This window comes from Glycine max, chromosome 14, assembly GCF_000004515.6.
Source record: "Glycine max cultivar Williams 82 chromosome 14, Glycine_max_v4.0, whole genome shotgun sequence".
In the NCBI taxonomy this organism is placed as follows: domain Eukaryota; kingdom Viridiplantae; phylum Streptophyta; class Magnoliopsida; order Fabales; family Fabaceae; genus Glycine; species Glycine max.
Window position 1 is genome coordinate 583,087 of NC_038250.2, and position 120,892 is coordinate 703,978.

The following is a 120,892-nucleotide window of genomic DNA, read 5'->3' on the forward strand; positions in this document are numbered from 1 at the left end:
TTTAATATTTGTTTTAAAAGTATTTAAAATGTTTAATCATAATTAATATACTCTTGGAGTTTTCATTAATGAAATCATTCTTTTTTTAGATATTAATACAAAAATTAATTTTTACATTAATCAACACTAAGTTATTTATTTTCTTAAAAAAATTAAGTTATTTATTAAGTGGTTCTAAATGTATATGTTTATGCGCGCTTGCTAATTTAAAGCAATGTTAATTGATGATTTAAATTCAATAATTAAGAAATTTAAAAAATTATCATTACAACATATTGTGAGATGAGAACGTTTTAAAGAAAAAATCAAGTTAAGATGCAAACTTTAAAAGATCGTTGGTAAATCTACGATATATCCAAATTTATAGAGTTTTTTTTAACATGTTTCAAAGCATTAACTTGGTGGAATATTGTGAGAAAATAATTCATATTATATATTTTTTGTGATTCATGATTTCAATGGTTTAAATGAAAGAAAAATGCGTGAATAAACTTCTCTTTCTTGGATTTTTAATGTAGGGAAGATGAACAATAGTGAGAAGCTTCAAATTTTATATCTCCTCTTTGTCAAACTCTAGAAATGTGATTGAAGTCATCTTGGTCCCCGTGAAAAGCTTAAATATAGATCTATATTTTTCATGAAGAGAGTTTGATTATGATTCCTCTACAACATCGTCAAAAAACTAATCAGCACAAGTCAATGTTTTGAGCATATTTAGAGATGTAGATGTTGAATTATACAGTGTTTGACAGGTGAAAAACATTGTCGAGTGCGTAATGTTCACTGCTTAACGTTGAGGCGAACTAGATTTCTGGAAAATTTCGTGTCTAGCACGATTTTGACCTTTGTCTTGTGCTAGTGTGTTCATGATGCTCTCATGTTCCCTGCATATTGCTATTCGTCTAAGAAATTATATCATTGGGGACAGTTTTTTTTAATCTTCCTAGGACTAGAAGCTAGAAAGACTTCGAAGTTGGAAGAACCGTTACTGGTGGTAGAGAAAAAATGAGAAGAGAAAAAACTAAAAAGAAAAAGTTATAATTATATTTTTTAAGTTTTTTTATTTTATTAAAAAATTAGAATCTTACTAATCAGTTCTTAAGATATTAGTTAAAGAATTAAAAAAATATTTATCATTTTTCAAAAAATTATTACCCATAACTTTTTTTTTTTTTCATACAAAGTTTTGATAAACATACGTTTGCCCTGCAGATACCTGTACAATTCCCTGATCACCTCTAATATGACATTGACCTGTTGTTTAACTCAACAAACTGCTTCTGTCTGAAGTTAAAAGTTACCAACGAAGAGTTCTGTGCCTAGGACTAAGGGTTTTCGTAGTTAAAATCTGAAAAGGATTTCCTATCTTTGTCTCTTAAAACAATTCTGTCATCGCTTTATGATTCCTCTCCTAAAATATTTTTTATTCCTATTTCCTTATATATAGCTCGTTGAATAATAAAATGGGTCAAACTTGGATATAGCTCGTTGATTTTCGAGGCTTAAGTCACAATAATCACTCCTTGATGGCTAATTCATGTAAAACAGAAAAATGTAAAGTGGAGATTCACCTTCCTCTAAAAAGGGTTTAATATTGAATATTGATAAAAAAAAAAATCACCTTCCTCTAAAAAGGGTTTAATATTGAATATTGATAAAAAAAAAATCACCTTCCTCTAAAAAGGGTTTAATATTGAATATTGATAAAAAAAAAAAAAATCACCTTCCTCTAAACCCCAAAACATTCTCAGCTTCCTTGGCTAACTACTACATTCTCAGTACCTGATCATGCACAACCGGCCTCCCACCTAGATTCCTAGAAAGGGGAAGAAAGTGTGGCAACATAGGCGTGAAACAATAACGTGGCTATAAAAACCAAGCAAAGTGAGATGTCATTGCATTCATCACACACAATCACAAACAGTAAACATTCAAGCAAAATCTCATCCTTTCCCTAATGGCTATCTGGTTTGTGATCCTTCTTACATTCTTTGCCATTGGTGAATCTCAGTCCACAATGTCATTCAACCAAACCGACCTGCAGGCAGCCATGACTGACATGAGAAGTCGGTCCTACTATGGATTTGTCATCCTCCTCAAAATACTAAACAGCCAGCCCAACTCACTGCAAAACAATGATTTGACATTCCTAATGCCAAATGATGATGAACTATCTCAATTCTCAATAGCTCTAGACCAGCTTCATGATTTCATACTCAGCCATTCTATTCCAACACCATTAGTGCTCAGCCATCTATTACATTTTCCAAATGGCTCTGTGGTTCCCTCTAGCGTTCCAAGCAGGGTGATCAGCATCACCAACGGTGGGAGAACAGGTTTGTTTGTCAACAATGCAAGGATTGTCACACCAAATGTGTGCCAAAGCTCTTCCATAAGATGCCACGGAATCAGTGCTGCTTTGACATTTGACAACATGGTGCCTTCCCACCGAGCTCCAAAACCCAAGGAAGACCCAAAGAACAGCAGTGTGACAAACCCATCCTCAACTGTCGAAAAGATGAATATCCCACCTTTCCAGTAAGGCGAGAAAAATACTTTGCCCTTCAGCTGTAATGTCGTTTCGTTTTATCAATAACATAACATTACTTTTACTTTGTCTCCACAATGATCTATTTGGCCTGTAGTCCTGATCCAACTCACTCACCACAATGTTAAACATATTGACTAACTAATTAGATTCCACAAATCAAGAAGCAATCAATAATTTGTCACAAATGCGTATTCATACATATACCGCATAGAACAAACCAAATTTCAAACTGAGTTAAGCCTTTACTTACTAGTACCTCTTTGATCTACAAAAGGCTTACATTGTCTTGAACCTAATGGAATTAGACTAACTCTTCATCAATTGTGCAACAGAATAACATTGCTATAATATGTAAAAGATTATAACATACACTGAACCAGTACTCATGGGTTTGTTCTGAAAGGGTGGCACTCATTAGATTGACCATCTTCCTTGGGAGGAACACTGTAGAGAAGATCATGGATTTTGGAATACATCAGCATTGAAGAGGGGTCACCCCCACTACTGCTTTGTGATACACGAGAAGTCTCCTGCAATTTGATCTTCTCATACAGATATTGCTTCTCAGCCTCAGCCTCACTTAATTTTTGCTTCAGATAGTTGCTAGTATATTCTTCCTCTGATTTATCTGACTTGGCAAGAGCAATCCTCTGGAGCTGCTCTGCCTCTCTTTTAGCCTCATTAGCCTTTAACTGGAACATATCAGCTTCTGCATTTTTAAGCCTCACAATTCTCTCCAGCTCTTCAATCTGTAGCTTCTTTTTTTGCCTGTCCATTTTCAGTTTTCCTGCTTCTCTGGCCTTGTCTGCTAATTCACGTTCACAAGCATCAAAAGCCAAGCGAGCCTTCTTGAACATTCTCATCTTTTCATCAGCTACTATTTCCATCTTTCTTATAGCCTCATGCACCACTTCAGCAATTCTATTGCATGCCTCCTGGGGAGCAATCAGCCTTCCACTTTCTGTATTTTCCAGGATTTTTGGAGAGTCCAGCTCAAGCTCTTCATATAAGAAAAGCATTGGTTAAATCAAGAAGAAAGGATAACTAATAAGGTCATAGAATTAATTTTATTGATTATACATGTTTTTAACAATGCAAATCACAATTTTATTCCCAGATGTCTTCAAATTCAGGTTTTAATGAAGAGAAAGCAGGAAGTTTGGAGATAACCTCAGAGTATAGTCTAAAAGCTTCTTTTTTTAATCATTCCAAACACAGTTTTAATGAAATTTCAACTTTTCAATACAAACATATACTACTATAATATGAACATAGTAAATGGGCCCAAAAAAAATGCAAAAATCAATAATGTTGTATTCACACTATGTGCATGTGCACCCACATGCGTGTAGCCTATGTCAAGGCAGAAACTTTAGAACTACAATTTGCAGGTAAACTAGAAAACTTGTACCTTGGAAAACCATCAATATTGCCCTGCATGCTGCCTTAGATTCCACTTTCCCACTTTTCAATTTTTCCTTGAGATCATCACACTTCCAATAAAGTTTCCTCCCTCGTGGGTCTTTACTACCATGAAAGATCCTACTGACAAAATCAAGTTCCCTCATCAAGGCCTCTCCATCCCATGATGGTGCACAATGCTGGAAGACATCTTTAACCCAACCCAGAAGTTCTGAAGTCCTGTTGCATGCTTGACACCTGAAAACCATTTCACTTGGCCCTGCTCCATTCTTTGCAGAAGGGCCCATACAAATAAGTTGCTCACGTATGGCACAGTCTGTGTGAGTCCAATGAGAACACAAATCACATCCAATCCAGCGGCATGTATTTACTTCAAAGTCAAACTTGCTGCAGATAACACACATGCAAAGATTGCAGAAACCATTGCCATTAGTGCATGTCTCACAGGTACAATCTTCAGCAGGAAGTTGGTTTTGGCAAGCTATGTTTCTGCATCTCTTGTACACAAATATTTCAATCAGCGATGTTTGTGATAGACTGATGCTAGGATGTAAAAATCCCTGAATTCCAGTATTTATTGCAACAAGGATTTCAAGCTGTACACGATGTGCTCTTATCAATGTCTTGGCTGTTAAATCAGATCTACTCTGAACAAGCTTTTGCAAAATGAAAAATTCCTCTCTATGCTGTGAGCCATTCCCTCCCTCAAGGATAACTCGAAGTCCATTTTTCAGTTCTTCAAGAAATTCGTCAGGTAGATGATGCATTTTCTCACATATTATATCAACTCGTTCTCTTGCAATGTCCTGAAGACTAATTTTGTCTGCACTAGAAACACGGCGAATAACTGACTGATCAGGGCAATCCATCTCTGTTTTTCTATTCTCCATCTTCTTTGCAGCAATTGCATCAGCAGTAGGCCAGGTTTCTCGAGAACTGGCACTTTCAGTAGGAGATTCACGGAGATTGTCAGAGTTTGTTCTAGGCTCCTCGGGAGAAAGGCGGGGATCCGAAGAAACTAGAGATAGAGAGGTTTGTAGTCCTCCAACCCGTGACTGCTGTCCTGGAGGGAGCATTCTTTTTTTTTTTCACAAAGGCTTCTGTTTTATGTTAGAGCCTGGTGACCTACCCAAAAAATATTTACTTTGTCTGTAACTAGCAAAGGTGATTATATACCACTGCACATGATTATCACATATTCTTTGTTATGCTACAAATAGTTAAATACTAAAATGTTACAAATGAGCGAGGAACTTGAGAAAATTCATAATCTGCTAAAAGTTGCAGGCTTACAGCCTTTCATCCTCTGCCCCCACTCCACATAAACCTCCAAAACACAGAAACATTACAAAAGACAAAGCAAGTACTAGAGACTAGAGACTGGAGAGAATAATTATCAAACTATTTAGTATGCAATCAGGCCCTAATTTTTCCACAAACTGATGCCAAAAAACAAAATACATTCGAAAAAACATATTATCATAATCTACACAATAATCACAGGAAAATCCATCAGTGATAACGGGAAAGAAGAAAAATTAGAAAGTTTAATACCAGTGATTTCACTCTTGATTCTATTATGCAACAAGCTTCTTATCAAATAAAGAAGCTTGAGAGATATGCAATCTCTCACAGAAACTATGATGTCACACAAGTTCACTCGTCAACTCAAACAATAGATCAAATGATAAAGATGCAAGTTGAACGACCCGGCACAGAAAGTTGACCTTAAAATTGAGACCTAAAAGTTGCAGCAAAGGATGCTTCAAAGGTTGATCGAAATTCACGCAATCACAGCAAAAATATCCTTGAAAAAATAAGAACGATGATTTGGATTAAAAAGGAGAGGAAGGTTACCAGAGAGAGGAGAAGAAAAATGGAAAGGAGGCTAATCGATTGGAGTATGTATCTTCATTGTTCACAACTTAATAAAAGAAGAAATGGGTTGGCTAGGTCAAAATAGAAATGGTCTGTTTGTCCATTTTACCCTGACCGGTTCAGACCGGGAAAAGGACTGAACCGGCGAATTAAGAAGAACACGACAAAATAGAATAATCAAATTGATTTTATTTTTTGTTTGAACTGTGGAAGTGGGAAGGAAGGTGGTCTGGTCGTGTTTTCCAACGGTGACTGGTTCACACGGTTGACTAGCGTTTCATGTTTACTTATTCATAATTGTGCCATCTTATTCTTGTTGGGCAAAAGCGTTAATTAACTCTGTCCAGTACCGTAAATTTTCCACCAAATTATGCCAAGTCATTACAACGCTCCTAATGGAAACCATTACTCTTTGGATTTGATTGTGATGGGTAAGTATGATTGAAACAATTTCGATTTCATTATACTAGTACTGTTCAGTGCTTCTTCCTTTGGTTTCTGAATTATCATGAATTGTTTTTGCTTTTATAAATTCTTTACTTTCGTTTATTTAATTATTTTTTTTCATCTTTTGTCACCAATTCCCTTTACCTTCCATTATGATTACATAACATAATAATTGGGTCCCGGACCAAGTTTTTCTTCTAATTTTTATATACATTAATTGCAGCTAACAGTCTATTTTTACTTATGACATCACATTATAAATCACAAGCTAAAAAAAAAAAAAACTCTACATTTTTCTCTTCATCTCATCTCATCTAATATAAAAAACACCCCCTTATTTCTCTCATAAATCAGTTGAGAGGTAGTGTACATAAATTATATACAATTGTTGCGCAAGAGACCTCCTAGTCCTAGATCTTCTTTCACTTGACAAAGTGCAAGAAAAACATTCACACAACTTCATTGGCCACCTCCACCACTGCACAAGCCAACCAAGTCGATCAGTGTTGTGTATAACAAATCAAGAGACAAGTGACCTAGGAATTTCCTATATTCAGATGCACCATCCGTGATGCTCATATGAAGCTTTTGCTCCTCTGCAAAACTGTCCTCCATGACCAACCACCAAGATATACACCCTTCACTATTTTCTGGATCAACAACACTTGCAACCAGGCCAAGTGTTTCACCCTGCTCCAGCTCAAAAGATAGGCATAAGAAGTCTCGATTTGCTTTTATCCCAACCACCATAGCTTCCTGATAGAGCCGATTAATAATTTGGCTCGCAACCTGCATGATTTCAATTGCAGTAATAAGCTTGCTGTATAATTACACGTAAGACTCACATATATGAAAATTCTCCACTTAGGAATACGAAAGTCACTGCAATGACATCAAATTTTTTCTCACTTTATCTGCTGCATAATAATCACAGGAAGATCAGCTAAGTTGCAGTTATATTTGTTTATTGAATGGGTTTCCTCAAACTTTCCCTTGAACAGGCCTGCGACATTTGGAGAACCTTCAGCTTTAACGTTGATGCAATCATCATTTACCACCAGCTCATAATAATCAGATGTTTTGGTTTGGCTACCACGAATAATCAGATGTTTTGGTTTGGCTACCACGAAGAATAGATTGAGGAACCTCCATGTAGAGTGTCCATGACCAAGCCCGAGAATGGGACCTTGCATACCTGCAGGTATCAAAAACTTAACAAAATGTCCATTTTACAACCAACTTCGGAAAGAGTCATACCACGTTTTCCAGCTCTGCAAGAACTTTTGTTGAAAATATCCTGTGAGCCAAAGATTTTAAAAAATGACCAAGAAGACTGGACCCATCCTTTTCCTGTACGCCAGACAAACGATTTCCAACGGAAATTGGTTTTTCGCCACCTTTTCCAAATATATGTTCAAGAAAAATCTGTTGAATATCAATCTCATAGTAGATGGAATTAGAAAACTGCCCTTTCTTAGAGGTAAAATTGCATTTTCTACGTTATCGGTGAGTTCACCTTCAACTGTAGAATGATCTTGACTATTGGACACTAGTATTAAGTACACAGAGGTTCCTTGACCTAAGCTTAATTGTAAATAGTTTTCTCGTATTCCAATCACACTGGCACCTGCAACTGATTAAATGTTTATTGATTCACCAGATCAAACACCTGGAAGCATAAGAATCGAAAGCAACAAACCACCACCAAGAAATGTTCAAGTGAGGATATTGGACAAACTAGACAAGCAAACCAACAACAACAATAATGAAAGAACAAATTATTGATAGGAGTGAATGTGTTTTCTTAACAAAGGAGTGAATTACCTGTTCATTGAAAATAGCTTCATGCACTTCACGAAGGAGTGAATGTGTTTTCTTAACACACTCTTCATCACTTAAGGACTCTTCACTTGTTTCTCCCAAATTATGCTCACCTGAAAATTGGGATTTGTTTTCATTGGATTTCCTCCGTGTATCATCTGATTGTACACCAACAAAACCCAGTTGGAGAGAATGGCATAAATCAGGAGACACATTTATTGCCAGCATTCCAACTGCATCGTGATTGACTCGAACAGTGGACATAGACAATGAGCGAATAATAGCTGCTTGGTCGTATGAGTTATCAAAGAGATCAAAGGTGAAGCCTTCATTCCCTGGAACAATAGCTGCCTGACGTTGCCGTTTAACCTTCCAATTTTGCTGCAACCTGTCCACATATCAGGTCATTTGATAACTAGTGACGTAAGCTATAAGCTAGCGTTCTCCTATTGTGAGTTTCTTTAAATTATTGATGAAATGAATACAGGCGTGTTAAGTTACTTGAGAACCAGCTTTTGAAGGCAACGAAACATGGTTATTTGTGATCTAAACATGTTCTCAAATTCTTGTCAGCATTGACCCAAATAAGTTAATAGTAAAGGCAAAGTTAAGGAAGGAAATTCACCTGATAAGGGCACCATAAAACCTAGCTTCCCGAGCAACCTGTTGTTCAAAAGCCTTGGCAGATTGCTTGAAATATTTCCCAACATGCTGCAGAGAATAGACAGTTTGTTAAAAGATTTCATTACTTGTCCAAGTAAAAGTTAAACCAATTGTGATTGTCATTGACAAGTTTTACGAGACTCAAGTTACTACAATTTTTATTTAAACAAATAAACTTACTACAACTTACTACATTGAAAAAAAGGAGGTGATCTTGAACATCAGTGCAAATTTTCTTTAAAGAAAAAGGACAGAAGAAAATTTACGCGGTAACATTGCAGCTTGATGGCTGCAGATACAGCCCGGTCAGATAAAGCTTCATTTGGTAATAGTTTTGGTCTTGTCATGCTAGCCACTGTTACCGCATCATTTGCTTCGACCTAAAAACAATAATATGAACAAAACATCATGTCTGTATTGTCAGACTGCACATAACTTACACTATAAACAAAAAACACCCAAGAAAAATCTTAATCAAATTCAAAACACGGTTGCCATCCATAATATTGCAAAGAAGTTGGTTATACAGGAAAGGTTTCATTACTATCAAATGGCATGATGCTTAATTATGAACCTGTGATTGTTAGTTCTCTGGCATTTTAAGTTGACATTCATAAAAGTTCTCTCAACACTGTATTCCATTCCTTGATGAATTACATGAAACTAACACAATTTCCTTCCTTTAAGCCACATACTGGCTTTTTCTTCTAAAGAATGTTCCAAAGGAAGCCCTTACTTGGCAGAGAGTAAGATGCACTACTTACAATGTTAATGAGATCTATAATGACAGAGAGCTCCTGATGAGCCAACTGCAAATTTTCTACCAAGTCCTGCCATTGCCATGTCGTTGAGGTCTCTCTTGAGCTCTTCTGCTTCTTCTTCTCCTCATCCTTCTCAACAGCCCAAGCGAAGTCAATTTGCCTAATTAAGGATAGCCTCTTCGCATCGTAATCCAGATCTCTGCAATAACAGAAATGTAAACAGAAAGTAGAGTTCAATGTTCTTGTTCCTATCAATAATTACTTTGAAATGGCATCTGCATTAGGAAACATTTAAGAGAAAAAGATTGAGAAACATACGGCGGGAATCGTTCAACTCCATTTTCTTCAATGGAATCCAAGCGCTTGATTGGTAGCTTGTCAAGGGAGATTTGCAATTGCATGCCATCGTCTATTTTCTAGGAAAGTTTTCCCAGAAAATTCCACCGTCCGTGCTGTGGCGTGAAAGTGAGCTTAAGAATCAAGAGTTCCTAAAAGTAGAAGCCCAACTCAACATGAATTATGAATTTCTCTTCCGTGATACAGAGCAGTCTTTAGCCAAGAAGACAATTGTCTCCTTGTTGATGTAGTACAGAGTTAGTTTAACCAAAAACAAAGTAAACCACAAGATGATCATAATAGTGTGTGCATGTCTTATGTCTAAGCATTTAAATTCCAACACAACTATCATGTAACAAAGACCCATTTCCTCTCTCCTTTGGCATTCTGAATTTTCATTATTAGTTAGCTAAAGCCTCAACCACCTAAGGGAAAATTGAAGGAGCTAAAAGCTACATGCAGATAGCATTAGCAAGAGAAATTAAGCAAAACTGATTTGGGCATCAATAGAAATTTTGGTAAGACTGATGTCAAGCACATCACACATCAATGCAAAAAATAGATCAGTAACAAGACAATCTGGGTGTAAAACAATGGAGCCTAAAAGACATTTATCATGCCATGCATAATCATTCATCAAAAACAATTTTTATTTCAAAAACGTGATGTAAATCTTATAAGTAGGACATAGTTATTGTTAAGATAACTCCATGAGAGGGCTTAGTTTATGAAAAATATATTTAAGTTCAAAATATATGCACTAAATCATCGATGAAAGCTATTGATTGAAAACTAATGAATGATTTCATATCTAACAATACCCTTCCAATTATTGTAATATTTTATGTTATAACTATAGAAGATATCATTTGCCTAAAAGGTTAATTGCAGGAGTAATTATTAAAATTTAACTTATTCAATTGAGACAAGACAATATAATCAACCTTAAAATACTAAAGAAAACATCTTCAATATAGTCACATCACATATAATAGGTTTTTCCTTCCTCCATAATATTTCTCCTTTATCCACTACACAATCTATAAAATAGGCAATTTGGCATGTTGCTGGAATCTTGTAATACATCAGCACCACCATTTAGATTATTCCAAATTTGCATTGACCATATACTGAACAAACTTTCAGGGAAAAAAGTAACCGAATTCAATGCATTTACCCAGTTGTTATTTTATATCATTGCCTGATAAATGAATATATTGGGGGAAATATATCAAATTGTGTTATAATCAGCATAGAACTTACCATCAAGCCATTTTTGGCTGGCTATTTTTTCAGTTGGGGATGTGCATGGATGTATTTGTGGATAAAATTTGTAATATATAAATAGATAAAAGATAGACTTTTTTTTATTGGGTGAAAAATCATATATGTCTTTCAACCCACTTAATCAAAGATAATGATAGACATTTAAATAAGTATGGATGAATAATTTAAGCAATATTTATTTTTATTAATAAAACGGTAGAGATAGATATTTTTATAATAACTTTCACACGTTCTCGATCACTTGAGTTAAACTACTTCTTGATATATTAAAGTATTTGTTGTTATTGTATTCGTTAAATACTTGTTGTAATCAAATTATTTAAATATTTCTGTTAAAAAATTATTTGGATTTGTGAAATTTAAATATTAATTTTATTAGCTTTTATTTGAACTTAGAGAATTGAATTATCTTGGGAGATGTTTCTTGAATCTTTTTGTATTTTTGGGAATGTTATTCTTAAGAATATTAGATGTTTTTGTATTATTGAGAATGTTATTCTTGGGTATTTCAAGAAAAATACATTTGTTTAACTATTAAAATTGATTGAAAATATTTTTTTATATTCTCATAAATATTTTAAATATGTGTTTGGTTCATGCTATTTTTTTCCTAAGAATGTATGTTATATTACTAAAATATTTTTTTATATAAAACAACTCATTATATACACCTACATAATAAGACAAGAGACCAAACACTATAGTTTGCAAATAACACTGAAGAATCTTACAAATTTTTCCAATAAATTCTTTAACCAGATCTTACTATTAAAGAAATGTAACACCAAAATATTCCCTTTAGTCTTGTAAAGGACAAGCAAAACAAAAGAAATGTAAAACAAAACTTACCACACCCCAAGTAAACAAAAAAATAAAATCGATAAATTGCCTTCATATCAATAATTAAATTTAACAGACATCTACAGTATACCTGTCTTCTCTTTAAATTCACAGCCTTTGTTGTCAAAGTTGAATTGCAGAATCTAAGATACTAACTGATATATTTAGGTATTGATATCGAGAGTATAATAAATTTTTTACATGTTTAATACAATTCTCACCTCATAAAATTTCATATTTTCATTCTTTTTCATGAGAGTCATCTCAATACAATATTTAACATAAGCATGAGTAACTCACTATCCTAAGAATAAAAGATATGCAGAAATATTTTTTCAATTACCTTTAAATAAATATAAAAATATACATTTTCATCTTCTCATTTCCCGAAATCCTTAAAAGGATATGGTTTAATAAACACTCGCTAAAGTTTATTAAGTTTTGTTTGAATTTATGGGACTGAAGTATTTTAATATTTAAGTTTAGTTTCTAAAATAAAGTATAATAATTAATATAATTGTGTTGAAATTTAAATAAGATTTAATTATTTATTTAGTTTTATAATTTTTAAATTTATCTTTTTTAATCTCTATAATTAATAAGTAAATTTTTCTGAAATTTAATAAATAGATTTTCTAGTCCTTTAAATTTACATTTTAATTATCATCAAAAACCTCTTGAGAATGAAATATAAACACATGAATTAAAAAATTTACCTATTAACTATAAGAATTAAAAGAGATAAATTTAGAAACCAGTGTAATTAAACTTTTAAATAACTTTAGTTTTGACCTTTAAATGATATTTTGAAAGAAATGGTAAAAATAAATAAAAATTATAGTGAAAGCATCTAAATATCCACATATTGTAAGATGGTCCTGAGTGTATCTGGAATGATGTTAAGATGGTCCTCTTCCATCTCCTCCGCCACGCCCTTCACCTCTTCAACGAATCGTAGTCCTCCAAAGACACGCCGTGGTTTTCGGGTGGAGTCGTTGAAGCGGAGTTCGAAACCAGCGTCTGCGGAGTTGGTGAAGGACCCCAATAAGGACTTGTCCCGCATTCTCCGAACCGAAGCCGCCATCAGAGGCGTTCATAACAAGGCCAAGTCTTCCTCCCACAAACAGCTCTGGCCCAAGGCCCTTCTCGAATCCCTCGACGACGCCATCAAACGCTGTCGTTCGCACTCCGCTCTCGAGGCCAGTAATTAATTGATTTTAGGATTAACATTTTCTGTGTCTGAACTCTGAAACAAGTAATTATTACTTATTATTATTTGCAGATTTTTGCACTCCTTCGTAAGCAATACTGGTATCAACCACGATGCCGAACGTATGCAAAGCTTTTGATGATGCTCGGCAAGTGCAGGCAGCCTGAAGAGGCTTCTCTGCTCTTTGAGATCATGTTGTCTGAAGGCCTTAAACCTACTGTTGATGTCTACACTGCTCTTGTAAGTGCTTATGGTCAAAGTGGTCTCCTTGATCAGGCTTTTTCTACTGTTGAAGATATGAAATCAGTTGTTGACTGCGAACCAGATGTATATACTTATTCTATTCTTATCCGTTGTTGTGCGAAATTTCGTCGTTTTGATCTGATTGAACATGTTCTAGCAGAGATGTCGTATCTGGGCATCAAATGCAACTGTGTGACGTATAATTCTATCATTGATGGATATGGTAAGGCTAGCATGTTTGAACAGATGGATGATGCATTGAATGATATGATTGAAAATGGAAACTCCCACCCGGATGTTTTCACGCTGAATTCTTTTGTTGGAGCATATGGAAATGCTGGGCAAATCGATAAGATGGAGAAGTGGTATGATGAATTTCAGCTAATGGGGATAAAGCCAGACATAACAACGTTCAATACGATGATAAAGTCCTATGGAAAAGCTGGCATGTATGAGAAGATGAAGACTGTTATGGATTTCATGGAGAAGAGGTTTTTCACTCCAACGATCGTAACATATAATACTGTCATTGAGGTGTTTGGCAAAGCTGGAGAGATTGAGAAAATGGATCAACACTTTCTGAAGATGAAGCATCTAGGAGTGAAGCCTAATTCTATAACTTATTGCTCACTTGTTAGTGCTTATAGCAAAGTTGGGTGCATTGACAAAGTTGACTCAATCATGAGGCATGTTGAAAATTCTGATGTAGTATTGGATACTCCCTTCTTTAATTGCATAATTAGTGCCTATGGTCAGGCTGGCAACTTAAAAAAAATGGGCGAGTTATTCTTGGCTATGAGAGAAAGAAAATGTGAACCTGATAACATCACTTTCGCTTGCATGATCCAGTCATACAACACCCAAGGCATGACTGAGGCTGTTCAAAACTTGGAAAACATGATGATTTCTGCCAAAAGTAGCTTGGGTATGTTGTGCTATTTGTTCTTTGATGCCTTTTCTATGTTTTCTATGTTTCGCCCGTCCTATTGTGCTTGGTAGGAAATGCCTAATCTAATAAACATTCCTTGGTATTCAAGTGTATGCCACTATTGCGCAGGACAATGTTAGATTCCTATTAGTGTTACTCTGTAAGTGATATAGTTAGCTAGTTAGGTTGGGCTGAGACTGGCAAAGAAATAAGGCATAATGCAAAAATCATGCAAAGAGGCTCTATAAATCCATACATGCTGTTAATTTATCAGGTGTACTCATCTTCTCAAACTTGTTATGCGAAAGTAGTAGTTATGCATAGGTCTAAAGGGAGGGGGGGGGGGGGGGTAAGTGGGTTTTGGTAGGCATTCTGTTTTGTATCAATGTAAATGAGGAATTGCTGAGGCACGGAATATTGTTTTCTCCTAGTCCTTGGGAGGAAGACCATTTGTTCTCTTTGCCTTTCTATATTTTCTTGTTTTCTGCAATAGTAATGCCTTAGTTTTGCTTTTCACTAATTGATTCATTATCCCTTGAATAATTTTTATATCATCATTCATCAACACACCTTACCCAATGTTTGATCAACAGGCACTAAGTTGATTGGATGCTAGCATAGATAATTGTGATTGAAGACTTAACAATTCTACTCATGGTGATCCTGATTTGGAAATCTTTGAGAACTTCAGCAGGTAAGTATAAGTACATTATTATTCTGAAGGAATCTTTTTTACCCGTCAATTTGGAAGTCATTTACTGTATTATGTTCTGGAAAATATAGCTTCCTACTTCTATTCATAGTTTGTTGGATAAAAAAAGAAGCATATCCATTAAAAGCATTGTTTTCACTGAATTCTCTTTTTCCTTCTTATAGCTCCTTATATTCTACTATGCCTAAAATTCACAAGATAGAAGCCTGTATAAACTGAATGTATGCTTAAGTCTGAAATGTAACTAGCACCTTCAAAACACTTTCAAAGTCGTCAAAGGTACCTTAAAATCTATTGAATACTGTATCAAGCAGCCAATTGCAGAAGGTATCCTTTGATCCAAAGAGGATGCCTGTCATTCAAATAGAATTCCTTCTCTTGGGGAACACCCTGTTTTGTTCTTTTCAAAGGAAGTTGTTCTTTCTTTTTTGTTTCATATTGTAATCTTATGTTTTGGATTTTAAGATGATTCCTTTACTGGTTTTCAATCTAATCAGTGTAGGTGAATCTCTCTTGAGCATGGAAAAATTTTAGTCTGTATGTCACCTGATTTTATCATCAGTTTCAACTTTTAATTGTACTAACATGCCTTTGTCATGTTAAGTGCACAGTTGTTTGTCATTGCCTGAAAAGTGAATCAGGAAGACCACAAAGTTTATTTCATAACTGGTTGGTCCAATAACTTTGGGATTTGTTTGAGGGTAAAAAGTGGGAGAATTTTTTGGGTAGAATTTTTTAAGGAAGTGAGTTTAATAGAAGTAATATTTCTTTAGGGGGGATGATTTTTTTTACCCTATTATTAGGGTGAAACTTCACCCCCCCTCCCCCCCCTCCCCTTAATAATTATTGTTCTTTCTAATTTCTGATTCTCTTGATCGCGAATTGTTTCTTTCTGTGTGTCAAATGCGTCTGTGCTGCCGGGGGTGACTTTTACAAATAGTCTTTTGCATCATCACCCTTAAACTTTGCTGAATTTGGAAATTTGTGTTTCCTGCAGGGATTCTATAGATGATATAGCATTGGAGTGCATGTTGCTTGAAGATATAAAAAATGTTGGGTTTTATTTATCATAATCTCAAGTGTAGTTTCAATCAATTTTGGTGTCCTGCATACCATTATGTATGCAACTCAGTCAACCAATTGGGTTAGGTGTTCAATTTTGAAAGACAGACTACGATACCCGGTGCTTTGCAGTCTATACAGCTCATACCCACCTTGCTTACTGATATTGCAATGTGCTGTATGGATGGGTTGTTGCATCCCAAATTTCCAATAATACCATAGCGTATCACCAAAAATGCTAGTAACACTAACATTTTTCTTTTGACATACTCTCTTCTATTGGGTGAAATTTATGTTGGTCCCATTAAATATGCAAGTCTCTTCTCATTTAGTGGGTTTCGTTCCAAAACTAGTAGGACCTACATGAATTTTAATAAGTAGAAAATAGTGTTACAAAGGAAGTGTTGGTGTTTTATTTGCACTTTTCTTTATACCACCAAAAATCCTCAAAGCAAATGAGTTGTGCACCAAGTAATTGCATAGTTTGTCTATAATGTATGAAATATAATAAAGTCCATCCATTTAATTGTTAAAATGAATGTGCTTCTATGCTTGTGGATTTGTCATTACTTGAATGTATTATTACTACTTTGTGTGTGAAACTATTTTTTCAGGTAATTTAAAATTCTTTTTTTGTTTTGAGCGTAACGTGGAATAAGTCATCACTCTTTGCCAAGAAAACTCATTTCCATTGCCATGAATACCTGACTATGATGCCTTACGGTGGGAGAGGGGATCCCCTGAGGAAAGATTATCAAATTATTACTAAATATGTTATTAATTTTTTGGATTAATATTATTTTGCATGCTCACTAGGAACACAAGAAAATGACCAAGAGAATGAGAAGAGAAACAAGAAAATGACCAAGAGAAAAGAAGATTTATAGGTCATGTTAGCTAAAAGGTAAGGAAGTAAAAGTGTATGAAAGACTGTCACAACCATGCTTTTTTTATATGCAAGGATTACTTGTATATACCATTCTTCTAGAGGTGAATGTGTTGTTTGGTAATTGGTATATGATATATGTTTTCTTATTTAAGATGGGACGGTGACAAATTTCCATACTTGGATGGACTTTCAATTCATCATGTAATACTCTTTGCATTGTGTCTTTTAATCAATACATTTTTAATTTGTACATTGTTTGGTAAGGGTTTTCTATATTTTGATGGGCCTTCAATTAATCACGTAATACTCTTTTTATCTGTAGAGATGGAATACTTGAATGCATGAATGATCTCATAAATTTGAAAATTCATTTGCTTATGTCTTTATCAACTTTCAATATTAAATCAAAGTCGAGAAAAGGGTGGTACCCCTTAACGTGATGCTGTGGACAAAATCCGTTTAGGCCTACATTAACGTGCTAGGGTGCAAATGGGTTAGTGTGAGGGTGTTGGTGTTGGGTTGCAAAAAGGGTGAAGGAAGGGGGTGGGTGCGACACAGAAAGGGGAGGCAAGAATGAGGTGTTTGGTAATGATGCCGAGAAGGGTAATGAGTGGGTTGGGTGCCACCACATCAACCCACCACAACAACGAACGCAACAAGCATGACCTCATCAAATCACAATTGAACAATTGAAAGGTGAACTTTGCCAACCGTAGGCCTCATCAAACATCAACATAACTCAGTGGGATAAAGAAGGCAATGACAATGAGATTGTCAACACAAGCACAATAGATGATATCAGCAAGAACGATGGTTTTCAAGCACTATAGTGATGGTGGTTTCACTATTTTGGTGCAAGTGGGTAACGCTGATTTGCGTCCGGTTTCAAGGTGGTGAAGGTATGCCTAGTGAGGGGTAGTTATGTCTTTACATGTCTCTTGGGAGGTACAGGAAGCAAAAGCCCAGGTCAGATTTAATGGATCCACCAAAAACAGAACAGATTTATTGGACAGAAGTACAACGCATAATCTTTTTTTTTTTGGCAACAGTTCCATTGAAATAATTCTTATCTCATGCTGCCACAGAGCATATTTATCCAAATTATCTTGATATCTTTTTTTCCCCAAACAAAAGAAAAACTACTTGGTTATGCTGGATGTTTTCTAATCACAACGGAAAGGATAACTATAAATATTACTTTGGTAAAAAAAAAAACTAAATATTACTATCAATACCCATGTTCTTCAAGAATACAATTTCACCCGTAACTCCGTAAGCAGTGTTAAAAGAAAGAACAGAAAGTAACGCGAAGAAAACAAAAATGTCCACACGACTGTCCTCACTTCTGACCACCAGCCTCAGTTGGTTCAACCACCTCAGCTTCTAAAGTTTCTGGGGTATGGGGCTGGGTTACTGTGGACTGGAACTGACCAGGTGTGGACCATTTACCAGTGAGAGCCATACCCATCATCTCATATATCTTCCCTCCAAGTTGTGCTGGATTATCAGGCTGCACACCAACAAACAACCAAAAGATACAAGTTTAGGATTTCGCAATGGAAACTTAAATGACATTCAATAATATGGAGCCATGAGTTTACCGTAAAACCACTGGAAACCAAAGCAGCATCATACAAAAGATCAATAGCTCTTAGGGCATCTTCATCATCGGGATTTGTTTTAAATGCATCCTGAAAATTATCCATCAAGATTACGTTACCATAATTTCAATTTGTAATCATTACAAAGAAAAGAAGTGGGGATTCTCCATTTATCGTACATCCAAGTTCCTGATAATAGAATGGTCAGGGTTGATCTCAAACACCCTTCTGCTCCTCATGAATTCCAAACTGGATGCATCACCCATAGATTGTGCCTTCATCAGCCTGCAGTAAGTTTGATTACATACTGAACTATGCACTCAAACTTTCAAAATACATCATTTAATATCAAAGAAAAAAGATGACAACCTTTCCATGTTTGCAGACCAACCAAATTTTCCAGACACCAGGACACAAGGTGAAGAGCTAAGCCGGTTTGAAATTTGCACACTTGCAACTTTATCTCCCAATCTTTTCTTGATCCAGTCACACGTTTGGCCAAATTCCTGCTTCATTTCCTTTTCCTTTTCCTCATTCTTATCACCTGCAGAAAGAACAAACTATACATAACAAATTTGAACATTAAACAAGAACCAAGCTACGAATTCACACCATTGTCAACATTAAAATTGGCTCAAAAGAGAGACTAACAAATATTTGGTTAACTAAACACGAGTGTTTGTTCAATCAAATTATTGAAAGTTTAAAGAAGAAAGAAGTTAACCTAGATCCAAGTCTTCCTTGCTAATGTCAACAAAATTCTTTTCCTTGTATGATTTAAGATTTTGAATAGCAACTTCATCTATTGGATCCACCAAAAACAGAACCTGTAAAATTACATTACAAAAATCACCAATATATTAATTGATGGAAATAAGTACTTAAAAGTTAAAAACTATAAAAAAAAAAGCTTATACTTCAAGATCCTTCTCTGCAATTTTCTCCAAGAACGGTGTGTTCTTTGCACTAGTCACACTGTCAGCAGCAATGTAATAAATATCCTTTTGATCAGGTTTCATGTTCTCAACATATTCATCCAAGCTGATCAGTTCTTCATCACTTTGGGACGAGAAAAAACGAAGCAAGGGAGCAATACGTTTGTGATTCTCACGGTCTTCAATGCAACCCAATTTCAAGTGTTTGCCGAAGTTCTCCCAGAACTTCTCGTAGTCCTGCATACAGAACAAGTGAGTCGGTAAAATTTAACAGGAAAAAAGGTCATCCTTTTAAAAAGAGCTTAAGAGAAGTTATATAAAAAAAGACCAAAAGCTGATAGGATATATATAATGTTGATATATCTATAAGATAAAGCCACCTCAATTTATCCTAGCTCCTCTACAACTTAAAGAAAAAATGAAAGCAAACTGTATACAGTTAACAATTTTCAAAATAATAATATACCTCTTTGTTCTCACTCATGGATATTCCCAGAATCATGTCAAAAGCTTTCCGAACTAGACGTTTCCTCATAATCCGAACCTTCAAGCACCACAGAGTAAAAAAAATTAAGCAAGATGAAACTGGTAAGGAATTTTACAAGTGTATCCTAAATGAGAGATTCAGATGTAAAGTGTAAGAATATGCGTGTTGCCCTATCTACTTACTATGCGGCTCTCTTGAAGAATTTCACGTGACACATTGAGTGGAAGGTCATTTGAGTCAACAACACCTTTGACAAAGCTTAAGTATCGGGGGAACTGTTTAAGCAAGTAAAACATTAGTGAAGGATAAAATTATCAGAACACCATCCAGTTATTCAAGGTTGTAGATAGCAAAGTGCTTATACCAGTTCTCCATCAAAATCATCTGAAATGAACACTCTCTTCACAAAAAGTCTTATATTCTTGGTCTTTGGATTGATTATGTCATCCTTTCCAGAGGGAGCGAAGGCAGGAACATAAAGTATAGATCTAAATTCTACCTCACCCTGCAATAACAAACATCATCCACACATTTGTCAATAAAAATAACCAACACAATATTAGGTGGCAAATTACACTATGAATCTCCTATGGACATTGGAGAAAAATTGATGTTCTCAAGCTATGTTTTTCAGCTAAACTCTGAATTTGCATCAACAAATAAAAAAATCCACTATACACAACAAGATGGCACTTGAGACAATTAAATCCTTACCTCTGTGGTAAAGTGTGATGATGCTAATGGCTCCAGGTATTCATTAAAAGTCTTCTTGTAGAATTCATTGTACTCCTCCTTAGTGACTTCTTTAGGATTACGAAGCTGCATAAATAGAGTAATGCCACAATCTTCATTCAAGTAATAAATTTTCAATATAAGTGCAAATCATGGAATTGGAAATCATAAAACTCACCCAGATTGGTTGGGTGTCATTTGTCAGCTCCCAATCCCAGTACCGCTCAACAACAGTTTTAGTTTTCTTCTTTTTCTGTCATAACAATGTGTCAAAGACTCAGTCATGAGTCAATGAGTAAATTTGCAGAAGCTACACAATCACACATTCACATTCAACAGAATACTTGATTCAGTATATATGCAGAACAATCAGATTGTCACCTCAGTCTTATCATCTTGATCATCCTTTTTGTCTTCAGCTGTATCTTCATCAACTTCCACCTGGAATGAGCCCAAAAAGGATGAACTTAACTTAAAATAAGTCAATTTTTACAATCTAGAAGGAATGTACTTAACTTAAAATGAAAATAATACGGTCATAGATAGTGCTATCAAACTGAAAAAATCTGGATTGTAGAGCCATACTTCTTTGGTGTATCCCTTTTCCTGCCATGTGTATATTGGGAATGAAACAAATTGTGAATAGTTTTTCACAAGCTTCTCAATCCGCTCTGGATGAGCAAAACCTTTGTCGTCCCTCTGAAAGATAGCAATGGGCAAAAAGAAATCACATTTTTAATTAATCTCAGGAATAAAGAAAACAAAAAAAATATTTGATGGTCAAACAAGGAAATTATCAACATGCCTTAAGATACAGTGTAAGGCGAGTTCCTCTTGGAATCAGCTTCTCGGGATCTGTCTCCTCAGATATTGTATATGAGCTAGCATTTGCCTCCCCTTCCCAAACATATTGCTTATCGGATTTTGGACTCTTTGTTGAGACAACCACCTTCAAACAACAAAAAATTATATAAATACCAGATTAAACAAAAATATTTAAGAGCATCACATATTTACTTTTACAAAAATGCATACCCGATCAGAAACCAGAAAAGCAGAATAAAATCCCACACCAAATTGACCAATTAAGTTGTTGTCACCACCAGCATCCTTGCTATCCTTTAGAGCCTTCAAAAACTTTGCAGTTCCACTTTGAGCGATAGTTCCAAGACAATCAACTAGTTCTTGCCTAGTCATACCAATGCCTGTATCACTGCATAAAAAACATAAGTTACAGCACCAACTGAAATGACAAACTTTCAATCAAACATTAATCATATTCATAGCTATTTCTCTTACGTAATACTGATGATCCCATTATCCTTATCAGCTTGAATTCGGATATCAAAATCAACTGCCTCCTTCAACAGTCCAGGCTCTGTTACACTCAGAAACCGCAGCTTATCCAAAGCATCACTTGCATTGCTGCAAATGAAAATGCATAGATAAATATATGGGACAATGCAGAATTTCATAATATTCAATCAATACCAAGACACAGGCTTCTCTATTTTTGGATTTTTCAACTATCTATTTGGAAATAGTTTTCCAAAAGAAAAAGGAGAAACTTGAATACAAATTTTCAAAACAGATCCTTCAATTACTTGCAGCATGTCTGCAGGAAATCATACATGATACACCACAACCACAACAGCGCTTTAAAAGGGTGTAGATAAATATATTTGCACCAATGAAGCATAAGCAAAAATGCTCTATCAGACAAGACATATGCAAATACTACTCAAGAGCAAAAGAGCATACCTGATAAGCTCCCTAAGAAACACTTCCTTGTTACTATATAAACTGTTAACAATGAGGTCCATGAGGCGACTAACCTGCCATAGCCAAGGATGCATATATATTATCGAAAGTTAAGCTATGCTCATGACACTAGACTAGACATGAAATATAATACCTCAGCTTGGTACTCATATCTCTCGGCGGCTGCTGAGGAAGAAGATTCTGCAGCAGTTGATTCATATCGTTTGCCAAAGAACAAATCCCTTTTCAAGTTTGAGGAATCAAATGTGGATCTATCAGAGCTCATAATAGAAAACCATCTAGCTGCTTTGGTGTCATTTTCACCCGCCTGTGACTGCGATTGTAATTCCAGAACATCAGTAAGTTACACTACATAATTAATTAATGTTATCTAACTGAAAAGGAAATGGACTGGTAGCGGCGAATGAATAGTAGGGATTATGATATGAAGAGTAATTTGTAAAGCCAGAGAGAAAGAAATGAGCACCTTAGCTGCTAAGTGAGAAGAGGAAATGGGAGCAAGCACGTCCCGGCGAAGTGCGCCGCCACCGTAGCGCAGCAAGGCAGAGCGAGTAGTAGTAGTAGTAGTGGCAGAAGAGAGTCTCTGCATCATATTGAATTGAATTGAATTGAACTACGAGAGAGAGAGAGAGAAACTGCGTTTGTTTGAAAGAAAATTTGGTAGTAGGGTTTTAGAAGGGGTTTGCTTGCTTCGATTGAAATATGGCGTTTTGGAAGCTTCTCGATGCAGCTCGTTTACACACTTCCCTCAACAATACATTTCCCTTTTCGGTTTATTTTCTTTTTTCATGCCTCGTTTCTTTTTTTACTTAATTTGTACGACTATTATAATTTCTTTATCCTCCTTGTCAATATATAAATGTTCAGAATTCTTTCTTCTAATTCAATATGTTATTTTTCTGGTTCTCACGTAATTAAAATATTTTTTTTATCTCAACACTAAACTTATAAAAAATATCATATTTTATATCAATTATATATGTAACCAATATAAAAAATATTATATTTTTACACTTATGTATAATTATGTAAAAAATCATCATTTTAGGTTTAAGTTTATTCAAATTTACATTAACTCAAAAAATAATATATTTCAACTTATGAAAATAAAAAATGTATAATAGATTTTACACAGACAAATTTTAAACATTTTCATATTCATTCATGAGTATTAAAAACATAGTTTAGCATAATAATAATAATATTTATAAATTAATGTTTCTAATCAAAACTTCCATCGCGACCATATTCTTATCTCTTGAGAGTTGAGGCCAATTTTCTTTCAAAATAAATAAAACAAAGATTGGAAAAGATCATCTCACTGATAAATGGACATGGTGGGAGAAAGGAGGCTTTCGCAACGGTCCAGGAGGCCAGGCCCATCAGCATGAGGCCAGGCCCGTTTCCATGGGGTTATATGTCAAGCTGACAAAACTTGGTTGGGTGGTGGATGGAGTCTATGATTATTGAATTGGAGGCATAAGTTTTTTTAATAAAAATTCGAAGAAATAATAAAAATAGATAAAAAAGAGGCACGACAATATTTAGTGTACAGTAAAAAATCGAAAGAGTGAAACTCCAATATTGTATATGTATAAATGTATAATGCATAGAGTTGAACCAAAATTAGAATTGCGAATCTTATATAAACTATTTTAGTGTAAGAGGCTTGCTTCCTATCATACTTACGAATGTAAAATAATCCAAATGTATTGAGATTTTTTCTTTACAAACATTTAGTAGAACAGAAAAACACGCCAATGACATATTGAATTATTAACATAGATCTATTAAGAGAATTAGAGAATTACTGCACAACCTTAAATCACATGCATGCAATTTTATTCAATCGTAATTATTCAACTAGATCCTCAACGTCTAAGAATTTTCTTAAGAGTTGTCCAGTAAGCAAAGTTTTTAATAGTTTTAGAGAAATATCATTGGTGCACATAAAAAGATTAATGATTTATTTGTAGATATGATTTACTCAATTCTTGTAATTGATTTTGTACTTAATGAAAAAAAATTGCTGTTAGTGTATCTTAAATTTTGAAAAATGCATGTTAAGTACTTATGAATAAATATTAGAATTTAGTTGTTATTTTTAAATTCAAAATATTGCCAAATATTTTTAAAAATTATAAATATGATAAGATATCATCAGTATGGCATGCCATATATTTTCTACCTTTTGTACTTTTAATTTCTTAAGAATATATTAAGAAATATATAAGTCCGACTAAAGCCACCTTGGGATACTGCCAAATAAATAAAGAGCACAATATAATTGTCGTGTTTGTATGTCTCAACGCACGTGTTTAGACATAATTATAAGTAGGTGATTTGATATTGGAGTAGAGCATGATAATTTCATGTTTCTACAAAATTTATATATATATAAAAGATTTTGATCAATATAGCAATTATAAGTAAAAAAAGAAAACTAATTGCAAGTTTGGAAATGACTACTTTCGAGGAAATAATTACTGCACCTTTTTCAGTTTTCTCGATGAAAATAAATACTATTTCTTTAAAATAAGTTAAACTAAATACATATGATTTATTACTGAGTTTTTGAAAACAATTTTAAAAGCTTTAAACTTTAATAAATATACAATAAAAATGTTTAATGCTTTTAGCGGTCTTAAAAACAATTTTTTTTATATATTTCAATTAATGAAATGTAAAATAATATTTGATTAATGTGAATCTTATGCAAAAAAGAAAAATTATATCAGTATATCACTAAATCACAGTTCATATATGCGCGTATGTTACTTTAGGTAGTACTTTTTTGTAATAAAAGTATTAAATTAAATTACACGCCCATAAAATTATTTTAATTTATATCAATTTGTCACTTGATAATAACTTATATACGAGTTTATGTAACTTTGGTACTACTCTTTTCTTCTCTAAAATAAGAGAATGCAAATTAAATTACAGTAGTATTACACATCCAAGATATATCAAATACCAATTTAATATTTGAAGAGAACACGAATCTGTGAAATAAAGTCCAGCTACAATTGAGTTACGTTCATTACTGCCTTCTTGACATCGATCCAGCCACTGCAAAGTACTGTTTTCTGGTCTATAAATATGACGAGTTATTTTTGTATAGGAAAGATCATATACAATTACGAATGTCAAATGTCATTCACATACCTTCAAGGGGAAAAAAAGAAAAGCATAACTGATACAAATCCTCCTTGATTATTGATACAAAATGATGGAGATCGAACATAGGGTTATTATGCATCTATTATACAAGGTACTAGCTGGGGAAGCAAATTAAGACAAACAGTAGTAAATATATTTACAGATGAAGGGAAGTATCAACGTCTGAGGTATCAAAATTTCTTGATGTTGATGCTCCCTGTGGCCATAAATTGGAGGATGGAGGTGGTTTCATGTTCATGGTGTTGTGATGATCACCTTGCTTGTTTGTGAAGTTGAGGCCAAGAGAAAGAGAGTCATGGAGAGTTGGCCTATGTGGAGCCACCAACCTTGGTTGTTGTTGAGAGTTTTGTGATGATGAGGAGGTGGTCTCAAATGACAAGAGTTTAAGTTGTTTCCCCTCTCTTCTTTCTTTCACCTTCTCCAACTGTCTAAACCTTTCTTGAAGAAGAGCAATGGAGGAGTTCACAGTGGTAGGACTAGGATCATTACCTTGCCTACCCATTTGGCAGTGAGTAAAATTTTCAATCAGGTGTCTTCTTTATATTTTGGTGGGGTTTGGCATGTAGTGGTTTGGAAGTGCATGTATAGGAGATAATCATTTTTAGCTGTTCATCGTTTATTTTATTCATTTGGCTCCTTCTTATTGATTCCTGATGATAGCAACAGAGATTAGAATCGACTGCTGTTGGAGAACATGCCAAATAGATAATTGCTAAAAGTTAGTATAGGGGAAGGCAGGGCCGTTGGATGTGTGGCCAAAGGGACTTTTTGAAGGAGGAAAAGGGTGAGAGGTAGAGTCCAAATTGATGATGCTGAGTAGCATTTGGAAGGAAGTATTGTGGAGAATAAATGGTTAGGTAATGCAATGCTTATCTGGGAGGAGATGGTACTTCTTTGTTTGATCTTGCTGGTATAATACCCTCCCGTTTTAATAAGCATTAACTGTTGAATGCACTATTCTTGTTTTGGAGCTGGAGGGAGAGTGTGGTGCTGTGCACAAGAGACAAAAGGAACAGAGAAGGAATATTTTTGGAGTTTGCCATCAATGATTAAATTAGTCCTAATGTAGAGTCCATGAAGGAAAGACAGACAACTCAATCTACGGTGTAAGCATATGTTTTGTTTAACGATACACTCTAGCTACTTTTAAATTCTAGTTATATATAGTTGTAATAAATGTCCATATTTTTCCTTGTGGATTTTGGGTTGATATAAAGCCATAAAGCTTAGTTTTGTGAAATTTTAACCTGGCAAGTTGCTAAATTCATGTCTCATTTTTTTCATCTATAACCTGTAACTGTAACTAGGTAGGCTTCATAGAAGTTTGTGTTTGGAATGAATTTGATTGTTTCTTGACCAAATGCTGGATTGTTCACCATTCTTCTAATTAACATTGAGTCTTTAGGAAAGGAAAAATTTGAATATTGGGTGGTGAATGGGTTTAGTGGAGCTAACAATGTATATCCATGATGGGATTATCTTTAAAGATGAGATATTTTTTGCAATTTGAATGGTTGTGGTCTTGTGGAGTATCAATTGGTTATATGCATCAAGTTGTGGTCTTTGAATTGATTTGTGTTTTGTTAAATGATTTTATATGGTTTTTGATTTGACTTGTAAACTTGCAGGAAATGAGTAGGTTAAGTGTTAGAAGACAAGCCATGCAATGATTGTTTCTCTTACAATTGAGTACCAATTAAAGAATGAGTAAGAATATGGCTAGTTTAGTTGGATGGTAAAGTTGGATATAAAATTTCATAACATATCTTAAGTATACATGCTTATATGCTTAATTAATTCAGTGAAATATTAACGGTTACGATTAGTTATTCGAATAAACATTAAATTTTAAGAAAATAAATATTAAAAATAGGAGCAACTTTTTTACTCTTTAAACTAGAACACTAAATCCGTGCAAAGCATCAGTTGTGAAGTTTCAATTTAAAAAAATATAAAAAGTTAGTATACAATGTTACACCTATCCTATTGCTGGACATTAGAGAAAAAAAATCTAGAGCTTTTATACCATGCAAGGGAGAATCAAATTTTACTATTTTACCTAAATTTTCTTGAGTAAGTTTTTCAGTCAACATAGTGTTTACTATTTTACCTACATTTTCTTGAGTAAGTTTTTCAGTCAACATAGAGTGATCTATATGGGTGTGTTTGGGACAGTCACACAAATTAAATCATTTCAATAATCAATTATAATCAGAATCAATTTTTATTTAGATAACTTTGTCAATAAGTGATTTTTAGATAAAAAATTATAAGATTGATTTTGATAATTAAAAGAGAAAAAAAAGTTATAAATTCGAATCATTTCACTGACATAAATTAACAAATTACTTCCTTTGTCTCAAAAAGACTAATATTTAAGGTATTTTCACACATAGCAATAAAGTAAATATTCTAAGAAAATTAATATATATTATGGGATAATTTTATTAAAATTTCCTTCTTCTTTCTCTTAATTTCAATAAATTTATTATTAAATTTTCTAAGACAACATTGTTTATTACAGGACAAAATTGAAATAAATGTTTAAATATCTCATTTGAAAAGTGAAAACATCAATTAATTTGGAATTTTTTCAAAGGCTACAAAAGGAGTAATAACTAACATTGACCTTTAAAAAAGAGTGATTTTAAGATAATTATAATAAAAACTGATTACAAAGATAATCCAGAGATACATTGAACTCAGCTAAACACAATAACTAAGCTTGTTAGTAGAAAAGTAACAATCATTAAATGCTCTCCTATTTCCAACAAAAAGGTACAGTAAGGGGTTTTTAAATTGTTGCAGGGTCGTTGATCACACCCAGGAAATCATCTTTTATGCAGAACTACAAAAAAGAAAAAAGTTATGCATTATATCAGTTAAATGAGTTCTAGAAAACATTGAAACTGAAAATCAGATAAATATTCAATATCCAAAGGAAAAAATGATTTGTATCTCGTTATTTGTCATTTTAAAAACATGACACTGTCACAGTTCATATCTATAGTCATACAACCGAACGGAAGGAAAACATAGGCTAAGCATGTTCAAGAGTATTAAAACTTTATTAGCATACAAACTAGTATCGTATGCTCGCTAAAACTTCAATTAGGCTACAAGGCCATAGACAAGAGTTCTTTTAAGACATGTTCACACATGGCATACAACATAATCATGGCAGGAACAATACAGTCAACCAGTAACATCAGCAATGTGGTAAACATATTATCATTTTCATTGCATGCAGTAACTGGAGAATTTGTGATCACAATTTTCTCACAACTTTTGTGAGTCACAACGTTCAAGATTTTAGAAATGAAGTAAAGCTGCACCATTGAATAGTAATGATTCTTGCATACCACAAAAGCACACGGTAAATTCATAACTCCCTCAGGGTAGCAAATAACTTGCTTGGTAGTAACCTTAATATTCCATGTGGATAACTTTTGAAATGGATAAAATTTAAATAGTGATAAAAGAGTTACCAACACAGTAAATTACTAGCTAATGGAGCATAAACTAGCATTCCACAAATTTCTTTACTATTATAAATTCCTCCACAAATTTCATGATATGCACAAATACTAGGGCTAAGCCAGTGATCATTAGCTAAATATTAAAATTAGCAAAAACTAAAAGGCTCTTTTGGGAGGAATTTAATAATTTATAATAGTAAAGAAATTTGTGGAGAAACAAAAGCTATATTTGCTACTGAGCTAAAAATGCTTTCCTAATCATTCAAATTTCTCAAAGCAGAATTTAGCATAAAGCTAGGAGTTATAAGGTTGGCTGTAGGTGAAGGGAGAAGGGGGGGGAGGGAGAGGTCATGGGTTCAAATCCCTCCCGCCAACATTCTAACAACTAACATTTGCTTATATATATATATAAAAAGAAGCATAATATATATAGAAGAGACATAATATATATAGAAGTACAATTTCAGTAGGATCCACTCGAGTCCCGATTATCTTTAGCCTCACTTCACTATCTTTTTGAATCTTAACCTGCAAAAGACCAATCGATTAGTAGTATAAATAATCATAAAAAAAAACAAGACAAAAAAAAAAAGAAAACAATTTGCTCTCTTCTTTTCCATTGAGGAAGTTATAAATGAGATATACTGATCCATCTGAAGTAGTGTAATTTGGCAAGTCTCCAGACTGGAACTCCATATCATCCGGAATCAACTAAGTGGGGCAAAAAGGGTCTTAACAAACAAAAATATATATAAAGGTAAAAGTACCACTACAAGTTGAAAATTATCCATTGCAAAGTAATGGCATATTCTATCTTAAATTAATTTAAAAAGAAAAGAAAAGAAACAGAAAATAATCCTTGGTAATTCTAAACATTACCAATACAAGGAATAATTGGCTGACAATGATCATCTTAAAAAAAACAAACAATACAAGGAATTTTTCCTGTGTTTATGAAAACTGGATTCATGCACCGGTTATTTCTATTTGGCCAATCTCAAATTTGCACAATCATCTTTATTCTGGACCCAAAACTGCTACATCAAATAGTTACAGAAGTCCATTGACATAATTAAGTTTCGAGCTGAATAATTCATTTCATGGTCAAGATCTTCATGCTAATAAAAGTCATTTCTCTTGGAAAAGAAATCAGATAGGCATAATAACATTAACCCATGCTGTATGGGTACAAATATACATATATGATAAGGATACATCCCATACGCAAAGACATATTACATTAAATAAAAGAAATTAAGAAACAGGTATGACAATACATAATATTATATATATATATATATATATATATATATATATATATATATATATATATATATATGTATATATATATATTTGAATGAATTTATCTATATGTGGTCATCCTATCCTACCCCAAAATCCTGGCATTCTCACTCTCCCAAGTTCCTATGTGATAATTTGGAGGAATGGAGGCTGCCAAGTACTTCTGAGGGGGATGGATAACCCAAAACCTCATTCATAATATTTTGACATAGTCAAAAAACTTGCATTGCATTCCAATAGCAACAATAATAAATGACAAACATAATTTTGGCTTTCAAAATTGAAAACTTGCCTAGCATTCCAATGACAGGAACAATAAAGGAAAAAAAAATCAATATTCAAAATGAGGAACAATAGTAACAATCTTTTAGATATATAACATGGAGATAATAGAGACCACTTCTTAAAGATTATTAAAGACAAACTTACCTGGTTTGAAACAAAGATTTGGACAGGTCCAGCTTCAGCAAAAAATCCCATCTGCACAAACAGAACTCAACAGTCATAAACCACAATCTCCACAAGTTAGAGTTACACAGCTTGATTACTCTAAAGAGCAAGGAACTGTATAAACCTTGTTCACCATGGTATCAACAGCTTCTATGTTTTCTATCACGAATTAAGCCTGGAAATGGTCTGAAGACAACACATTGGTACTTAACTGGAAATGTCACAAACCCTGTTCCATCATGAATCAAGCCTTTCCCTATGTTTTCTATCCCTGTAACCGCCACCACAAATTTATGTCTACCACTGCATAATAGTTGAAAATCCAAATTTTACATCCATCTAAGGTCCAAATCAGTCACTTAAGGATAAATACTTTTCTCTGATCTAAATTATGTATTGTCCAAACAAATGCACAAGAAAAATTACTCTTATTAACATGTATTACTGGATAGTGGGTAAAAAACAAAGGCTCATGCCAGAGGGCAAGGATGAGATGAAGGGTTCTTAACTCAGGGAATTGAGTCCTAGTTACTTGAGGTTGGGGATTTGGGTTATTGTGATTATTTTGGTGTTACTTTATTGCAATTGCAGATGTTTCTATCTTGAGGTGGCCTTTCAAGTGTACTTTTATTTCATGCTTCATTGTTTCTTTAAGTTTAATAAGAGAGAGAAACCCAAGACAAAGTTAGCACTTATTCATTGGGTAACTGTCTGCTAACTTTCACAACTTCAAGCATCTCGAAAAGCTTATCATTGTCAAAGGACTCAAGTTAAGGGAGTGTATGAGAGAAATAGTATGGTTAACTGATTAACTTATTTCATCTTCTTTCCCATTTTAGCACAACTCATTTTCTAGTGGAAAAAAAAAATATTGAAAGGATCTTAAGGGGAATCACCTGCAAGTGCCTTTCACATCTTTCATTAGTTTGGAAACAAGATTATCACGAATGTTACAACCAAAGTAGCGAGGATGCAGCTGCATCTTTCGCTCCAGCACTATGTGGAAAAACATTTTCGTGTTTCTTCTTTTCCCTCCCTTCTTGCCCAATCTGGACAGCTAGTTACTTACTACTGGCCGAAAAACACAGAATAAGAATAGATTTGGAAAATACAATTAAAAAAGCTCAAATGCATATATCAGAATGGGAAGTAATGCATTACTAATTTTTATCACAAAAAGTAATATTACCACATACAATTATGCGGAACCCACTAGGGTCGGCCTAGTAGTGAGGGATTGGAATAGTGTCCATAAGATCATAGGTTTGAATCTCAGTGTCATCATTATAGACGCACAACAACAAAAAATATACAATTACGCATATAAAACTGACGAATGGAAAATCCAATGAAGGTTATGTTCAATATTCCTGAATACAGTGCGAAACAAAGATTGTTACACTAAAAGCCAGCAACAGAACACAGAACACACACAAAAACAAAAACAAAAAAAAATGAAGCCTTTTAAGACTCTGCTCAAGCAAACAAGCACTCTGGATCCAAAATGAAGGGCAAAAAAATTTCAAGCTTTGGCACACAAACAAGAATAACCGGAAGAGAATGCACATTTGTGATGAAGAACAGTCACAGTGAACAAGAAGCAGAACCAAGAAGAGAAGCCATAATAATTTTCAAAGGAATGAGATGTTTAGCTATGTTCACACTCTCACGTCCACGCAGAAAAGTGAAAACGGTAAACTTCAATTTGAGTCACCCTTCCCGAACCTCGAGTATAATCCCTAAATCCCACATAAATTGTAACTTATTAATTTATTCAATTATTAATTATATTTATATTTATCAGAAATTTAATTTATTACTACATTAACATTCTTTTTTGAAAAATTAAAACAATAAACACTGAATAAATAATCCTTACTGATAATTTTTCTTTTTTATTTAGCATGATAACAGAAGGGTATTTACATTAGATTACTACAATAGATAATTCACTAAGGTCAACTTATAATGAAAGGGTCATTAAGTAGTTTGCAAGACAGTTTAGGTTTAAACTTTATTTCTGTGTACACCAAAACATATCGCTGCAACTGATACAGAACTTTTAATTTGTTGCTTTACATTCTCATTGGTTCCGATAAAAAAAATTAAAAAAAGAAGATTAGTATTGAGAAAGAAATTGGAAAAAAAAAAGTAATTCGTGATTTGATTTCACAAAGAAATGGGAGATTAAAAAAATCTAAAATCGTATGCTATTTGTATTCTTTCCAAATGAGCAAAAAGAAAGTGGTAAGCTAAGAGTACTTGTTTTTTTTGTTTTCAAATCATAGCTTTTGCATTACTACCTTCCCCTTCATCACTTCTTTGTTTTTTAATTTTCTTATGACTTACTACATTATTGACGCATTTAGATGGATACATTGAATGCCCGCCTGCTCTTTCTCTTGTTGTGGCCTTGTGGGCTTTGGATGTTGTTGGTAATGGAAGATGGATTCATTCGTTTATGGTTTTAATCATGGCTTTGAATTGGATGGTGTACAAGGCACGTACATCACTAATAGATAGATTCCTTGAACATGGTTTCAACGTTTGAACTAGTTAACTTGAATTCCAAACGTAAGAGTTGATATTTTCTGGGGACCCAAATTTCTAATATATAAAAATATAATGGTTCTCATACAGATTTTTCTGCTACACAGGTGTAGTTACATTAGTGAAAATGGAGTTAAACACAAGGGAACTGCAAAAGGGAGCAGAAGATTGCATTGCATGTAGGCATCCTCATTGTCCAGGGACAAAGTTAGTGGCATAAGCCCAAGCATTGTTGGCAACAGGATCAGCAACGTGGTCGTAAAGGTTCTGAATAGGGCCCTTGCCAGTGACAATAGCCTGAACAAAGAAACCAAACATGGAGAACATAGCCAAGCGACCGTTCTTGAGTTCCTTGACCTTCAACTCAGCGAATGCATCAGGGTCATCAGCCAGACCAAGAGGGTCAAAAGCACCACCAGGGTAGATTGGGTCAAGTCCTTCACCAAGTGGTCCTCCACCAACTCTGTAACCTTCAACAAACCCCATGAGCACAACCTGAACAGCCCAGATAGCAAGGATGCTCTGAGCATGGATCAGGTTTGGGTTGCCCAAGTAGTCAAGGCCTCCCTCTGAGAAGATCTGTGCACCGGCCTTGAACCACACGGCCTCGCCGAATTTGACACCATTCTTCTCAAGGATCTCTGGGAAGGTGCAGCCAAGGGCACCAAGCATTGCCCATCTGCTGTGAATCACCTCCAGCTCCCGGTTCCTGGCGAAGGTTTCCGGGTCAGCTGATAATCCAGCAGTGTCCCATCCGTAGTCACCAGGGAATTCTCCGGTCAGGTATGATGGAATCTGCTCCGAGAATGGACCCAAGTACTTGGGACGGTCAGGGCCATACCTGTTTTGTTTTTCACAACACCTCAGACAAATTCTTAAAACCTAGCTTCATATCTGTTACTTAGTTGATTTTTTTTATCTTTACAAGACAAGACAATAACTATTATTAATCTGTTATGCTTGCATAATCACTGGCTTTCTAGTTAGCCCCATCCTGCTGAGAATTGTTAAGTGCAAAACATAGATATAGTTCTATAGATGCTTTTTGGAGTTTTACCTCAGTGATAATCATTAACATTTAACGCGAACTTTTAGTTACGTGAATTAGTTAGTTAAAACTCCAATTTTAATTATTCCCTCCATCCCAAAATAATAATCGTCTAAAGATTATTTTAGATATACCAAGATAAAATAATAAATAAATGAAAAACTAAAATGATAATTATTATGAAACAAAGTCTTTTTTTTTTTTTCTCTTCCGGGACAATTATAATGAGATGGAAGAAGTAGAACACAATACCAAAAACAAAAGGTTTTGCATCTAAGTTTTGTGGAATTACTAGTATTATTTTATGTTGTCAAGCGAGTATTATATTAAAAGCAGTAACTACTAAGTTGAACTAGTGGAGTGGGAAGGGTAATGTTGAGTTACCAAATGCTCTGAGGAGCACTCTTGACGGTGCGGCGCATGTTAGTGCGACCTTTGCCGGCGCCACCGGTCTTGCGGACGAACTCATTGAGCTGCTTCAGAGCAGTTTGACCAGTGAATGCTGATTGCTGAATAGCAGAGGTGGCCATGATGGTTGTGTTGGCTAAGGGTTTTTTTTTTTCTTTGTTTTTGTTCTGTGTTGTGGAGAATGAAGAAAGCTACTACAAAGGTTTATAGAAGATCGTATGATACTGTGGATGAGGATATGCACAACTCAGCAACACCTCATTGGTCGTGGATTTGGATGTGGATTCTCATGCTGATATTTTGTCATGCTATAGTGGCTCTTATTCTGCCACGTGGATGCAAAGACTTCTTCCTCAGATGTTTTCGAGAGGGTCAATGTAAGCCACACAATTCAGGTCCAACAGAGTCAAGAAATTTAAATTTAAATTAAAACTTGGAAATTGGTATGGAAGATAGTTTGGATTGGGCTGATGCTACACTAACATTGCAAACCCGTGAGTGACCCATCACATTTTTTTTCTTCTTTCTTTTTTATTTTTGAAAAAAAGAAAAAACTTGTGTTGCTAGTAAAACTACACAGAAACACAGGGCTAGTAGTGCCTCGACCTCAAGAACACAATGTGGCAGCTCATCTTCGCTACATTACAAATTTGGTTTCATTTGGAAATTATATCTTAGGATTTTAGAAGAGATAATGACCTCTTTAACTTGGTGTCAAAAACGGTCTCTTCAAGCAAACAGTTTAAAAAATCAGTATGAATAACTGTACATGGTTAAAAAGTCATTAAAAATAGAAAAAAAATCACATTTAAAATACAAATTTATAACTATTAACTTTTAAAAATTATATCTAAAATGTGAAACCAAACGTACTAGAAGTTTTAGATTAAAATTCAGGACGTTATTGGTTTTTTAATTAACTTTCAATATCATAAGCTAGAAAAGTTGTATTTAAATGAGAATTACGGTAATTAAGAGAAAACAAAATAAAGCACCTTAATTATATTACTATTATAAAATAAAAAAATAGAAAGATATTGAATTTTCGATTAAGGCCTTGTTTTTTATAATAATTTCATTAATCTTATTTATTATCACATACATGACAATTCCATAAACATAAAGTGTCGTGTTGTTATAGATTCAATTTTACTATATAAATTCTACAAGTGGTAACATGTCCACCACAGCATTTTATAATATGTAACTATTTATAATTTTAAGTTATCTTTTAAATAGTTAATATGTTGTCATGCATAGCATTGACCACGACAAGATTCTTTAATAGATGATATTTTTCACAGAAAGTGTGAATGAAGTTTCATTGGAAGATTTTCAAAGCTCAAGATATAAATAATTTATCCACTAGTGATCAAACTTCAAAGCTAAAGGAGTGCAGTTCATACTTATAAAAATCAACATCATCCCGAACAGCATCTGAAAACACACTTGCCTGCATCATAAAAGTAATTAATTAGCATATCTGGCACCCCAATTCGAGCTCATATACTGGAAGGAGTTCTGCAATTACTTTTTTAATCATGGAAGCATGAAAAACGAAGCTAATAGGTCACTTCGGCTTACTTGAAAGCTTTCGGGGGATGTAAGTTTGTTTGAATTTGTACTCTAAAGCTTCACTTTAGCCAAGAAAGTCTAGACTAATTTAGTTTATCTTTTCATTTTCTTTATCTTCATCTGCTATTTAATTTAATCTTTTGCCTTTCAAAAAAAATTCATTTAATTTTTTTTGTTCTAAACTTTTATCTTTTTTGGTTATTTCTAAAGTAACTTTTATCTTTTTCATTCTCGTTGAGTATATATATTTTAAAATTTTCTCTGATATTTAACATGCATATGAAATTTGCTTGGTTGCTTTATTTTTAAATTTTCTCTGATAATTAACATGCATGTATAGTTTCTACATTTTTCAACTTCGGAGACATGCAGAAAAGTTTTAAAGAGAGTTTATAAAAGAAGAAAAATAAGTCCAACTAAGCTACAAAATTCATACGGCTATGCTAATTTGTGATTCACTTTCTACGTTATTATTATCACAAGACTTTTAAATTAAAAGCAACAAACTTGACAAGTGATGCACAGGATGGGAATTGACTTATGGAGACATTGACATAAACAAGTTCTACTGAAAATATATACAATAATAGATTAGAAACGCTAACGTTCACATTAATTCACTGCAGGGAAGTGATGGGGAATCAATGAAGCTTATCTACATTCATATAGGTAGTACAAGTAAATGATTATTCTACAATGACTACAAAGAAAGGTGCTGCCACAAATGAATGCATACACTAACATTACATATGCAGCAACATTATTTATACACTGACTAAAGTCGTTGGGCGTGTCAAGTTGATCTGCCTGCACTAACGAATTGTCATGTTCATGCCTATTTGACTAAAAATTAGTCCTACAGGGAACAGAACGAACATCAGAATTGGAAATACTGGAGAAAGATAGAACGAAGGTGAAGTAATTGATTCTGAAGCAATGTTGGTGCTAGGATTGAGAATAACTGGAAGAATATTCTTCAACGTCCATTCAAATACGCATGCAAGAGCACCAATCAAGACACAGATACCCCATCTCGCAGCATTCAGCCGCATGCAATCTGCTAGGCCTTTAGCATACTCAATCACCAGCACTTGCATAAGAAAACAACCACCTAAGGCCACCAAGAAATAGAAGCTCTGAACAACCATCTTCAAAACCTGGTAGTTGAGAAAATTGCAGAGTTGGCAAAATAGGAATGTGTTGAAGATCATGGTTTCCCTAACCTTTTTTTCCTTGTCAGTAACATCTCCACCGAACTCAAGTATCATTGACACAGAAGTCTGATATAAAACCTGAATAACAACGTTTTTCCAGATTTCTTTGGTTACAATATGTTGGTTCCTATGATCAGATGGTTGTTTAGCAATCTGTTCCTCCTCGCCGGTTAGCTTCAATACCATCATTAGGCCACCCAGAATGCACATCAAGACATTCACCCAAATTAACTGGGATGCTGCAAGGGGGGAATCTCCAGTACATGTTGTAATCAAGGTTATGACTAACCCTGATATGGTGCATGTCAGCTGAAGTTGAATGAACTTCTGAATATTGCGGTATTGACTTCTGCCAGCCATCACAATTGGTTCCAATACACTGAAAAATTTGATTGTTATGTCACAACTATCTATATCCACTATTGTTCTCAGAGGATCAAAAACTATCCCCACATCAGCTACCTTCAGAACTGAAGAATGATTAGTCATCAACCTTGTTCCAATGAATGCAACCACCTTACCTTTCTCTTGCAAGCACTGTATCATGAGAAGTTTGTCTTTAGGATGGAAGCTTCCCATTACATGGGCTTGATCCACTTTGTCTAATCTAGCTTCCCCATTCAAATCCCGAAGCTCTTTTCCTTCAAGCACATTATCATATTCTAGTCCTAGTCCACAAGCTATGCCTTTCACTTCCATGATGCCATCCTCCGAGACCAGTTTGATCTGTATATTTGCATCATTTTTTTTCAGATTTTCCAAACCTGATTTTATGGATTCTAGACTAGTAGTGCATTTGAGACCTATCAGTCCTAACAAGATCAGTCCTTTCTCAAGTTCTTTTCCATCTGTTTCTCTATAAGCAAAAGCAATTGGCTCAAGGCCACCATCCTTCATCTCTTCAATCACCTGCCCAAATTTGATCTTCTGGTTTTTGATTGCATGGAATTCCCCTGTACTATCATAGTACTGTGAACACATATCCAATATTGTGGATGCAGCTCCACTCCAGTGCATGTACAGAACTTGTTCATTGTCCCCAATTTTTCTTACCAAAACTCCGCTGCCTTCTTTGCCAGAATTCAGATTGCTGTGCTTAAGAATGTCAAATTTCTCTTCTGTGAAAGATCTCAAGTTCACTTCCAATGTTTTTTCTGCCCAAGAAACAAGTGAATTAGACAAAGAGGAAAGAGAAATCTCTGGTGCAAGGATTGATAAACCAACTCCTTGTTTAAGCATGTCAAGCGCAGTTGTATCTATTTCTGATCCCTCAACCATGCTGACATCTTTCTGCCCGATCAATACTTTGCTAACCTCCATTGGTTTAGATATGAGCTCACCTGATACATCAATGCAGATGACAGTTACCAACCCCATTGTCGTACTAGCTGATAAATCATTAAGAACAGCATCTTCCTTTGGAACTATCTTATCCATCTGGTACTTGAGAGAAATTGTGACCACAAGTGGCATTCCATGCTGCACGCATAGTATTGCAACAGTGACAAGACGTGTTAAAGTGGAAACCGTTCCTTGTGGTTTCAAGAAAGCTCTCTGAAGTGCCTTCATCAACAAGCCAATTGAGACCTTCCCCTTCATTTCAGGCAGCCCACTATTGTTCCCATCTTTTTCAGAAATTAGGCGAATGAAGATCACAAGTAAAACCAGTAGTGAGATAAAAAGAGCAGCTATGTCAATGTAAGAAATTGGCCTCTCGATTAGTCGCTCCAACAAGCCCCTCCTTTCAGCCAAATTGGTGTTGGTTCCAACTGATGTTACCACCATCCTTCCCTGGCCCCCAATCACCTTTGAACCAGATATAAGAAACGGGTTCCCCTTAGGATCATGTTTGCTTTTTGTTGCCTCAGGCTCAGCCAGCAAAAGGATGCCATCACTTACAAGCAAACCGTCTGCTGGAATCTCATCACCTGGCCACAGGCATACTCTGTCACCAACCACAATATTAGATCTGGGAACCATTAGGGTCTCTTCACCTCTCTTAACCCTGAATTGCAACTCGACCTTTGTCTTTGCCAATTTCAACATTTTCCTCTCACGCCGAAAGTTTGCTACTGAAGTTACTGCAACCAGTAGTAAAACAGCAAAAACTATAGCAACACCATCATGCCAACCATGTTTAGGTCCCTCCTGCTTGAATCCTATGGCGAATGACAACCCAGCGGAGATTAACATCACCAGAATTGTGCAACGGTAGACCTTGCAGCTGTTGAATAAAAACTTGGACAAGTTTGTTCCAAGAACTGGTAATGGTATAGTGGTGTTGCCCTGTTCATAAAAACAAAATCCCATCAACAAAACACATCTCTCTCAACCCACCACAAACAACAGTTAGTAGATCCATCCTTCTTCACACTTCAATAAACCAAGAATTAGATGGCATTAAACTAGAAGGGATCCACCAAATATCATAACCACCACGTGGATGAAAAAACAAAAGAATCACTCTCTTTTTAATGTTTTTTCAAATAGTATAGGAGTTTACCAAGTTGTTGGTCCGAATGGAACTGAGCTGAGATTCCTTAAACAAGATCTTAAAGTTCGAGTTTTGTGAATGAACAAATATAATTAAGAGAAAAAATCTCACTCAGAGTGATCAGTCATGTTCTTTGATAGAAATTAATCATCGGCTAAGTTGGTGAATACTTCACACCTATAACATCATAACCCAAGTTTTATTATTTTTCTCTGTTTTTTGTTTTATTGTTGAAGAAAAGGGCATGAGTATGAGGAGGGGAGAAGGTTGATATATACCTTTGAGTGTTGATGTTGACGACATAGGACAGCGGAAACAGAGTCAACGCCACCAAGCAGACCGAGAGATCTCAAGTCCTTCTCCTTTACAATTCGAGCAATATCTCTCCTAATGTGCTCTTCTGTTTCTTCTTCTTTAATATCAATTGCAACGGAAGAGGAGGTTCTAGCAGGAGGCAATGAAGTGTACGGTACTGAAGAAAGTAGTGACGGTGGCGACTCATGGTTGTCGATGGAAGTTGTTGGCTTCTTGACAGAGATGAGGAATCTTATGTACAAACTTCTACGCCATATTCTGGTGTACTTGCTGTTGCCGGTGGTGGTGAGGAGTAAGGTTGCACCAAGTTCAATGTTGGCACCACCATCACCCCCACCAGCTGAAGACGAGGTTGCTTGGGACATGACTTGAATATGTGACAATGAATGAGGTATAAGATTGGTTTGGTGATAAAAACAAAAAAGAAAGGGTACACTTAATTGGTTATTTTGGACACAATGCTTGAATGGACTATAATGCAACCGGAACAACGTCTAGGTTTCTTGTTCTCAAGATTATCAAACACAAGGCATAAACGCATAGCAGGGTGCACAATAAGGGGTCGTCATCCCCACCCATTTGGAAATTCTATGGCAATTTCTTCTTTCACGCGTCTTTTGCATGGTTAATTATAATTCTTTCACGATACCTTGGGTTTGGGAAATTTTTTCTTCTAGATGAAAATTTTACTTAAAAATAAAATTCAATTTTGCTCAAATTAATAAGTTGTTGCTAGAATAAAAAGTATATATATCAATGGTGTGTAAAACTTTTTCAGATTGTTATTCAATGACACAATATTATGCTCACCAAAAATAATCACAAAAGTATTATGTATAATAAATTTGTTAAATTTTATAATAATTATTTTTAAAATTATATTAAAGAGATTTTTAATTAATTGATAATGTTAAAATTTATACACAACAAATGTTTACTAACTAAGGAAATTATTTTAGGTTTTATTTTGTCGGAAATTAAACATGCGTGGAATTTCAAAGTTAAGGATATATTAAATTATATAGGACTGCATGTCATGGAATTAATTTTTTTCCTTAAATATACCTAATAAAAAACTAAATACTGTTAAATTAAAAAAATCCCTAGGATTTGATTTACTAAATTGATATTTTGAACCGGAAATGAAGAGAAAAATACATAATAGTTTTGGTTTTTGAAAATTTAAGACAACACTTCTAATTCACCCGTACATATTTATTAGGGGTGCAAGCCAGTGAAGGAATTACCGAATTGACAAAAATCCATCCAAATAGTTAGAGTTAAATAATTTTTATATTTAAATCAGATTTAAAATCAAACTAATAAAATATGTTGATCCATTAAAATATTAAATCGAGTTGGATTTTGAGTCACAAGTCTAATCAAATCAATCTTTTTATATCCTAATATTCATGTTCTCTCTTTACCCTACTAAATACTTATTTGTGATTTCTGTATAATAACTTTTTGAGTGAACCTTTAATGGCAGCTTCAACGTGCCATTGGTATCATGTCAGGTATTATTAAGAATACCTCCTCGCTCTACCATTTCACATAAAAAAAAAAAGTGATAAAATTTTATGAACGAAAGGACATAAAGTTTATTATATATAATAATAACAACAATAACAATATAGACTGTTGTTTTCTTATGTTTAGTACTTTAGTTTTCAGTTTATTTAATATTCTAGATCATGATTTATGTAATAAGTCAAATCTGCAATGGAAAAAAGCATGCTAGCTAGCCTCTATACGTTTTGCACTATTCTCATTTCTCAGCCTTCTCTCAATCTAAGATAAATACAAAATTTATTAAAAATTACAAAATTAATAGTGAAATTCGTTGAACGTAAAGTGAAACACATTTTTATGATTTTCAATGCTAATCTTTCTCCCATTCCCGAATGAGAAGCTAGGTAGATTGAAAGTTCTTTTCTTTTTTATTACGTAAGCTTTTTGGAACGGTAATGACATCTCGACATTATATTATTTTAAATATTTTATTAATATTTATAATTTGTTTATTGCTTTTTATCATATATATATATATATATATATATATATATATATATATTGTTTTCTTTTTTATCTATTGTTTTCTTTTTTATCTCTTCAAATGTCAAATAGATTCGTGCTATTCACATTTTTGTTTTTGTTTGTTACAAATCATCTTTGTTTTGGGAATAGGGAGCCGTTTCTTATGCATTATGAATTAGGGCATGTTTGCATAAACTTCTCCAAAAGTATTTATTGGAGACGCAATGAAAAAAGAAAAAAGAAAAGCTTTTCCGTGACATTGTAAATAGGTCCACCCCTAAATTTTAATTTCATGAGATAATTAAAATTTATTTTATAAATTTAATTATTATTAAATTTATGTTAAATGTAATTTATATTTTTCTATTTCTTTCCTTCTTTTGGTCTTTCTATTTTAAAAAATTTATAATTTTGCTTAAATTTTAATTTTGCATATATTTATTTTATTTTATTACACTTTAATTAATTGGATTAATTTTTTATGGTATGTTAAATAAATAAATAAGTTAAGTCTTGGGCTCAATTAGATTAAAATAAAAGAAATAACACATACAAAATTGAGAATTAAATCAAAATCATATACTTTTTAAGGCAAGATACCTCAAGCGAGGGGTAGGTGATAGCTTGGCTTAGCCGTACCGAACTTGAGTCTCATTTTTGCAGGGTGCAGGAAATGGGAGAGAGAAGTATTGGTTTGCAGCGTGAAGGGATATTACCTTATTAATTAAATTAAGAGCAATTTCTCCCCTTCTTTCATATAACCTAAAAGGACTATAAAAACCAATAGCCTAACAGTACAAAGTATAGTCCCATTCTTCAACATTCGGAATGGCGATCTTGGCCCGACCCTAGAATAAAAAAATCAAAATTGTGAATCAATAATTAAAGTGAAATCTAGATTACATTTAACCAAGTAACAATAAAAAGAAATAGAGATTATCAGATAACAAAGATTCTCATTAGTAAATTCTAACACAGTAGATTGTTGTTTCCTTATCTTCACTAATTTAGTTTTAGTTTATATAATATTCTAGATAATGATCAATGAAATAAGTCAAATCTGGAATGGATATCAAAAGCATGCTATTCTTCTAAAAAAAAAACATAAGCCTGCAGTATTGCTAGCCTCAACGCGTTTGGCCTATTCTCCGTCACGTCTCAATCCAATTTAAGTGCCAATTCTAGCTTACACACTCTTTCTAATAAATAATTGCTATATGGTCAAAGTGGAGGCATTACTTTCTTTTGAAAACATCCTTTCAATTGCTGCATTCTCCAATTCTCCTCTAATTTCATTTCTCTTATTAGCGTGAGAAATTTAAAATTTTGAGAAATTTAAAATTTTAAGTACTTCAATTAAAATTCTTTTATTTTCAAAATTTTATATTTGGATAAAAAAAATTAAAATTATGAGGATGAAAAAAATAAATGAAAAAAATAAAAATATGATTGGTGTACTAGTTATACGTGTTCCTTTATATGCTCATACCCAATTGATATTTTAGGAGCTCATACGGTGTTACTTGCAGAAGATGGTAAGAAGAGAATTTCAATTTCTCACCTTTTTAGAAGGAAATTTTTAAAATTCTAAAATTTTAAATTCTTCATAAAAAGCATCCAAACAATAAATTCTAAATTACAAAAATTCAAATTCTCTGATAAATTACTTTCCTTAGTTAAAATTTTCTATCCAAACACACTCAGTCGCCAAAAGGCGAGTTGAACGAAGAGCCTAGGAAAGTCGGGGCTGAGCAACCTTTCTCTAGCTTTTTCAGTAACTTGGCCTCAGAGAGGCTTCAGATGAGCTCCTTTGAGAGGAAATGCTCTGGTTTATGGAACACTTACAGAATATCGATGCACCGGCTATTCCCCATCATGTGCAGCTCCTAGGCTCACAGCTTTTATTGCATCAACAGCTGATTTTAGAAATTTTGCTTGAAGAAATAACAGTTTTGCTTTTGGTAAGAACATGTAATGGGGATGATGGTTCTACTTATGGGTCAAATTAATATATTTTTAAAAAAATATTTAAATTTTATCACTTTTATAAGTATTATATCAAATCTCATCAATCAAATTTTTGTTTTAAAAATATGAGATATCTAAATCATCTAAGTAAAATAATTCATTCCTTGATAAGAAAAATAAAAAATGTGAATGATGATTGAATTGATGATAAAATTCCGTAAAATTTCTTATTATCCTAAGTAGCATGAAAAATATGGTATCAATGATCATCCAAATTCGCTTCTTAGAGGATTCAGAGAGACTGTCATTGATTGCGATCTCCATGACCTTCCTATGGAACACTATACCTATACATGGGCTAGAAGAAGAAGAAAGCACGATACTATTAAAGAAAAGTTGGACATAGCACTTGCAACTGTGCAATGGATTGATAACTTCCCCAATTTTAGGTTGATCAACACTATATCCTCAAAGTATAATCACTCTCCAATCCTACTGAGGCTCCATGGCAAAAAGTCTAAACATTTCTGGAGAAGATTTAGATTTGAAAACCTTGTTGGACCCAAATTTTTCATATTTGGCTGAAAATAGTTGGACAATCTCTTCGTCCAATGATTTTCTTACTAAATTGAAGGCATGCATTGAAGATACGATTAATAGGGGGAAGCAATTGTGCATAAAATATTGTGCCCATTCATCAATGCATAAAAGAATTGGAGGTCCTGAGGAATAAATGTAATGATTTATTAATTGCCCTTTATCATCAAATGAAAGAAAAATTGAATCAATTGATTGCCCAAGATGAAGCCTACCGGAAGCAATTGGCAAAAGTTTATTGGCTAAAGGAAACAGACATGAACTTAAAGTATTTCCATTCATGTGCAACTTCTCGAAAAAAGATTATTGATATCACTTCTTTAACTCGAGACAATGGAACCACTGCCTGTAGTCACTTTGAAATGGGCAGTAACGCAAAGCAATACTTTGAGGGTATTTTCACCGGGTCAACTATTGATTATGATTGTAATCTTAATCATATTTCCAATGCATAACTCAGGAGGATAATGATTGTATGGCTGCTCATTTCACTGCCAAAGGATTGAAAGTTGTTCTTTTTCATATGCACTCCAATAAATCACCAGGACCAAATGGCCTCAATCCAACATTCTTCAAAAGATTTCGGCATCTCCTTGGACCTAAAGTGCATAAAGTTGCCTCTTCTTGGTTACAACAAAGTACTTTCCTTCTACAGCTAAATTCCACAACCATTGTTCTCATCCCAAAATGTCCAAACCGTGACCATGAAAAATTTTAGACCAATCTCCTTTTGCAATGTCCTTTAAAAAAATAATTTCAAAAACCTTAACCAATAGACTGAACCCAATCCTTCCAAAATGCATCTACCTTGAACAAGTTACTTTTGTATAAAATAAATCCATAATTGACAATGTTTTGTGTGACACCCTCTACCCCTCACATATATGTACTAATAATAAAAGAAATAAAAATACATAATTAATTAAAAAAAATTTAAAACACATTTAAATAAAAATATTTCAAAAGGATAAAATGTTCACATTCACATCAAGTGTTAACCACACACTTATTCACAATCAAATCTCATGTCCATAATTTAACATCTCATACTGTCACAATCCACCATCACATGTTTACGTGTATCTCACAAATTAAAATATGTTCAACTTTGCACTTATACTCAATCTCAATAATAATATTATAATTTCAAAGTAATATGTTATCCCACAATTTATCACTTATACAAAATTTCAATCACAAATTCATGATCTCAATATAACTATTTATCACACTAATCTTATCCAAAACACAAACAAATTATACAAAAATGTTTCTCACAACACGAGGAGTAAAACCCCTCAAACAATTTCACACAATTATACAGGAAAAATTATAATACAATAAACGTTTCAAAATAAATCTCAATTTGATCTTCTAAGGACCTTTACACATGTTCATTCTAACATCAATTGTGATAAACTCGTCTCTTACCTCTAAGCGGGCTCACGTGTGTATTCTGTCAATGATAGTGACATCTCTAAAAGTTTTCTAAGATTTCTCAAACTTTTTCTTTGGTTGCTCTATTAGGGCTTTCAAGTGTTAGAGCGAAAAAAAAGGGATTGAAGTCTTCGTTTGACTGTCTCTGTGTAAGGGATGTTTCTCTCTCTGTGGACATTACCTTGAAAATCCCAACGGTGTATGTTTGCGAAAATAAGTTCCTAACCTTGTGTTCAAATTTCATGATGATCTAACGGTTAACCATTACATAATTATTATTTTACTAAGACAAATTTGACTGTATGTGAGAAAAAAAGAGGATTTTGGGAGAAAAAAAATGAAAAACGAAATTGAGAGAAAGAGGAAATGTAGAGACGTATCGTCAATCTCAAAACTGACCTAATATGTCTATATTTATAACTAAGATACTCACAGCTTATTATTTACTTTATTTTATTTATTATTTTATAAACAAGAATTCTATTTTATTTCCTATCAAATGAATAAATAATTTTTTTTTCTTCAAACCACTATTTTAATTGATAAAATTATTTCTCCTTATTTATTTAATTTTAAAAACCTCATCATTTGTCTAAAACTATCTATTTTTTAAATAAAAAAATTATTTTTAATTTATTTTACAAAAAATGGGGTGTTACATCTTACTAGCCTTAGAAATTATCCATCACATGAAATGTAAGATTCAAGGAAAAAAGGGGGGAAGTAGCTTTGAAAATTGACATTAGCAAAATGAAATTTCATTAAAAATGGATTGGTTGAATGAATCTTTGTCCTACAACTATGCAATATTCAATCTTGGTAAATGGGGGTCTTATTGGACCAATAATTCTTGGGAAATGACTAAGACAAGGTGATCCATAATCGCTCTATCTCTTCATACTTCGTACTGAGAGTCTTTCTAGTCTACCTAAAAAATATGAGAGAAGGAGAGACATTCATGGTATTAAGGTGTGCAAAGGTGCTAATATCCTTTCACGTCTTTTATTTGCTTATGACTATTTTCTTTTTGTAGGGTTCAAGAAAATGAGATCAATTGAACACTTATGAAAAAGACTTAGGCAATTAATCAATTTCCACAAATCAAAATCTTTAGCTCAAACACCTTAGATGAATGCAAGCAACAAATCTCTCAATCACTTGGGGTACAACAAAGTTTAGGAGCTGGAAACTACCTGGGTCTACCATCAATTGTGGGACGGAGGAAGAAAGAAGTATTTGGTTTTCTAAAGGACAGAATATGGAAAAGGATCAATCACTGGACAAGCAAGAAATTGTCAAAGGCGAGCAAGTAAATTCTAATCAAATCCTATGCACGAGCAATTTCATCTTACTACATGAGTGTATTTCTTCTTCCTTCTTCATAGGAAGATGAATTGCAAAAAATGATGAACTATTTTTGGTGGGGTACCAAAAATAACATGCAGAGGAGTATCAATTGGATGAGTTGGGACAGATTAACAGTTAAAAAAGAAAAATGGAGGAATGGGTTTCTGAAATCTCCATGCTTTCAATTTATCTATGCTAGAGAAGCAAGGTTGTAAATTTATTTCATTCCAAGATGCTATTGTTTCAAAAGTTTTCAAAGCCAAATACTTTCTAAATGTTGATTTTCTGGATGCAAAACTTGGGCATAATCCTAGTTTTGTCTGGCATAGTATCTTTGCTTCACAGAGTGTGATAAAAGAGGGTGTCAAATGTAGAATTGGAAATGGAAACTCAATTGCTATTTGGAAACAGCCATGGCTTCGAAGAAATGATCATCCATATGTCTCTACAGCTCCACCCGGGGATTAGAAGATATGCATGTTGGTTCTCTAATAGATCATCAAAGTTGTTCATGGCGGGAAGACATCATGGTGGAAGTCTTCAATGAAGTTGACTTGTAGGAAATTAGAAGCATACCACTTCTTCACGTGCAAGAGGAAGACCTGTGAGTTTGGAAATTCATGCCACATGAAGAATATTTTGTCCGCACTGCATACCACCATGCAACATGGAGCTTTGGAGAATGAAAGTTCCTCCTAAATTTAAGCAGTTAATCTGGGGAATTTTGAGGAATTGCCTCCCTTCACGGAGTAGATTGAGAGATAAAAGAGTTCTTTGTCCACTTCCATGTAAATTTTGTGAAAACAACATTGAGTCAAGTTGGCACATCTTCTTTGGATGGGATTCAGAAATTGCAACTTAGCAAGAAGCAAAACTTTGGCCCATTATTCAGAGCAAAGTTTTGTCTGCAGAAGGTATTGCCCCTCTCATTCTTGACATCATCAACTCTGTACATGAAGAGGACTTATGCAACAAATTTGCTACTGGACTATGGTGTATTTGGAGGCAACAAAATGATAAATTTTGGAGGAATCAGGTCCAGCCAACGCAGATCACGATTCAACAAGCATTTCAACACCTTGAAGAATGGAAGGATGCAAGACAGCAGCAATCCCAATCACATGTGATGCAGATTCTAGACAATCAATGTGAGTGGAAGAAACCATCTTTTGGCTACTTGAAGTGTAACGTTGATGCAACAATTTTCAATCAGGATCAACAGTTTGGGAATGGAATGTGTATTAGAGATCACAATGGGCAATTTATTCAAGCAAAAACATGGTTTCAAGGTGTTTCAGACCCAACAATAGCTGAAGCATGCGGCTTATACCAAGCCATGGAATGGTTAAAGGAGAGCTACAACAACAATATAATTTCTGAGTTGGACAACAAGTTTGTGGTTGATGATTTCAACCATAACAACAAAGATTTATCATATTTAGCTTCAATTCTCAGTAAGTGACGCAGTTCTGGTTACAGATCGCTTGATAACATGTGGATGGTGTCAGTTCTAGCTACAACACAATTATTTGTCTGAAAATTCAAGTTTGTCCATTCCATTGCAATTTTGTTTACATATAGTCAACCAATCTTTAATTATTCTAAATACACAATTAACTACAATTATGAAGGCTTTAATTTTTAGTGGTACACAAGAAAAGATACCAAGGCTATCACCACTAAAATTAAAAAAAAAACGAAAATAAAAGAAATACAACTTTATTTAATTCTAAAAAAAGAAAGTTGGCAACAACATCCTCCCGCTCATGTCTTTAATAATAATCATGCACTAAAATAATTTTAAATAATTTTGATTCAATGCACAGTTTCAAGAATTGTTGTTGCCAGTTGTTGTAGGATTTCCTCTACCTTTCTGGTCGATTCAAGAATTGTAATTACCACTTGTTGTAGGATCTCCCTGTCCATGTGCCTATCCTTAAATTTCAATGTCCTTATCAAGAAGTGTAGGGATCTTTTTAAGAACATCAACTTTGTATGCTGGCTCTTATGTCTTCTACCAAATTCCAACTTGTATCCCCAATCATATTATGAATGAAATATATATTGTTCCTCTAAAAAAAATACTATATGGTAATAGGGGTACAAATTGTTTATGCACAAACTAGGTGCATTTATTAAAATCAACATTAAAAACAAAACTAGGTCATTTCATTGTTGTCTAAGAAGATTTATAAATAATCCATCGTTTAGATGACAAGTTCTTACTTATTTTCAATTTTGAAATAGACACCTGCACATTTTGAAATACTCGTTTTCATTCAGTCAATATATTTTCATAATAATGACAAAACACCATCCTATTTTCATATTCCCTTAACAAAACTTTATCAACGTCTATTTGCAGACTAGATATTAGTTTTTTTATGTTTTTTTTTTTGTTTTACAGGATTAGTATTTGATGTTATTGATGATGACATGGTGTAATTAATTTTTTATTTCAATATCAACAATGTTATTTGCAAGGCAATTTAATTGCGCCATTCTTACACTGCTCCTTTTGTTTTGTATTTTTTTTATAAAAAACATTAATCACAACCTTTTTCTTTTACCAAACAAGGTTTCCGGAATGGTGTGCTAAAATCGTATACAGGAAGCATGTCTCTTTTAATATTTGCGGATTTGTGCTTGCTGCATATCTTCTATCCAACACCATTTACCAATATCATCCAGGGTTGCGTTGTGATTGTGAATGCAATGCATGGAAGAGAGGAGCGAACAATAACAACTACATATTCCACATGTCATGTTGTACAAAACCTACACCAACTTGGATTACGGTTAAGGAATGATCCTTGGCCACGTTATTCCATTGGGGAAGGCCCTTCTTCAATTCTGATGTCACCACAATGCTCGCTACCTAGCATGATTGCCATTAGCATAAGTTTGCCTGCAACTGGAAAATCCTTGTGTTGCATCAAGATTGTTTGGACTGAACTACTCATATCCCCCAAAATAGAAGTCTCCATGTTTTCTTGTCTCAAGGACAATACTTGGTCAAACCCTTCTTCAAATGTTTCGCTTTGAGGTCCATAACACCTACTTGAAGCCTGGAAAAGTATAGTATTTTTCAAGTTTTGCAGGATTTCCTGGTCACTCCATCCTTCAGCTCTGTACGAATCATGGAATTTACTCCAATCGTCCTGACTAGCAGCTTTCTTCCAACAATCCTCCAAAAGTTTTCTGTGGATCTTCCGAAATGAGGAACTAGTCCATGCAAACACGTCAAAGGCCGACAATGAGAGTTCTCGATCTTCACCTTCCAGGCACAATTTAATCAAGTCTTCGGGATGAAGCAGCTGAGCTTCAACAAGTTGTCTATCTTCAATGGAAGGATGGCGTTTCATTACTTCCTCCTGCAGGTAAAGCATCTAAATAAGAAAGGATAAAGAGGACTTCTAAAAGGGTGCAACAAAGCTTATTTGCCAGCGCAAGGTTAAACAAGTTCTCATGAAACAAAGCAAATATCAAACTATTAATTTTATTGTCAAACAGTCACATAACACTCAATGCCACAAGTCAGTCACTTTGATTGTCAGATCGGTATTCTTTACAATTTAATAGCATGCCAAATCCTTCAGCAGGCTCCTCTTATTTTCCCTCCCTCTAAAACTAAAACTTTCTATACTTCCTCTTAAATTTCATGAATAATTTAACTTCCTACAACAACTGTCACATCAAACCCCTCAATCGTGTATTTAATAACTTATTTTAAAGAGGAAATTTAAACATAGTTATAATATTATATAAAGTATAAACATATATAACATTATATTTGTCTCACGTTATTGAGGGTTGTTTGTGATCACAAAGTACCTACCAAGTTCAAAGAGAAGTTTCTATCTTGCTACAATATAATTAACTATTAACTATACTTTATAATGTTGGTCTTTACAACATTGTTAAATTTCTGACACCATGGCAGCACAATGGTGGATTGCAGGTTAGATTTCTGACAGGCCACCATTCTATGGCAGTGGCATGGTGGGTTTTGTGTGGCAGGCTATGGTGGCCGCCATGGTTCTTCCATATGGCACAACACCATCCACCATATTTATTCGGCAGATTTTTGGCTGGCCAATAGAAGCCACCATTGATAACACGTCTTAAAAGGGGTAAGATCATAAGAGAAAAAGGTGGGAGTAACCAAAATGAGTTCAAGATAGATTAGTGACCATACAGGGAAGGACAGGATATGAAATGAGTGTAGATGAAAAGATATTGGTGTGATACCTATCAAGGAAAAGATTACAGAAAATCGGTTAAGGTAATTTGGACACTTGCAAAGTATTAGAGTATATGTAAATAACTGAAAAAACAGTTTGCAAGGGTTGTTAGCTTTTGTCAGTTCAAAAATGACATACATTAGCAGTATGTCCATATTTGAGACAGATTTGGCACTGGAAGTTGACAAATTTGCCACCACCACGACCCCTGCCGGGACCACCGCGATCAGAAAAGGCACCACGACCACCAGTACCTCGACCATACACCCCTCTAAAGCCACCAGAATCACCAGATTTATATGAACTTGAATGCGAATAACCTTGAGTATAATTCAAGGATGGAGAAGTGAGCAATAAAGTGTCTGCGTCATAACGAACAAGACAAGTCTCGTGACCATAAAGCAGAGCTTCAATCTCAGCAATGGATGGAGTTCGTTTCTTGCTTTCGATCACTGAGATAACTAGCGCATAATCAGAAGGGAGACCTTCCAGAATTGCATCAAGGTACTCCTCATGGAGAACTGGAACACCAACACCGGCAAGCTCATCGACATAGCCTTTAATCTTATGGAGATATTCATCCATTGATTTTCCTTCAAGCGAAACTGCACGAATTGCAGTTTGCAGCTGGCACACTCTCGAATCTTCTCCCACACCTGATAGGAGTGATTTGAGCCTAAAACAAGTGGGAGAACAGACTTCAAGAGAGTGGATTGGAGCCAAACGAGGAGCGTTAGGTACTGAACATCCCAGGCCTCGTATTCTGGATTGATGCGATCGGCAATTCGATCCGCTTCCGTGAGATATTGAGGCGGAACAGTCGGATTCACCACAAAATGTTGCAATTTGTGTGATTTGATTACTGATTCGACATATTGTTGCCAGTGTAGTTGGAATCATCTAGCTTCTCAACTATGCAGGTCGGAAAAGAGTGTGAAGTAAAACCTTGAGACACGGAAGCCATGGATGTGAAAGTAGAAACTGGAAAAATCAAAGAGAAGAGCTTTCACGAAAAACTAGCTCTAGATACCATTCTAGATTTAGAGAAAACAGAAAGAGAGAAAAATATTGAGAAATGATACTGAAATTATTGAGTCTGAAACTTAATTACAAAGATAGTTATAAAAGAGGTATTTATAGACCTCCAGGCCTTCAGCCTAAGCAAAAAATAGAATAACAGAATTCTGTTATAACAGGATAACTGAATAACAGAATTCAGTTAGTGATACAAGTGTAGTGCTGTTAGCAAAAGCCCTTGCAAACTGTTTTTTCAGTTATTTACATATACTCTAATACAAAGAAAGTAACTAGAGACACTTAGAGTAAATTCAAGAAGGACAATGGAGGAAATTACTAAAAAGGATCTCATCATAAATAGTATCCTAGAGAATTTGGTTTCTAATCAAGCACAATAGCATCATGTGCACATCAATAGTCAACCTCACCAAATGAGGTAAAATTTGTTGTCATTGTTGTATTTATATGACTAGAAATTAAAAAAGCTTAAATACAAATTTAGTCCCTGTAAGTTTTTCCTTATCATTTTTAGTCCCTTAAGTTTGCGCTCATGTAAGTTTTTTTGTTCATTTTTAGTCTTTGTAAGTTAGTGCTTTCCAATTTTAGCCCCTTAAAGCACGAATTTAAAAGGACTAAAAATGGAATCTTAAACGGACTAAAATTGGAAAAGTGCAAATTGACAGGGACTAAAAATGAAAAAAAGAAAACCTTACATGGACAAAAATTAAAAAGACGCAAACTTACGGGGATTAAAAATGAAAAAAAAACTTTAGAGGGACCAAAATTGAAAAAGCACAAACTTATAGGGACTAAATTCATATATAAGCCAAATAATTCAAATATTTTTGGCAACCACAGCATCTGTTTGCTCCTAACATATCAAGTTAGCTTTCAAACACTGGCTGATGTCCTAGAGTTTCACGGATGTCTAATATTCACAATGAATGATTGAGAAAATAAATCAACTCCCTCTTCAAATTATCAATTGTTCAAAAAAAATATACTCAAATTTACCTGTAATTTTAGAATCTTCAAATCAGCCTCAATGCGGTCCACCTTGACTTGAGTACCAGCATCGTTACCAGCTGTTGAACAAAAAAACGTAATACTTTTTATTTATTGTAAATGCTATTAGGTATCTATTCATTCAAAGAAAAATTAGATATTTAACTAACAACCAGTGTCCAGTTGAAACAGTACATATAGATAAAAGAGAGAGAGAGAAATCAGAATATAAACACCAATCTTTATTCAATGATTTGAATAACACAACCAAATGTGGACAAGATATAATGCTTGGTCACATGTAAATATGGAAATAAATCATGGGATAATAAGGAAAAATGGGAAGTAATCCTAAGATACTCCAAACTATTCAAAGATATAATCAAGATATTTTTAGAGATTTTTAATATATTCTAACAAAAATTAAAGATTTTTAAGAATCTAGATATTCACAGATTCCCAACAATAAGTAAAAGGGCGACAAAAAGCTGCAGCCATTGAGTTGGTAACTGATATATCATATAACCAATAATCCAGCATATTATAAGAGATAGCAGAAAACTAAAAGTAGAGTGCCGACCAGAATTTAACTCCTATTTGCTGGAAAGTGATAAAAAATGAGTTCAAAATCTCACTAGTTAGAAGGAGGAAGACATCTAAATAAATATTAAATAGAATGAAGAGAAAGGAAGTAATCTCCATAACATATGAAAAACACATGGTGCCATACCTGCAAAGGCAGCAATCTTAGAGAGAAATAAAAGATTTTTTCTGTCAGTCAATTTTAGTTTCATTTTCATATACTCCTGTTCTCCTTCCTCTTCAGCAACTGACGTAGATAGTAAGTTTTGTGAGAGAGCCAATGCATGAAGTGTTTCTGAGGCAGAAGAAAATTGGTGAAGGAACAAATCATGAAGCCAAAGAAGATCTGGATGCTCCCTTAGGAAAATGGATAGCTCTTCTGGAAATTCTTCCCCTAGCCTTAAAAGTTGAGAAAATTGTCTGCTTTCATGGAGTTTCATAAAGACATAGTAACTAAATCCCCCATTAGGTCCCAGGCTTTCATGCTGCACACAAAAAATTGAGACATAAGCAAGAATACATTTTAAAAAAAAAATGGCAACACATAGTACATATAGAATCCTTGTGATTAAATAATACCAAATAGAAATCATAAATTATCATTTTCCGATAACCAATTTTGTCTGAAAGGCCAAGGTTTTATTCAACATTGGGAGGTGTCAGTGACGTAATTGTAAACCACTTATTTATTTAGACTGTTACTAGTAACTCATTTCAGGTGTCGTGTCCAAAATAAGGCACTTTTATGGGTATGTCTTGTGCTCTGAAAGTTCATAAAAAATAATTGGCGTTGCATTGTGCTCGTGCGATGGTGAAGAACATGGTAAAAAAAAATTCGTATACCTGGTTAACATTTGTTTGCACAATCTTTCTTTGGAAGCTCTTTCCAATAATATATAAAGGCTTAAATTGAAAAAAAGAATATGTGGAGCTCTACAAATTTGGTAGTACTGTGAGGTTTGTTGTTGGTTCTTAATTAATAGATCTTTATTCATTTAAGGGGCATTTTGTGTCCTAGCTCTAGCTCTAGGTCCGGATGTAACTGCTACTATTGCTTCCTTATGGACTTTATGTTTTAGGAGTGCAATTATTTCTTCTCAGCAGACTTCTATTCAATCCTAAAGCCCTATCAGTAACAAAATATTTGGGTTGATATGCTAAGAAAATCATCATTGCAATTTGCAAATGCCTATAAAAAAGGGAATAAAAGCAACATAAGTGCACAATGAAGAATAAAATCATAGTCATACCATAATGTTTCTCAGTAATTCCGAGTCATTCACATCACAACAAATTGTCCACATAACTTTGTAGCATCCATGTCGTTTAGCAATTGATAACAGATGTGAAGTAACCTTCATTATGGCCTCTTCATTCTGCTCTCCAGCTCCTTCAATCGAATCCTGCACAAAAGACCAATTGAACAATGTATATCTATCCCACACCAGGATTGCAAGGATACAGTAAGCAAGATATAATAATAACCTTGTGAGTATCTTCAAAATCTTTAACTTTTTGATAGAGAGATTCAAGAAGGCTATCTCGCCTCTCCCAATATTCATTTAACAGACCTTTGTGTTCTTCTCCGCACTCATTTTTAGCTGTAACAGCACCAGAATATGCCTCGAATAGAACTTCAGCTAGGGCTTCTAAATGATTATACAGATCTAATTTTGCAGTTTTATCAAGTCCAGATATTTCATTTAACAAGTGAAGCAGGACAGAAGCAACACTCCAAATACCAGTCCGTACAACAGGTTGACAATACCAAGGTGTTAATCCTTCAGGTGGTGGATACCATAATCGGTTCTCATTCTTATAGTTGAAGCATGTCCTAATTATGGTAACACATGCAGTAGAGAGTTCACATGCCCTCTGGATCTGGATTCCTAACGGATGCTCTGGTCTTATAACATATTCTAACTCTGCATCTAAGCAGAAAAAGAGATCTTCAAGATCTGAAACCTTACTGTAGAACACTTCAGCATTATCTCTATCCATCAAAAGGACAGTATTCCGACGAGCTCTCTCACCAACTAATTGTATCATGTCCCAAATGGCACCTGACATCTGAATATCCAAACTAGAATTTGAGGAGTCAACATTAGTTGATCGATTTTGGCTAATCAGATTTTGCAGTTCCCTCAGCTGAATCATTGCAGATAACTTTTCACCATGCTCCAAAATAATTTGCAAGGCAAGTCCTGGCAATTGAAAAAAACATCATTTAGTAATGGAATGTCCATTTTCTGTTCCCTAAGTGTTGTTTTAACTTGCATTTTTACCTGAAACTATAATTATTTATTTCACAACCTTAATCTATTTAATCAATTTAAAAAAACTGGCTGGGAAAACATGACCATAAACAAAATAATAAATCAAACATGCTTTCACATACAATCCCACCCTAACAAGTCAAATGACATCAAGAATTAAGAATCCATGTGCTTTAGGATTTCATTCATTCCTTCCTTACCTAATTAAGCTTACATTATTTTTAAAACTCACATGTGAGGCTATGGGGAAGAAATAAGATAATTAAGCCTCAATTCATTTAGTCACAGAATAAACCTCCTTCCTTTGATTTTTTTCATACATGCTGAGGAAAAGGAGCAGATGGATGATAATTGAGATTATATTCATATTCATTTTACCCAATTTATAAAAGTCAAAAAGCTATCAGTGAAAAACCACTCTCCACTTTTGCTTGTGATATATATACTTTGTATGAAGTCATCCTTAAAAGTATGATTACATCTGATTCATTTTATTTTATAAAAACAGGATGGCAGATAAATTAAGCTCATACAGACATCACTTACCCAAATAATGTAAAAACTAACAACCAAGTTAAACATAATCAAACAAGTTAGTTGCATAAGGAAGTATTGTAAAAGAAATTGTTTGAAGACCAAATCAAAACAAATAAACTTTTGGTGAATAGACTAAAAATTTCATACTCTGCTTAGAACACAGCTCCTCGTGGCATTTGGATAAGGCAAGAAAGTGAAGGAACTTTTGATGTTTCTGCTGCTTTTCTAAGAGTTGGGTTGAAACAACAGCCATGGCCAAAATCTCTGCTCCTCTGGTAGTTGTCCAATGTTTAGCCAAGGTGTCTATAATTGATTTGCTCATCCGAACAAAAACATTGGTTTCCCCATCCCTTTCAAATGAACCAGATGTTTCTAGCTTTTCAAGAGACCTATCAATTTGGCCAGATGATAAAAAGTCATTGAAAAGATTATTCAATAAAGCTTCTGATTCTTCATCTAGTGCAGTTCGACGTGCAATCCCACTCAAAACCGTCCTCTGTTTGTCTCCAGCATTCCATGCTTCAGAGCTAGCCCTTCTAGGAGCAAAATTACCTGCAAATGTAAGATTTCTTATCTCTTCTTGTGCAGATCTTTCATTTGAACTGCCTTTACGAGATAAGCTTCTCTCAGGAGGTTCCACTCCTCCAAGTATAACAGCTTTCTCTGGTATTGCCCATATTCCTGCTTTCTCTGTTAATACAACCCATGCACCTTCTTCATAATCATCTGCAGAAGGAAGGATAGAAGCATCTAGCACTTTCCCAGCATCATAGGGTAAATCAAACTGATAGAGTTGTGTAGAGTTTCTATAATAATGGGAGACAGTTGTTGTTCCATCCCCAGATATTATGACTGCAGATCCTGAAGGCTTGCCCCCTATCCGAAGCCTCATGGAAAACAAGAAGTCTTCGTCTTCAACTCTAGCTTTTGGCATTATCACCTCAATAGGGGCTTTTTTCTCCAAAACCCTGTCATTTGTAGTCTCTAAACCCAACCCTGATTTATATTGCATGGTCAGGAGAGAGTACTGCGTGTAGCTTGAACTGCTAATCCGGTCATTGCAAAAGGTTGCAACAAGAATGGTAATGACTTTACCATGATCATCTACTTGCATATCAAGAGGCCAGATTCTCTTTTGACCTGCCAGATCCTTCTTAATGCCAACCTCAGCATCTGTTCCGACAATTGCCTGAGACCAAAGCCTTGAAATAGGTATATCAGAACCAAACTCTACTCTGAAACACTGTATCTCATGGTCTGTCAATACCAAGAATTGCCAATTTGATTCCTGAATAGAATGATGTGGAAAACACCACGTCAGAGACCTAGGGTACCCAATATTGCTCACAATTTGACCTGATTCACCCTGTTGGAGCGGGAAATTTTCATATACTTTCCTTCTATGAATGCCAGTAGGAGTGCATTGAAACTGCCAAAGTTCACCACTCGAGCTACACGCAAGGGCAACACATACAAACTTACAACTGGGATCAGCAGAAGCAATCATAGAGTTAAATGTGTGCAATCCACTCAAACTACTTCCCAGCTTACTTTGTCGCCGCTGCCTGTGGAAGGACGCTTTCCCATCAGGAATCATAACAGCCTCCAGCTCATCAGAAGACACAAGACTAGTGACCGGAGCGTGCGACTGAGAATAGATGTCCGGCCAGTATATAACAGCCCGAGTCCGACAATTACACAAAACCACAGCAGCAGAGTTGCACTGTTTCGCAATTTTATTCGTTCCCACAGACGTGGCGTCACAATTAACAACACGAAGCAACCAACTACCAGCATCATTTCTGCCAACATCAGCATCATTCAAAGGAATCTTGAGGACAACACATTTCACGGAGGAAGCAGGCGACAAATAACTCCATAGGTAGACCCTGTTCCCACAAATAATCCAAGCAAGGGATGTGCTCTTGTCAATCCCGCCACACGCGTGATCTTCAGCTGCATTGCGTTACATCATAATCTCAAACACATCAGGCTTAATTTACTTCAAATGTGAAGGGATTAACACACGTGCTAACTAACGCAATTGAGAGACAAATCAAACAGTTCTCACCAGGAATTCGCTTGTGTAGCAAAATGTTCTGCTCATCACGAACCACTTGCGGAAACTCGCCGACGAAAACAGGTTTGGTAGGATCTGTGTCGTCGCCTTTTCCACTTCTGTTGACCTGAGGAACCCTACGCAATGAAAACGGATAACAGTTAGAAGCAGAACGCGAATCGATGCAGATTTTGGTGAAGAAACGAAATGAATGAATGAATACCTCGCAAGAACAGATAAGCGAGGAGCCCAGGGAGCGGGAGTGCCGGTGGTCGGGCGATTGGGAACGCCGTTATCGTGGAAAGAGGTTCGAGCAGGAGTGACCGGAGAATCTACCACCGTGGAATCGCGACCTTGCAATCTGCGAGAGCGAACATTGCTCTTCTTCGTTCCGCAAGAAAACATGATGATTATGATCACTCAGTACCGCCAGATTTTAGGGTTTATGGGGTTTTCACCATTTGAATCACGAGAGGGAAAATGAAGAAAATGAAGGAACCAAATATCGTGTTTTACTTTTTAAGTGTAATAAAATTTTCACTCATAACGTCTTCATTTTTTTGCTAACGGGTATTCTTTTTCTTTAGGCACTTGTGTTCATGTAAATTTTAAATTATCAAGATGCTAAAATATCTCTTAGAATAAAATTATTCAAAGACAATAAAAGACAGGTTAAATGAAAAAATGATTTATAAAATATATGATTATCTTATTAGTTTTATATTTAAGATAAATATAAGCGCACATTATAGTGTTGGTATCATTCATACGGAAAATATATTCTCTAGTTAAAAGGATATATATGACTTAATTTTAACCATATAAGAAAAATTACTTGTTAATTTGTATGCATAAAACTTTCATTTTCTGTGGATGTTGCATTGCATATATGAATATAAATTACACTCATAAAAAAATATGAATATAGATGACGGTTCTAACTCACTTATTCTTATAAACTCTTGATTATTAGTTAAAGTTTATTTAAAAAGTTATAAAACTATGAGTGAAACTCACTAAATAAAAAAATCTACAAAAATCTATAATTTTTAGGAAATTTCAACTGATAATTAAAAATGTGTTTTAAAAAAGAGGGTTAAAGAAGCTCATTATTAGCATTTGTCATGACTTTTTTTGTACTGCAGCATTTGTCATGACTAGAACTACAATTGTCGACTTCAAAAAAAAAAAAAAAAAAACCTACAGTTGTTGAAAGGGGTCCTAATTTTGTATGAGTATTTGCTACTGTGGTATTCATCACCCTAAAAAGCAATTACTATTAAAAAATTATTATATGTAATTTATTTATTTTTGAATAGTCACGACCGTTTTTTATAAGAGTCTCTGCATTCAATGCGAAACCGTTTGTTGTAACCCAAGAACTAACAAATGCGAAGGGATGAAATAAATAAAGGAAGCCAATTTCGTTACACGCTGGGTTACGGTTCAAGCAGCCATGTATAAGCGAGGATAATGAAGCGTATGAGCCATGAGGTAAATACTTTGAAAATCTTGAAATGTAAATACTATGAAAATCTTGAATTTTTTTTTTGATTTATTTTTGCTGTATTTTTTTCGTCAGTATCTAAAACTTTGAATAACACACTTTAAAGTAAAAAAATAATAATAATATTTTGAACAATAAAAAAAATATTATTTAAAGTACTTTAAAAATGAAAAAAAAAATTACAATGACAAAAAAATAATAAAAAATCCTAATAGGCTCGTCATTTGATATCATAGCTCAAAATTTCATTTTCAAGATGACAAATTTATGAACAAATGATTAGAAAAATAAAGATAACGGGTTTGGAACCTGAAGAGAAACGGCATATATCGTATTTTCGTTCACATATAAGAGAATACATAATTACACAGCACCGGAAATTAGTGCACAAGGACTTTCTACTGCATAACAGTTCAGTTCTCCAGAGGAGAAGAAACAACCAGGTTTTGGAATCAAAAGAAAAATAAAATAAAATAAAAAAGGGGGCTAGAAAAAGTTCTTTCCTATCTTTTGTTTTCTAGGCAAAAAGAAATTTGCTATACGTACACTGGTACACATATGCAGAGGTTTAACTTATTGTATTATCATGGTTCCAGCTTCAAGGAAACAACTCTTGATTGTCTGTTGGATTTTGCAACCTTTAAGAACACTGTAGATAGGCAAGCCGGTGCCCACCATGGCCGCCGCACCTTCTGCTCCCCTTTCAGACAAGCCACTACAGACATCAATATAGCATTCACAAGTTAGGAGCATGTAACAGATAAAGCCATTTTTTTCAACAACTTTACTGGGGGTAAACACCCCCCTCCCTCCCCCCCTTCTTGTTTATGATGTTGTCACAAGAATATCATCTTGCAAGAAAAGTCACAACACAACAAACAGAAGAAGCATATACACGTTTCATGTCTCCTTATATATAAACATATCACATGTTTAGGAATGGACGTCTTGACAATCAAGTTCTGGATGACTCCAGCCTATATAATAATATAAGGGTTTGATTAACTTTTTGGTCCTTTTAAAAATTCACAAATTTCACATTTGATTATCATTTTTATTATTTTTCCAAATGAGTCCTCCATAGGACATGTTTGTTACCAAATGATTTCTTTGTTGAGTTTGATTTATATATTTATTATCAGTGTAAAACGATTTTACATAAGCATACAATATGAATTTATACTGACAATGCATATTAATTTAACTCTTTTATTTTTCCCATTTGAACCTTCTTAAATACTATATTACAAATTTTTCATCTGGCCCCTCTAAATGAGACCAAATAGAAAATTCTTTATATTTAGAGAAACTCGTGATATCTACAGGAATCAAATAAGAAAGGAAAACTGCACAACCTAGTGATATTTTTTCATTAGGTAAAGAAAAATGTCTTATGAGAACACTAATTTGAAAGAAAAAAAATGGGAAATCAAATTGGAAAATCACAAAATTTTTAGTGTCTAAAAACATATATATAAGGAAGGGAGTCCTTTTTAGAAAATGCAATTCACAAATTGTCTTGATACTGCACAATATAGAAAAATATGTGCTATGATGAGACCCTTTAATGGTTGTCTGTAATGAAATGACAGAAGTACCAACAACTTATAGGCAAGTTATCTCACTCTAATACAGTAATACTAAACGTCTACTTTAATCTTTCTTCTAGTATATTCATGTTTCCTTATAGATTGTTCAAATAGCACGAAACTGATTGTGACAACATCAATGATCATGCCTTACCTAACCATGGGAAGAGCACAAAACAGATAGGTAAAGATGAAATTTTCAAATGCATTTATTGACAAGTGTTTGTCTGTTTAAAGGGAGAAGGAGAGAGACCTTTAATCCGTCTTAATTCCTTGCATAATGTGATGAAGTCTCCCCACTTCATGTGGCAACGTCTTATAAAACGTAGGATCTGTTCAGTCGTAAACATGGACATGCCTTCCAGGTATTCTCCATTAACACCATTTTCTTTAAAAATTTGGCTGTAACTACCAAGATTTATAGTCTCCAGCCACAAGCCAACATCCTGATAAAATACGCAAGATAAGCAAGAATGCAACTGTTAGTTTAAATTATCAGTTACATTTTGATTCTGCCATGGAGATGCACTATATGATATGTCTGTATAAAAGCGCCCACATGTTATATTCACCAAGAAGAAGAAGAAGCAAATCCAAAAGGGTATATACAACATGCTTAGATCCTAGTCAGCATAGGTCTTACGTAATTTGCACAATTCATCATACAGACAGCAGCATAAATGAATTAAAAGAAAATATGTGGAAGCATTCCAGAGCTTACTACGTTATATCAGTCATTGATAACACTGCATCAATTATACTGTAGAGTCTAGACCCTGTATAACAGTGCTGAATAAGCATTATTGAACACTCAGTACATAAGTAGAAACATACACAATACATGAGTAGAATCATACCGCAATCTTGTGACCTTGACACACACATCAAAGAAGAATAACAAGATGATACCTCTTTATCTGTAATAGTTTACACTTCAGATCAATGACCTTAATAACCTACTTAACAGAGTAACTGACAACAAGGATAAATCATAAGCTCACCACATCACTGACAGAGGAACAGGGACTAAGGGCATAATCAAGACAAATAATATATTGGCAATCTAGTTTCAGATGATATTTTTCCAAAACATAGTTGCAACAACAGAGTTTAAAAATCCAATGATCACATAAAGATGCATATAGCTTTGCAGTGGAAACTCATCAAACGAAGATTTACACTTATGTTTGTGCTGCACAAAGGAGTAAGTAAGCATTCAGTGTAATCTATTATTTTCTTGAGAGAATAATGTTAAACTCCTCACTTTAAAATGATCATAGAAACTGAGTGTCAAACTGAAGAATCGAACAAAGTTATCTGGCAAGAATTGAAAACTTAATTTAAAAACCAGATAACTTGTGAAAACAACAGGGAGGAGATAAGATTCACAATTAAATGAAATAATTCAGGCACAAGCTTGATTAGCCAATTACTTCCAAGTTGAGAAGGACTTCAACATCATCCACCAAATTTCCCACTTTATTAGACAATACTATGTTCAACTTTCCAACATATAAGAACAGGTTTAATCTCAGTTTTTACTTGTGTTATCGGATAAGCAAATGAATATCACAAAACAGACTATCATGGACAAAGTTCAAGTTATGTACCCAACAAATTTAGTTAAACTAACTGTTGCAAAAAACCTAATTACATGTTAAAAGTACAAATCACGTAAAAAGGGATCACAACTCACAAGGCATGGTTTTTTTTATGAGAAAATATAAATAATAATTAAAAAATAAATACATCAATTGACTAAGGGAATGAAATGATTAACCTCAACAGTCCAGATGAAGAAATCAAGAGGCTCCGGTGACTGTCCTTTGTTCATTTCCCAAATCAAACTTCCTCAAATACACCTGAACAGAGACCAAACAAAGAAGTAAAATCCCCCACCAAAAAAAAACAATTTTTCTCGAGAAAATCCGTAAGAAACTTTTCCCAGTTAAGTAAACGATAAAGGGTCGATCTGACAAGGAGAAGATTGGACAACCCGCTAAAATGGAAGCCCCAATTACAAGATCTCAAGGACTCGTTTATTGAATTAAAGGAGAAATAACAAATCAAAAAATAGTATAAACTAAATATGCTTACCACTTTGCGAGAGTAAAAATTGGGTTAAGATTAAAAAAGGGGAAAAAGAAAAAGATATTCTACGTTTGACGTGAAGAAGACATGGAGAGGAGAGAGAAAGTAAGTGGTGTGAGAAGAGAAGTTAAGAGAGGAAACAAAAGAGAGAGTGAGGGAGAAGGCTTTTTTTCAGCTCAGAATTGCATGCTTCGTGTTAACGCATCTGCCACGCACCACGCGCCTTCGTTGCATCACAGGCCACGCGCCAGCTTTGCCACTTGCCACTTGCCACTCGAAAATAAATAATTACATTATTTCCTCTGAATTTTGTGATAACATTATTGATTAATGATGTAATTTTGTGGCTGAATCATGACTTTGATGTTTAACTACCTAAATAACTTTTGCCAATAAGTCTCTAGACATAGTTAAGTGTCATTTAACTACCTAAATAATAATACAAGGATATATATCCTTGTATTATTATTATCAAGATTGAAAATTTTCATTGAGAAGTGTTAAACAGGAAAGTGTTTTTTTGAGAAACTTGGAATGTGGTTTTGAGGTGTTTTTTAGCTTGTTTGGAATTGCATTGTAAAATCATGATAACCTTAAAGATATGATGTGATGAGAAATTATGATAGGACATCATGATTTTTGAGTTCTTATCGTTAATCTAAGTATACTAGTTAACGAGACCCATGAGTAGTTTTGATGCATGAGTTCTTATCGTTAATCACTTAACACAGTTAAATTGAAGTCATGTCATTATTTATTATTTAATTTATTTTAAAAATCCAATTAAAAAAATGTGACTTCCCCTTCTCCAACATAAAACAATCCCTCGTCATCACTATTGTCTAACCCCGCGACACCACAACATTGCCACGAAGATGTTACAAGGGATGCCTTATTCCAATCACAACCCTTTTGACCCCTCCCTAGTTTGGTTTCACACATAGGGTAGGATCATTTATCAACTACAAAACACAAACTAGAGCCCAACAACAAAAACATTGTATTTGTGAGAAACAATAACAACATCGTAATTATAACACACACATGTGGGTTTGGAGACAAACAGAAAAAGAAAGATGAAGAACATGGAGCAGAGCAGAGCAGAGACAACGTTGTGGTCATCATTGCAGCCGTTGGGCTTCATGTTGAGGTACGCGGTGGTGCCACGACAGAATTTGTCAACGATGTTGACGACCTGGACCTCCACAGCGTTGGTGCCTTGGGCATAAAGGTAGCTTTTAATGACGACTTTGTTAAAGGGGGAGAGGATGACATAACCGAAGTTGGGATGGGGGAGGTGAAGGGAGAAGGGAAAAAAAGATAATTGAATTTTTTAAATAATAATAAATGATGTGACACTTATGTGTTAGTAATTATGTTTAATGACGTAACATTTTGTATATCACGTCATCACTTAACATAATAAAACTAACAATAGATATTATTACATTAAAAAATAAATAAAATCTAGGTACATTGATGATGAAAAGTAAAATTTTAAGTAACTAATTGAAAATAATCAATTGTTCAAATATGACAATCATATTTAAGCTTATAAAATATCAATTTAAACCGGCTAGCTTTCTTCTTGGCCAACAACTAAATAGCTTTACTTGTGCAAATAGCCGACGAGACAATCAATTTTTTAGAAGCATTGCAAATAACAAACCAAAATATATTTGAAATGAGGAGAAAGAAAAAAGCAAAAGAATACATTTAGCGATGTCATCCACGAAATTTTATATTGGTTGAACCTCCATATATCGTACCTTATTAAGCAAAGTGTGTATAGTATTTGCCACCAAAGGAATTAGGAAATGATTCGAAGGAACTCATAATAGGTTGTTGCAGTTGAAGTAATGATAGTTTGAGACAAATGTGGACAATGAAATGCTTTATAGCATGTCATCGAGTCGCTTGGAAAGGCTTGCTAGTTGTATAAATATAAGAGTTTCAATTTTGGAAACTCAACTTCCTTTCCTATTTCATCACCTTTTTGTTTTTCAAAAATTTTCTTCAACTTGGAGATCCAAGGTTGCAGATTGTGGCATGGTTATATGATCGGTGGTGGTGCTAGTCTTGGGAATCATGATCGTGGAGAAAGAAGATTTGACAATTTCTAATTACCAGTATCCTCTTCGGTCACTTAACACTCTGTGTTGTTTCCTATGAAAGTAAAAGCCGTGAATGTGAAAAATAATAAAAGACAAATCACATATGTGTTTTATTTAAGATGAAAGTAAATATTAAAAAAAAAACTCATGAGCCCAACATACAAGAAAATGCATCTCAAAATGAGATGAAAAACACACTAAAAAGTCATCATTATTTTTTTACTTCGACAAATAACCCTTTCAAGGGCCCTCGTAGAACTCATGTGGTGAGCCAACGAGTGATTGATTTTGGATTAGACATACAATCGATTATGCCAAATAAATATCGATTATATGCCTTTAATTAAAAGATTATTTTTTTATTTTTTATTTTTACACTTTCATTTCTTTTCTTACATTTCTATCATACACAATGTTAATTTTGGCATTTACTTATCCACATATACTCTGACCTGGTTTTAAATTGGAAGCCACACAATCACATAAATATACACATAATCCCAGAAATGACTTACGACAAAGTGGACTCATGTATTAATTTCCTGTTTTGTTAGATGAAAATTTGCCTCATATTTATTTTATGTTTGCACGTGGACATGTTAAGAGAATATCAACGAATTTTACCAAATGTAAATTTGTTAAAATATATCATTTTGAAAGTTAATTTTTTTTTTTAAAACAATATTCATACTTATGGTGTAGGGTGTAGCGGTGTAGTGTAGTACACCCCATTTGAAAAACAAAACACATAGGAATGAAGCTGCTAATATCATGACCCAAGCCCAATAAGAAAATGGCGATGTTTCAACAGTGGCGTAGGCCCAAGCCCGGTTGAGCCGGCCCACTATTGAAGTCTGAACTCAACTCCTACCATGTTGGTTCAGTTCAGTTCACCCTAAATTTCTTCCCACTATCATCTTCTCTCAGTTCGACGTCAGCGAAGCCTTCATTGTTTGTTGGGGGCAATTCGATTCGATTTCGCAGGCATTGCCTCCTTTCGAAATCCATGCTATTTCTGTTTCGTTCCTTAGAAAATGTGTTGATTGATTCATATGGAAATGTGTTTTGCAGAGTAGAATGTTTGGGACGGCGATTCGATGTTTGGCGAAGAAACCGAAGCCGAAGATGGGACCCGTGATCCTGAAAACGCCGCCGGAGCAGAGGCAGACAATCACAAGAACCCTCTTCGATATAATTAAGGAGCATGGTCCCATCACTGTTGCTAACACCTGGGAACGTGTCCAGGTACTAGTACCTTCTTAGCTTCTCTCTCACATTCTCTTCAATAGATAATAGATATAAACTTGATTGGGTTTTAGGAAGTTGGATTGAAAGATTTGACAAGCAAGAATCACATGAAAATAGTGCTGAAATGGATGAGAGAGAGGCAGAAGATTCGGCTCCTTTGCAACCACGTTGGAGCACACAAACAGTTTCTCTACACCACTTGGTTTACCAAGCCGGTTACCCCTCCCAAGAATTCCTCTTGAAAGTTGAAACTTCATCATCAGTTGGTTGCTGCTGTTTTGTACCATGTCTTGTCAAGAGTAATAATTTCATTTTAGAACCGTTAATCAATAGAGATCGAAATGTTTTGCCTTATTTTCCATTGTTTCTGTCTCTGTGTTCTTCACTCTCAACTCACACACCTATTAATGTGTATTTGGATAGCCTCTAAAATTAGACCATGGTAAGATGAATTAATTTTGATTTTGACCAAATTTTGCATGTTTGGATTGCAGAGAAACTGTTTGCAACCACGTTGAAGCACAGAAACAGTTTCTCTGCACCACTTGGTTTACCAAGCCGGCTACCCCTCCCAAGAACCCCCTCTTTAAACTTTCTCATCAGTTTGTTGCGCTGTTTTGTACAATGTCAAGAGTAATAACTTCGTTTTAGAACCATTAATATTATTAGAGAATCCAAAAATTGGGCTTTATTTTCCATTGTTTTTTCTTCTTCACTCTGCTATTTCTGTCTCTGTGATGGAATGAATGATAGTGGAACTTTATGATTCTGATTTTTTCCAGAGTTATGAATTTTAAGAAGGCCAAATCATCATAAAAATAAAAGAAATAATACCCCCCAAAAATAGATTTATTAACGGTGGAAACATGGAGGTGATATCTATTTTCATGTATAAATCTCTAGCAATTTGATGGTTAAACTTACTAAATTGAAAGAAGGTGTCAGCTAGTTTATGAAATGATCTAGAACTAGTTTGTTTGGGTTGGTGTGTGTTTCTGGATGGGTGAATATCCCTTTTTAGGGGTAATGTATGTGCCTTGGTGCATGTTTCGACGGATTGAAATTACAAGTTTCATAGATCATCATCTAAAAAATAAACTTCCTAGCATCCTCGATATTATAATACAGTATAATATGCTTACCAGAATTAGAGGTTTGCAGCATGTCCTCGATAGTAGTCGTTGAAATTAGTGAGAACTTTGGACAATTGTGCACAAGAAAATTAATCACGTTCTGAAACTATCCCTTAACAGAAATTAACGAGGTTTGGCTGTTGTGTTGATACTACATGTTTCAGTTTTGGAAGCAAAACCTCTACTCATACCTGCTTCACCTTCAAACACTTACATGCACTGGGCGAGAATTTTGATTTAGGATCTGATGCTCTAATTCTGGAAGGAGGTGAGAAATGGGGATAAGCAACAGATACTCCCAGTTGTCGCAGAGTGTGGCAAGATGGAATTTAAGCTGTTTGGGATTTAGAATTTGAGATATTTTCATTTTCTTTATCGTCCTTAATGATTTGCTCCAGTTCCTCTCAATATTCTACCACCAGGACCTTTAACAGAGGTAGCATTCTCAAGACAGAGATGCGGAGAAAGATAGCCTTTAGTTTGGACAATTGCAAATGTGTAGTTTATGAAGATGTTGAGCATGAAGGCTCAAAAAATGTTTGGAACTCGTCCATATATACCTTTGCACTGGTCAATTGACTAACCTCAGTAGTGAGGACTTCTAATTTCTAACCACGTACTCACTGGTTGGCCATTGATTGGAAATCCCTCAAGATAGAAAATTTCTTTGATTTTAGAGGTGTTCTCAATAATAACAGATACTAAATTTTTCTTAGTCGTAATCGTTGCCATCGAATCCTGTAAAATCATATTAATTATGAAATCTGATACAAATATTAAACATTTCACATTTTAAGAGAAGTGACTAAATAAATAGAATTATTGTCATGCTTATAAGGCAGATAGAGTCATAACGTTTTAGAACTAATGATCCGAATGGGTAGCTTCTAAATCAACCGTTAAATTATTGATAGACATAGTAGACAACCCAGCATCGTTTATAACAAGCAGTTGTAAGGATGAGCATGTTGCAAAATATTTTTCTGAGCAAAGGCCGATCATATTTGGCAACTTTTTCCAGAACAGGAAACTCAATTTTGAACTTGTTTTGACGTTCCTTATCCAATGATGTGTTTTAGACTCATAGCTGATTGCAATTCTCTATCTTCAGCTCTTTTTGGATTGAGGTAGGCCTCCTAAGAGCGCTGCAAGATAGCATTTGGCTTAAAATATTATCTTAAAGCTGGAAAAACAATTGGGTTCAAAGATAATTAATTCAACAAAATATATATGTTTATTGGCACATCAAAGTAAAGTTAATTCAAGAACTGACTTGGTTTAATGTTTCTTAAAGTAAATGAAAAAATTGAACTGTTTTCAGCAAATGTATGATAGATAAAGGGACAAAATATTTATCTAACCATGATTTGCACAAGTCCAAAAACGATAATAATTTCCACAGAAAATGCTACATAACAAACATAAATTGCCCGCATTACACGTCCCAAAAAAAATTGTACACTTAGAAACTGACAGTCTCATTCTTAGAAGAATTGCAAATAACACCAAAATGTATTTCTAAGGAGAAACAGAAAATCCACTCAACCAAAGGGTAGGGCTAGAACTTCCAAATCACAAAAAGTCGAAACATTTTTGTTTGGGCATCAACAAAAATCATCAAGACTCTGAAGTTCATTTTGTATGTTGCGTAGTTCCAGACCCAAATGATCATGCCTCTTAAGAAGCTCACCAATTCGTGCTTGTGCATGGTCCAGGCAGGATCCCTTGCCACAACACGTTGACGCATTTCATCAACCCATGACCTCTCAAATCCAAGTTGAACAGCTTCATTGCATAGTTTATGGAACTCGTTTTCTCTCTGAGGAGTAACACTAACGGCACTTCATTTCGAAGGAACGACAACATATCTATCAAAGTTTTCAACATCCATGCTTGAAAATGCTCACTGAACTTCTCACAAGCATTCCAAGTTGAGGATATGCTGCTATTGCCTCCGCCAGCAGAGCAATTTGTGCATCATCCAGATCAACAAAGTGTTTATGTGCTCCCAATCTAGTACGAGTATCTGCAGAAGCTGTTAAAAGTTTAAGGAGTAGGTGAGATATAACAGAGCAATAAAATGCTATTACTGGAAACAATTCCTATTTTCTTTGTTTTATCCAATAAGTTTGACCCTTCTTGGATTAGGATGTTTTTACAAAGTGTTATTCCTGTGTTGCCTTCATTCAGTTTATCATCTTGTTCAACAACCTGAAAATCTTGTGCAAGTATGTCACTGCCGCTAGACTTGATGTGAGTTGCCACACCACTACCCAAGCTAAAGCTTTCTACACCAGCAGACAAAGTGTTACTGTTTACTGTTGCTCCCTCTGATGGAGGCCCCTTCTGAATGCTTTCTTTTCCTATTTCCTTAATATTTTGTGCATAACAAATGAATAAAAATGTATGAGCCACTTTAAATGTGAAATTACATAAAATAGATTTTATTTTCTAAGCATAAAAGAATTTAAGTGAGTAAAAGGTTCACATCTACGTTAATTATCAAATTAAATATGAAAACATTTGTGGTCCAAAATAAGACTGTCCAATTTTTTTTACAAAAGGAAGATAAGTTAAGCAGTGAAATAATATAAAGTAACATGTTTAAAACATTATGCAAATAATATAGAAACTCATGCTCCAATGTCATATCCTATCAAAGTGTTGAGTTTCAATATCTTCTAACGCGATTTTCTTTAAAATCATCCACCTAACCAGCTCTCTCTCACACACAAGCTCAACTTAGTGTTCAGAACAACACATCTCAAGTATAACATAACATCTCACATTCACACAATTCATTACTTATTATCATGGGTGTATTTACCACCAAGTGCATAACATCATTTGTTTCAAGAATTTAATCACAAAATCACATTTCACACTTTCACATTAATCATGTGTTCAAAACAACACAACATTTCACACTTACACAATTCATTATCCACCATCATGGGTGTATTTATCCCCAAGGCCTAGACTCCAAAGAGTCCGCCAGGACCTCTCCCTCCTGATTCAAGTCCAACTCAGAAAATATTTTAACACGCAAACTCTATCTATGAACTATACAAAACACACGACTTTTCAACTGTTCTCAAAATAATTTTAACTCGTCGTATCTCAGAGTGATTAAACTCGTCAGATTCTCAGAGTGGATCCCATCATAATTCTCGTCGTGCATTAACTCGTTGCCCTTAAAGAGTACTACGGTCGTGTGATTGTACGATTCATAGCCCATAACTCAATGCAACAACATTTCAATACACATGTGTGATATCACAATTTAACACATACTTAATTTGTCACTTACACATAGTTCATCGCACTTCCATAATTTCAAGACAACATGTTATCACACCTCATGCATTATATACATGTCACACAATAATAATATTAATATGTTATGTTCATATGATTAAACTCCTAAAATAATTTCACACAATCATATTAAAATCAAAGGAATCGGTCAAAAACATGAAAACACAAAGAACACTCAATTTTATCAACCAATCCGCATCAGGACATCAATTGGTCCGTCAAACACAACAATCTCGTAATTATAATCATAAAGGAAGAATCGCAATACAAAAAACATCCAAAACAAATTCCAATTTGACCCTGTAAGGATCCCTACACATGTTAATTCTACCTCAATTGTGATAAACTCATCTTTTACCTCTAAGCGGGTTTGTGTGTAATCCGGCAGTGATAGCGACATCTCTAGCGGTTCCTTAAGATTCCTCAAGTTTTTCCTCTGATTGCTCTGCTAAGTTTCCAAGTGTTAGAGAGAAGGAAAATAGATTGTAACCTTCATTTTGTCTCTGTGCGAGGGACATTTATCTCACAACGGAAATTATTTTGCAAATCCCAATAATGAGAATGTTCAAAAACGAGTTTCTAACCTGATGTTCAAATTTCATAATGATCTAACGGCTAATAAGTCTGAGATTGTAGTTTTAAGTTTGGGTGTATGAGGGAAAAAGAGAATACCGAGCGAGGGACATTGTTCTCACCATAGACATTATTTCAAAAATCCCAACAGTGGAGATGTGAGGAGATGAACTCCAAACCTAGTGTTCAAATTTCACGATAATCCAACGGTTAATGGGATCGTAATTTTACTGGAATAAGTTTGAGTGTATACAGGAAAAAGAGAGGATTTTGGGAGAGGAGAAGAAAAAACGGATTTGAGAGTATGTTAAAATGTAAAATCGGTGTATTTATAATTAGGATACTATCAGTCTATTATTTACTCTTTTTTTATTTTATAAAAAAGAAATTTATTTTGCTTCCTATCAAATGAATAAATAAAACATCTTTTTTTTTTATTTTCCTTTGAATTATTATTTTGATTAATATGATTATTTCTCTTAATTTATTTAATTATAAAGATCTTATTATTTTTTTACAACTCTATTTATTTTTAAATAAAACAGGATATTACAAGTATCTAGTGCTTTTGGAAAATAGTCAATTATTAGGGACCCTATGCTATGGGAATATAAAGATCACTGAATATTATGTGTGCCTACCTTGTCTGTGATGTAAAGATTGCCGTGTTCACAAATTAGTGTATTACTCTAAGGTGTTGAAAAATCTCACAGCTTCTAGCAATCTTCCTTCATACAGCAATAGTTTTGTCTTTGGAGTGAATTCTTCTTGAATGCAGTCCTTGAAATTTAAAAAACGACTGTCATTAATCTACTGTGATGCATTCTTAAGCTTGCAGCCAAAGCCAAATTTTCTCGGTTGTCTTGCGGTTTGCTGAACATGACAGCAAACTCTATATGAAGATCGATTCTTGTAAGTTTTGCTGATTATGTATTCATTGGAGAATGCTCGTACTTTCTGTGATTGGTCAATTAGAATTCGTTACATCTTCATGCCAATTTTTTCGTCCTATATATATGGCATTTCTCATAAGTCGAATGTCACCTATAACTTCCTTAAAAGCATATTTCATATTAAAAATTTTAGATTGAAATGACGTAATCCTAAATAAGTTCATCACTAACATGTCAACGGAAAAAATTTCTAAAAAAACAAAATACTCCTATAAAATATGAAAATTAAATTCGCAACTACTAAAGTTATAAGAGTAACTCAAACACTCAAACTTGTTTATATGATTTAGACTAGTCACGAGCACTGGTTAAGTAGAAGAATCAAAATATTTTCTTCTGATAACCGTTAGAAAGCCAAATGTGCATTGAAATTTGTTTTTTCTATTTCCCCCTTTGCAGTGTTTTATATCTAAACCAAAGAGTGTGCACGGTGAAAGTTCCAAATGAAACAGAAATAAACATGTAAAGTTATTTAAAAAAAAGCTAAAGCCAAAGTGGAAAGTAAAACATTTAATTCAGAAATGGAACCACATTTTTAAAACAACATTATTAATTGCATGGATGTGATGAATAAATAAGTGGAAAAGACGCGAGAATTACTATACTAATTTAGTAATTTACAATTAGAAAGAAGCAAGATTTTTTCTTGCACCAACTACGAATTTTGTTAAACGTATAAGCATTTTATGTAAAAACTAAACAGCAAAAGAAATGCTGTGGCACCTGACACAGCTAGCCTTACCGAGTGAGAAGAAACTTAACCATTTAGAAACCAAAATTGTAGAGCTGAACGAACTCTTAAAATCCCGAGCACCGTGTTAATTTCTCTAAAATTATTTATATTTTGGAAGCAAGTAATAAATTATTCACACAATTGATTCCTCTATTTTCACATGTCAAAATCATTACTTATTCTGCCTTGTAACATAATTTGGTGACCTTTTTTATATACATTTGACAACCATTTTAGCATAAGCATAAACACCAGTGTAAATACCGAAGCGATACTAGTCATATATATATATATATATAACAGCTAAAGCCAAAGTGGAAGGTACAACATTTAATTAAATGTTGTGAATAAATAAGAGATAAAGACGAGAGAGAATTACTATACTAAAGTATTTTACAATTAGAATGATGCAAGATTTTTTCTTGCACCAGCTAGGAATTCTGTTAAACGTATAAGCATTATATATCAAAACTAAACATCAAATAAACTGCAGTGGAACCTAACACAGCACCACCAGTGAGAAAAAACTTAAACATTTAGAAACCAAAATTGCAGGCCTGAACGAAATCTAATTCATAGTCAACATACTTTGACCGAAGTGGCTTGAATTGAGTCATTGCAATGTCAAGCCATGGTTTCATGTTGCCGTTGAAGTGCACCACTGCTGCATTCCTAATCTCATCCATGCTGATGCTTGGGTTGTAGCCAAGTCCCAGAACATGCCATGACTTATCCAGTGGCTTTGTTGTTGAGTAATATGTGATTAGACCTGGCGGCAATGTCCCTAATTTCCATAATGTCCGGTTCTCATTCTGCAGCAGCATGAGCACACCGTGTTAAACATGAAATAATATAGGCTCAAATAAAAATTAGGAAGATTGAAAATGAAACAAATTGATGAGAATGAGACCATAATATACAGGGCTATTATTTATATTCTAGCTTCTGAATATGCAGCCTCTAGCACAATTGCTAGTGACGCAATGATTAACATCACATGCAACTTAACAGCATCAACAAGTATCAAATAATGTACAAATGGGATTAATAACAATCTAAAACCTAGGGCTGTGTGCTAAAATACTAAGTTGTTTGAGAACGCAAAGTACTGAAGAACTAAAGAGTTGTGGTAAAATAATAAATAGAAGTGAAGTCTTACCAGATTCTGCCAGTAATGACATTCTTCCATCCGTGCATTTTTCCCTTCTTCAAGCATCCAAATCAAAGAAATTCATTCCATAAGTCGAAATCAATTATACAAGTTGACTTTTGTGGATGCAATGCAAGAGGTTTGGCTTAAATGTACTTTTGCCACATTGCAGTTGTGTAATTTTGATTCTCGAGTTTCAATTATCCAAGTTGAAAAAACAATTGGGTTCGAAGAGAATTAATTTAACAAAATATATATGTTTTTTTTGCACAAATTAATTCAAGAACTGACCCCGGTTTAATGTTTCTTAAAGAAAAAGAAAGAATTGAACTGTTTCTAGCAGACGCTTAAAAGATAAAGGGAAATATATATATATATATAATGATAATTAATATTTAAGAGCACAAAATACATAAAAAAGTAGATAAAAATTAGCCATGTGCCTCCATTTTCTGTGGTTTCTTTTTGTGAGAATTATGAAATAACTGAATTGAGGTCATGATTGATAGTATTTTTATAGGAATTTTCAGATTTAAAGTAAGGAAGATTAGGAAGTGCAAGATGGTTCGCGTTCAGTGCGTAACCCTTGCTAAGCATTATAACACCATATATATAACACCATGTTTGCAAAAGTCCAAAACAATAATAATATCCATTTTCCACATAATAAAATGCTGCATAGCAAACTTAAATTGCTAGCATTACACGTCCCAAAGAACACGGTAGACTCAGAAACTGATAGTCTCATTCTTAGAAGAATTGCAAAGTGTATTTGTATGGAGAAACAGAAAATCCCCACAAGTGGGACACGTCCAACACGTAGGGCTAGAACTTCTAAATCATCAAAAGTCGAAACATTTTGTCTGGGCATCAAGAAAGTCATCAAGAATCTTAAGTTCATTCTGTATGTCGCGTAGTTCCTGAGTTAAATGATCACGCCTCTTAAGAAGCTTCCGGATTGCTGCTCGTGCATTGTCCAACTCAGGATCCCTCGCTACAACACGTTGATGCATTTCATCAACCCATGACCTCTCAAATCCAAGTTGAACAGCTACATTGCATAGTCTATGGAACTCATTTTTTCTCTGAGGAGTAATACTAACTGCAGTTTCATTCCGGAGGAACAACAAAATTTCTGCCAAAGATTTTAACATCAAAGCTTGAAAGCGCTCACTACACATCTCACAAGTATTCCAAAGATGAGGATATTTTTTTACTGCCTCCTCCAGCAGAGCAACTTGTGTATCATCCAGATCAACAAAGTGCTTATATGCTCCCAATCTTGTACGGATATCTGCAGAAGTTGCTAAAAGTTTAAGGAGTGGGTGACACATAAATATAGGATGGACAAGAGACAATAAGAGAGCAATAACCTGGAGAAACCTCAATGCTGTTATTAGAAATAATGCCTGTTCCCTCTTGTTTATCCATCAGGTTCAACCCTTCTTGGATTTGGATTTCTTGACATGGCATTATTTCTTGGATTTGGAAATCTTGTGCAAGTATGTCCCTGCTACTAATGTCGGTGAGAGTCACAACACCGCTACCCAAGCTAATGCTTCCTACACCAGTTGACAACGTTTTTACCGTAGCTCCCTCTAACGGATGCCCCTCTTGAATGCTTTCTTTTCCTGTTTCCTCAATATTCTGGGCATTACAAATGAAAAATGAAAAAAAAAAATGTTTGAGTGTCTTTAAAGTTATAGCTATGAAAAGGCAGGTGTTTTATAATGTACATCATCATCATGTGCTAGTATTACAATAATTTGAGCGATTTTAGTGGTTACCATTGATTCTCCAAGTGCATGTTGGTCTGGAAAACCTGCTTCATTGCTTGATTCTTTATCCAGGAACTTTTATTTGATATATTGAACAAGCAACACAAGAATTAGTCTTACTATTATATTAGAAAATCTGTTTTCAAGCCTAGTAATTATTAAACTTACATGCAAATGTATTTTATGTTGACGAGTTGTCATACAAGTCAGAGATGGGCTTCTCACCTCTAAAACAGAAGTTGGTATTGCTAGTTTCACTGATGTTGGAACTTTTCCAATAATGGTTGTCTCTATTTCATCAATACTCTTTATAATGCCAAAAACTATGTTGATTAGTAAGCTAACTTTCATTGTGGCTATTTTAATTCCTTCTTTTCTCTCCATATTTAGTTTACTAATATACAGTTTTTAAAAAGATTAAGAGAAAAAACATATACCTCTATCATGTTTGGAGAAGAAATGGGTGACAATTTTTGCTCCAGTTTTTGTAAGTTTGATGTCCTTTTGTTTTCTCTCTCTAATTCAGGGCACTCGCCTGTTTCGAACACAGTTACTCTGCTTTCAAATTGCTTATGTTCACGTACTGTTTCAGTTATGCTTCCCAGTACAAATTGATTGTTATCATTGACTTGTGGAGAAGGTGGTTTACTTTTGGATGTTGATGGATCTTCTAGGTTCATTTGAAATGGAGAAGTGTTTTCTGGCGCGGGATTCTGCTCATGCTGAAAATAATAAATGAGAAACAAGTTGGACTATGTTCAACGGTTGATTCCATACAAAAATATGCATGTGCATATGATTTATGCTGAGAAGTAACTAATGACCCTGACTGCCAGAGCTAATTGATTCTAAATGAGTTGACCTAGTAAAGTCATTGCATTTTCTAATGCAATTCCTTCTTTGACACCTCTCTTAATATTCTGCAGAAATTCAACAAATATGCAATTCTGTAGCATACTTTCATTCTTCTTGTAAAATGAAATGACAATAAGCATGTCAGCCTCAAGCCATTTGAAAGGGAACAAGCATTGGTCCTTGTTTTTGAATTAGAGGACACAATCAATGACAATTTTCTCTGATTGATAACCCTCTCGAATAATTTGTTCCTTAGGTTTCTGTAGTCCATATTAACCATTTCTTAAATATTCTGAAGAATGTGCATATTTAGTTGGTATAACATTATTTACCTGAGGAATTCCAATGGCACTTTCAGTTTTTCCAAGTGGCCTTTGTTGGTCTGTAAAATATGATTGACTCGTTGATTGCCCATCCACCAACTCCTATATGAAGTGATGAATTAAATGCTTGAGTCTTAAGCCATTCATTTCTTCCAATATTTATAATAGCTTACGGTATACTCACATGTGAATGTGTTTCACGTTGACAATTATCCAAGGGACTTGGGGTTGGCCTTTTATTCGGCTCTGAATTTGTTGAAGTTGCAGCAGCCTGTGCTTCTGAACCAGGAATATTCCCAATAAAATCGTTCTCTGATTTTTCATTAATCTGATCAATGACAAAATAAACAAAAAGAATAGCTCAACAAGTAATTTTTTTTAATAAATATAATGAAATTATAAACAACGAGGATTTTTTTCAATTAATTGAGTCATAACAAATGTAGACAAGATGTAATGAAGCAATGACATGTATTATTATACTGCTGTCACAGTTTAGTGAAGTAGTTGATGAGTTATCCTATTTGATTTCATTATCATTGTGATTGTATTTAGGTAGGTTAACTTGCATAGATTGGCTGGTTCTAACCTGTGATGAAGGCAACTCATTCGTGCCGCTACTTGTAGAAACTTCATCTGATTCAATCATATTACAAATCGAGTAGACAAAGTCCAACGGCGAAAGTCCAATGTTTTCGAAATCTGTAACAAAACATTATAAATTAAAGGACTTCATTTGACAATGAAACGCAGTAACAAAAATGAAATGCAACTTCAACTTTCCGTGGTGGATCATTATATTGTCACAAGTGTTTGTAGGGCATTCTAGTAGCTTATAAGCTAGGTTGATTAACTTATAAGTTATTTTGACAAGCTTGATTGACAGACGAGCTTACTTTGAGCATTCATAGTGGGAGTTGTTCAATGGGTTACTTATAAAAAAAATATTATTTTGATGTGTCACGTGTGATTTTGAGTAGTTTATATAAGTATTACTCATAAGTTGCTTAAATTTGTATTAAATACAGGAGAAAGAAAAATAATATCTGTGAGTTAAACATAAATTTGTTGATTTTTTTAATAATAAATATCTTAAAAGTCATAGGAATGAGTTTTATTGGTTGATAACATAATTTTTTTCACTGATTGTGCGTTGTTATTAAACTTATATATATAGCTTATGAGTTAATCTTACCAAACAAATCCATCAGTCAAGGAATGTTCCACTATGCATAATAAGCAGAAGAGTATTTTTTTTTTTTTCCAATTTCGATGAGTACTTTAAGGAGGTGGAGTAAGGTGTGATTTGCACTAATTTGGGTAATTTGGTTGGGCCGAAATTCTTGTACATTTCTAGAAGACACAAAAGAGGTGGAGGAAAAGGTAGAAATCATAAAATATTATTCTTGGGAATGGAATAGGTTTATGAAAGTGTTTAACTCATCTTTGTCCAGTTGGATTGTAAATCCCAAGGCTTGCCTTGGTGTCCTTTAGTTGAGACGGGGATCAATTCTATTGACTACTGGAGAGAGGGTCAGGAGGTAGAAAACAGTGGTGGAAGTTAGAAATAAGGTGTGTGGAGAAGGTGATACAGAGGAATAAGATAGCCAACTTTTTTAGTATTGAGGTGATGCAGTGGTACGCGTGACTGTTTAAGACAGACGGGCAAAAATGGTGTGGGCATAATGTTTGCTGCAGGTCAATGCATGAGATCATAAGGCACCAATATTGTATGAGGATGTTGCAATGGACATACACCATCTGAACATCTCACTACTATCACACATATATACTCTCCGGTCTTTAGGAAAAAGATATTATTTACATAATTAAGAAAATTAATTAATTATAATTAATTACACTAATCTGAATTAAAAATTATATTTTTAACTTATTTTTCATTGGAACTAAAATCTCGATTAAATAAAAAATATTTTAAAGATAATAACATTAAATGAAATAAAATTAATTAAAAAATTTTTATATTTAAAACCAAGAAAAATATTTTTTTTCTTATTTTAAAGATAAAAGGAAGTACGTTTTATCCTACTGAAGCAAACGGTTGTTCACTTGTTCGGGTGGCAAGCTGTTTTTTGGGACTATCTTAGAATACATGGTGGGCTGTGGGCACGTGGTTAGAACTTAGAAAGAAGGTACGTAATGGGTGACGGATGTATGAAAGATTTGTAGGTTAAGGGCGCAAAGCAAGAGACAAAAACAAATGCTGCTATTTAATCATTGGCAAAAGCTTTGGAGAATATTAATGCAGCCAGATTCATACTATTTTGAAATTGTGTTGGTTCTTACATACACGCCATTACTTATTTGCAACGTTTTGGTTGGTTCCAGGGGTGGAGTGCAAGCAAGCTTTAAATGCCATTTACATCTTATTTTTTTTGTTGTTGTAGGGGTTTTACATAAGCCTTGGATTAGAGGTACTGTATTGGGGGTTAACTGTGTACTGGTTTGGTTTTCAGATCTTAACACTACTTGTGTTAGGTTTGTTTACATGCTTTATAAATGTATTTTTTTTCTTTTAAAAGAAAAAGTAAATCTTACCAAACACTTTTTTATCACGAAATTTGAATGAAATAAATATTTTCTTTAGGTGGAATGAGGAAAAGCAAATTGTATGCCAATTGAGGAAAGGCCCACATCAAACCATGGCAATAGCATATGCACTACCATGCGATAAGGGACAATAATTAACATGATTAGACGAAGAGTTCATATTAAATAACTGTATTTGAACACATTTAGCGATGAAATGCATTTACCTGAATAAGGAATATTTGCACAGAGCTCCCGAAGAGTAGTCGTTGAAGTCAAAGAGAGTTTTGGACAATTGTGGACAATGCGATGCTTTACAGTCAGCAATTCAGTCCCTTGGTGAAGGGTTGGGAGTTGCATAAATATAAAAAGTTTCAGTTTTGGAAGTTCAACTTTGGCCTTTTCTATCTCACCACCTTTTCCACGTTTAAATCCAATAAGTTCTTCTAGTTCAGCGGCTCCATCTATGATCAGAAGCTCTAGGTTGGGAAGGTCGTTAGATGCATATGCAGAGAAGAAACGTTTCAACTTGTGGCATTGTTCAACAACCACCACTTCTAGTTTTGGGAAACATGGTTCTAGAGAAACAAGATTTGACATTTTTTTATCTTCTTCGATGATCTGCTTTAATTCTTTGCATTGTCTTATCTCTAGACGCTTCAACTCTGATAGGCATCTTAAAACACTCAGAGGAAATATTACTTCCAATTTTGCACATCTCGTTATATTTAATGTTCCAAGATTTCGGAAGGCAAAAGAATTCCTGGAAAATCCTTGTTCAAATCCAATAATCTCTTCTAGTTCAGTGGCTCCATCTATGATAAGAACCTCCAGGTTGAGAAGATCACTAGATGAAGACGCAGAGAAGAAACGTTTCAACTTGTGGCATTCTTTGACAACCAAATCTACTAGCTTTGGGAAGCATGGCTGTGTAGAATGATCTGACAATTTTTTATCAGTCACGTCCTCTTCGATGATCTGCTTTAATTCTGTGCATTCTCTTATCTCTAGATGCTTCAATTTTGGTAGGCATCGTAAAACACACGATGGAAAGATTACTTCCAATTTTGCACATTCCTCTATGTCTAATGTTTTAAGATATTGGAGGAAAAGTGAACTCTTGGAAGCCACCCAAATATAAGTCATTTGAGGTAGGTCGTACAACTCCAACTTTTTTAACTTCAAACGCACTTGTCCAATCTGAATGTTTTTTCGCTGAAGATGTTCAAAATTATTATGAGTCTCTTTATTTCTTATATCTTCTAATTTCGCCTGGTATCCAACAAAAGAGACAGATAATATATGTTGTAAATCACACCCTTCGATGGATAGCCGTTTCAAACCTAAGAACATTGAAATATCACTCTGAAATTCACGATCATCCTCAACGAGGTTTTCCTTTTGATTTTTATGACCTCTTTCACGAGTTAGGATATGCTTCAAACCATCACAATCTTCTATAATTAATTCTTCCAATGAAGTCAAGGTTTTAGCCGTGGATGCCGTAAACAATGAGCCCAATGTCGGACATGATCTTAGTTCAAGGGTTGTAAGGCTGGATAGAGTAAACGATCCTGAAAAAGCAGTTACTCATAAGCAAAACATTGCCATGCATATTAGAATCAATTATATAAATGTTAGGTCTACAAGTTACGCTTTGATTTTTAAAACATTATTTTTTTTTTACTAAAACAGCAAACAACCATCAAATCAAGTTAATAATGAAGAATATAAAATAATTCCAGGACAATATTCTTATGCTGATTCATATTATGACTGACCTTATCTTCTAATAATTTTATATGGAACTAAAATGTTAAAATGAAAATGTAATCTTCTTTGACCATTTGATGAATAATGTATGTAATGTTCTGACAATTAGATTGCTTAAAATTTTCATATATGATAATAGATTCACAATTTAAATGTGACTTGTAATTGTATATGTCAAATAACTTCAAATTACCCAAACACATACCTTATAAATTTTAACTAAATAATTATATAAAATTATAAGTGTAATATAAGAAACACACTTGTTGAATTAATTAAGTTCAACAATTTGATTCTTAAGGGAGGAATAGAGCTATTATTCATTTGCTAAAATTTTACGGAAACCCCACTTGATAAAATTAAATTATAATGATTATTGGCAATATTTGATATCAAGAAAAATTATCTGCCTTTAATCATTACTTATAATGATTGAGATTTAAAAGGAAAAAACCTGTAATGATTGCAATAAATCATATCAAGTGTTTATTTTAAAAAAGAAAAAAACATATCAACAGTTCAACATACTGTTACGAGTTTTTTTTTTTTCACGATGTCAATTGAATTCATGTTGAATGCTTTGTTTTGTCTAACCACAACTTTTGTTGAATATGCAGCCCATTACAACACATGTATACTTGCTACAAGCCTATAGCTGGAAACATACTTATGAAATGCAACATGGAATGTGTACCTGGAATTGCAGTACTTTCTGGGAAAATTTCCAATTGATTAGGTTCAAAATGAGGATTCAAAAACTGTTGATGTTGCTCATCTTGAATGATTTCATCTAATTCTTGTTTTTGATCCTGGTGTGCAAGTGGATAATTCATATCAGGTGTTGATGGGACAATATCCTCAACTATTTGATCTAGTTGATTGCAATCTTTTATCTTCAACACTTTCAGTTGAGGTAGGCCTCGAACAGTATTGGCTGAGAAGACATACTTTAATTCTCTACATCCACTTATAATCACTTCTTGAAGATTTTGGAAGATTGTGGATTGCACATGACTTTGGACAATAGCATGCGTGAAGAAAGATGTCAACTGTGCACAATTACTTAAATTTAGCTTCTCTAATTTCTCAAAAGGGCCACTAGGAGGTATACAACCATGCCATAAAACTCTTAATTGATCCATCTTGCATATTTTCAGCTTAAGCAACTCGGAGAAGAGAATTCCCACCTCACTCAAATGATTGCTAGTGTCAACCAAACACTCTATCTCCTTAGAATTACATATCTCGAGCTTATTCAACTCATGAATATCTCCTTTTTCCAATTGAAATATATCAGGGATTATATTTTTTGCACCTCCCTGAGTATTTGCTATGGATAGAACCTTTGCTTTTTTTGCCAAATCCTTAATCGCCTTATTTGATATGTGAAAACAGCTAAGCAATAGAGTTCTTTTATGGGAGATAAAATTTGCATCATCATCTTCATCATCTTGGCGTAGGCTTCCTAATTTTATTGTATACCATTGCAGTTCTTGGGGGACACTAAACGTGTTAGAGAATTTAATGGTGTTTTCATTGTAAACATCCCATTCTTGCTGTCTATTAATGATGCACAATTCTTCTAGCCGTGGGATTCTTCTGACCACATCAAAATTATTCGTCTCCATGTCACATTTATATAACATTAACGATTTCAAGTTGGTTAGTTGTGCAACTACACCATCATTTTGTAATTCAAGGAATGAAGGCAAATAACAATCAGACAATGCAAGGCACTCAAGTTTCTTCATATCACTTATAAATGAGATGTCACTTAATACCCAATTGCTAAGGATTAGACAACGAAGATTTTTCAATGTTTTAAATGTCATTGTTGACAATGGTAGTTTGTGCCACCCTCCATTGTCAAGATACATAACTCTAAGATTTTCCATTCTTCTGAAAATTTGATCTGATATTTCCAATTTTGTTTTTATGCAAAGAAACTCAAGACTGGAACAGTCCAAATCATTTGGAAATTTCACACACCATAGATATCTTACTGAAATTTGCTCCAAAGTCGCATCCTTCTCCAATTCGCACTTAATGACCTTATCCTCATTCTTTGCTATCAAGTGGGCTACATTGCGATGAAAATCGTGCATTTTGACACGTTCATGAAATGCATTCAACAATAAACAAGAACTCATGAGCTTAATTTTGGCTGCAATCACTTCACTCCTTGCCTCTTCATATGAGCGAACTTCTCCAACTACGCCTAACCCTATTGCGCATCTTGTTAAAAGTTCAGTTGGAATTTCATAATCTTCAGGGAATACAGAACACAACAAGAAAAGTGATTTGGCTTCTTCACTATCCAAATTATCGTAGCTCAATTGCAAGCATTTGTAGGGATCTTGCAAACCTTTTTCAATATTCATCGGCTTAGAACTTTTTAATCTACCCAATGCAACCCTCCATTCCACTTCAGCCTTGCCTTTCAAAGTGCTAGCAACAGCTGCAATGGCAACTGGCAGTCCTTTACATTCATTTGAAATTAATCTTGCCAAATGTTTTACGGTATCAGGGGTGCCTTCTGTTATAAGTGCTTTCTCTTGGAAAAGAGCCCACGCTTCTTCACTAGTTAAGATTGGCAAGTGAATCATTCTTTGGCAATCCATTGAAGTACAAACTGCTTCTGATCTAGTGGTAATGAGAACCTTGCAACCTTTATGGTGTTCAAAGAAGGGAATCCCTATGGCACCAAAATCAAGCTTCTCCCACACATCATCCAAAATCACTAGTAGCTTATTTTCTTGGGTTAATCTCATGCATAAGCGCTGGGCTCTCTCCCTTTCTCCCTTTTCATTTTCTGGAAACCCATACCCCATCGAACTAGCAATTTTTTCTTGGATCCTTGGAACATCTACTGTACTAGACACAGGCACAAAAAGCACTTTGTCAAAAAGATCCTCTGCTTTTGCTATCTTCGTTACTTCCATTCCTAACGTGGTTTTACCACAACCCCCCATCCCATACAAACCAATCATGGCAACCTCATTATCTTTCAGTGCTTCCATTAGTTTCTCATAAGAAGATTCTCTACTGTCAAAATTCATACATTTTTCCGAGAGAATATCAAGTGTGCTAGAAGGAAGTGTAGTATTGCGTTCAATTTGAATATATGGTCTACCTCTTTGAATGCGCTTTTCAAGGTCCCTAGTTTTATTTGCTAACTTCTTTCCTACACAGTATCGCCAAATCCAATTTGGAGAGTGCCCAAAACAACAACTTTTTTTTGTTCTTGCCTCTTTCAGCAACTGATTCACATTGTCTATGTCATTCTCAGCATCCTGTAGCCAGTGGTTAACAACTTCAGCAGTCGTTCTCGTTTGGTTATTGGCATGTGCAACAAATTTTTGGACATCATTTCTCGTTACAATCAAATTGCCCTCTTCTTTCTCAAGCTCTTCAATCAAATTGTTAAAATAACAAGGATAACGTAATTGATTTATTGCTCCGCACACTAAATCTCTTGAAATAGAAGATGCAAAACCGTAAAGGCATTCCATCAATTTGCTCCACTAAATGCAACTTTCTTTAACCTGAACAAAAGAGATGAACATGCTATACAGTAAGTTTATAATTAATTATAAAAATAAATTATACATACATATATATATATATATATATATATATATATATATATATTTCAACATATACTTATTAGATAAAAATAATTTTAAGATAATTTATTTTGTTTACAACTTTACATTGTCTAAAAAATCACTTTTATAGTAAAAAAAATAAGTTGTGGAGTTAGTTGTAGTGATTAGTTTTAATGTTTTATATTTAAGAGGTTTAAATATGTTGGAGATCCCTCAAATATACTCAAATTTCGTAACTGATCTCTCAAAATTTTTTGTTTCTCATTGGGTCCCTGAAACTTCGAAAGTTTTGTAGAAGATCTATGTCGTTAGTCTTCGTCCAAAACGTAATGGCATGTTCGTGAGTTGGACACGTGAAAGATACACATATGAAGCCATGTCAGACGTCCAAATACGTGAATTACACCCCAAATGCATGAACTACACCGTCTCCTCCTCCTTCGTCGTCACCTTCCTTGCCACTGTCACTAGCTTCCTCACCTCCCCCTCCTTCCACGACTCCACCGACACCGTCCTCCCCTCCTCCTTCCCTACCTCCTCGACTAGCTCTCTATCGTTGCTCCCCCCTCTGCCCCTCCATTTTTTATTTTTTTGTTTATTTTTTTCTTTCTCCCTTTGTCCTTTTCTCTTCGTCTTTTTTGTTGTTGATGACATCAAGACTGTTCATGGTTAGGTGTGGCATCCCACAACATTTTTCCTCTTCACGGCAACAAACGCAAATACATCGACGTAGATTGTCTCCTTCTATCTCTTGTTCTGTGTCTTGTATTCTCGTCAACGGAAAAGATTGAACATCACAACGGCATCTGCATTGGCATCAATTCTTCTTGCGTGTGAGATGTTACTAGACATTGGAGTTTTTTAAAAATGGATTTTTGCCTAAGGGTTTGACTTTTGTGAAACAATCATATCGGCAATGTAGGAGAACCATGGCGTCAGAACAACCAGATTAGGTGAGCACAACATCGTTTCGTCGTCGCTAAGCATACTCTGAAGCCTCTACCCCCAACCAGAGCACCTGCTAGAGAATGATATGGCAAACCGCAAATGTGAAGAAGCAATGACTCTCTTCATACCTTTAGTTTTAAAAAATGCTATTTTCATTCAAACAAATATTTTAAAGATCTAAGAACACACTGATGAAGGGGACAATGGCAAAGGGAGAAAGAAAAAAAAAATGAAGGGGCAATAGAGGGAGCGACAACAGGCAACGAACCAACCAAAGAGGAGGGAGGAGGTGGGGCGGGAGGAAAAGAGGGGGGAGGAGGTGGGGAGGGAGGACGGTGCATGTGGAGTTCACGTGTTTGGACGTCGACGATGTAGCTCATGTGTTTGAACGTCTGATGTGACTTCATGCGTGTATCGCTAATATGTCTAATTAACGGATATACCATCATATTTTGGATGAAAACTAATAGTAGAGATCTCTCACAAAACTTTTAAAGTTTCAAGGATTCAATGAAAAAATAAAAAAAATTTAAGGATCAATTACGAAATTCGAATATATTTCAGGGATCTCCAACTTATTTAAATCTATTTAAAATAATAAATTATTGGATACACAATAAAAAAAAATGAAAAAAATAATTTAAAAATGATACAATAACTTTTAATCATAAGTTTTTAAGAAAATGTTATCATAAGGATTATTATGTATTGCTTATTGAGTTAAAGAAGTCACTTAAGTGAATTGAAAATTTAGAACAATATCTCTTAAACAAAATTATTCATAATTAATTACAAGAGGTGTGCTACATTTTAACGTGGAAATGAATTCCTAGGAATGGCTTTATCACTACTATAAAAAGAAAAAGGTCTTTAGGACGCGCATTTAAAGAGGATTTTCCAAAAATCGTCGTGATTTGGCTAGCTGTGGTATTTTTGTGAATAATTACAAATTTTCAAAGATCTTTTCAAATTTGAAATTAAACCCTCAAGGTCGGGTTTATAAAGAAACCGCTTCACGCAGTCCTCGCGTCCATTCATCTCCTCACATATTTTTCGTTTTCAATTTTTCATTCCCCACCGAAAAAAACTCTGCCGCCACGACGATCACTCCTCTGCCGCATTCGTGATCAAGGACCTGGTCGTGGACATGATGAACTTCTACACAAATTTAAGAGAATTTATGGTATGTGCTACAGTACTTGTTTATGGTAGTTATAGATGGTTTCACATTCCTGGAACCGTAATAAGATTTTGCTTAACTTTTAATTTGTCTTCTCTTCGCTGATGTGTATTGTGTTCGTTCTGCAGGTCCTCCGTAAAATGAATCACTCAAATATCATAAAGTTGAAAGAGGTTGTTAGAGAAAATAATGAACTATTTTTCATTTTTGAATACATGGTAAAAAACTCTTATTCTTCATTTTTGTTTGTTCATTTATGTTTTATAGTTTAAATATGTCGATTGTTGAATGGCTTTTAAACCTTAAGATTGAATAGTAATATGTTGTTGCTTTATCCTGTAAAAGCTAAAAGAATAAATTACTGATAGAGAGAATAAGAGGAAAAACAATTAATAGCAAATGATATTGTATTAGAATTCAAGACAAAAAATGGTACAGAAAAATATCTAAACACACTAATATCTTGGCTTGTTTCCATTAAACCCATTTCAACAGCCTAGAAAGAAGCAAGGGGCTAGGGCTGCGCCTGATATATTAATGTTTGCCACAAAATGTGGTACTGTTACACGATTCTCAGTGCTACATATATATTTACTGGAAAAATTATTTACTACTATGTAATTTATCCAGAACTCTTCAGTATCCATAATTAAGGTTGAATGTTCTGTATTGACCCTTGCTTTATCAGATATTGCTTGACAGTGACACTAGATTTCATCTCTTAAGGATTGTAATCTTTATCAATTAATAAAGGAGAGAGAAAAGCCCTTTTCAGAGGAAGAGACAGGGTGCTTTATGAGGCAACAAGGACTTAGTCACATGCACAAGAAAGGATTCTTTCATCGGGATTTAAAACCTTGTTAGGCATATATATGATTTCATTTAGCAAATTTCTGATGGTATATTATGTTTATACTTTCCAGTTCAATCTGTCTAAAAAGTCATATGGATCTTGATCTTTTGGGAATGTTTTCTGCTATACTGAGAATTTACTGGTAACAAATGATGTTTTGAAAATTGCTGATTTTGGACTGGCTAGAGAAGTATCATCGATGCCTCCATATACTCAGTCTGTTTCCACACGGTGGTGAGTCATATTCCTTTATGTCATCTTATTAGTCTGTCCTTTTTATTTTCACATCTGTAAATAAATTTCTATATGGACATAATTAAAATTATTGCATTTTTTATTTTTGGAATTCAGGTATTGAGCTCCGGAAGTTTTGTTGCGAGCCCCTTGTTATACTCCTGGTGTTGGTATGCATAAGTCTTCTTTTTTTTGTTGCGAGCTGGTGTTTATTTTTGGGAGCTATCATGGATTGGTTTTGGAGGCAAAAGTTAAAATTTGTAGTTTCTGCTTCCTTAATCTGGTTTTTGCATGGGGTCTCCTAAAAGCAAACCCCAACACTATTTGCATGAGATCCTAGTCCTTCAACGAAATTTATTTGTATAATACATTTCTTATACCGTATGGGTTATCTGAGTGCACTGGATGCTCATAAATACCCCTCCTAAAAATATTAGGACATTAAAACATATCTCTTATAAAGTACTCAAGTGTTTGACTAGGTCAAATACTCTTATCACCTTTTCATTTAAGGTGATCTCTCTGCATAAGTATTCAGGTGTTCGATTAAGTCAAGTATATATCCAAATACTCTAAATCACCTTGTCACTCAAAGTGATCTTTTTGCATAAGTATTAAGTATTCGGCTATGTCAAATAAGATAAGAACAAAGAGGAACTTTGATATTTCAAAAGTATCACTTTCATCTTACTTTTTCTACTCCAAGTGAAAAAAAAGGTGAGATAAAAGGGATATTTTTTTACTTTAGTTGAGTGCATATTTTTGTTCTACTTTTTTCAGAAATCTCAGGAATACTAATTTCAGCGATGTATTAAAAAAATAACTATATTACCAAAATTAGTTTTCATGTTATTTTTTATTCATTATGATGAGAAATTAGTTTCAGCGATGTATTAAAAAAATAACTATATTACCAAAATTAATTTTCATATTACCAAAATTAGTTTTCATGTTAGTTTTCATGTTATTTTTTTACTTTTATTGAGTGCATATTTTTGTTCTACTTTTTTCAGAGATCTCGGGAATACTAATTTCAGCGATGTATTAAAAAAATAACTATATTACCAAAATTAGTTTTCATGTTTATTTTTGGGAGCTATCATGGATTGGTTTTGGAGGCAAAAGTTAAAATTTGTAGTTTCTGCTTCCTTAATCTGGTTTTTGCATGGGATCTCCTAAAAGCAAACCCCAACATTATTTGCATGAGATCCTAGTCCTTCAACGAAATTTATTTGTATAATACATTTCTTATATCGTATGGGTTATCTGAGTGCACCGGATGCTCATAAATACCCCTCCTAAAAATATTAGGACATTAAAACATATCTCTTCTAAAGTACTCAAGTGTTTGACTAGGTCAAATACTCTTATCACTTTTTCATTTAAGGTGATCTATTTGCATAAGTATTTAAATATTCGATTAAGTCAAGCATATATCCAAATATTCTAAATCACCTTGTCAAATAAGATAAGAACAAAGAGAAACTTTTATATTTCAAAAGTATCACTTTCATCTTACTTTTTCCACTCCAAGTGAAAAAAAAGGTGAGATAAAAGGGATATTTTTTTACTTTGGTTGAGTGCATATTTTTGTTCCACCTTTTTTAGAGATCTCGGGAATACTAATTTCAGCGATGTATTAAAAAAATAACTATATTATCAAAATTAGTTTTCATGTTATTTTTTATTCATTATGATGAGAAGGAAAAAAATAAAAAATAAAAAATCCATATCCACTTGTTCTTGTTTTTATTTTATCTATAGGTACCAAAGAATAAGCAGATCTAGTAGCCCTGGGTGGACGGACCATTGATTTGGATTTTGGACTGAACATATCCATGCAAATAGGAAATGAGCAAACGTAAGCTTACCTCTCTTGCAGAAGATTCAAGGAATTGAGTTATATGCAGAGATTGGTGAGAAACAAGTGTTGATCGATGACTTTACAAGCAAGAGACGGTGAAATCTACGACAGTTGCGTTACACCAAAAACATATATATGATCTGCAGACTCAAAGAAAATTATTAGAATACAGAAACCGCAAAAGTTGCAAATTAAACAACTTGCTGCCATATTTAATATATACTCACCACCTTCAGAGTTGAATTTCATTGCTCGAATCTCTAAAGAAACAAGAGAATCTTCATTCACGATCCACTGCTGCAAAGACGATTGCTAGCGCTACTATACCGACACCATCAACTAATCATTCATTCTAAAAAAGCAAGTCTTGAGTCTTTTGTCTTATTCATGCTATACAAGCTTAAGTCTTGGTCTTCTCTTTTTCATGAATTATTATTATTATTATTATTATTATTATTATTATTTATTAAATTGAAAATGACTCATTCACTTCCCTTAGTTTTGGGTCAGGCCTTTTCTTTCTGTGCTGTGAAGATGTGACTTTCGTATTAATAATTAATCAATTGAGCTAATAAAATAATTATGTTATAAAATAATTAATATTATTATATATAATACTAAAAAATTTAATATATATTTAATGCACATATAAGTTTAGATAATAAATTTTATGATAGTTAATTTTTATTTAATAATTAATTTTTTTACATATAAATTTTTATTAAACTTATACTTTTTATTTAAAAATTTATATATGTAACAAAATTCATTACTAGATTAAAATTAGTTATAATAAGATAAAAAATAGAAATCTATTTCATGTAATAATTATAAAAAAAAAACTATAATTAAAAAACATTAAAGAGTTATAGAAGGGACTTAAGAGGATACCGAGCTCACCAAATACATTGCCAATCACAGAGAAAGGGGATGGAAGTACTAGAATCTCACACTACTAAAGAGTTATAGAAGGGACTCTCAACTCCCTCCCTCCCTAGATTAGTAGATTATATATTCTTATGATCAATTAAAGCATTGTAAGTTACAACTTACAACACTAAAATCCCGAGTTGCATTTTGAAATTTTTTCACATCTAGAATATCGTTTTGGAAAATGTTAAAATTTTACATTTGTAAAAAAAATATCTTTTAAATGTATTTTTTTATTTTTCAAATTTAATTTTCAGATTGTCAAATTTAACTACCTGTATAAATAAATTATTAAAATAAAATTTAACGGAAACAAATGGAGAGTTTACTTAGAATAACTAGGAGTACAAAAAGAAACTCCCTAATTGTTTTAAGTTGCAAGTAGTTTAATTATACAAAAGATTATAATTAAGTTAAGTCCAATATTAAAGACTCTTTCTTTTCTTGTTCTTATCCATATAACTAAGTCCTGAGTTGTGACGCACTACGGAGGACATAGTCAATCTTTCGACTTTATCTTCCATACTTTTAAGGCATTCTTGTTCTTCTACCAGACTCTATTAATGTTGTTGAATTGACTTTGTTTATATATAATAGTGTTTGGTGCAAAGCCAAATATAATTGATCATCATCATTTTTTATTTATTGAACGGTTGAAATCAAACTTATAATATATTCTTCATTATTTATTTATTTATTTAAAAAAAATCCAGCCTTCTTAGTTTTTATACACCACGCTTTTTGTTTTTTTTTAAATATTCGTTTTAAACAGGAGGAAAATTGCTAATAATTTGTAAATGATATGTTTAGAATATGATGAAATTCAAGATTCATTTCATAGTTTTCTAACTCCTGACGTTTCTTATTTATATTTTTTAAAATTATTATTTTCTTTTATAATTTTCTTAAGAAAATAAATAACTAAAACTAATTATTATTTTTGTTGGAAAATGTTATTCTAAATAAGTATTAAAAGAATGCAAATACTGGGCCTTATTTCTATTTCACTCAGTTGCGTCATTGACTCCTATTAGCTATTTGCACCTCGACTATTGCAATTTCGGAACCTTTCGCTTCGAGTATTTTTCTCCGGGACATAATACAATAGGTGGTTCAAGCTCTATGTGGAACAAGAAAAGTAGAAAACCAAGCTACGTGAAAATATTGCAGCATACAATACCAGAAACAAAACACTCATGAATAGCATAGTAGTTGCAGAAGTCTTCCATTTGAGTAAACAATTAACAACATAGTAGCCTCCGAAAGATGATAAATTTGGTCCTTTAAAAAAGCAATAAACAATGAAAATCCTCAAGACTCAAGAGGGGATTTCTAGCAGCCATGCGATTGTGCTCAAATTGGCTACAATTATAAGCGACCTCAAATAATTCTTGCCGAACTTTGCTTTGATCTTCCACCATTTTTCTCACATTTTCAAGCTCCTTTTTGTACCCTATAGTTTCTGCAATGCATTTCTTCTTTTCCTCTCGCAGAGATGATAAGGCAGCCTCACAGTCTTTCATTTCTTCCTTCAAAACTTGTTCCTTCTGCTGAGCTTCATCCATGAATGTCCCTGCCTCGGATATTTTGGAAACAAGAGTTAATGGCTACCTCGTCCTCATTCCGATGAGCTTCAAGCACTGCCAACTTGTCAGTGGTAGCAAAACCTTGCTTGAAGGAACATAGAATGCTTGGGAACTCTTTGTGCATGGTGTCTATAATATCTTCAAGTCCATCTGATAGAGTTGCATTTTTGAAAGGAAGGTTGGACAAGAAATTAAGTCTTTTTGCCATAATTTTGTGAGATCCTCCATTTTGTGGCACTAAAGAGCGTCCACAAACATTGCAAATGAAAGGCAGCTTGGAATTGCTTAAAAAGTTCCTCTGCTTCTAATTTTTATAAGCAGAAAGATCACAGACAATGGTAATCTCCAAGTTTAACTTAAGCAAGGTATCTTAAATTACTTCCCGTAAGATCCCAAGATTTTTGGTGCAATGGATGCAGTTTCACACCGGTTTTGCTTACTTTGTGTTATAAGGTGTTAAATCAATATTACTTCCAGTTCTTTTTCTTGCATTGTAGATAATCTCTTGGTACTCTCTTTACTTATTTTCAGTTTTACACGATACTCTATCTTGTTTTAAGAGTTTTGTCCCTGATGAATTTGGTTTTTATAAAAATCTTCCTTTTGTTTTTTACAAAGCAAGGACTGTATAATGTATACTTTATCTGTATACTAATATTGAAAAAGGAATTAGGCATCCCCCTCCCTCTTTGGCTTTTATAAAGTGAAAAGTCTAACTATATCACTTTTTTTTCTCAATCAAACTACAAATTGTACATAAAAATCCGGGAGCTACAAAGTGATTTCACAACAGAAGACAAGAAGAGAACAACCAAGTTATTGTTGATGGTAAACTAATCTAACCATAATATACACGAGAATTAAAATTACACGAGCAGTACAGTTTTTAACACATTGTCACATACATTTAGACATTTAACACTAGAAAATTGGTAACACCATAAAGATGGTTCAATTTCTGAATGGTTAGCAGCAAGCCAACAACACTGGTCTTTGAGTTGCAGGTTTTTCACAAACTCTTTCTGGTGCCATCGTAACTTGTGTCTTGCTATTGAGACTCCAATTATTCAAAACTCTAGCATAAGTTGAATCCATTTTTAGAGTTATCTAATATGATATATATATTCCAACAGTTTGAAAATCTCATGACTTTTTTGTGTTAGTTCCTCTGCTGATGATTAGCTGGAATTGGAAATTGCCTTTCTGCTGATGTCACGTGCAATCTCAATGCAAGCCTGATCAACCAATCCCCAGAAATAGTTGACTATTGTTTTCTGCAATCTCTTTTGAAGCTCCACCTTGATAATATTGTGTTGTTTTACTAAGAGTAATGAGACTGAATTACGTAAATGTGCTGCTTTCCTAGCATTGTATATTCCCCTACTCTCTGTTCATCTGAAGCAACATTGTTCTCGGACTATCCAACATATATTAGCTAAGAATGACAATCTTCTATCGAATAGAACTTTACAAAAGCCAGTGACTATATATTATGACATTGACAATTGATCGTCAATGCATGCATGACTCAGCTTTAGTCTTTAAGAAGCAAAATCTTGATTCTCGAGTATTCAAGTGAACTCTTGTGCTTTATATCTGGCATGAAAATAATATGTAACACATCAAACATCAATAACCATTAAGTCACTGTCATGCTTCTAAAATAAATCAAATTGCCAAAATAAAATATGCCAGGAGTTTTGTTAGCACATACTTATGCTAATAAACCCATGCATGGATGCAGCTTTTACCTTAAAAGTAATATTGCTGCAGGTATCCTATGATTTGATTGATGAACGTAGTGTATATATCATGTAATATTCTTATCCCTTGAACTCACCTAAACAATATATGCCTCGGGTTTGATCGTCTGAGTGATAGAATGATACATCTGAGTTTGTAAGCTGATTGATGAATGTATCCTATAAGCTAACACAATGACAGAACGATACATCTGAGTTTATATTGACCATTGACCGCAGTCAGAGCCAAATTTGAACATTGTCATATCAGCATGTAAGGTGGTCAGTCTTTTTTGAATGTACAGTCTAGTATGGCTCCTCTGAAACTTTTGAACATTGTCATACCCATGTCCATCCATTACCGTTGAAATGGTTGGCACTAACTAGAATACATACTTTCACATCCATTCTACTGGCACTAGTTAGAACAAATACGTGTAACTTCATCAAATGAATGGATTTCACGTCCATTTTAGGCACATATGAGTATGACTGTATGACCAAATGGACCGCTTGCTGGCTCTGTCGTAGTTTCAATAGCAAGAAAGTGTCACTGCCACAGCAGTTCTGACAAGCTATGTCAAGCCAATCACGAGGTTGACAAATTGAAAAGTTTGTTATCTAACATGTAGCATTATAAGTGTAGTTTCAATAAGAGTAAACACTAACTTTGGTAGTCATCACTCAAAAGGTTATCAACGTTTTTTATACTAAGCTCAACAATTTGTTTTGGAAGCCGTTAGCATTCGGTTCTGAAAAGGAGGACCAGTGACCTCAAATTAACAATTTTCTGCATACTTGCTCACTTGCATACAATACAATACAATACAATAATCCTCTTAATTCTTTTTTTCTCTCTTTAAAGTTGTTGGATTTAAAATTAATTTCAGCCTTTAATTGAATGAATTCTTTACCAACCAGTAAAAACTGGTCGGAAATAGAGTTACAAGCAGGCAATCTGTCCTGACCTCTCTCACAAGAGTTACAGAGAAGAAACTTTACCGAACAAGCAATCACTAGATCTTAAAGTCTACTAGACAAATGTTACAAAATAAAATTTCACCTTCTAAAACATCCGTTGTTAATATCTCATCGGTCTCTAACCAAGTGAGACATAGTGTACAGTTAAATCTAAAATACTCTGGGAAGAATGCTAAAGCACAACCCAAATAATTGTTTTTACTATTGCATAACCTACAAAGCATTAGGTTCTGTAGCAGCATGAAGAAGCTCATCTGGAGTTGCAGCCGGATCAAGGTCCCAACACCTTTCAGGCAAATTGCTAGCCTCCCCCTTCAGCAACCAAGAAGGCACTTGATGTGAAAAGCACAACATCTCTCTTCTGGGTATCCATTTTATGGCACTCTTGTCTGTATTACTCTGATATACAGTTTTAAATCCAGCCAACTTAATAAGAGGACTAACACAAACACCAAGTTCCTCAGAGTAATCATCCAGCACCTCAACCATTTCATACTGATGCCTCACTTCATCTGGAGTAGATCTGTTCCAATCCGGCGACCAATTTCGATACACAGCCCAAATATCTCCACTTCTGGGATATATTCGAACGCAACCACCTCGACCAGCCTTCTCCTTACTTAGAACATGAGAAAATATGTTAACTTGATCAACAGCATCTGAATTAAAAGCCCTGAAATTTCCACAAGATTTGGTAAAACCTGAATCAAGCCAGTTTACTGAGCCAAACTCACTATCAGTTTTGGAACTCAAGTAACTGATGTGAATCTTAAATGGATTGACAGACACAACCTCACGGATCATACAATACAACCGTGGCATTCCATCTTCCTCATCATACAAGGCCCATATTTGCTTTGGCCTGAAGCATTCCTCTGACCTATCTTTGTCAAAGTCATGAAAGTCAGAATCTGGAACAGTAATTGAGATTGGACCAGTTTTCCCATTCTCTAACTGTAGACCAGAAACAATCGGAGCTGCTTTTCTACATGTCTCTCTTTTTACTTGACCAACTTCAGCTTGTGATTTTTCTTTCTCATTCAGAGCTGCAGCTGCTGTTGCTGCTGCTTCAGACGACAACCTCATCTCCTCCAGTTTCTTCCTGATTTCTTTCCTGGCTTTCTCAATCAACAATTTTCTTGCGTCAAAGGCCGGTGCCATGGAACACTGTTTGGTTTGAACTTCGACTGTGCAGGAAGGCTTTTGGCCATGTCCCATGCTATCATTTCCGTTAGCCACTATCGACTCTGAAGCACGTTTTGAACCCTTTTCATCATAGCCATTTCTGAAACTGGCTCCCACAACAACTTTCTGTTTCTTGTCAGGTCTACTTAGTTTATCTTCCTGTGGTTCACTACAGGAGAATGGTACGTCTGAATTTGTATTGACCATAGTCTCTACCATGTGATGTCTCTTATCAGCTCCTGACTTGACTTTTGGTCTTCCCCTCTTCACATTTCCATTGGCCTGATGAACAGAATCAGCAGGTAAGGTAGCTGATCCATTTTGGTTGACAACTCCAGCAGAGCCCCACTGAAATGAAACGTTTGGAACGTACTCATATCCATGTCCAGAATGGTATCCTGTGACCCCATTCCCATTGAAATAGGGGGCACTAGTTGGAACATATGCAACTCCATCAAATGAATGACTTCCATACCCATTTCCTGCTACATATGACCAAGGACAATATGGAAACGAACCATTTGCTGGGGCCGCCCCAGTTTCAACAGCAACAAAAGTGCCACGACAGTTCTTACAAGAGAGTCTTTTATTCACATACTTGCGCAGATACTCATACTGAACCTTACAAGAGGTGCAGATTGTCCAAAAGGTGTCAAGCCCACCACAAGGGGTTGACAAATTGGAACACTTGTTATAACCTGCGGCCCCTGTAGCATGGGCAGGAGACAAATTCGTCTGGTTAGTCCCACCCAACTGCACATTTCTCTTGAGATCATAAGAACTGCGCATAGCACTATCTGATAGCCAAGTCCAAGCCTCAGAAATAAGCTTAAATGCCTCATCAGCTCCCACACATTTGTTCTTATCTGGGTGAAGCAACACCGCCAACTTCTTGTACTGTTTCTTTACAGCCTCCTTATCTGCAAAAGGTTTTAATCCAAGAATCGAATAGTAATCTAGCTCACCATTATGTTTGACCTCAGAAGCAATGTAAACTTCAAATGTGGCCACCATTTGAGATATACCCTCCAATCCTGGACAGAGCGTTTTAGCCTTTACAGCATAGTTTTTTGCACCGGCAAAGTCTCTCAGAGCAAAGCGCTTTTCAGCAATCTCTATCGCTTTAAGTGCTTCCTCCTTGTTTGCTTCCATGTAGGAACAAAAGATCACTTCACAACTGAACTCTTGAAACAGAAACTACGACCAGCCCAACATCTTTTCCAATATCATACATAACCTCGTTTCCATGTCTGCAAAAGTTTTGGAACAAAAAAGCCAAGTAAGTAATTTTAATTTTAAAACTCACAAAACTTTCATCTGAGATCCAAAGACACCATCTCAAAATATTTCACAAAATTAAACAGACACAAATGCCAACATCAATCTAGAACTTATGCTCCCTATTGTTACCGAGAAACCAAGCACCCTCCATCCCAAATACGCCTAAATTGAGGAATAAAACGAACAGATCGTGGCATTTAGTTGATTGAAACACAATTTTTTAATTTTCCACATAAAGCATTAAACTTTGCTTTCTCGTCTATTTCCTAAATCTTCCAATATCAAAATCAATAAAACATTTATCAACGGGTAGAGGTGACCCATCTTTCAATCAGCACCCAATTCACCTAAATTTGACAAAACCTAAAACTTTTGCGCATAGATCGAAAGTCTTAACTAAAACCCCCAAAATTTATACTCATAATTTAAATTTATTCGAAAAAAAAAGGCAGATGCAATAAAAATAAGCACAACAATTAAAAAAAAAAAAAAAGACTAACTGAGATTGGAGACGATAATGGGGAGTTGAAGAAGAGCAAGATCGCCACGTGTAGTTGCGAGATGAAGCAAAATTGGGTGTGAATCTCACTTCGCTAAAAACGGGAAAACACAAAACCCAATTTGTATGGACACAGTGGTGTGTGGTAAATGGTAAAGGTGAAGCCTTTGCTCTGGAAAAACAAAAACTGTGAAGGAAGGATTCGGGTGGCCCTCGGATCCGAAGTGGGTCCGATTCGGCGCAAGGTGGCGGCGATGAATAGGAGCTTCCGACAATCGCCGATCAGAAAGAGAAGAGACCAAAATAAAAATAGGAATTATTATAAATAAAATGATGATAATTTTCAGAGCAAGTAAACGCTGTTATTACTGAGGTAGTTGGAACAAGCTAACGTGCACCGTAGGTGCGTAATGACTAATGACTGCATGGCAAATTTATTATTATTTATTATTTCTTTAAAAAAAACTACTGGTATTTTCTTTTGTTTTATGTTTCACTTTTTTTTTTATTGCATCTTAAATTTATTTTAAACTTATATATTTTGCGGAAGTTGGAAGTTAGAGACTGTGTTCTTTAGTTGGTGTGAGGTTGGATGATGATTTGGAGAATTATCAGTGATGGGCATTGGGCATCTTGTGAATGCTCCACATTGATTATTTTATATTTTATTTTTAAAAACAACAAAATTATTTAATATTTTCCCATCTTATGAAAAAGAAAATTAATATAAGATATTATAAAACTATTTAAAATAACCCACTAGTCTAATGATGCAGGATTTAATATAACATTGTTATTTTTGACAGTTAATAAACATAATTTAATTAATTAAATCTTATAAATAAGAATGAATAAAATATTAAATTCAAATTTGTAATAATTGGTAATCGGGTGTATAATCTATCTACTTTTATTTTAGTAATCTAAACTTCTTCTTTTTTGTGTGCTTCACTTACTACTTTTTTACACACAACAAAGAATTACTTTATTTCTTCTTCTTCTTTTGGATGCAACATTTTTAACCATTTTATTTCACTTGGGTTTACAATTTCTAACCAGTTTGGTGCAATTGAACTTGCAATTTTTTAGGTTGAGTTCTACTTAAGACTTCTGAGTTCTGACTTTGATTTCAAGTTGTCAATGTCAAATAATTTGGACTTAACCAGCAAAAGTATGGGGTCTCTGAAAAATTTATTTGGGCTATCGGGGAAGGCCCAATGACATTCGTCCATGAAAGTAACAACCAAATTAATGTAATGATGGTGACCAAAAAAAAATTAATGTAATGATGGACCAAAACAAAATTAATGTAACGGTTGAAACTTGAAATGAAATGATGTTAAGTACAGAATCAAACGGACAACAGTTGAATCTTGAAAAATCTGGTTGTGCCAAAAATTGAAGTGGTTGGATTGGATGCATACTTTGAGTCAATGATCACAGTCACATGTTTGTTTGTCCACTGGGTTGATTTTGTTTGCTCTGTCTCAATCAATAAGAAGGACACTTGTTTTTTCTTTTTTCGTATTCCTCAGCACTACTCATACTGTAAAATAATCTTTTACGGAGGTGAATTAAATTAATCAACGAAGGAGATGGAAGTTTTGATTTTGACATTTGAAAATTTTGTGGCCTTACCCCGCCATTTCAAAAATAGACTATTCAGCAACAAAAAAAAAATCACCTTGATTTGCCCGTCTTATTGAATATGATTATCCACTAATAAGGCTCTTTCCAGGAGAAAAAGAAAACAGAATAATGTATAATCCCATCAATTAAACAAAGAGAATATTCCAAATTAATATTGAGATTTGAAATCCTTGTGTCCCCCTCAAGACATTTTTTTCTTAATGGAAAAAGTAATCGTGAGAAGAGTATGTGTTCATAATTTTTTTTATAGTAATTTCATATTCTAAAGTTAAAACTGAAGAGCCATTTGATTTACATTTATTTTTAAAATTTGACGTGATATCATGTTTTTTCCATGATTCATATCATTAAAATATTACACTTTATGCCCGCTTTGTATCCGTTTAAGAGTATTTGAAATGTATTGTAGAATTTGCTAATTACAAATATTCTCAACCGTTCATTAAGTTTATATATTTGAATGTCTCATCAGTAAAAAAAAAAAAATAGTATCATCTTTGTTTTTTGTTTTTTTTAAAGATGGTATCATCTTTGTTTTTACTTATATCAATAACTAAATTTTTTCTATGATTGTCTCAAATTTATATGCTTATTAACTTACTAATTAAAAAGCTTAGTCTTTGATAGTTTCCGTGAAAGTTACGAATTAAGATTCGCTAGCAATGGACTTTAGTGCATGTAGGTTTGTTTTTAAATTTAAAAAACTTGCCTGTAGAATAAATATGCCTTTAAATTAGCTAGGTTGAACTTTTATAAAAGTTATACTAAAACTTAAAAGACTAATTAATATCAAAGTAAATAAATCATGTTCTTTATTTGAAAATATATTTGATATGACTGGTAGATTCGAGGTAAAACTTAACCTATTTTCACTTCCTTTCGAAGACAACAATTGAAGTTTTTATAGTGACATAAATTAGGTGTATTTCTAACTTTATATATATATATATATATATATATATATATATATATATATATATATATATATATATATATATATATATATATATATATATTCAGAAAAAAAGTATTTGTATCTATTTTAATGTCAGTTTAGTTTTAACAATTATAAATTTATAATTATACATAATATCAGTAAATATTTAATAATTTGTTAATTTTTTTGGAACAAATTTTTACAATAATAAACGAGTGAGAGAAATTAAAAAGAAGAAAAACATATAGAAGGAATGGTGTAATAAAAAGAGATAAAATAAAAAAGTGAAAGTGTACGTAAAATTATGGTAAATTTTTGTTATAGAAATAACATTACTCTTTTGAGGGGGAAAAAACACATTGTTACTGAAAAAGTTAAAAAGTGAATTATCTCTGGGCCTTTGGAGTGTAAGAATAACACTTTCTTTTTAATTACGAATAACACTTCTAAACTGGGCTTAAGTTCCCAATTACTGTAATAAATTATAAATAGTTAATAGAATATCAACCGTACTATCCCAATATTAGAAGAATTAAAAAAAATTACATAAATTAAAAAGATGCTAACCATGTGCATTGATTAATTACTAACTTCGCTGTAAAGAAAAAAAAAAGTAATTTGAAGGAAGGAAGCAAGGAGGGCAACTACAAAAAAGAAAAAAGGAAAAGGTTCCTAGTAAAATCAAATTAAAGAAAAAAAGAATAATTTTAAATCCTCAAACTTCATTCTTCTACAAATTTAACTACTATCTTTTGTGGTAAGTTTTTATATTTTTAAGATATTAAATACATATTTGCATTCAATACTTACTATAAAAACTAGTAAGATGATGAAGTTGGATGATATATAACATTACTCAGGAAAAAAAATGGAGGGCGATGATAGGAAGTAATAAAGCAAAGTTTAAAATAGAGTACTAGTTCAACTAATTAAACCTTGGTTAACAAAAAATCGATTGATTGTCAAATGAACTAGCTAGCCTCATAGACACAAATAAAAGATAATGACCCATTCATCACTAATCCGCGCTTATCACAAGCTTTTTATTGATATGTCCTTTTAAAAGAAGGTATAAGATTGATATAATAACAAGGAAAAAGAAAATGAAAAAAAGTTAATAAGTTTAAATTTATTGGTAACAAAAATTAATAATATTAACCATTAATATTTGTTGAAAGAAAAAGAGTAAACAAGTTTAAATTTATGGGTAACAAAAATTAATAATAATTATAACAATTAATATCTACTGATAAAAAAAATCTATTACAATATAATATAACAAAAATATGAGAAAATTAAGAGATAAGAATAAACAAACAAATTGGTGATATTTTAGTTTGGTGTATGGTAGACAAATCAATACCAGGGCAGTGCTTCTTATTTTGATAGCAATGACTGGGCAAGGCTGCCAGGGCAGGGACCAAGATTTGATTTTTTTTTTCTTTTTTGTATGATATCAAAGGAATAATGAGAAATGGTGGAAAAATTAGAGATGATGAGATCAGACGTTGACAGTGTTGCAGAGGAACATGAGGGACGATGCGGACGCGTCGCTGGGGATCCTTCCACTCTCGAGCCTCTCGTAGCTGTCAATGCAAAACAAGGAGAGCGAGAGCTGCACCTCGTGCCGAGTCCACACTCGCTTCCTCACCCGCTCCGAGTTTCCGAGTCGACTCAGCACCGGTCTCACGCACACCATGTACAGCCGCTTGTACCCGCCCAGCGCCACCACCACCGCCCTCACCGACGCCGTCGGCGGTGACGACACGTGGCGGAAGCACAGGTGCTCCCACAGCGAGTCGTCGTTGCGCGTGAGGCTGCACCACAGCCGACACACGCACGCCGCCACGCCCAGCGAGGGACCGTCGAGGCGTTTAAGGATTTCCCGGAGAATGTCAATGTTGTCGTTTATGAAGAACCGAGGTCGTTTCTCTTGCTCTCTGCGGTGCTGCTGCTGCTGCACCATAGTCGCGGACATGCACGATATTATTCACACAGAGAGGAAAAGAGAAAGAGAAAGAGAAAGAGAAGATTTATCTAGCTAGATAGTGGAAGTGGAATGGTTGGTTTAAGATGAAAGTGTGGCATGTGAAAGATGAAGCAGCATAAATGTGGGGTAACGATATTAGGTTTCTTGCAGTGAAACTGTATTTGGATTCTCTAGGTAAAGTCCTAAGTTTTATTTTAATATATAATAAATATAATTATAAGGAAAGACTTATTAAGAGATAAAATTCCACTAAATAGATTTTTAACAAAAGATTAATTGTTGACAAAGTTCTTTACAAAATGTTTTGGAGAAAAATATTCATGGATATCCTATTATACACCTAGCTAGTGTGAGAAAAAAATAGATATCATAAATATAATGATGTAATATGAAGAAGAGAGATAAGGAAAAATTATAAATATACAATTAGGTGTTTAAAAAGTGAGCATAGGTGTACGTGTGGGGTGGGGTTAACTGTGAAAAGAGAAGTATATTTTGACTTTGGGGAAAGAATTAATGAATAAACGTGAACTTGTGAAGGGAGAGACCGTTTACATTTGTTACTACGTTGGATTGTTGTTTGTTGTTGTGGTTGGACTTGTTGTGCATGTAGAGAGAGAAGGTTAATTGTGTGTATCGAGGGGAGAGAAGGGGCCAAAAGAAAGGTCCAAACCAAAGAACTGGAACCAATGCGGTGCTTTTTTCCTCTTGTTGCTTTTCTATATAGGTTTCGGGGTGAGCAGATTTGGTGTTTGTTGTTGTTTGCATTCTTTTTTCAATACCTTGTATCAATTGAGGACCGTTACGGATCAGAGAGAGAAGAAACTGAGTTCGCTAACTTTGAATTTTTCTATATATGCTTCGTCGTGCTGTTGCATGAATTGTCACCCAGTCTATGCAGACGTTTTGTGTTTTTTTCTGGACGAGAGACTTTGGACCATTTTTTCATTTTTCAAAATAAAGTAGTATGAAGAGATTAAAGTCAAGTACTCAAGTGTGAATTTGAGGCTTCCTTCCTTTCTATGGGGTCATGCCATGCATGCCTGTTTCATCACCAAAAATTGATCTATTAGTTCAGCCTACAAGTCTAAAAATTGGGCACCTATAAACCAGAAGCCTCCCACTTGAATAAGTTGGTTGGCGTATCTTATTATTGAGTGTCTTCCATTTCATAGTAGAAAAGCATTGATCTTCAATTCCGTTAAACTTAATTTTGTAAAAATATAAATGTTTGTATATTAATTGTTAGATAAAACTATTTTTGCTTTAATTAAAATCCTGGTTTAACTAAGAATGTGTTTGGTTACCCATTATGCATGCATATCTAATGAAATTGTGTCATATACAAATAAATGAATAATAAGGACGTATCCTATGTTTGGTTAGGCCTTGCAACCACATCAAATGAAAAATTTAGCATTCTGAGGACAAAAAAAGCCAAAGTAATATCTAAATTGCTTCCGCATTGCGTTATATCCAATGTTATCACAAATACACACTTAAAAATTATAATTTATAGCGTCTGGTTGACCCGCGTTAGAAAGTCTTAAACAATGTAGTTATATTTATGTATGCATGTTATCTAATAAAATTGTATCAAATATAAATAAACGAGGTAGAAGTTATAATTTGCAATTTCCTTCTAGGTGGAACTTCACTAACGTGCACTAAAAGTGATAGGAAATAGTTTTTTTTTAGTTAAAAACTTTATATTAATTTTTATAGCAATTTTTTTTAGTTTAAAAGCATCTAAATATAAATTAATTTACTTGAAAATCAATTTTAATTAAAATCTATTTTACAAACACTCATCCAAAATTAAAATATTATTAGTAAAAAATAAGTTGTTCTTAGACTTATATTATGTATGATTTCTAAATTAAGTAATTAATATAAAAAATTAATAAATTTATCATGATAACTTATTATAAAATAACTATAAAATTATTTTATATTATTAATGTGTTGAATGTGGTAAAAAAATATTTTATTTTTCTTTATTAGTTGAAAATATAATAAAAAAATAATATACAAATATCATTAATGTTGACTATTATTTGCATATATACCACTGTAAAGTTGGACAAGACATACTGTAATGCATGTATATCATATCACTATACATTAATAGCTATTCACCTAATATATATATATATATATATATATATATATATATATACGCTGATAAAGGTTGAAAACTCTACATTCACGCGATGCATTACTACTAACTAGGTACCATATCAAGCAAGAGTTGACCTCTATGTCTATGATCAGACCTCTGTATAATTTTGTAACATTGTTTCCCTTTCCTACGCTCCAAGCAAAACTTTGGATTCCATCAGTTTTCAAGATTTGGTTAAATTATCTTTTTGATTTGACTTATACCTTGGCCTGATTCTACCAAATGTTTCATTTAATTATAAAAACAAACATACAGCTGATGCACTGATGTAATTTAAAAATATAAATATAGTATGTTATGTTTTTTTTTTTTTTTATGAATCAGGTACCCTAGTCCGAAGCTCAAGTATCAAAATACTTAAATCTATTTAAGAAATTAAGTTCTTTTAATATATATTTTTTACTTAAATATATTTTTCTTTCTTCCAATTTAATATTTTTTATTTATTTTTATCTTTATAATTTTCTTTTCGTTTTAGTCTTCAGAAAATGTGTTTATTTTATTTTTTATTCTTAAAGTGTTTTAAATAGCATTCTGAATAGTAAAACAAAAAAATTATAAGAATGAAAATAAAAAAATATTAAATTCCAAAAACAAAAAATATATTTAAACTTATATTTTTTCATACCCATGTCAAGAATCAAATGCATGATTATAAATATTTAAAGGATAAGATTATCACATACATATGTTGGCACATGTTGGTTGGTCTGCTTTAGTCTTATTTCTTGCTAATGTTTCATTCTCATGATATAGAATTAAAATGCATAATTTTCTTAATAGCAATGCCATAATTTCGGTTCTTTTTTTATTAAACTTATTATAAAATTCAAATCTTAATATATATATATATATATATATGCAACGCAAAACGAGGATATCTTTGTATTTGGCATGATGAACTGCGTTTCTTAATTAATTATTTGATAGAATATACATCTTAATTAATATTGATAATTAACTTGAACAAATATAATGGTGATCGATGCAAATAATATAATTTGCTTAGATCAGGAAATTAAGAAAGATGCTCTATTAACTTGAAGACAATAAGATGAACTTGTATTTTCCGTTCCAATCGAGTTGGCATTTGAACACCAAAACAGTGCAATTCAGAAACAAAAAGAGAACGCACTGGAGCAAGCAGAACCAGAAAGAAATTTTTTGCTGGTGAATGGTTTGAGTAAATAAATGGAAAGGAAAGGAGGATGAATCATGTTCCAGCAAAGCAGTGCCTAAAGTAATTTCCTTCCATTGTGAGGCACACGAATAGAAAAGTCACGCTACAGTAATTTTATGTTTTTGCACTTGATGTAGAATTTGAATAGCAACAAAGAAAGAAAGAAGGAAGGAAGGAAAGAAAAAAGGTTATGGTGAGGCAATGACTATTTGAAATGTCTCACGGGGTTGGGTTTTCTCCCACAAAGAAAAGCAAAGCCCCAAGTCCTTTGAGACAGAAAGCATAAGATATAATATCATTTAGTTAGGGGGGCTTGAAATTGACATTTGATTTATTAATTGGGCTTCTGTGGAGAGAGACTAGACCCCACTCACTCAGTGCTGCAATATTAGAGAGTGTGTCATAAGGGGTTGTTTTTATTAGGTTGGACTTGTTCGTTGGACACACTCCAGGGAAAGCACTGTTCCCTATTCTTGCTCTTAGCAACTCGATAACTGCAAAACTACAAGGAGATGGCCGTAAAGTTTGCAACCAAAAATATTTTCACCAATATTTTTTTTTCTTTTCTTCCCCAACAACTATCCTTTGTACTTTGTTCTTGTAAGGTTGTGCCCACATACTAATTGGTCAACTAGCTAGTATATGATCAGAGATTCTACCATTGTCATGACCATACGTCAACATAGAACAGAGTTCAATTATAGAGCCAATCATCTGTGAACTGTGGTCCACTGTTAATGTGATTATACAATCTCATCTTTTCACTTACCTTTCTCCTGTATTCGTTTCTTGTTTTCTCTATCGTTTAGGACTTTCTGATCGATCCTCAAAGTTATTATTGTAGATAGATCATGTAACATATATACTGGCTAACTAAAACATTAGTTAAGATGAACATTTAATACATAAATCATAAAAATATTTTAATGGCTATAAAGAATAGTCATGTGATGCTTAAAATATAAAGAAAAGGTCAAAATGGTGTATTCACATCTTCTTTTTTCCCGATCGCGCGCTTGTTTGGTTAAAAATGAAGTATACCTCAATTGTAGTTCACCTTTGATTATTCCTATAATTAGAAGAGTTCAATAAGGAGAGATTAAAGAATTAATTATTATAAAAGCCAATAATTTCCTATTATATGTCAACCAATAATTTGATAATTTATTTCAATTAAATTATAATTTAGAGGTTTGATAAACGAAAAAGAATCTCATTCTAATTCCACTTCTCTCCCAAGTTTTTTTTTTCATTTTTCAATTAAACAAACATATAGAAACAATACACGTTTAAGTTTTCAAATTCGCTCGAAAATAGCAGGATTTCTATCAAACTAGAGCAGTTTACTTTTAAAATTACTATAGTGTAGTTCATTTAAAAAAAATCAATATGGGTAAGTCTTGCTTATATTATTTATTAATTTTTAACCAAATGCCAAAAACATTTATGACTGTCCAAAATTACCAGACATTACTATTATAGACTGTAAAAAAAATTGCATAAAAAGTTCAAAGGAAACCATATTCATGAAGAGCGACTTACTTATGTTATGTGGGTAAATGTTTAAAAACTACACTTGTTTAGTAATAATTTTAAAAACAAAATACACTAATTTGGTAAAAAAAGACAAAAGCAAAGATCGCCACCGGATATCATGCCTATTTTGCTCAAAAGTACGTCCAATTGGGTATCTCTCCTTATGTATTACTCTCTTCTTTTTTTTTCTTTTGTCTAAAAGAATAAAGTATTTTGTGGTTATTAATGGTGTATCAATATTATACTAGGTTACAATTAATTAGTGTTAGAGAAAAGATATTATAGCATAATAATGATTTGTGATCTCGCGATTAGCACAAGTATCTAGTGATAAAAGCTTTAAACAACATCCACAGAACAAACAAACAAGCAAGTAAAAGGTAAACAGAAAGACGAGGGGGAAAGCAAACAATGCAATGACAGCCAGGGTTCTAAATCAACGCTATCTCCTAACTACTCTCTTAGCTAGAAGTGGGTAACTGTGGAATCTGATCTTTATTTTGAAAATTTAGCTAAATAGGTTGTGTTTTTCTTCTTGTGTCTTTGCTTTTGCATGGGATTGAGGACTGATTTATTAATTTTTCATTATTCATTCCCTATGATCAAGGGGAGGGAAGAAACTTCCTCAATCTGGACACTAAATTCCTAGCCTGCTATCTATCACAAATCTTGGGTACGTGAGTAGTGAAAAGCTCTGACAAAACAAGGCATCTTTAAAACAGTGATTTTAAGCATAAAAACAAATAACTATGTGGCTCAGAGGATGCCAACAAGTCATAACATGCACAAGGGAAGAAGTACTATTAGTGGATCCAAAATTAAACTTTGTTAACCATCAAATTATTAATTCATTAGTGTTACATTGTCCCACGGTTAAATTTGAACTGGATAAGCATTCAACTCCCAGGCTGTCCAAAAAGAGAGGCAGAGTTGTTTTGCGCGCATTGCAGCTTATTACATACCACTGTATGTACTAGTTTATGGCAGTTTTAACTTTAAGCCCTAATCATTCAAGCTGATGGACAGTGGACAAAAAGCTGTGTTTGTGTGAATAAAAACTGCACCAACAGAAGGGGCAGTGCCAGGACATTATTATATGAATAAAAATTGTGTTGGGGGGGGGGGGGCTGATATATGCTAGGAAATTACCAACTAAGAGGAGATTTACTTGAGTTATTTATGTCTAATTTTGTAAAAGTTTGGACAACAATACAAAGAATAGTTCTTATTTTCATTTATTTTTAAAATTTGTATTAGGTTAATTTTGATGTGCATCAAAAAGATCAAATAATTTCGGTTTGATCTATATGATATATATTTTTAATTCAATTATAAGTTTTGAGTTGAAAGTACTCAATGAAATGTTATTGAATAATGTAAAAAATAGGTATAATTAATTTGAGTCAATAGGAAGAAAGAAGAGTGTAATTTGCAACGCAAGAACTTGAGCATGTGATTTTGGAACTTTGTCACGTTAGTCCGAAACCTATCAAGGTAAGAGGAGAGTTTCTTAATTTTTCTTAGGTCTAAAATCAGTTATAATTTATTTGACGAATTGCAATTTTTATTGTTAGTTTTTTTTTGTTTTTTTCGTCAACTTTATTCTAATAAATTAATTTAAAGTATTTTATTTTTAACTATTAAAATATTATAAATTTTATTTTTTGTCGTTGAGTTGATGTGACATACTAAAATAATTTCATTTTTTATTTTTAATTTTTTACTTTTTAGTAAATTTTATCTTAAACTTATTCACTTTTTAGCAAATTTTAACCAAAACTTTTATGCTTATGTTACCCCTAATTACACTTATGTTAGCTCAACAACTAAAATTCTTGGTAATTTCTCTCTTTCTCTCCGTCCCTCAAAACTGAGTTGTTTTGATTCTTGCTTGCTATATCTGTGGTGCCAATTTCTACACCTTTGATTGTAAGTGTTTTCTCTATTCAAGGCAACCAACAAACTTGATAATTTATAATCATATAATGATAAAGAGGGAACTAATGTTAGAATCAAATAAAAATGTTAGTATTTTTCTTCCTCTGATTCTGGCTCCGCACACACAGCACGCTCACTAACCACACTCATTGGCCATTATTAACTAATTGAAACCACAGGATGTAGTAGGAAGATTGAGATTAGTTAGTTGTGTGTTTGGATTTTTATTCACACAATTTGGATGTACATCCAAGAAGCAACTAGTAGTGCGTGTTTGGAATTTGGTTAAGACGAAAGAAATTATATTTAGATTGTAAAAGTTATAATTGTTAACTTTTGACATTGGAGACTTAAAATATTACATTTAAAACGTGAAATCAATCAAACTAGCTTGTAAAAGTATGGTTAAATGAATGTGGTTAGGAGATATCCTGTTAAAATTGATTAATTATATTTTTTAAATAAATATTAATCATTAGTAAAATTAATAAATACATGAAAAAGAAAAATGATATTTGACTTTTAAATTAATAATCATTGGCAATTAGTTTGATTTTATTCATTGGTAATTGAATTTGAAAAGTCAAAGGCTATTGAATAGTGTATGAGAGACGAGAGTGAGACAGGAGGGTAATTTGGACTTTGGACATCTGCATTTGGGCCAAATGATGAGGCCCACAGGCTGTTGGGTGGACCACACAGTCCAGAAATCCAAAGCATCCTAAGATGGCTGAGCACGTGTGGTTGGCTTGGATGAGTGAGTTGAGGGATTTAGAACTAGTAGTAGTGATTGAGTGCAGAAGAAGCTGCTTAACATAAATGGGATTTAGAATTAGCAGTTCCTCCTCTTCATCATGCTTTTGTTTGCAACGTGCGCTTCTTCCTCCGTTAACAGCGATAGCCACTTCTACTCGTGCCTTGAGGAGGAGTAATTGCATACCAAGTTGTTCAGTATCTTATCAAAAGTTTGTTGAGTTTGCATTGGATGAAACCAAACGCCACACTCACTTGATCCCTTCGCCTTTACAGGTTTCTCTTATTCCTTTCTCTCTCTCTCTCTCTCTCTCTCTCTCTCTCTCTCTCTCTTTCTTAATTATGGCCATTTTCCTGTATGTGTTGGACCTGGAATGGTTGATTAGGGTTAGTCAGTTCCATTCTGGTTTAGAACTTTTGTAATCACTCGTTTGTTGATATTGAAACCCAAGCCAATGTGAAATTTCCGCTTTGTAGTTTTTTAAAACTTAATTTGCAGAATTCTTCAAACCAAATTTAGGCAGTGTTTGGTATGTGTGTCAGCTGAAACGGACAAAAACATAGTATGTGAATTTTCCTTTTATGTTTCATTTTAAAAATACAACAGGACTTAAAGTTGAAACAAATGCACATTGGGGTTCTATAGAATGGGTGAAATCAAGGAGAACTGAACGAAATGCAACATTTCATTCTGTTTTGTCCATATACCAAATGCTACCTTACCTTACTGATGCATCTGTACATAATCGAGGCAAATTTTGATAAAATACTTTTTTTCTTTTTTAGATGAAAGAGTTATATGTTAGGTCTTTTTGCCAACATATGTGACCTTTTTGCTTTATAAAAACTAATAACTAATAATTTTTTATTGGTAGGCCTAAAACTATAACTATAGTAGACTTACCCTTTGGCCGACCCTGAGTAAGAAGAGAAAAAGAAATTGATTGAACTTCTCTACAAAACAAGTTCTCTGGGTTAGTGCTCAAAACCAAGAGATTATTACCATACATTGGATGACAGTGTTTAATAAATATAAATGAAGTAAACAATCATTTTGGTTTGGTCAATGTTTAATAAACATCTTCCATTTATTATGGAAGAAAAAAATGAGATGAAAAAGAGTTTTATTATGACTAAGTGTCATATCTTGTCCTTTTATATTTTTGTGTTGCCCTGTTGAGGATGTGGTGTACTGTTCCAATCACCAAGTTTCAGCTTCTCAGGATAGAACTAGCTCTTCAATTAATAAGCTGTTAACTTCTTTTTTTTCTTGTTATTGAGTTATTCAACTTTGTATTTCGTTTATATTTTGTTATAGTATTATTTTAAATTTAGTTTTATTGAACACATAATTGCTTTGCAGATTCTTAGTTGTGAATTTCGGTCCCTTGTTGTTCCCGACTCCTCTGCTTTGTTTGTTTAATTTGCTCTCCACCATTACTTGTGTGCATAGATCTTCAATCTACATTTTTGTGTGCTGTCTTGCTAGGAAAAGTTCAGTTTCATGAATTCCAAGGATGTTAAAGGAAGTTTTAGTATGCTATCATTTGAAGCTGCAAAAATTAGGCTTCTACGAAGTTTGATCATTCAGACAGAAACAATGCAGGTGGTTTTTTTTTAATGCCTATCAATTATCAAATTGATATATGGTTGGTATCTACTACTGTCTTAACAAAATATGCCTTTGTGTAGTACCTTGTATTTTATTACAGCAATAACAATTTCAAAATTTGACTTTGTATTTATTTCTGCCAATCTCAGTTTTCTTTTTCCTTTACCAATAAAGGATCTTTCATCTAAAACAATGCATGTTAACAGAATTAGTAAGCATCCTGTTGTATCTGCTTCAATATGCAATCTCTGATCCCCATGAGGTATAACACTTGTCAGAATATCTCATAACATCAATATTATATCTTGGAATATTTTAGAGTATCTTAGAAATTCTCTTAGGATTAGCTTATGTGATTTCTCAGTTTCCATTTTCCTAATGTTTTATGTTTTGCAATTCTATTTCAACAACACAAGAAAAAAATTGACGTGTCATTGCTGAAAGGTTCTGCTGTCTTTTGTGTCATGTCTGTGGAAAGGTTATTTTACAATATGCTTACTGCCTCTCTTTTTTGTCTTCGACTTCTTGTGCAGGTTTTGGATTTTACTGTCTTTCCAAAAGCAGAATATGATGTCCCCATATTTTGTGCTAACTTTTTCACCTCTGCTAAAACAAACATTATTGTGTTGTAAGTTATCATCTTCTTCCGCTGTTGCAATCCACTTATATAAATGTATAAAGGATGTTCTACTCATATTTTACTTTTAGTTGTGGAAAAGTCTAGCAATTTGGACTATGTTTGCAATTTTTAAACTTATTCCTAAGCTGCATTTCAGCTTATGGAAATTTATGCATGGGAATGCAATATTTTCCCATCCAAAAAGAATTTACCATTAATAATGAAAACCTATCTTGGGTTGCTTTGCAAATCAAAGTGGGAATCATCCAGTTTTAAATCTAAAAAAATAAGCCAGCCTCTGATCTATGTGAATATATACTTTCAAGAGGTTCACACAACAGAGAACTTTTATGTCTTCATTTGGGTGTGGTAAATGCATATGTTTCATTGCCTAGTAATACTCACCAAAATAGGTTATCAAGTATCAACTAGTCTCAGCAACAGGTATTTTATTGTACTTGGTAAAAGAAAATACCATATTTCATTAGGTGTAAATTTACTTGCATAATCACTTGAAGAGGATGTTTCATTCTTTTGTAAAATAGGTTCATGTATCTTTTATGGTATATTCCTCGTCCTTCCAAAAAAAAAAATGGTATATTCCTCGTTGAATAAAAGCATGCATTTCCAGACAAGAAGATTGATTGTGGAGGAATTGTCCACACGATGAACCAAACGGAGCTTGAGGGAAAGAGTGAAGTTATCATTTTAGGAGCAGATGTCCTAGATCTCAATGTTAGTTTAAGCAAGAGAAATAGTAGTTGTTTTACTCCAACCCTTTGGTTTTCCTATGAACCTTGAAAAAGATGAAGTATAGCCCTAATCAGCTATTTCATTCTCTTTAAAATGTGGTCTTGAAACCATAGTTCAGTAAATTTTGCTATATTTGTCATCTTAAGATATCATATGTCATATTCTATGTAAAGGAGATTTTAGCATTGAAAGCATCTTTGATTGACTTCTTGAAATTACGTTGTATGTACCAAAAATGTCCTTGTTGGCCATTGCTTTTCATTTTCTTATGTATTATAGCTTTACAATAAAAAAATAGATCTGAAGTTGATGTATGCTTTAATTTGAGTTTGTAGGCTTTTGGAAGAAGATTGGTATTGACTCCTCTTCATCCAATCTCAGAAAAAACTATTTGGTGACACTGTTATAATAAATGAGAAAAAAAAATGTGCCTTCATCAGTAAATACAAACTCAAGGATCTAATGTGTGTGCTGTATGTCTACTAAAATTTTCCACCTACTCAGCTGTGGAAGAATATTATAGTGTCATCCTTTTAGATAATCTATTGTTAGCCTTCTTAGGTTGCATTACTTATCCCTCTATTTAATTGTTTTTAGTCATATTGTCAGTGCATGTACTTTATATAATGGTACTCGGGAGTTGATACTTGGCCAAAATAACATAATGAAAAATACCATGCTTTACCTAGAAATAAAGCCTAAAGCAAATCTATGTGACAGTCTGTAGTTCTCATTTCTCCCCAATAGTGTTTACACCTTAAACGTTTTAGAAATCTAATATTTGTTCACTGACATTGCTGGTAATGTGCAAAAGTTTTCCCCCACTGTTCTATTGATAGCTTCAAACATTTTTTAAGAACAAATTACTGTATGTAATGCAGAGCACTAACCTTGAATTAATTATGTCAGGGACCTTAACCCTGTGCATGATATCATCAATCAGTATGAGTACAAGGAGAAGTACTTTAAAAGCTTAATTCCTCTTGGCCTTAAATATGCTGAGGTAACTGCAAATATTTTAGCGAAAATTATAAGAATTATTGGTAGAAGTATTTTCAGTTTAGAAACAGTTAATCACTCGACTGCATAACAATGTGCAAAGTTTTGTTAATAACAGCTACTTATTGACATGATTAGCCACATGAATGATGCATTGTTCTAAAACTGGATATACTTTTAATACGAACTCTATATGTTTTACTTTTCCATTTAGTATTGATTCATTAAAGTCCTCATCATGGATGCATCTCTGTTTTTCTGTAAATTATAGAATTTTTTTCTTAAAGGACCTAGTGTGTTGACTTAACACAGACTTTATGCAGCTTTTTCCATGGGGAGGGAAGCCACAAGTGAGTCCATAAAATTTTTTTCGCCAATTGTCATCTGGACAAAGTTTACCTCAAACCCACAAAAATATGATATTTTGTATTCCGCATTTAGGGAATATTACAAGGTAATAACCCCAGCATCATGGTCAACTTCTTGAATGACTATTCATATTTTGCCAAATACTCTCTCCATTCCTATATATAAGACCTTTCAACTAATTCACACTCTTTAATAAAATTGATTAATGTAGTTTGTGCCATTAAATTTGTCAATAATTATACTATTTTCAAAATTTCCCTTAATATTTTTTAAATTAATCATCTCTCCCTTTCCACTTAATTTCTTCTTCCCTAATTAATTAATTTTTTGGAGATAGAATAATGATTATGTAACTTGTGGCTACTCATCTTCTCCAATCATAATATGAGAAAGAGTTTATCTTATTAATTTCCCGCATTTTTATTTTTTTTTGCTAAAAAGTTTGTAGTTAGTTAAGGTATTTTAGGAAAAAATAATTTATACAAGAGACAAGTAGAAAATGGTCTTATAAAAAGATACAAGAATTTTCTGAAAATGGTTTTATATATAGGAACGGAGGGAGTATAATATATTTAGTCTACTTTAATAAAACTGACCTTGTACATGTGTAATTTTTTTTTTATCTTGATAACTGTTACCCTGGCAGGTATGGTTGGAATTGATATGCAAAGCAGTTAAAGAGACAGATGAATCTCAGATTTTCCACAATCTCGAAGCACAACATAGATATCTGACATGGAGAGCTGAAAAGGTAGTTCACAGTTGCTAAAATTTTCTGGCAGCCAATCATAAATATGATTGGTGATCTAGCCATAAGCAAACTTATATTTGTCCCTGGTATAATTGGTTTAGGATTTTTTAATTCACCCAGGATCTTCACTCATTTAGCTAGCATCGGTTGAAGATAATTTAGATGATAATATTAACAAAGATGGTTATGCTGAATTTGATGTCTTCAAAAAAGCTACCTAACTTATTGTTTCTAGAGCGATGTAGAAAGCTATTTTCTGCATTCAAATCTCAACAATAAAATTGTCAAATAAGTTTGGAATAAAGTTTTGAACTTCAAACTATATAGAATATATAGGGCCTGTCTGGATAAACTTATCCAAAAACACTTTTAGGTAAAGAAAATAAGGAAAAATGAAAAGGCTTCTCCATAATCTATTTCTAATTCAGTTTTACCTTTTAATGGACCTGGTTCATGGACATACTTGAAAGTAGGATCCAGGACGAGGTGTTTTGAAGAAGCTGATTGGTGACACACTTGCCAAGGTAGGCCAAATTTGTGGTCGATTTATTTAATTCCTCTACAACCTAGTACTACACATCCTCACTTCCTGTTTTATACTAGGATATGTTGAGAAGCTTTCTCTTTAATGGAGTCGATGAACTTGGAAGCAAAACATTCAATGATTATTTTCCACAGTACTGCTGTCAAGAGGGAAATCTAAATAAAAAAGGCAATATTATTGGGAAGTCCTTTGAAAATCGCCCTTGGAATGCTAGAGGAGAATTTATTGGTAACAGATTTTCAAATTGGTTCTGCATATTTATCTATGGCATTTTGCATGTATATGTTCGCTTATTACTTTAAGTTGCTTAACTGGCAGTTTGATTTGAGATACGACAGACATTAGGGCTTGGATTCTATTTTTCATGATTAAGAATGAGATGATTTCAGTAATGAAATAGTTGTATCTTTTAGCAAGTTTCAAATACTTTTGTTGAAGCAAGCACTTACAAGCATACTATATATAGCACAAGCAATCTTCAGAATTATAATGTTATCTGTGGGGTGCTTGAAAAAAAAAATAGACTTGTGAGAAAGTAGTTCACAACTTTTATAAGTTTTTGTTTTCAATTTATTTTAATAAGATTTACAGATAAACTTGTTAAAATAAGTTTTTTTTTTAACTTCTCAGTAATTCTGTTAATTTTATGAACAGATTTTTATTTGGTAAGAGTTTATTAAATAAGTGCTTAATGAAATTTTTTATTTTAATGCATCCTTAGTTTATAATTTTTAAGGATCCTTCAGCTGGATTGACGTTGATGTGTAGCCTGAAGGCCAAGGCATACTTACCGCGGTGCTGACATTTGATCTTTGGAATATTTTAGGTGAATGACTGTATACTGTAGAAGCTTGTGCACACGTTTGCAGTCAAACTTTTAATAGGCATGCCACTGGTTAAAATTTCGGCTATAGCGGTTCTGCAAGCGTACAAAAGACCGCTGCAATTTTTGTAGACAAGTTATGCTATAAGATGCTTGTAATACATATGCTACGTCGACACAAATTTTTGCATGGAAAAAAATTTCTGTAACAAATCTCAGGCTCAGCACCTATGGCTGTACGTGTTTGTACATTCGTATTGAAAGATTCTAGTTATATAACTGTAGCTATGTCCGATTAGCTTCAAGTCCTAGAAATTTAAATGTAGTACTTTACCATGCAGTTTAGATTTATTTGTATAACCCAAAAATTGTCACTCGATTCAGTTTTTGGGTTAAATCAAGAATTTGTTGGATACGATTGGGCTATGTATTCGGCATGCTGGCTAAATTGGGTCTCTTTGTAATTTGGGTATTTTGGAAGTTGTGAATTTCGAGTTGATCCACCTGTCTCATTTACTTAAGTTTCAACCTCAAGCCTAGATTATGGGAAAGGTAGTTCATAAATTATCTTTAACGTTGATTCTTAATTTTTGGTTTACTAGAACAATTTATACATAAAAAAAAGGATTAATAGCATGTCTAACCATAATTTTCATTATTTTACAAATTTTACTTTAGGGTGTGTTTAGGTGAGAGAATTTTCAATTCTGAGAAATTTTAAATTCTAACAATTTTAAATACTTCAATTGAAATTCTTTTATTTTCAAAATTTTGTGTTTGAATAAAAAAATTAAAATTGTGAGGGTGAAAGAAAAGAAAATGAATGCAAAGAGAAGAGAAAATATGATTGGTGTGCTTCCAAAAAGAAGAATATTGATGCGGTATAAGAAGTCGCAGGAGAACTGGGACATGGTGACATACACCACCACACTCACTCAACCATAACATTCAATCAACGATGCAAGACATGGCTCAGGCCCTCCACGTCGGTAAGCACCTCCACGGTTGCTCCCCTGATCGACGCTCCGTGAGTTCAGACGATGTTTCTTTAAGAAGAGGATCATTGGCGTGAGAGAAGAGTCACGCGTTCAAGAACGAAATTTTCGAAACTTTCAGGTGGAAGGAATGATGAAGCTTATAGAGGAAATACCTGAATGAAGATTCTTCTATCAAGAAGAGAATTTTTATTTCTTACATTTTATTAGGAAATTAAAATTTCATATTTGTAGTTGTTTAAAAGTTTATTTTAAAATTCTAAAAATTTAAATTTTTCATAAATAACATCCAAACAATGAATTTTATAGTAAATAAATTCAAATTCTCTAATAATTTTTTTTCATCAGTTAAAACTCTCTATCTAAACACACTCTTAAAGTATTTTTTTTTATTTTATCATTTAAGATTTAAAATTTTTATGCATTTTACTGATACTCACGTGTCACTACAAAAGGTTATCATTTTTTTTAAAAATGAGGTTGTTTTATTATCAAAATAACAGATAAATGCAAAAAAAAAAAAAAACTCAAGTGGTATAAAAAATATAACTTGAGTGGTAAAATGTGAAAATTAAAAAATTAAGTGATAAAATTTTTAAAAAAATTGATTGATAAAATTTGTAAAATGATAATAATAATTGAATGATAAAATTTGCAATTAATCAAAAAAATCACATAATTGTAAAAACATCTGTCTCCTTTTTTTTCGTTGAAGTACACCTTTACCAAATCTTACGCTATATGATTTTGATCATAACATAAGCGCTGATGTGCATGTGAACCTAACTTTTTTGTCACTATTGTACAAAGCATGTTGTGATTGCAATTTGGAAATGTCCAAATCATGGTTTAAGTTAAAAATAAATAGATGTTTCTATCAAAATATAATTCAAGATTTTTCAACTGAAATCTAAATAAATTGTTTGGATACCTCTTAAAATCAATTTTAATTCCCAGAAATTATGATGAAA

The 120,892-nt window shown here is 33.7% G+C and overlaps 14 protein-coding genes, 1 long non-coding RNA gene and 3 pseudogenes across 27 annotated transcripts; 5 read left to right on the forward strand and 13 right to left on the reverse strand.

Moving 5' to 3' along the window:
• Nucleotides 1-1,957: 1,957 nt before the first annotated feature.
• LOC102660889 (uncharacterized) lies at nucleotides 1,958-3,082 on the forward strand. Its single transcript, XM_006595605.4, has one exon. It carries the CDS (start codon nucleotides 1,958-1,960, stop codon nucleotides 2,540-2,542), a length of 585 nt encoding a protein of 194 aa, XP_006595668.1. The 3' UTR covers nucleotides 2,543-3,082.
• LOC100803870 (OBERON-like protein) lies at nucleotides 2,726-5,973 on the reverse strand. 6 transcript variants are annotated; one of them, XM_006595601.3, is made up of 3 exons: nucleotides 5,831-5,973; nucleotides 3,963-5,098; nucleotides 2,726-3,551 (listed from the first exon to the last, which is right to left on the reverse strand). In XM_006595601.3, the coding sequence occupies exons 2-3, from the start codon at nucleotides 5,047-5,049 to the stop codon at nucleotides 2,935-2,937; spliced, it is 1,704 nt and encodes a 567-aa protein (XP_006595664.1). In that variant the 5' UTR covers nucleotides 5,050-5,098; nucleotides 5,831-5,973; the 3' UTR covers nucleotides 2,726-2,934. The 6 variants fall into 6 exon arrangements, with proteins under 6 accessions (XP_006595664.1, XP_006595663.1, XP_006595667.1 ...); XM_006595600.4 differs by having other exon boundaries at nucleotides 3,963-5,151; nucleotides 5,831-5,965; XM_006595604.4 differs by having other exon boundaries at nucleotides 3,963-5,090; nucleotides 5,831-5,919.
• A 679-nt stretch (nucleotides 5,974-6,652) lies between these two features.
• On the reverse strand, nucleotides 6,653-10,031 carry LOC100806183 (mediator of RNA polymerase II transcription subunit 17; annotated as a pseudogene). Its single transcript, NR_163818.2, has 7 exons — nucleotides 9,862-10,031; nucleotides 9,547-9,742; nucleotides 9,049-9,162; nucleotides 8,745-8,830; nucleotides 8,123-8,507; nucleotides 7,208-7,967; nucleotides 6,653-7,087 (listed from the first exon to the last, which is right to left on the reverse strand). The product of NR_163818.2 is annotated as a mediator of RNA polymerase II transcription subunit 17 (transcript).
• Nucleotides 10,032-12,864: 2,833 nt separating this feature from the next.
• Nucleotides 12,865-17,300, forward strand: LOC100810625 (pentatricopeptide repeat-containing protein At3g53170). 2 transcript variants are annotated; one of them, XM_003544384.5, is made up of 4 exons: nucleotides 12,865-13,205; nucleotides 13,289-14,384; nucleotides 14,981-15,081; nucleotides 16,097-17,300. In XM_003544384.5, exons 1-3 carry the CDS (start codon nucleotides 12,879-12,881, stop codon nucleotides 15,001-15,003), a joined length of 1,446 nt encoding a protein of 481 aa, XP_003544432.1. In that variant the 5' UTR covers nucleotides 12,865-12,878; the 3' UTR covers nucleotides 15,004-15,081; nucleotides 16,097-17,300. The 2 variants fall into 2 exon arrangements, with proteins under 2 accessions (XP_003544432.1, XP_014622419.1); XM_014766933.3 differs by having other exon boundaries at nucleotides 12,869-13,205; nucleotides 16,978-17,300.
• A 948-nt stretch (nucleotides 17,301-18,248) lies between these two features.
• LOC100806710 (HSP90 superfamily protein) lies at nucleotides 18,249-23,346 on the reverse strand. Its single transcript, XM_003545027.5, has 19 exons — nucleotides 23,054-23,346; nucleotides 22,721-22,900; nucleotides 22,567-22,640; nucleotides 22,105-22,230; nucleotides 21,841-22,018; nucleotides 21,611-21,754; nucleotides 21,391-21,504; nucleotides 21,187-21,246; nucleotides 20,984-21,058; nucleotides 20,788-20,892; nucleotides 20,438-20,578; nucleotides 20,256-20,348; nucleotides 20,053-20,130; nucleotides 19,569-19,823; nucleotides 19,376-19,478; nucleotides 19,021-19,195; nucleotides 18,831-18,936; nucleotides 18,652-18,741; nucleotides 18,249-18,560 (listed from the first exon to the last, which is right to left on the reverse strand). The coding sequence occupies exons 1-19, from the start codon at nucleotides 23,177-23,179 to the stop codon at nucleotides 18,390-18,392; spliced, it is 2,394 nt and encodes a 797-aa protein (XP_003545075.4). The 5' UTR covers nucleotides 23,180-23,346; the 3' UTR covers nucleotides 18,249-18,389.
• A 2,381-nt stretch (nucleotides 23,347-25,727) lies between these two features.
• LOC102661291 (uncharacterized) lies at nucleotides 25,728-26,293 on the reverse strand. The gene has a single exon (XM_006595606.4). It carries the CDS (start codon nucleotides 26,270-26,272, stop codon nucleotides 25,907-25,909), a length of 366 nt encoding a protein of 121 aa, XP_006595669.1. The 5' UTR covers nucleotides 26,273-26,293; the 3' UTR covers nucleotides 25,728-25,906.
• A 2,087-nt stretch (nucleotides 26,294-28,380) lies between these two features.
• LOC100817388 (DNA-directed RNA polymerase II subunit RPB7-like) lies at nucleotides 28,381-33,414 on the reverse strand (annotated as a pseudogene).
• A 71-nt stretch (nucleotides 33,415-33,485) lies between these two features.
• On the reverse strand, nucleotides 33,486-35,190 carry LOC100815789 (chlorophyll a-b binding protein). Its single transcript, NM_001254250.2, has 2 exons — nucleotides 34,984-35,190; nucleotides 33,486-34,392 (listed from the first exon to the last, which is right to left on the reverse strand). The coding sequence occupies exons 1-2, from the start codon at nucleotides 35,127-35,129 to the stop codon at nucleotides 33,741-33,743; spliced, it is 798 nt and encodes a 265-aa protein (NP_001241179.1). The 5' UTR covers nucleotides 35,130-35,190; the 3' UTR covers nucleotides 33,486-33,740.
• A 1,947-nt stretch (nucleotides 35,191-37,137) lies between these two features.
• Nucleotides 37,138-41,206, reverse strand: LOC102661547 (calcium-transporting ATPase 12, plasma membrane-type). The gene is made up of 2 exons (XM_006595607.4): nucleotides 40,569-41,206; nucleotides 37,138-40,082 (listed from the first exon to the last, which is right to left on the reverse strand). The coding sequence occupies exons 1-2, from the start codon at nucleotides 40,968-40,970 to the stop codon at nucleotides 37,395-37,397; spliced, it is 3,090 nt and encodes a 1,029-aa protein (XP_006595670.1). The 5' UTR covers nucleotides 40,971-41,206; the 3' UTR covers nucleotides 37,138-37,394.
• Nucleotides 41,207-47,902: 6,696 nt separating this feature from the next.
• LOC102666294 (uncharacterized) lies at nucleotides 47,903-50,436 on the forward strand. The gene is made up of 3 exons (XM_006596517.1): nucleotides 47,903-47,953; nucleotides 48,884-49,445; nucleotides 50,399-50,436. Exons 1-3 carry the CDS (start codon nucleotides 47,903-47,905, stop codon nucleotides 50,434-50,436), a joined length of 651 nt encoding a protein of 216 aa, XP_006596580.1.
• A 71-nt stretch (nucleotides 50,437-50,507) lies between these two features.
• LOC100780148 (nuclear pore complex protein NUP133) lies at nucleotides 50,508-60,235 on the reverse strand. Its single transcript, XM_003544410.5, has 8 exons — nucleotides 59,935-60,235; nucleotides 59,724-59,848; nucleotides 57,800-59,608; nucleotides 56,325-57,043; nucleotides 56,090-56,242; nucleotides 54,988-55,324; nucleotides 54,267-54,337; nucleotides 50,508-51,365 (listed from the first exon to the last, which is right to left on the reverse strand). The coding sequence occupies exons 1-8, from the start codon at nucleotides 60,114-60,116 to the stop codon at nucleotides 50,814-50,816; spliced, it is 3,948 nt and encodes a 1,315-aa protein (XP_003544458.3). The 5' UTR covers nucleotides 60,117-60,235; the 3' UTR covers nucleotides 50,508-50,813.
• Nucleotides 60,236-61,519: 1,284 nt separating this feature from the next.
• Nucleotides 61,520-65,039, reverse strand: LOC100527863 (SAM domain-containing protein). The gene is made up of 4 exons (NM_001251696.3): nucleotides 64,905-65,039; nucleotides 64,588-64,669; nucleotides 63,061-63,253; nucleotides 61,520-61,933 (listed from the first exon to the last, which is right to left on the reverse strand). The coding sequence occupies exons 2-4, from the start codon at nucleotides 64,639-64,641 to the stop codon at nucleotides 61,803-61,805; spliced, it is 378 nt and encodes a 125-aa protein (NP_001238625.1). The 5' UTR covers nucleotides 64,642-64,669; nucleotides 64,905-65,039; the 3' UTR covers nucleotides 61,520-61,802.
• A 2,832-nt stretch (nucleotides 65,040-67,871) lies between these two features.
• LOC100306476 (uncharacterized) lies at nucleotides 67,872-68,614 on the forward strand. 2 transcript variants are annotated; one of them, XM_006595609.4, is made up of 3 exons: nucleotides 67,872-67,996; nucleotides 68,084-68,257; nucleotides 68,332-68,614. In XM_006595609.4, the coding sequence occupies exons 2-3, from the start codon at nucleotides 68,090-68,092 to the stop codon at nucleotides 68,500-68,502; spliced, it is 339 nt and encodes a 112-aa protein (XP_006595672.1). In that variant the 5' UTR covers nucleotides 67,872-67,996; nucleotides 68,084-68,089; the 3' UTR covers nucleotides 68,503-68,614. The 2 variants fall into 2 exon arrangements, with proteins under 2 accessions (XP_006595672.1, XP_003544465.1); XM_003544417.5 differs by having other exon boundaries at nucleotides 67,891-67,996; nucleotides 68,089-68,257.
• A 6,892-nt stretch (nucleotides 68,615-75,506) lies between these two features.
• On the reverse strand, nucleotides 75,507-76,211 carry LOC121173499 (galacturonosyltransferase 8-like; annotated as a pseudogene).
• A 456-nt stretch (nucleotides 76,212-76,667) lies between these two features.
• Nucleotides 76,668-92,561, reverse strand: LOC100786033 (uncharacterized). 5 transcript variants are annotated; one of them, XM_014766983.3, is made up of 12 exons: nucleotides 92,317-92,561; nucleotides 92,094-92,226; nucleotides 84,094-86,944; nucleotides 81,854-83,200; nucleotides 79,666-79,778; nucleotides 79,261-79,404; nucleotides 79,086-79,178; nucleotides 78,336-78,620; nucleotides 78,067-78,204; nucleotides 77,908-77,973; nucleotides 77,494-77,767; nucleotides 76,668-77,414 (listed from the first exon to the last, which is right to left on the reverse strand). In XM_014766983.3, the coding sequence occupies exons 3-12, from the start codon at nucleotides 86,909-86,911 to the stop codon at nucleotides 76,963-76,965; spliced, it is 5,730 nt and encodes a 1,909-aa protein (XP_014622469.2). In that variant the 5' UTR covers nucleotides 86,912-86,944; nucleotides 92,094-92,226; nucleotides 92,317-92,561; the 3' UTR covers nucleotides 76,668-76,962. The 5 variants fall into 5 exon arrangements, with proteins under 5 accessions (XP_014622469.2, XP_014622470.2, XP_014622468.2 ...); XM_014766984.3 differs by having other exon boundaries at nucleotides 78,124-78,204; nucleotides 92,314-92,561; XM_014766982.3 differs by having other exon boundaries at nucleotides 92,314-92,561.
• Nucleotides 92,562-97,217: 4,656 nt separating this feature from the next.
• On the reverse strand, nucleotides 97,218-100,633 carry LOC100788692 (uncharacterized). Its single transcript, XM_006595612.4, has 2 exons — nucleotides 100,292-100,633; nucleotides 97,218-99,760 (listed from the first exon to the last, which is right to left on the reverse strand). Exon 2 carries the CDS (start codon nucleotides 99,660-99,662, stop codon nucleotides 97,539-97,541), a length of 2,124 nt encoding a protein of 707 aa, XP_006595675.1. The 5' UTR covers nucleotides 99,663-99,760; nucleotides 100,292-100,633; the 3' UTR covers nucleotides 97,218-97,538.
• Nucleotides 100,634-104,050: 3,417 nt separating this feature from the next.
• LOC100792219 (F-box protein SNE) lies at nucleotides 104,051-105,013 on the reverse strand. The gene has a single exon (XM_003544432.5). It carries the CDS (start codon nucleotides 104,853-104,855, stop codon nucleotides 104,379-104,381), a length of 477 nt encoding a protein of 158 aa, XP_003544480.2. The 5' UTR covers nucleotides 104,856-105,013; the 3' UTR covers nucleotides 104,051-104,378.
• A 7,428-nt stretch (nucleotides 105,014-112,441) lies between these two features.
• LOC100794847 (phytochromobilin:ferredoxin oxidoreductase, chloroplastic-like) lies at nucleotides 112,442-119,427 on the forward strand. The gene is made up of 9 exons (XR_417825.4): nucleotides 112,442-112,732; nucleotides 113,946-114,062; nucleotides 114,602-114,696; nucleotides 116,350-116,443; nucleotides 116,763-116,893; nucleotides 117,455-117,559; nucleotides 118,033-118,083; nucleotides 118,163-118,331; nucleotides 118,930-119,427. It is a non-coding gene; the product is annotated as a phytochromobilin:ferredoxin oxidoreductase, chloroplastic-like (long non-coding RNA).
• The last annotated feature ends 1,465 nt before the right edge of the window (nucleotides 119,428-120,892 follow it).

Excerpts from the sequence above, each read along its gene's own strand:
- LOC102660889 (XM_006595605.4), top strand. The coding sequence starts at position 1,958 with ATGGCTATCTGGTTTGTGATCCTTCTTACATTCTTTGCCATTGGTGAA.
- LOC100803870 (XM_006595601.3), bottom strand. The coding sequence starts at position 5,049 with ATGCTCCCTCCAGGACAGCAGTCACGGGTTGGAGGACTACAAACCTCT. Across the intron at positions 3,552-3,962 it reads AATATTGATGGTTTTCCAAG|AGCTTGAGCTGGACTCTCCA; the intron begins GTACAAGTTTTC and ends TCTTATATGAAG.
- LOC100810625 (XM_003544384.5), top strand. The coding sequence starts at position 12,879 with ATGGTCCTGAGTGTATCTGGAATGATGTTAAGATGGTCCTCTTCCATC. Across the intron at positions 13,206-13,288 it reads GTTCGCACTCCGCTCTCGAG|ATTTTTGCACTCCTTCGTAA; the intron begins GCCAGTAATTAA and ends TATTATTTGCAG. Across the intron at positions 14,385-14,980 it reads TTCTGCCAAAAGTAGCTTGG|GCACTAAGTTGATTGGATGC; the intron begins GTATGTTGTGCT and ends TTTGATCAACAG.
- LOC100806710 (XM_003545027.5), bottom strand. The coding sequence starts at position 23,179 with ATGATGCAGAGACTCTCTTCTGCCACTACTACTACTACTACTCGCTCT. Across the intron at positions 20,349-20,437 it reads ATGATTTTGATGGAGAACTG|TTCCCCCGATACTTAAGCTT; the intron begins GTATAAGCACTT and ends TTGCTTAAACAG. Across the intron at positions 18,561-18,651 it reads TGGTTTCCAGTGGTTTTACG|CCTGATAATCCAGCACAACT; the intron begins GTAAACTCATGG and ends GTTGGTGTGCAG.
- LOC102661291 (XM_006595606.4), bottom strand. The coding sequence starts at position 26,272 with ATGGGTAGGCAAGGTAATGATCCTAGTCCTACCACTGTGAACTCCTCC.
- LOC100815789 (NM_001254250.2), bottom strand. The coding sequence starts at position 35,129 with ATGGCCACCTCTGCTATTCAGCAATCAGCATTCACTGGTCAAACTGCT. Across the intron at positions 34,393-34,983 it reads AGTGCTCCTCAGAGCATTTG|GTATGGCCCTGACCGTCCCA; the intron begins GTAACTCAACAT and ends AAAACAAAACAG.
- LOC102661547 (XM_006595607.4), bottom strand. The coding sequence starts at position 40,970 with ATGTCCCAAGCAACCTCGTCTTCAGCTGGTGGGGGTGATGGTGGTGCC. Across the intron at positions 40,083-40,568 it reads GTCAACATCAACACTCAAAG|GGCAACACCACTATACCATT; the intron begins GTATATATCAAC and ends TTTTATGAACAG.
- LOC102666294 (XM_006596517.1), top strand. The coding sequence starts at position 47,903 with ATGGAAAAGGATCAATCACTGGACAAGCAAGAAATTGTCAAAGGCGAG. Across the intron at positions 47,954-48,883 it reads AAATTGTCAAAGGCGAGCAA|AGCAAAGTTTTGTCTGCAGA; the intron begins GTAAATTCTAAT and ends CCCATTATTCAG. Across the intron at positions 49,446-50,398 it reads ATATTTAGCTTCAATTCTCA|GATTAGTATTTGATGTTATT; the intron begins GTAAGTGACGCA and ends TTTGTTTTACAG.
- LOC100780148 (XM_003544410.5), bottom strand. The coding sequence starts at position 60,116 with ATGTTTTCTTGCGGAACGAAGAAGAGCAATGTTCGCTCTCGCAGATTG. Across the intron at positions 59,849-59,934 it reads CGCTTATCTGTTCTTGCGAG|GGTTCCTCAGGTCAACAGAA; the intron begins GTATTCATTCAT and ends TTCATTGCGTAG. Across the intron at positions 55,325-56,089 it reads AATTACTGAGAAACATTATG|CATGAAAGCCTGGGACCTAA; the intron begins GTATGACTATGA and ends TTTTGTGTGCAG.
- LOC100527863 (NM_001251696.3), bottom strand. The coding sequence starts at position 64,641 with ATGAACAAAGGACAGTCACCGGAGCCTCTTGATTTCTTCATCTGGACT. Across the intron at positions 63,254-64,587 it reads TCTTCATCTGGACTGTTGAG|GATGTTGGCTTGTGGCTGGA; the intron begins GTTAATCATTTC and ends GTATTTTATCAG. Across the intron at positions 61,934-63,060 it reads GGAATTAAGACGGATTAAAG|TGGCTTGTCTGAAAGGGGAG; the intron begins GTCTCTCTCCTT and ends TGATGTCTGTAG.
- LOC100306476 (XM_006595609.4), top strand. The coding sequence starts at position 68,090 with ATGTTTGGGACGGCGATTCGATGTTTGGCGAAGAAACCGAAGCCGAAG. Across the intron at positions 68,258-68,331 it reads ACACCTGGGAACGTGTCCAG|GAAGTTGGATTGAAAGATTT; the intron begins GTACTAGTACCT and ends ATTGGGTTTTAG.
- LOC100786033 (XM_014766983.3), bottom strand. The coding sequence starts at position 86,911 with ATGGAATGCCTTTACGGTTTTGCATCTTCTATTTCAAGAGATTTAGTG. Across the intron at positions 77,974-78,066 it reads AACATAAAATACATTTGCAT|TTCCTGGATAAAGAATCAAG; the intron begins GTAAGTTTAATA and ends ATCAAATAAAAG. Across the intron at positions 77,768-77,907 it reads ATGCACTTGGAGAATCAATG|AATATTGAGGAAACAGGAAA; the intron begins GTAACCACTAAA and ends TGTAATGCCCAG.
- LOC100788692 (XM_006595612.4), bottom strand. The coding sequence starts at position 99,662 with ATGGAAGCAAACAAGGAGGAAGCACTTAAAGCGATAGAGATTGCTGAA.
- LOC100792219 (XM_003544432.5), bottom strand. The coding sequence starts at position 104,855 with ATGTCCGCGACTATGGTGCAGCAGCAGCAGCACCGCAGAGAGCAAGAG.